The sequence below is a fragment of the Pelodiscus sinensis genome, chromosome 24 (assembly GCF_049634645.1).
Source record: "Pelodiscus sinensis isolate JC-2024 chromosome 24, ASM4963464v1, whole genome shotgun sequence".
In the NCBI taxonomy this organism is placed as follows: domain Eukaryota; kingdom Metazoa; phylum Chordata; order Testudines; family Trionychidae; genus Pelodiscus; species Pelodiscus sinensis.
In genome coordinates, this window is record NC_134734.1 from 20,785,640 (window position 1) to 20,922,048 (window position 136,409).

Sequence of the window (136,409 nt, forward strand, 5' to 3'; positions counted from 1 at the left end):
TGGTGCAATAGCTTTTGCATTCTCTGTCCCCTATGACAGAGGCTCTACATCTTTTCAGACAACTGCACTCCATTGAGGAGTCTGACTTGCCTTGCGTACCCTTTACTTGCCTTACTTCCAAAATTGGGCATAAAAATAGAAGTGTCACAACACACTGTTGCTGAACAATTGCAGACTTTCTCCTTTTTCCCCATATAATTATAAACTTAATCAATTGGAATATAAATACTGTCCTTACTAGGAGACTTATCTGGCATTGCTTGGGTTCAAACTCCAACAATTTTTGGTTTTCTTCACTTAAATCATGGGGTGGGGTGGGGATGGGTGGTTCAGGTATAGGCTGCCCTTGAGAGAGAGGACAATCCCAGCCCTCTCTCACCACGGTAGATTGGAGGCGGGTGAGAAATGTCTCTCTGTGGCCACAACAGGTGCAGTAGGCACTGCTGGTAGAGGGGCCCATGTCCCCGGCTGGGGGACAGACAGACACACAGACAAACTCTCTGAAATATATAACAGATAGCTGTCCCTTTTGGCCCCCTGCTAGCCCAATGAGGTTATAGCTGTCCCAGTCCCCATCTCTGGCCCTTTGGTGCCCCCTGTGGTTATTCTGCAGTATAACTGTCCCTCCTACCACACCCCTCCCTTTCCAATTTATGAGAAACAATCAGATTCCAGGCACATCCCTTTATCCTGGCACAACCAAACCATGACCTTGTTTTAAGTTATGATAAGAGGAAGCAGTGTATTAAATTCGGTGGTCCTAGCTCTTACCATTTAGAAGGAATTGTTGAGCAAACAGGCTCACAGATGGATGGACGGACACACAGAAAGATGCACAAATCCTTTTAAATAGATAGCAGAGCAGTATGAACTAGTCATTGTGTGAAATTCTACTTTGCACTGACTTTGCTGGTGTTTTTTTCTGCAGTTTTTATGTGGTTTACCCAATGTAAATAATGGTTACCCCAGGGTGGGGAAGGGGAGAGCAACCACCATGCATATCTTTCTTTCATTGATAAAGAGGATGAACTTATAAGCTTTCTCTGGGTAAAATGTTTTTATTGAGGTTTTGATCTTCTCTGGGGCTGTGTTTCTGGGTGTTATCAATGGCCTTAGAGCTGAACCCTCCCAGAGCTGAGCCAGTTAAGCATCTGTGTTGCTGTGTTGGGGGACGGTAACCCCAACTCTGTGCCTTGGCTGGGGGAGACCAGAGGGTCTGGCCCAGCTGGACAGCATGGAGGGGAGCTCCAGAAAGTAGGGGGCAGGCTCAGTGGCATGACCAGCACACCGGGTGACACCTTTAAAGGGACCCCTGTGATCCATCCCATCACAGTGTGGTTTCCCATAAAACTAGGCACATATTTAAATGAGTTACTGTACCCTCTAGATAAGCTCTGTGTACCCTGAGAGTCATCTGAACCATAAGAGATTTGGAGGGTTAGTTGGGATCAATCTCTGGCATGCTTTGGGTTATGATTCTGCAGTTCTCACTCAGGCAAAATTGTACATCACTGGGAATTTTGCCTAATGAAGCAACAGGTTGTAACACAGAGTTTGGAAATAGGGCTGGAAAAATCTGACCCAAACATCTGATCCAAAGAGCTGTTTCATTCTTGGTTTGTGCTGGGCTGGAAATACTGTCTGCAGTGGTTTATCTGTTTTTGTTTTCAGCTCAGAGCAGGGAAGCAGGAAGTATTTTCTCAGCTGGCCTGTTCATTTCTCAACTGTTCCGTTCATTTCTTCTGGATCACTTGGCATTGGCCACCGTCAGCAGACAGGACACTGGGCTATTTGGATCTTTGGTGGGACCAAGTCTCGCTGTTCTGATGATCTTAACCAAAGGTTTTCAAGCCACAGGGGTGTTTCCATTCTTGCCTCAAAATGGATTCCTTGAGGATCCCCTCCATGATTTTTCTGGGGACTGAGGTAAGACTAACCGGTCCGTAGTTCCCTGGATTGTCTTTGTTTTCTTTTTAAAAGATGGGCATTACATTTACCTTTTTCCAGTCATCTGGGATCTCTCCTAGTTCTCCACGACTGTTCAAAGACAATGGCAAAAGGCTGTGCAATGGCATTTGCCAACTCCCTCAGTACCCTCGGATGCATTAAATCCGGACCCATAGATTTTTGTACGTTTAGCTTTTCTAAATAGTTCCTAACCTGTTCTTTCCCCACCACGGGCATATTGCCTCACCTAGTGCATTTGTCTGGGAGCTGACCTTGTCCATGAAAACAGAGGCAAAGAAAGCATTGAGTACTTCAGCTTTCCCCACATCATCCGTTAGTAGGTTACCTCCCTCATCCAGTAGGCAGTTGTTTTCAGTAAAAAACAAAGAAAAAATTCATTGTTTCAGATCTGGTTTTCCACTGAAAATGGTTGCGATGTAAAATCTCCCACCAGCCTCAACGTTTTGCTGGGTTGTCACTAATTCAGGATTCCTTAATAACGCCGGTGGTAAGAAACTCCCTTATCCACTTAGAGCTTGGTAGGAGACTTTGCCCTCACTCTAAGGCAATAATTGGTCATAGTGGCCCATGCTTTTACCACTCACAGACCGGATTGTTGGGATTGAAGAGAGGGAAAAAATGGAAGAGCAAACGCGTCCCTGTACACGGAAGAGTTTTCCCGGAAAAACTCTTGGGGTATGTCTACACTGCCACCCTAGCTAGAACTAGGGTGGCTAATGTAGGCATTCGAACTTGCAAATGAAGGCCGGGATTTAAATATCCCGGGCTTCAATTGCATGTTCCTGTGCGGGCGCCATTTTTAAATGCCCGTAATTCGAACTACCTGCCCACAGCTATACTCGGCACGGACTAGGTAGTTCAAATTAAAGCTCCTAATTTGAACTACTGTTATTCCTCCTGCAAGGAAAAGACCATCTGCCTCTTCACCATTAGATGGCAGTGGGATGCAGGTATCTCCTAATTTCTTCTACCAGTAGATGTGCTTAGCTTATGATTTGCTATGATGCTTCCCTTCATTCAGCCAATTCATGCAGGGCTTCAGATTTACTGTACGCTGAAGGCAACCAGCCACTGAGTAAAAGTCAGATCTAAATCTCTTGTCCCAGGCTACCAACACAAAGATGGTACGAATATATTGGAGTAATTAAGAATACAAATGTAAAAAATGTAAATAATATTTTTTAAATGATGATAATTGGAGATTATGCAGAGATAATCCTAGAATCCTAGAACTGGAAGGGAGCTTGAGAGGTCATCGAGTCCAGTCCCCTGGCAGAACCAAGCACCATCTAGACCATCCCTGACAGGTGTCTGTCTAACCTGTGGTGGAGATTCCGCAACCTCCTAGGCAATTTATTCCACTGTTTAACCACCCTGACAGTTAGGAAATGTTTTCTAATGTCCAACTTAAATGTGCCTTGCTGCAATTTAAGCCCATTGCTTCTTGTCCTGTCCTCAGAGCCAGTGAGAACAATTCCCAATCCCCCCCCCCCCCCCCGTAACACCCTTTTAGATATTTGAAAACCGCTATTATGTCCCCTCTCAGTCTTCTCTTTTCCAAACTAAAGAAACCCATTTTTTTCAGTCTTCCCTCATAGGTCATGTTTTCTAGTCCTTTAATCATTCTTGTTGCTCTTCTCTGGACATTCTTCAATTTCTCCACATCTTTCTTCATATGTGGTGTCCAGAACTGGACACAAAACTCCACGGGAGGCCTAAGTAGAGCAGAGTAGAGCGGAAGAATGACTTCTCATGGCTTGTTTACAAGACGCCTGTTAATGCATCCCAGAATCACGTTTGCTTTTTTTGCATCTGTGTCAGACTGTTGACTCATATTTAGCTTGGCGTCCACTAAGACCACTAAACCCATTGCAGCAGGACTCCTTATAGACAGTCACTTCCTGTTTTGTATATGAGACACAAATTGTTCCTTCCTAAGTGAGGCACTTGGCATTTGTCTTTATTGAATTTCATCCTATTGAGCTCAGACCATTTCTCTAGTTTGTCTAGATCATTTTGAATTATGACCCTATCTTCCAAAGCATTTGCAACCCCTCCCAGCCTGGTATCATCTGCAAACTTGACAATCGTACCCCCTATGCAAACTTCATAAATTTATGAAACATCATAAATCTTAAAGTTCTGTTCTGCTTTCTGGTGTACTCTAAGCTCCCATCTACTTCAGTGGGACTTTGGGGGGCACAAGGAATTTAGGATCAAATCTCCTTGGTTAAACAATCCCATTTAAAAGTTCGATCCTATGCTCATAGAAGTCAAGGGCAAAGCTCCCACAGACAAAAATTATGTAGGATGTTGGGATAAAAAACAAGTAATTCGCAATAATAACCAAAAAGAAAAATATTTCTTCAAATATGCAGTGACAAAAAAGGTTTGGAGACAGATACATTTACAATAAGTTGTATTTTAAGCCCAACCACTTCACACCTTAGTAATAAATTAGACTCAGAATTTATCTTTCACTTTCATTTTTTTCCTCTTGTACAGCGCTTTTTAAAAAACTCTGTATATAAATTGGTCAGACCACCTCAGTTAAAAAGGGAGTTTTCATTTATTGTACCTCACCGCTGCATATTCAGTCTGAAACAGAAAAAGTAGATACCAGTTATTAATGGTCTTAATGTGAATCTATAACTTCATACATTGAGCTAATACCACTTTTTTGAATAACAAGACAGGAAACCAAATTCTGTTCTTACTCTCAATGATATAATAGTGAAGTAACTCCTCTGAAATCAATGGAGTTACTTCATGTGTAGAGGAAAGAATTTTCTGTAGAGATGTTTTATAGACAAGAAGTTAGATTCTGATCTAATCTACACTGGGGTAAATCCCCACTAACTTCACTGAAGTCAGTGGGGTATTACTAATGGCAGAAAAGTGTGACCCTAAAGATTGCAGTAGTAACCAAAAATTAAATTCTCTTCTCAGTTACTGCAGGACAGTCCCTGGGACTGGATTAGTATTGGGGCATCAGCTTCAAGAATCTGTCTTTAGAGCCATTCCATTCTAAATTCCTATTTTCACTCTTCACAAAATTCCTAGAAGGATTAAATATTTTAATGCTAGACTGGGCCTCAGTGTGATTTAAAAAAAAAATGTTTGCTGGCCACCAATTTTCCTGCTTTTGAATTATGAGACACCAGTGAGGAGCTGAGTAACTTCACTAATGCCGATGGAGAGTAAATATGCCCGTGGAACTCAAAGCAACATTTGAAAGTGTATAATCATGTATCCAGATTTTTTTTTCCTGGTCCATGTAAAACTCATAAAGAGACCTATCAAGTACTGCTTCATGCAGTGTAACATGGTCTAAGGCGCACTTCCTGGTCCAGGTAAATCTATGGTGCAGCATAATTATAGTTAGCCAGATGTTCACGTATTGTCGATGTGGCCAAGTTTTCTGCAGTCCCATAAAGTTAGTTTACAGCCACCAGTCCTATCTCCCATGATTCTGTGCTGTTCTTTAGCTCTAATTTATCCCTAAATGTCTTCTAAGAGCCCAGTAAGTGTTGGTAATGCTGCTAGACAATATTGACCTCATGTGGTCCGGCAAATTCTCTAGGTCAGCTCCAGCCAGGTCCCAAGGGTGCCGGACTATAGAGGTTCAACCTGTACAATAGGAATTCTACACTGGCAACCCAACAAAGTATAAAAAACAGCTAGTGGGTCCTGTAGCACCATAGAGACAAACAAAAGAATGAGCTGTCATGGGCACAATCCACCTCTTTATCTGAAGGTTTCTTTAAGATACAGACTTCCAGGGCTACCACTCTGAAACCTTACAGAGACATATCAGGTAGTTGGACTGTGAACATCAGTGCCGGAATTTGCCTAGGAGAACTAGTTAAATACCCTGTTAATTGGTTGTATCTTTCTGACATGCCTGTGGCTGAAAAAAACACTTTACCTGTGGAATCTGCCTCATGGGCATTTGGTTCCCTGTTTTCACAGTTCTCCCTGCTGGAGAAGAAGGAAAGGACGGTTACAAGATGTGCGATGAAGGGCTGCTGTGTGGCAGATAGGGTTATAAACAAGTTACCTTTGGTGAGACGCTTCCTGAAGAGCAGGATCATCATCTGGATGATGACAAGGATGAAAATACAAAGCAGGCCAAAATATAACACATAATCACAGATTCCTTCCTCGGCCTCATCTGCAGAGAGAGGAGAATAACGTTCGGTGCTGAGCAGTGGAAAAATCCCATTAAAAGGCGTGGGGTCCGTGTCATCTGCATGCCATGCCCAGAAGTGAGGCCTTTCCTTCAAAATCCACTGCCTCAAGGCATTGTCACTCTCCCCACCTAGAGGTGACCTTTGGGGGGCCCGTAGGAGTCTTTGGCGCTGTATTCAGGCCACTGATTGTCTGAGGTAAGTTATGAGTGTGTATTTATTAATTCTTCCTGCCTGCACTGTCAGTTATTTTACCACAAGGGGTGATTTATTTCATCCTGACAATCACGGATCCAGTCTGAGAATCACTGTCCCATTGAGGGCTGTGGTGAGTTAAACATCCTACCATCATAAATGTTAGAGAAAGCAAAGTCCTGTTATAGGTCTCCTGGAGTTCACTTACCTGCCTAATCCGTACAGTTTAACGCATTTTGGGTTGTGGGCCGTTGACCCACAGAAAAATCGGTCGGGGCCACACAGAAGTGAGAAGCGAAGGAAAACCAAAACAAAATAATCACTGACATGGCCCCCGACTGAGAATCAGAAAGACTCTTCCCAAATTCCCCTTGCACAGCAGAGCCTACGGGAGCCCGAGCTAGTAGATTTTGTGGGGGAAAAGCCTTCAGGCAGTGCTTTGCTGTGCCAGCCGGGGGCCCTTCAGGCAGTGCCATGGATAGGAACTAGCTCTGGCTTGCCCGAGTCCAGCTGGTGAGGCTCAGGGCCCTTCCCACACAGTGGGGAGCCCGCGCTGGCTCTCTAGCCCCATGGGGAGAGGTGTGGGGGCAGGACGGTGTGGGGTGGGAGCATCAGCACGAGCTCCCAATGCTGGAGGGCAGAGCCCGAACCTTGGGGGAAGGGGATAGATCCAGGCAAGCCCTTGAGTTCCCCACCCTTGGTTTAACCACTAAGCTTTATCCAGTCCTACTGTAAATAGGCCTTCATCGCTGTCAGGTGACAGACACGCCCACAGCTCAGGAGATCTCACTATCGGGAATCCTGGGTATTCATACTGAAGTTAGTTATTTATTCATTCATGTGCTCAGTTCACCCCATTATCCTAGCTGTTCCATCTTAGAGCCCCCAAGTCACCCTACTGTCTCCGTGGCATTTACACTCCTCCCACTCTTGGGGTGATCAGGCCGGACACCAGACTGAGTCAAGCCAATAGGAATCTTTCCATTGACTTCAGTAGGGTGTCAAGCAGGCCTGCAAGGAGAAAGATCTCGGGGCAGGTTTGCCACAGCCCTGCCTCTTACCGCTGCTCAGTGAATACAGCTGAAAAATGGTTTTTAGAGAGAGCGAGGAAAGGCGGGGGACAGGGAGTTACCATAATGGACTGACTCAATTCGCTGTGGTAGCCATATGGCTCCCAGGATTTTAAATAACGAGGATCTTAGATATGGGTGAGGTAATATCTGCTACTGAGCCAACTTCTGTGGGGCAGAGAGACAAGCTTTTGAACTACACAGATCTGAAGAAGAGTGCTGATTAGCTCGGCCTTGTCCAATAAAAGATAAAGCCCGATCCACCATGTCTCTCCTACAGGCCAAGCCCAGTAGGTCAGAGAATCTTAAACTATGTTCTGTGGAACAGTGGTGTTCCGTGAGCAACTTGCAGGTGTGCCACGACCTCTTCTTTGTTTTTGTTACTTCTTTGTTTTTGTCTTTTCTTGTCTGACAAAACAATTTTTTGATGAACATTTTTATAGTGTTCTGCATAAAAAGATATTATTGTTTGGTGTTCCTTGGTGTCAAAAGGTTTAAGAAACACTGTTTAGATGGGGGTTTTTTATACCTCGTCCCCACTCTGCCTCATTTCAGTTCTTTGGCACTGCAGTAACCCTTTAAATCTGTATATTTGTATTGACTTGAGGTGACGTTTGTACCAGACACTATGGCGATGAGCACAATGTAAAGGAGAGAACAGGTTAGATAGGGTACGATACGGGACCTGTTTGCTTGGCCATGGTAGCACTGATGTTTCTCCCCGTGCTGTTGTCTTTGACTGCACAAGTCCAGATTGTCTCCTGGTTCCACCTCTTGTATGGGATTGTCGTTAGGCTCCAGACGCTGTAGATCCCATCCCCATCTATGGCTCCAGCATCCATCTGGCCCGCCAAGTCCCCCTCCCCGGTGTCCCAGAGAACGCTCCAGGTGGGAGTGAAATCCGAGATCAGGCAGAGCAGGGGAACGTCGTGGGGAAACTCAGCTTCCTCCCGGGTGGAGGGCACCAGGAGGGAAAGTCTCAGCTCGGAGGCATCTAAAAGAGTAAGAAACAAGAGATTGGAAAGACCAGCCAGCTAGTCCCTCCTCCCCCCAGCTCCTGCCTCTGTCCCTGGATTGTGCATTGGCTAGTTTTGTCTCCCATGTTTTAAATAGTGGGACTTCCCTTGCATGAAGGCGGAGTTCTCTTATTAATTTCATCCTGTTACACTCCTTTGTCCACCGCTCCTGGATGGTCTCAGAGTTCTGGGTGCCTGCTGAGGGCAGAGACTCAAAGATCCCTCTTTACTGCATCCTATTCGCATGTAGAACTCCTGCTGCCCTGTTCGAGATTTCTCTGTGCAAGCCACCTGATGGCAATCATTTCAGGAAACGCAACGAAGGTCTCGTAAAGAGCTATATTAATACAGGTGCATAAGGCCAACAGGAAGACGCATCACACCCCGGACTCAGGCTGCTGTGACGAGGCACAACCAGGGAGGGTGAGTAGCAGAGGGCCGGAGAAGAATAATGACTCAGACCAATGCACCTCTCAACAGTGGATAGATCTCAAAGCACTCTGCCAAGGCAAGTGAGACTCATCACCCTCTTTTAGAGGTGGCCTACTGGGCGACTGGAGCTTCAGGATGACAAAGTAGATTTCCTGATTAACAGTCTCATACGGCATTCACTACCGGGACCGTTTTCCCTCTTGGAGTGAACACTGATGACTCAGAATCAAAATGGGGCTTTAAGTGGGTGGGGGGTAAGAGTCCAAGGTTCTATCTAAGAACCAGTGCTGTAGCCAGAATGGGGCAGCCTCACAGAGAAGCGGGGGGTGGAAAAATCTTCAGAAAGGAAAGATCAGATAAGAACATAAGAATGACCACACTAGGCCAGAGCAAACATCCATCCAGCCCAGCGTCCTGTCTGCTGACAGTGGCCAATGACAGGTGTCCAAACAGGTAATGATCAGCGATCTCTCTCCTGCCATCCATTTCCACCCTTCGACAAACAGAAGCTAGGAACACCATTCCTTATCCATACTGGCTAACAGCCATTAATGGACTTAACCTCCATGAGTTTATCTAGTTCTCTTTTAAACCCTGTTACAGTCCTATCTTTCACAACCTCCTGAGGCAAGGAGTTCCAGAGGTTGACTGTGCACTGAGTGAAGAAAAACTTCCTTTTATTTGTTTTAAACCCGCTGCCCATTAGTTTCATTTAGTGACCCCTAGTTCTTATATTATGGGAACAAGTAAATAACTTTTCCTTATTCACTTTCTCCACACCACTCATGATTTTATAGACCTCTATCATATCCCTCCTTAGTCTCCTTTTTTCAATCTGAAAAGTCCTAGTCTCTTTAATCTCTCCTCGTATGGGGCCCGTTCCAAACCCCTTATGTTATTTGCCCTTCTCTGAACCTTTTCTAATGCCAATATTTTTTTTTTATATGAAGAAACCACATCTGTATGCAGTAGTCAAGATGTGGGTGTACCATGGATTTACATAAGGGCAATAAGATACTCTTTGTCTTATTCTCTATCCATTTTTTAAGGATTCCTAACATCCTGTTTGCCTTTTTGACTGTCACTGCATACTGCGTTGATGTCTCCAGAGAACTATTCACAATGACTCCAAGATCTCTTTCCTGATTAGTTGTAGCTAAATTAGCCTCCATCCCACCATCATATTATATGTATAGTTGTGGTTAGTTTTTCCAATGTGCATTACTTTATATTTATCCATATTGAATTTCATTTGATGTTTTGTTGCCCAAACACTTAGTTTTATGAGATCTTTTTGAAGTTCTTCACACTCTGCTTTGGTGTTAACTACTTTGAGCAGTTTAGTATCATCCGCAAACTTTGCCACCTCACTGTTTACCCCTTTCTCCAGATCATTTATGAATAAGTTGAAAAGGATTGGTCCTAGGACTGACCCTTCGGGAACACCACTAGTTACCCCTCTCCATTCTGAAAATTTACCATTTATTCCTACCCTTTGTTTCCTGCCTTTTAACCAGTTCTCAGTCCATGAAAGGGTCAGTCCATGAAAGGGTCTTCCCTCTTATCCCATGACAACTTAATTTACATAACAGCCTTTTGTGAGGGACCTTGTCAAAGGCTTTCTGGAAATCTAAGTACACTATATCTACTGGATCCCCCTTGTCCACATGTTTGTTGACCTCTTCAAAGAACTTTAACAGATTAGTAAGACATGATTTCCCTTTACAGAAACCATGTTGACTTTTGCCCTACAAATTATGTTCTTCTATGTGTCTGACAATTTTATTCTTTACCATTGTTTCAACTAATTTGCCTGGAACTGATGTTAGACCTACAGTCTGTAATTGCCGGGATCACCTCTAGAGCCCTTTTTATATATTGGCATTAATTAGCTGTCTTCCAGTCATTGGGTACAGAAGCTCATTTACAGGATAGTTTACAAAGCATAGTTAGAAGTTGCGTAATTTCACATTTGAGTTCTTTCAGAACTCTTGGGTGAATGCCATCTGGTCCTGGGCACTTGTTACTGTTCAGCTTTTCAAATAATTCCTAAACCTCCTCTAATGACACTTCAGCTCCCTCCTGTTCCATCAGCTCGGTCCCCACAAGGGTCCAAAAGGCTCTGCCAAGCTCTCCAGGGACCTTTGAGGTCTCCCCATACCCGCCTTGCAAGCTCCTCTTTGACCACAGCTCTGGGCTTCCCAATTGCCTCCCTCTCCAACTGCTCTGCACCTGGCTTTAGCCACCCTTGTCCTTTCCCTCCCCTGCAGGCCCCTGACCCTTTGTCTAAGAATTCTGGGGCAGGTCATGGCTCCCCCCAGATTTCAAGCACCCTAGGGAGCCCACTCCTGGAGCTGCCCCAGCCTGCCCAGTGCCGCCACCCCACCCTGGAAACTGGGCACAGGCTGGTGCAGGGGGCTCGCTCATAGGCTGGGCCAGCGGCAGGGGCTGGTCCATGGGGATCTGGGCTTGGAAGCTCAGCTCAGCCCTGAGCCACCTCCGTGCCCTGCAGTTGTTTTTATCCCCCGGGGAGCCTGCCTGGGAAAGTCTCAGGGGCAGACGGGCTGGGAGGAACATGACTCAGCCGAGCTCCACCTCCCCAATATGGCTCTCTGTGCTCGTCGTGCCAAGGGGGACTGCTCTCAGGGATGAGGACTGGAGACAATGGCAGGGGCATTCCGTGGGCAGCCCAGCCACCAAGAGGAGACAGCAACTCCAGTAGGACTCAGCCGGCGGGGGCTAAAATGCCTAGCTCCAGCTCTGTTCGAACCCCTCAGGCCTCCGGAATGACATTTTCCCAACCCACTGGACACTCACCTGTGACAATTAATCTGGTCCCACTCCCAAAATTCGGATATACAAATGCATCTAGGCCACAGTAATACACCCCGGAGTCATTTCTTTGTGCGTCCTTGATAATCAGAGAAAACATGCCTGATGCTTTGTTCACTTCACTCGAGTATTTTTCATGTGAAGATTCATTCTTATAACTCTCGAAAATCCAATGCAAACTTCCATTCTGAAGCTCCTTATACCAATATACATATGCTCCCCAGCTTGAGGGCTTACAGTCGATCCGTGCAGATTTTCCAGGGGCCAATACTAACTGGGCCGGGCTCTGTTGGATCCACATCCCTTTCTGTGAAGCAGTCACTGTAAAGAGGAACACACAAAAAACACGAATACAATAATCACTTGTAGGAGATTCACTCTTTCCAATATATTAAATATAACACATCCTATGCAAGAAAAATGCCCATTATTTTAAAAATTGGGGACAGGTGAACCTTTTTTTTGTAGATATTTATTTTCTTAGCCTCCTTAGATATAGTTAAAACAAATGTTGCTGAATTTTTTTTCTGGCGTAGTATTTTTGCCATATTTTCAGGTTCCGCATATATGTAACATAAACAATAAACTCTGTATATACAGACAGACATTAATCAATCCCTTTGCACATCTACAAAATCTCTCCTCAAAGCACTTATCATAATTAATTAAACATCACAGCCATACTAATAAATAATATTTATTGTGACCTGACATACCAATATTATTAGGACCGGATGGAAATTAATATCGTCTTATATCCGTAACTATAATCTCGCTCCCCAAAAAAGCATACCAATTTTTCACAGTTCCTCTCCGGTCACTATAATAATATTTGGTAACCTGTCACACAGTATTCAAAGTGTTTTACATATGTGAATGAGCTAAGCCTCACAATGTTCCTGTGAGATGCTGAAATATCCCCATGTACAGATGGAGAAACTGTCGCAGGTCAATGAAGAGGCATAGCCAGAGTCCCACATATCAGTGACATGGTTGTGAATAAAACCCAGATGTCCTAGACTGCATAGTAACCTCAAATCAGTGTTAAAAACAATAAAATTAATGTTATTTGATCAAAATCTTGCCTGGAAGGAAGGGCTTTATTATCTTAGACTTTCATGCTTAAAATTGTCTTTTTAATTACCTAAAAATGAGTACTGCCCCATGATGCCTACATAAAATACATGAGAACTGGATTTTGACCAACAATCTGTTACAGTATCCAAAAGTTGAAACTGTGTGCAAGGGGTTGTTAGACCAACACATTATTTCATTCTCTCTCTTAGGATTTCAGCTGGAGAATAAAACATATGACTGTTTAGCTCTCCCCATCAGTCCCTCTTGCTGTTACCCGCAGTTCAGAAGACCTTTGCACATGAAAGTAATTTTTTTTAGCAAGGTAGAGAACAAGCATGAAATATCAGGCTAAAATACTTACTCTGCAGACAGACTAGAATCATCCCAATGATCTGGTAGGACATTTTCTGGCTTTCTTCAGTCATGATGCTGTGAGAATGGTAGATGCTTGCTAGCTAATGGATCTCTTGATGAAAGACTTTATCACGTGGAGAGGAGGATGTCCTATTTCCTCTTAAAGTTCTGTGGGGGCAACATGCCTTACAAAAGAGAGGGCCAGGAGATATTAACACACCCATTTGAAATCTGACTCTGACAACCAGCAAGGCATACCTGGGGCAATCATATTCAGCTGCCTTTAAAATTCACTAAACTACAAATTCCAGGTCTGATTTCGCGACAACAGAGTGTGTATTTCAAATGGAATCTTTCATCTCATAATTGGACGGATGGAACAAGCCCCTCTTTGAACCGAAAGAGACGTAGATTATTTTCTGTGCTTCAGGGTTTCAGACTATCCTATGTATTTGTGGGGATGTTAGTCCCAATAAAGACTATAAGGTGTGTCACCACGGTCAGGAAGATTCCCCCTGCTATTTCAACAAAGGATAGAGGAAATCATCAAAGAGGTTTGTTGTAGTCTATGGAAGTGGAGGAAATGTAACAAGTACCTCACCTTGTTTAATTATTATAATAGACGATATAAATGTTTTGGGAAGAGGCCTTGGAAGAAAGGAGTGAAATGGTCTAGAAAATGGAAATATGGTAGGGTGACTCCAGTTAAGAAACAAAGTGATTGTGGGTCACGTAGGTTTGTGCCTAATGCGTGTTCCTGGCAGTAACATTCAAAATTATGTAGAGAGAAAAAGATCTGATGTTACAATTCCTTTGTTGTAAACCCTTTTCGGAAACCTGGCCATCTTCCTTATTTGAATATTTTAAAAATCATCTGGAAATCATGACTCCTTGCTGTCAATCTCCATGGGAAGTTGAATGCAGTAGTACACAAACAGCCACACACACCTCACTAGCCATGTCCCTTTATGAGGCCAAAGCTATTTCAATACCCAGGAAACTCAGCAGACAGCTGCTACAGTTGCTTTTGTCGTGGGGCGTAGAAAAGTAAAACATTATACAAAGTAGCTCTGGATGGTTAATAGGCGAGTTTAAATTTTAAAAACACCTGGGCTGTGTCTACACTGGCATGAATTTCCGGAAATGCTTAAAACAGAATAGTTTTCGTGATAAGTATTTCCGGAAAAAGAGCATCTACACTGGTAGGCTGCTTTTCCGGAAAAGCCCTTTTTCCGGAAAAGCGTCCGTGGCCAATGTAGACGCGCTTTTCCGGAAAAGAGCCCCGATCGTCATTTCCACGATCGGGGCTTTTTTCCGGAAAAGACTACTGGGCTGTCTACACTGGCCCTTTTCCGGAACAGTGTTCCGGAATAAGGACTTATGCTCGAGTGGGAGCAGAATAGTTTTTCCGGAATAGCGGCTGATTTTGTACAGTTCAACGTCGTTGCTTTTCCGGAAATTCAAGGGCCAGTGTAGACAGCTCGCAGCTTATTCTGGAAAAGCGGCTGATTTTCCGGAATAAGTGGCCCAGTGTAGACACAGCCCTGGTGTGTTTTACATTTTAGGTGATCAATCAAATTGGGAACAGACCACTTGGCTTCAATATAATATTTTTATGCATCTATTTGATTGTTTCTGGATGGCCTAAATCCATATGACATGCTGAGAATGTAACATATTTGCCAATCTCCTCAAAAATACAGCAATCTGAATATGTTGTAAAAATAACTTCAGAAGTTTTCTCACCTAGCTAACCACCTGTACATTGAATTGCATTGCAATGGGACCAGCAGAGAATTATGGCCTGAACACCAAATAGCAGGCAAGTTGGAGACCACTTTATCCTAATGATATGCATATTATTATTATTATTATTATTATTATTATTATTATTATTAATAATAATAATAATAATAATAATAATAATAATAATAATAATAATAATAATAATAATAATAATAATAATAACTTCTCTAGTATTTTAAATAAAATAAAGGACTATGTAGCAATTTAAAGATGGTTTATTAGGTGATGAGCTTTCATGGGTCAGACCCACTTCCTCAGTAGAATTTTAGATATTTATGGCACAGGTATGGTAATGATGCAATGCACATATGACATTCCAATGAATCAAGCTAATAATCCCTGCTATAACTGTAAAACAGAAGCAATTCAGACATCTTGGCTGGGCTGTATGGGAGAAGATTGTGCTCTATCTGCTCCTCATTCTCTTCTTTTACTCCACTAAATCTACCTATTTGCGTTTAAGATAAAAATCCTCAAATGTTTCAAAATCTTCAGTAAGACCATAGAATGCTCTATTTGTGCAACTAAAAGAAATGGAGAGTATTTTACTCAGTTGCATTTCTTTTGTATCAAATTGATCTTCGCTAATGAAAGTCCGCTGTATATTAAAAGTGAAGAGAAAGTTTAAAGCTACTATTGGCATTGGAATTTTTATTTCTGTGATAAATAGTCCCTAAACAGGGTCCAAGCTGTTCTGACCAGTTTTAGAAAGGCCAGCTGGAAAAGCTGAGCTTTTAGTAGTACATTCTTTCATTTGATACACAGGAATCTGCTATGCAAAACGCCTTTGTTAGAAGACGATTCATAATATCTCAGCCACACAGAAAGGATTGTTGTGTTTTTAATTAGCCAGTGTGTTTGCTGCAGCTAATAAACATGCTCTCCCACCCTAGAGGGACCTTTCAGGGAACAAAAGGGCTAATTCCACATCCCATTTCTTCTACACTTGCGACACACTTTGACGTGCCTGTCCGAATAGTGTAAAAATTAAAGGCAGGCCGCAGTCGAGAATTTAGAGTATTTTTAACATAGATCAGTCGTTTAGCTCCAGGTTTTATCATGCTCCCCACACCTGCTGTATCGGAGTACCTGATGTTTAGAAGTAAAGGTATGTCTACACTACAGAGTTAGTTCGAACTAACTTAGTTCGAATTAGTTAATTCGAACTAAGCTAATTCGAACTAACGTGTCTAGAACTAAAAACTAGTTCGAATTAGCGTTTTGCTAATTCAAACTAGCATGTCCACATTGAGTGGACCCTGAACAGGGCTTAATGATGGCCGGAAGCAGTGCCGGCAGGGCATCAGAGGAGGACTTAGAGCGTGGAGATGCTGTCTCAGGCTAGCCGAGGCTGTGCTTAAAGGGTCCCGACCCCCACCCCGGACAGACAGTTCTCAGGGGTGCCCTGCTTGAAAACCAGTCCTGGCTTGGAGTGCCCGGAGTGCCCACACTGGGCACATCACACCACTCGGCCATCAGCCCGGCTGCACTTGCCGCAGGCTGCCATCTGGGGAGAGGGGGCAATTGGGGGGCTGCAGGAGAGCTTCCACCCCCAGAAGCCCACAGAGCCAGCCCAGTCCTCCCCATTGGGGGCTCGTGCCCCATTCCTCCCTCACCTCCTTCCACTTACCCTTCCCTAGCCCCTTTTCTTGATGTACAAAATAAAGGACAATTGTGTTCAAAAATGGAATCTGTCTTTATTGATCAAAACTGGGGGAGACTGGGAAAAGGAGGTGGGAGAGGGGAAGAGAAAGGCTGGGAGAGGGGAGGGCAACTAACATGATCAGGGGTTGGGAACAGGTCCCAGGTGAAGAAAGGCTACAGAGACTGGGACTGTTCAGCTTAGAAAAGAGGAGATGGAGCGGGGACAGGATAGAGGTCTCTAAAAGCAGGGGTTGGGTGGAGAGGGTGCATTCAGAAAAGTTCTTCATGAGTTCCCATAAAGAAGGACTAGAGGACACCAAAGGAAAGGAATGGGTAGCAGGCTTCAAACTAGTAAGAGAAAGTTGTTCTTCACAAAGCAAATAGTTAACCTGTGGAACTCCTTCCTGCAGGAGGCTGTGAAGGCTACAACTAGAACAGAGTTTAAAGGGAAGTGAGATCAAGTCATGGAGGTTGGGTCCATGGAGTAGTCTTAGCCAGGGGGTAGGAGTGGTGTCCCTGCCCAAAGTTTGTGGAAGACTGGAGAGGGATGGCACGAGACAAATGGCTTGGTCACTGTCTTCGGTCCATCCCCTCCAGGGTCCCTAGGGTTGGCCACTGTCGGCAGACAGGCTACTGGGCTAGATGGACCTTTGGTCTGACCCAGTACGGCCATTGTAAGCTCAGGGCTCAGGGTCGGGAGTCTCAGTGGACCCCCTTGATTATCATGCACACCTGCTCCTGGGTGGCCAGGCTGGCAGCTCTCCTGCCCTAGCCGGCCACTTTCCTGTGCCTAGTGCGGAGATCGTGGACAAGGTCCACGATGTCCGCACTAGCCCAGGAAGGTGCCCGCCTCTTGCGGTCCCGGGCAAGCTCCCGGGAGCCGCCAGCCTGGTCCTGGGAAGAGGGGGTGGGCTGGGGGACATCGGGTGGGTGGCTCTGTGCCGTGCCAGGTGCAGGGTCTGCTGGCTGGGTGCTGGCAGGCTTGCACCTGGCACGGACACCGTAGCCAGCCCGTGCCCCTTTAAGGGGTCCGGGGCCGGGAGGGGGGCAGACGAGTTTCCCTGGTGTTGGCCAGAGTGGCCACCAGGGAAACCTGGGGAGGGCTAGCCTCCCACTAGTTCGAATTAAGGGGCTACACACCCCTTAATTCGAACTAGTAAGTTCGAACTAGGCTTAATCCTCGTAAAATGAGGTTTTCCTAGTTCGAACTAAGCGCTCCGCTAGTTCGATTCAAATTCGAACTAACAGAGCGCTAGTGTAGCGCCTATGAATGTTAGTTCGAACTAACGTCCATTAGTTCGAACTAACATTGTAGCGTAGACATACCCTCACAGAAATAGCAAAATGTCTTGTGGGCTTTAGTAAGTCTCTGGCTCTCTTCCTTAGAGGGGATGAATCTCAATTTGGGGTTGAGATTTTGTTTTTTATAGTTTGGATTTTATTATTTTATAATTTGGTTTGTTTAGTTAGTTTGGCTGGTTCATTGCAGGGAAGTGTTTTGATGGCTTAGAGTTATTTATTTATTTATTTATTTATAGTTAGCTGGTCTTTTTGCTTTGTTTGCTGGGCTGGGCTTTTTTGGAGGGAGGGATGCATCAGTGCGGTGAGCGTCAAAACCATTTGCAAAAACCGAGAGCTGGCTGCTGGTAGATTTGCACTTCACTCTGGCCAGTTTCTACTTGCTGCTTTTCTTTCTTTGTCACACAACAAAGCTCTATATTTTCTTATTGTCTGTCATCGCTTGTTGTCAAACTGTTTTACCATACAACGGCCACGCTTTGTTAATGAGCTTCCTGGCTCACTGAACCACAGGGGAAAAATTGCCTACGTATATTTGTAATGTACATCTCAATATATCTCCTTATTTTTCTTTCTCTCTTGTCTTCTGTGTATCATCTTAGCCGATTTGTCAGAAAAAAAAAAGAAAATGTAAGGCACATTTCTAGATTTATGTCTGTACATTACGGCAAACACTGATACATGTGCTGACTGTGAGTAATCTCATTGACCTAAAGCGAGTACAGTTGTGCCCTGGCGTACGAATTTTCCTGAAATTGTATGTGTGAAGGGTATGTGGGCCAGAGGGTCTGGCTCAGCAGGACAGAGTGAAGGGGAGCTCCAGAAAGCAGGTGGGCAGACTTAGTGGCATGACCAGCACACCAGGGGACACCTCAAAAGGGATTCCTGTGATCCAACCCATCACAGTGTGGTTTCCCATAAAGTTAGGCACATATTTAGATAAGTTATTGTACTCTCTGGATAAGCTCTGTGTACCCCGAGAGTCATCTGAACCGTAAGAGATTTAGAGGATTAGCTGGGATAGGTCTCTGGCATGCTTTGGGTTATGATTCTGCAGTTCTCACTCAGGCAAAATTCTACGTCACTGGGACTTTTGCTTAATGAAGCAACAGGCTATAACACAAAGTTTGGAAATAGGGCTGGAAAAATTGGACTGAAACATCTGATCCAAAGACCTGTTTCATTCTTGGATTGCGCTGGGCTAGAAACACTGTCTGCAGTGGTTTATCTGTTTTTGTTTTCAGCTGAACTGGACTCAAAACTCCAAGGGAGGCCTAAGTAGTGCAGAGCGGAAGAATGACTCCTCATGTCTTCTTCACAAAATGCCTGTTAATGCATCCCAGAATCACGTTTGCTTTTTTTGCATCTGTGTCATACTGTTGACTCATATTTAGCTTGTCGTCCACTATGACCCTAAAACCCGTTGCAGCAGGACTCCTTCTAGACAGTCACTTCCCATTCTGTATGTGTGACACAGATTGTTCCTTCCTAAGTGAGGCACTTGGCATTTGTCTTTATTGAATTATATCCTATTGAGCTCAGACCATTTCTCCAATTTGTCCAGATCATTTTGAATTATGACCCTATCCTCCAAAGCAGCTGCAACCCCTCCGAGTGTGGTATCATCTGCAAACTTGACTATGTGAACTTCATACATTTATGACAGATCATGAATCTTAAAGCTTAGTTCTGCTTTCTGGTGTACTCCAAGCTCTCCTCTACTTCAGTGGGACTTGGGGGGCAGAAGGAATCTAGGATCAAATCTCCTTTGTTAAACAATCCTATTTAAAAGTTCGATCTTATGCTCATAGAAGTCAAGGGCAAAGCTCCCACAGACAAGAATGATGTGGGATGTGGGGATAACAAAACAAGTAATTCGCAATAATAACCAAGAAGAAAGCTATTTCTTTAAATAAGTGGTAAAAAAGATTTGGAGACAGATACATTTACAACAAGTTGTATTTTAAGCCCAACCACTTCACACTTTAGTAATAAATAAGTCAGAATTTCACTTTCATTTTTTCCTCTTGTACAGCGCTTTTTAAAAAACCCTATAAATAAATTGGTCAGACCACGTCAGTTAAAAAAGGAATTTTCATTTATTATACCTCACTGCTGCATATTCAGTCTGAAACAGAAAAAGAAGATACCAGATATTAATAGTCTTAATGTGAATCTATAACTTCATACATTGGGCTAATACCATTTTTTAGATAACAAGACAGGAAACCAAATTCTGTTCTTACTCTCAGTGATATAAAAGTGAAGTAACTCCTCTGAAAACAATGGAGTTACTTCATGTGTAGAGGGCAGAATTTTCTGTAGAGGTGTTTTATAGACAAAAGGTTTGATATGGATCTAATCTGTGCTGGTGTAAATCCCCACTAACTTCACTGAAGTCAGTGGGGTATTACTAATGACAGAAAAGCATGACCCCAAAGATTGCAGTAGTAACCATGAACTAAATTCTCATCTCACTTACTGCAGGACAGTCCCTGGGACTGGACTAGTATCGGGGCATCTGTTTCAAGAATCTGTCCTTAGAACAATTCTATTCTAAATTCCTATTTTCTATTTGCAAAATTTCCTATTTGCAAAATTCCTAGAAGGATTAAATATTTTAACGCTAGACTGGGCCTCAGTTTGATTTAAAAAAAAAATTTGCTGGCCATCAGTTGCCCTGCTTTTGAATTATGAGACACCAGTGTGGATATGAGTAACTCCATTAATGCCGATGCGGAGTAACTTTTGATTTATACCCGTGGAATTCAAAGCAACATTTGGATGTGTATAATCATGTGTTCAGATTTTTTTTCCTAGTCCATGTAAAACTCATAAAGAGACCTATCAAGTACTGCATCATCCAGCAGTGATGGGTATCTACCTTGGACATTTAGTAACATGGTTGAAACCTTTCTAGTCCGGCACTTCCTGTTCTGGGTAAATCCATGGTCCGGCATGATTGTAGTTAGCCAGATGTTCACTTATTGTGGGTGTGGCCAAGTTTTCTGCAGTTCCATAAAGTTTGTTTACAGCCACCGGACCTATCTGCCATGATTCTGTGCTGTTCTTTAGCTCTAATATTTATCACTAAATGTCTTCTAAGGGCCCAGTAAGTGCTGGTAATGCTGCTAGACAATATTGACCTCCTGTGGTCCGGCAAATTCTCTGGGTCAGCTCCAGCCAGGACCCGAGCGTGCTGCACTATAGATGTTCAACCTGTACAATAGGAATGCTACACTGGCAACCCAACAAAGTATAAAAAACAATGAGTGCTCCTGTAGCACCGTAGAGACTGACAAAAGAATGGGCACAACCCACCTCTTCATCTGAAGGTTTCTTTAAGATACAGACTCACAGGGCTACCCCTCTGAAATCCTACAAAGCCGTATCAGTTAGTTGGAATGTGGACACCAGTGCTGGAATTTGCCCAGGAGAACTACTCAAATGCCCTGTTAATTGGTTGTATCTTTCTGACGTGCCTGTAGCTGAAAAAAACACTTTACCTGTGGAATCTGCCTCATGGGCATTTGGTTCCCTGTTTTCACAGTTCTCCCTGCTGGAGAAGAAGGAAAGGACGGTTACAGGAATGCGATGAAGGGCTGCTGTGTAACAGTTAGAGTTACAAACAAGTTACCTCTGGTGAGACGTTTCCTGAAGAGCAGGATCATCATCTGGATGATGACAAGGATGAAAATACAAAGCAGGCCAAAATATAACACATAATCACAGTATTCTTTTCCAGGCTCATCTGCAGAGAGAGGAGAATAACATTCGGTGCTGAGCAGTGGAAAAATCCCATTAAAAGGCGTGGGGTCCATGTCAGCTGCATGCCATGCCCAGAAGTGAGACCTTTCCTTCAAAATCCACTGCCTCAAGGCATTGTCACTCTCCCCACCTGGAAGTGGCTTTTCGGGGGCCATATGAATGTTTGGCGCTGGATTCAGGCCACTGATCATCTGAGGTAAGCTAAGTGTGTGTATTTATTAATTCTGCCTGTCTGCACTGTCAATTATTTTACCACAAGTGGTGATTTATTTCAGCTTGAGAATTACAGATCCAGTCTGAGAATCGCTGTCCCACTGAGGTCTGTGGTGAGTTAAACGGATTTAGAATGAAAATCGGTTTAGGGAACATCGTAGCATCATAAATGTTAGAGAGAGCAAAGGCCTTTTAAAGGTCTCATGGAGTTCACTTCCCTCCCTAGTCCCTACAGTGTAACCCAGGAGTGAGGAACCATTTTGGGTTGGGAACCGTTGACCCAGAGAAAGATCGGTCGGAGCTGCCCAAAAGTGAGAAGTGAAGCAAAACAAAAACAAAATAATCACTGACATGGCCCCCGACTGAGAATCAGAAAAAAAATTCCCCTTGCACCGCAGAGCGTATGAGGGCCCAGGCTAGTACATTTTGTTGAGGAAAAGCCTTCAGGCAGTGCTTTGCTGTGCCAGCCGGGGTCAGGGAAAGAGGTATCGCGTGGAGCCACTTCCTCCCCCAACAGGCAGAGTCCAGTGCCTGAGGCTCAGGGGTGTTCAGCATAAAAAGATATTATTTTTTGGTGTTCCGTGGTCTCAAAAAGTTTAAGAAACACTGTTCTAGGTGGGGTTTTTTATACCTCGTCCCTACTCTACCTCATTTTAGTTCTTTGGCACTGCAGTAACCCTTTAAATCGGTATATTTGCCCTGACTTGAGGTGACGTTTGCACCAGACACCATGGCAATGAGCACAGTGTAAACGAGAGAGCAGGTTAGATAGGGTACGATACGGGACCTGTTTGCTTGACCATGGTAGCACTGATGTTTCTCCCCGTACTATTGTCTTTGACTGTAAAATTCCAGATTGTCTCCTGGTTCCACCTCTTGTATGGGATTGTCATGAGGCTCCAGACGCTGTAGATCCCGTCCCCGTCTATGGCTCCGGAATCTGTCTGGCCCACTGATGCCCCCTCCCCTGTGTCCCAGAGAACGTTGCTCCAGGAGGGAGTGGAATCCGAGAGCAGGAAGAGCAGGGGTACGTTCTGGCGATGTTCAGCATCCTTCTGGGTGGAGGGCACCAGGACAGAAAGTCTTGGCTCAGAGGCATCTAAAAGAGTCAGAAACAAGAGATTGGAAAGACCTGCCAGTTATAGCTTAGCTGGTCCCTTTTCCCCCAACTCCTGCCCCTGCCCGTGGATACATTATCTTGTGCATTGGCTAGTCTAGTCTCCATGTTTTAAATAATGGGACTTCCCTTGCATGAAGGTGGAGTTCGCTTATTAATTTCATCCTGTTACACTCCTTTGTCCACCGCTCCTGGATGGTCTGAGTTCTGGGTGCCTGCTGAGGGCAGAGACTCAAAAATCAGACCCCTCTTTACTGCATCCTAGTCGCATATTCAACTCCTGCTGCCCTGTTCGAGGTTTCCCCGTGCAAGCCACCAGGTGGCAATCATTTCAGGAAGCTCAACGAAGGTCTCGTAAAGAGCTAGATTAATACAGGCGCATAAGGCCAGGAGGAAGACACATCACGCCCCAGACTCAGGTGGCTGTGACGAGGCACAACCAGGGAGCACGAGTAGCAGAAGGCCAGAGAAGAATAATGACTCACAAAAACATGCCTCTAACCAGTGGATAGATCTCAAAACACTCTGCAAAGGCGAGTGAAACTCATTACCCACTTTAGTTGCAGCCTGCTGGGCGACCAGCACAGCAGGATGACAAAGTAGTTTTCCTGATTCACAGTCTCATACGACATCCACTACTGGGATCATTTTCCCTCTCAGCATGAACACTGATGACTCAGAACCAAAATGGGGCTTTAAGTGGTTGGTGGGTAAGAGTCCAAGGTTCTGTCTTGGCACCAGGGCTATAGCCAGGATGGGGCAGCCATCCAGTGCACAGAGATGCAGAGGGCGGAAAAATGGGCAGAAAGGAAAGATCAGATAAGAACATAAGAACGACCATACTGGGTCAGACCAAAGGTCCATCCAGCCCGGTATCCTGTCTGCTGACAGTGGCCAATGCCAGGTGCCCAAGAGGGAGTGAACCGAACATGTAATGATCAGTGATCTCTCTTCTTCCATCCATTTCCACCCTCTGACAAACAGAAGCTAGGGACACCATTCCTTACCCATCCTGGCTCATAGCCATTAATGGACTTAACCTCAGTGAATGTATCTAGTTCTCTTTTAAACGCTGTTTTAGTCCTAGCCTTCACAACCTCCTGAGGCAAGGAGTTCCAGAGGTTGACTGTGTGCTGAGTGAAGAAAAACTTCCTTTTATTTGTTTTAAACCCGCTGCCCATTCATTTCATTTGGTGACCCCTAGTTCTTATATTATGGGAACAAGTAAATAACTTTTCCTTATTCACTCATGATTTTATAGACCTCTATCATATCCCTCATTAGTTTCCTTTTTTCCAATCTGAAAAGTCCTAGTCTCTTTAATTGCTCCTCATATGGGGCCCGTTCCAAACCCCTCATCATTTTAGTTGCCCTTCTCTGAACCTTTTCTAATGCCAGTATGTCATTTTGGTATGAGACCACCACATCTGTACACAATATTCAAGATGTGGGTGTACCATGGATTTATATAATGGCAATAAGATATTCTCCATCTTATTCTCTATCCAGTTTTTAAGGATTCCGAATATCCTGTTTGCTTTTTTGACTGTCGCTGCACACTGCGTGGATCGGTGGATGTCTTTAGAGACTCCAAGATCTCTTTCCTGAGCAGTTGTAGCTAAATTAGCCCCCATTGTATTGTATGTTTAGTTGGGGTTATTTTTTCCAATATGCATTACTTTACATTTATCCACATTAAATTTCATTTGCCATTTTGTTGCCCAATCAGTTAGTTTTGTGAGATCTTTTTGAAGTTCTTCACACTCTGCTTTGGTCTTAGCTACCTTTAGCAGTTTAGAATTGTCTGCAAACTTTACCACCTCACTTTTTACCCCTTTCTCCAGATCACTGATGAATAAGTTGAATAGGATTGGTCCTAGGACTGACCCTTAGGGAACACCACTAGTTACCTTTCTCCATTCTGAAAATGTACCATTTATTCCTACCCTTTGTTTCCTGTCTTTTAACCAGTTCTCAGTTCATGAAAGGGTCTTTCCTCTTATCCCATAACAACTTAATTTATGTAAGAGCCTTTGGTGAGGGACCTTGTCAAAGGCTTTCTGGAAATCTAAGTACACTATGTCTACTGGATCCCCCTTATCCACATGTTTGTTGACCCCTTCAAAGAACTCTAAGGGTATGTCTACGCTTGCCCCCTAATTCGAAGTAGGGAGGCAAATGAAGCATACCGAAGTTGCAAATCAATCCCAGGATTTAAATATCCCGCGCTTGATTTGCATGTTCCCGGCTAGTCACCATTTTAGGAATTCACTAGCCCGGAGTAACTGCCCCCGTCTACATGCGGCAGTGAAACGGAAGTCCGATGTAAAACCCTAACTCGAATTAGCTGGTATTCCTTCTGCAATGAGGTTTACTAGCTAATTCGAATTAGTGGCTTTAAATTGGACTCCCGTTTCACTGCCGCGTGTACACTCTGGCAGTTACTCCGGGCTAGTGAATTTCTAAAATGGCGACCGGCCGGGAACTTGCAAATCAAGCGTGGGTTATTTAAATCCCTACTTGATTTGCAACTTCAGTATGCTTCATTTGCCTCCCTACTTCGAAGTAGGGGGCAAGTGTAGACATACCCTAACAGTTTAGTGAGACCTGATTTCCCTGTACTGAAACCATGTTGGCTTTTGCCCAACAAATTGTGTTCTTCTATGTTCCTGACTATTTCATTCTTTACTATTGCTTCAACTACTTTGCCCGGTAGTGATGTTAGACTTACCGGTCTGTAATTGCCGGGATCACCTCTAGAGCCCTTTTTAAATATTGGCATTATGTTAATTGTCTTCCAGTCACTGGGTACAGAAGGTGATTTAAAGGATAGGTTCCAAACCATAGTTAATAGTTGTGCAATTTCACATTTGAGGCCTTTCAGAACTCTTGGGTGAATGCCATCTGGTCCCGGTGGCTTGTTACTGTTCAGTTTATCAATTAATTCCAAAGCCTCCTCTAATGACACTTCAGCTCCCTCCTGGTCCATCAGCTCGGTCCCCACTAGGGTCCAAAAGGCTCTGCCAAGCTCTCCAGGGACCTCCCCATACCGGCCTTGGAAGCTTCCCTTTGACCAGAGCACTGGGCTTCCCAGGTGCCTCCCCTCCCTTAGATGCTCTGCACCTGCCCCGAGCCACCCTTGTGCTTTCCCTCCCCTGCAGGCCCCTGACCCTTTGTCCAAGAGTCCTGGGGTGGGTCCTGGCTCCCCCCAGCTTTCAGGCACCCTGGTGACCCCACTACTGGAGCTGCCCCAGCCAGCACAGTGCCGCTACTCCACTCTGGAAACTGGGCACAGGCTGGTGCCAGGGGTTCGCTCATGGACTGGGCCAGCGGCAGGGCTGGTTCATGGGGATCTGGGTTTGGAAGCTCGGCTCAGCCCTGCAGCTGTTTTTTTCCCCAGGGGAGCCTGGCTGGGAGAGTCTCAGGGGCAGACAGATTGAGAGAAATAAGAATCAGCCGAGCTCCACTGGCCCCAACACGGCTCGCTGCGGCTCGCCAATCAAAGGGGGACTGCTCTTGGGGATCAGGCCCGGAGACAATGGCAGGGGCATTCCCTCGCCAATCCAGCCACCAAGAGGAGACAGCAACTCCAGTAGGACTCAGCCAACGGGGGCTAAAATGCCTAGCTCCAGCTCTGTTCTAACCCCTCAGACCTCCGGAATGACGTTTTCCCAACCCACTGGACACTCACCTGTGACAATTAGTCTGGTCCCACTCCCGAAGTTCGGATATGCATATGCAGCTAGGCCACAATAATACACCCCGGAGTCGTTTCTTTGTGCGTCTGTGATAATCAGAGAAAACGTGTCCGATGCCTCATTCACCTCACTCGAGTATTTTCCATCTGAAGGTGCATTCTTATAACTCTGGAAAATCCCATGCAGACTTCCATTCTGAAGCTCTTTGTACCAATATACATATGCTCTCCTGGTTGAGAGCTTACAGCCTATCCGTGCAGTATTTCCAGGTGCCAATACAATCTGGGCCGGGCTCTGTTGGATCCAGATCCCTTCCTGTGAAGCAGTCACTGTACAGAAAAATGCACAAAAACCACAAATACAATAATCACTTGTAGGAGATTCACCTTTTGCAATATATTAAATATAACACATCCAATGTAAGCAAACCCCTGTTATTTTAAAAATTGGAGGTTGGTGAACCTTTTTTTTTTTTAGTTATTTATTTTCTTAACCTTCTTATATATAGTTAAAACAGATGTTGCTAAATATTTTTCTGGCATAGTATTTTTGCCATGTTGTTAGGTGCCGCATAGCTGTAACGTAAACAATAATCACTCAGTATGTATAGAAACTAATCAATCCCTTTGCACATTTACATCGATCTCTCCTCAATGTACTTAACACAATTAATTAAGCCTCACAGCCATACTAATAAATAATACTTATTGTGACCTGACGTACCGATATTATTAGGACCGAATGGAAATTAGCATTCTTATATCCATAACTATAATCCCCCTCCCCAAAAAAGCAGACCACTTCCTCTCTGGTCACCGTAATAATATTTGGTACTTGGATCCTGTCACACAGTATTCAGAGTGCTTTACAGATGTGAATAAGCTACACCTCACAATGTTCCTGTGAGATGGTGAAATATTATCCCCGTGTACAGATGAAGAAACTGTCACAGGTAAATGAAGAGGCTTAGCCGTGGTCCCTCATATCAGTGATACGACTGTGAATAAAACCCAGATGTCCTAGATGGCATAGTAACCTCGAATCAGAGTTAAAAACAATAAAATTAATGTTATTTGATCAAAATCTTGCCCGGAAGGAAGTGCTTTATTTTCTCAGACATTCAGGCTTAAAATTGTCTTTTTGATTACTTTAAACAAGTACTGCCCCATAATGCCTACATAAAATACACGAGCTTAAGAGAAAACTGGATTTTGACCAACAGCCCGTTCCAGTATCCAAAAGGTGAAACTGTGTGCAAGGGGTTTTTAGCTCAACACATTATTTCATTCTCTCTCTCTCTGGATTTTAGTTGGTGAATAACATAAGACTGTTTAGCTCTCCCCATCAGTCCCTCTTGCTGTTACCCGCAGTTCAGAAGACCTTTGCACATGAAAATACTTTTTTGTAGCAAGGTAAAGGACAATCATGAAATACCAGGCTAAAATACTTACTCTGAAGACAGACTAGAATCATCCCAACGATCTGGTAGGACATTTTCTGGCTTTCTTCAGTCATGATGCTCTGAGAATGGTAGAAACCTGCTAGCAAATGGATCTCTTGATGAAAGACTTTATCACGTGGAGAGGAGGATGTCATATTTCCTCTTAAAGTTCTGTGGGGGCAACATGCCTGACAAAAGAGAGGGCCAGGAGATATTAACAAACCCATTTGAAATCTGACTCTGACAACCAGCAGGGCAAACCAGGGGAATCATATTCAGTTGCCTGTAAAATTCATTAAACTACAAATTCCAGGTCTGACTCTGTGACAACAGAGTGTGTATTTCAAATGGAATCTTTCATCTCATAATTGGACGGATGGAACAAGCCCGACTTTGAACCGAAATGTACTTGGATTATTTTCTGTTCTTCAGGGTTTCAGACCGTCATATGTATTTGGGGGATGTTAGCCCCAATAAAGAGGATAAGGTGTGTCACTATGTCCAGGCAGATTCTTCCTGCTATTTTAACAAAGGATAGAGGAAATCATTGAAGAGGCTTGTTGTAGCCTACGGAAGTGGAGGAAATGTAAAAAATACCTCACCTTGTTTAACTATTATCATAGGCGAAATAAATGTTTTGGGAAGAGGCCTTGGAGGAAAGCAATGAATGGGTCTAGAAAATGGAAACGTGGTAGCGTAACTCCAGTTGAGAAACAAACTAATTGTGGGTCACATAGCTCTCTACGTATTGCGTGTTCCTGGCAATAACATTCAAAATTATGTAGAGAGAAAAAGATCTGAAACACAAACTGCGATATTCCAGTTCCTTTGCTGTAAACCCTTTTCGGTTGTGTATTCAGAAACCGGGCCATCTTCCCTATTTGAATACTTTAAAAATCGTCTGGAAATCATGTCTCCTTGCTGTCAATCTCCGTGGGAAGTTGAATGCAGTATGGCACCAAAAGCCACACACACCTCATTAGCCCATGTCCCTTTTATGAAACGAAGGCTATTTCAACACCCAGGAAAGTCAGCAGACAGCTGCTACAGATTGTCTTTCTTTTGTTGTGGTGCATAGAAATGTGAAACGTTAATAGAAAGTAGCTTTGGAAGGTTAATAGGCAACTTTACATTTTAAAAACACTTGGTGTGTTTTACATTTTAGGTGATCAATCTAATTGGCACTTGGCTTCGATATTCTTTTTTTTTTTTAATGCAGCTATTTGATTGTTTATGGATGGCCTAAAGCTATACGACATGCTGAGAACGTAATGTATTTGCCAAGTTCCTCATAAATAGAGGAATCTAAATATTTTATAAAAATAACTTCAGAACTTTTCTCACCTAGCTAACCACCTGTACGTTGAATTCCATCCCAATGGGACCTGCAGAGATACTATTCCCTAAACACCAAATATCAGGCAATGTAGAGACCACTTTATCTACTTTATATTATTTATTTATTTATTTATTTATTTATTTATTTATTTGTTACTTCTGTAGTATTTTAGATATTTATGGCACAAGTATGGTAATGATGTGATGCGCATATGAAATTCCAGTCAATCAAACCAATAATCTCTGCTATAATTGTAAAAAAGAAGCAATTCATGCATCTTGGCCGGGTTATATGGGAGAATATTGTGCTCTACCTGATCCTCATTCTCTCCTTTCATGGCACTAAATCTACCTATTTGTATTTAAAATAAAAATCATCAGACTTCAATAAAACCATAGAATGCCCCATGGCTACTATTTATCTGCTGGGTCGCTATTAATCAAGCTAACGGAAATGGAGAGTTATTTTATTCAGTTGCATTTCTTTTGTATCAAATTTATCTTCACTTAATGAAAGTCCATTGGATATTACATTTTAAGAGAAAGTTTAAAGCTATTATTGGCATTAGAAATTTTTTTCTGTTATAAAAAGTCCCTAACCCGGGGTCCAAACTGTTGTGACCAGTTTTAGAAAGGCCGGCTGGAATAGCTGAATGTTTAGGAGTGCATTCTTACATTTGATACACAGGAATCTGCTATGCAAAACCCCTTTGTTAGAATATCTCAGCCAAACAGAAGGGATTGTTGTGTTTTTAATTAGCCAGGGTGTTGGCTGCAGCTAATAAATATGCTCTTCCATCCAAAGGGGTCCTTCCAGGAAAGAAAAGGACTAATTCCACATCTCATTTCTTCTACTTTTGAAAAATTGACTCGTGTGCACTTAGGACACGCTTTGAAGCATGTCCCTATAGTATAAAAATTAATGACAGGCCACAGTCCAGAATTTTTAACAGACATCAGTCATCTGTTTCCAGGTTTTATCATGCCACTCACAGCTGCTCTATCTGAGTACCTGACATGTAGAAGTAACAGAAATAGCAAAATCTCTTGTGGGCTTTAGTAAGTCTTTGGCTCTCCTCCCTAGTGGGGATAATTCTCGATTTGGGGTTGGGATTTTATTTTTTATAGTTTAGATTTTATTATTTTACATGTTGGTTTGTTTAGTTAGTTAGGCTGGTTTGTTTCAGGGAAGTGTTTTGATGGCTTAGGGGTTTTTTTGTTTTTGTTTTTGTAGTTAGCTGGTCTTTTTTGCTTTGCTTCTTTGTTGGCTTGGGCTTTTTTGGAGGCAGCAGGGTGTCAGTGCGGTGAGCGTCAAAACTGTTTGCAAAAGCTGAGAGCTGGCTGCTGGGAGATTTGCACCTTCCTGTGGCCAGTTTCTACTTGTTGCTCTTGTTTTATCACCCAACAAAGCCCTTTATTTTCTTGTTGTCTGTGATCACTTGTTGTCGAACAGTTTTATCACACAAAGGCCAGCCTTTGTTAATGAGTTTCCTGGCTCACTGAACCGCAGGGGAAAAAATAGCGTACATGTTTTTGTAATGATCATCTAAATATATCTTCTTATTTTTCTTTCTCCCTTATCTTCTGCATATCATCTTAGTCCATGTGTGCAAAAAAAAATGCATTTGTAGATTTATGGCCGTAGTCCACATGTGCTGACTGTGAGTAATCTCATTGAGATTCTTAAAGTGAATACAGTTGTGCCCTGGCAAAGGTATTTGCCTGAAATTGTGTGTGAAGGTTATGTGGGCCATATCATGCCTTCCATGAAAAGACAGAACAACAAGGTACAATAGCTTTTTGCATTCTCTGTCCCCTATGACAATGGCTCTAAATCTTTTCAGGCTGCTGCACTCCATTGAGAAGTCTGACTTACCTTGCGTACCCCCAAGTTTCAGGTCACTTAAAACCGACTTGCTTACAAAATCAGACATAAAAATACAAGTGTCACAACACACTGTTACTGAACAATGCAGACTTTCTTATTTTTCACCATGTAATTATAAAATTATAGTTTGGAATATAAATACTGCCCTTACTAGAGATTTATCTGGCATTGCTCGGGTTCTTAACTCCAATAATTTTTGTTTTTCTTCACTTAAATAATTTTTCTGGGGTGGGGCCATGGATGGGTGGTTCAGGTATAGGCTGCCTTCGAGAGAGAGGACAACCCCACCCCTCTCTCACCATAGCGGTTTGGGACCAGGTGAGAAGCGGGCACAGGTAGGAGAGGGGTCCATGTCCCCATTTGGGGAACAGACAGACACACAGATAAACAGACAGACACACAGATAAACAGACAAACTCTCTGAAATATATAACAGATAGCTGTCCCTTTCTCCACCTCTGCCCCCTGCTGGCCCGATGAGGTTATAGCTGTCCCAATCCCATCTCTGGACCTTTGCTGTCATTTTGCAGTACAACTGTCTCTTCTATCAGACCCCTCCCTTTGCATTTTATGAGAAACAATCAGATTCCAGGCACATCCCTTTATTCTGGCACAACCAAATCCTGACCTTGCTTTAAGTTATTATAAAAGGAAGCTGCATATTAAATTCGGTTGTCCTAGCTCTCGCCGTTTAGCAGGAATTCTTGAGCAAACAGGTTTATAGATGGACGGACAGACACACAGACAAATGCACGAACCCTTTCAAATATATAGCATAGAAGTATAAACAAATCATTGTGTGAAATTTTACTTTCACTGCCTTTGCTGGTGTTTTTTCTGCAGTTTTTATGTGGTTTACCCAACGTAAGTAATTGTTACCTGGGGTGGGGGAGGAGAGAGCAACCATCATGCATATCTCTCTTTCATTGATAAAGAGGGTGAACTTACAAGCTTTCTCTGTGTAAAATTTATTGGGGTTTTGATCTTCTTTGGGGCTGTGTTCTTGGGTGCTGTTAATAGCCTTAGAGCTGAGCCCTGCCAGAGCTGAGCTGGTTCAGCGTCTATGTTGCTGTGTTGGGGGATGGTAACCCCAACTCTGTGCCTTGGCTGGGGGAGACCAGAGGGTCTGGCCCAGCTGGACAGCATGGAAGGGAGCTCCAGAAAGCAGGGAGGCAACTCAGTGGCATGACCAGCACACCGAGTGACACCGCCAAGGGGACCCCCGTGATCCAACCCATCCCATTGTGGTTTGCTGTAAAACTAGGCACATATTTAGATGAGTTACTGTACCCTCTGGATAAGCTCTGTGTAACCTGAGAGTCATCTGAACCATAAGAGATTTGGAGGGTTAGCTGGGATCAGTCTCTGGCATGCATTGGGTTATAATTCTGCAGTTCTCACTCAGACAGAATTCTACGTCAGTGAGAATTTTGCCTAATGAAACAACAGGCTGCAACACAGAGATTGGAAATAGGGCTGAAAAAATCGGACCCAAACATCTGATCCCAAGAGCTGTTTCATTCTTGGTTTGCGCTGGGCCGGAAATACTGTCTGCAGTGGTTTATCTGTTTTTGTTTTCAGCTCAGAGCAGGGAGGCAGGAAATATTTTCTCCGTTGGCCTGTTCATTTCTCAACCCCTCTGTTCATTTCTCTTGGAGCACCTAGCATTGGCCACTGTTTGCAGACAAGACACTGGGCTAAATAGTCCTTTGGTCGGACCCAGTCTGGCCATTCTGATGTTCTTAACCAAAGGTTTTCAAGCCACAGCGTTGTTTCCATTTGGGTTTAGCTCTCTTTTAGTGCAATCATTTATATGTCACCTGAATGTATCCCATCTAAATATTTCGTATTATTCGTACTGATGTAACAGAGGGGCTAACCTCTCCTTGCAGCCTGGGCATCTGGCTGCTTTTGCCCAAATGCAGCAGAGAGTTAGTCACAAAATGGGGTGTTTTTTCCCATTTTTGACACACTGGAAAAAAACGAAAACTTTTTGGGTTTTCAGCAAATAGTCAAATTTTTCCAAGCAAAGCCGCTATTTTCAGCAAAAAACAACAACAAAAATTCATTTTGTTTCAGATCTGCATTTCCACTGAAAATGGTTGCCATGGAAAATCTCCCACCAGCCTCAAGGTTTTGCTGGGTTTTCACTAATCCAGTATTCCTGAATAGCGCCAGTGTAAGAAACTCCCTTATCCACCTCAAGCTTGGTAGGAGACTTTGCCCTCCCTCTCAGGCAATAACTGGTCATAGTGGCCCATGCATTCACCACCCACAGACCGGATTGTTGGGATCCAGGAGTGGAAATGAGAGCAACAAACTCCCCAGGATGCTGGGAGGGGATAGCTTGGCTCCCGTGGGAGGTGGGGCCTGTGCAGAAGGGGCGGGGCTGGAAGCTTGCCTCCGCCAGCCCTGCCTCCACCCACCGCTGAGGGCCATAGCACAAACAAGGAGGAAGATCAGGAATAATTGAAGAGACAGATAACAGGCAGAGGTTATGCCCACCCTGAGATGGGGAGCGGAGATGCTATAAGGCAGCAGCGCCAAAAGGGTTAAGACAAGGGGCAGTCACTTCCTTAGCTGCAGCTAAATGGCAGGTTTAACAACAGCTGGGATAATGGCCTGAGGTGGGGGGCAGCTGCCCGAGGGACTCTGGATATGTCCACACTGAATGGCTGGCCCGGCTCAGCTGACACAGGCTTGCAAGGCACAGGGGGCCGGGCTATAAGATCTCAGTGAGGACACTTGAGTGGAGTCTGGATCTTCGCGCCTTGCTGGGACAGTGGAGGACCAAGGTCAGAGGAGAAGGCGGGACTGGGTCCCCCTCCCCTCGGGGAAGGCGGTGGAGCTGCTAGATTGGAGTGTCCAGACTTACTTGGCTTTTTGTTCCGGCTTTAATTTCCTTTGCTGAAGAAGGGAGCGAACAAACCCGTATAAGGCTGACGTAGTGGGGGTGCTGTCACATTCAGTCTTCGCTGTAGTGGGCTGTGTATGTACCTTTACCTCAGCTCTCCCCACCCTTGCAGCACTCTCTGCATGGTGTGGGGGGGGGGGGAGGCTGAGCACGACTCACCCCAGAGGTGTATTGGGTCAGACACAGGCGATAACTCCTAGCCAGGAAGGGAAAAAGGAGAGGCAGGGCTGCACCAGGCCAGGGGGTAAGGCCTAGGTCAGTGGTCTCCAACCTTTTTACACCCAAGATCACTTTTTAAGTCTCAGAACAGGCGAAGATCTACTGCCCCGCCCCTTCCTTGAAGCCCCGCCTACATTACATGAGGAAATCTAATGTAAATGCACTGCGCAGGTGGGCAGTTCAGAGAGGGCTCAAGAGCTACTCTTGGAGCCCCTGAGATCTACCGGTAGATCGCGATCTACTGGTTGGTGACCACGGGCCTAGGTGAACTCAGTCTGCTCTGGGCTGGCAGGAGAGAGGAGGCTGGGAGCAGGGAAAAGGGGGTGCGGGGCCCAGAAGCCCTTCTCCCCAGGAGGAATAAAACTGTCTGCTCTCGGTGCCTGTGCTAACATCGATCCTATACTAGGCTGTGTCCCTGAGAACCAATACAACCTTCTACTCTACTGGCTGCGGATGGGGATGCGGGGTCAGGGACCCCCCGACGCGCCGTCACAAAGGCCACACCAGAAAGGGAGTAAGAGAAGACCTGAGACCAAGGCTGGATTCCTGGGACTGCTGACTGGAGACCCACCTGGGACCAGCCGCACTTTGGGGCAAGGTCCCTCCCAACCCCAGAAGCAGAGAGACTCGAGTGACCCGGCTGGAGTTCTGAAGTAATGTTCCATTCCAGAATGGACTACGAGAAACCGAGGAAGGGACGCCACGATGCTGCAATGGAGCACTGGAACCTCCTCATAAGAACGGCCGTATTAGGTCCGACCAACGGTCCATCCAACCCACGTTCCTGTCTGCCGACAGTGGCCAATACCAGATGCCCCAGAAGGAGGGACCACAACATGTAATCCTCACGTGATCCCTCCCCTGTCTCCCACTTCCAGACAAACAGAGGCTAGGGACACCATTCCTACCCATCCTGGCCAATGACCATTGATGGACCTAACCTCCATGAATCTATTTAGCTCTTTTTTGAACCCTGTTAAAGTCCTAGCCTTCACCACATCCTCTGGCAAGGAGTTCCGGAGGCTGACTATGCGCTGAGTGAAGAAAAACTTCCTTTTGTTTGTTTTAAATCTGCTGCCTATTCATTTCATTTGGTGACCCTTAGGACTTGTATTGTGGGAGTAAGTAAATAACTTCTTTTTATTCACTTTTTCCACACCAGTCATGATTGTATAGAGCTTTAGCATATCCTCCCTTAGTCTCCTCTTTTCTAAGATGAAAGGTCAAGTCTTTTTAATCTCTCTTCATATGGGACCCGTTCCAAACCTCTCATCACTTTGTTGTCCTTTTCTGAACCTTTTCTAATGCCGATATACCTTTTTTGAGATGAGGCGACCACATCTGTATGCAGTATTCAAGATGTGGGTGTCCCATGGTTTTATATAAAGGCCACCAGTCACCTCCGTCAGGACACGTGCTGTGGTACAGGCAGCTCAGCCACTTCTCATAACACCCATGACACCTCTGCAGACTTGTCAATGTGATGCCAAAAAAGGCCCATCCCGGCACCGGTCCATGTGGATGTTCTGGGTGTGCAGAGGCGGAAGGATTCAACCCAACCTGCCAACGAAGAGGCTGGGTGACAGATGGCAAAGTGCAGCCTCTGGAAATACTTAAAAGGAGGCGTTAGCTCTTTCATTGCAGACACAGGCTGCGGCGTTCTCTGTGGTGAATTAAGTGGCAAACGTCCTCCATGCCTAGCCTCCAAACTAACATGGCCGGCCAGCGGTATCATGCTGTCAGGAAGTGCAGCAGACTGATGGCTGGGTGCAGGGACTGTCGTACCTCGGTGTTCTGCACCTCGGTACCTTCAGTGGTCTGAACTGTCTGTGTCAACGTCGTCTGGTCAGGGTCGTCCTGGCGCGCTCCTGACAGGACCTCTACTCCGTCGGTAATGATAAACTTTCAGCTGCATGCGTAACAATCAGTACTCCCTTTATCTAGAGTGTTAGACACCGTGCACTTGGGTCTCAGAGATCTCTGAGAGGCCCCGGAAACAACAGATGCAGGCAAGGTTTGAAATCAGTCGAGCAGGTTTATTGTCAGGTGCGAAGCTCTACCAGTTGGTAGCAGAGATCAGTACAATGTTACACCACTGGGCACGATGGCCCACGTTGACAAGGTACCAACACCGGGCAGGCCTATTGCCATATAACAGATATTAACAGCAGTCAGTCAGAGTTAAGCAACTGTGCATTCTGTAAGTTTAGGCAATGACACCTGCCGTTCAGGCGCCTAGCGTGTTACCCCCCCCAGGTCAGCCAGAGAGCACCCTTTGCAGTGTCCTTTTATAGACAGGTACAGACAACTTACATCACTTCTTTACATACCAGGTTGCCACCCTCTGTTGCTTAGTTACCACTCCTTACCATACGGAAGGGGGGCTTACTTACTATCCCGGTCCTGAACCTAGGTCGGTATGTGCATTAGTTTTTGGGGAGTCTTTGTACCAAGACGTTTCTTATTAAGATATTCCGCTACTCCCCTTTGGCTCACAGTCTGTACCCAGTGCCTCCCTGTGTCCTTCCATGCTCTACCTAACTTACACAATTACACACTTATCAGTAGGGCCTCTTTCTTGGTTCCTGTGTTACTGAACCAAAGTCTTACTAGATGGCAGGCCTGTTGCTGTTTTCATGTTACAGGCCTCTATTTAGGCCTGCTGACTCCATGTTACTGACCCTCAACTTACTACAGGGACGAGCTCCCTTGTTTTTTCATGCCATGTGCCGGATGGACTGTAACTTGGAGCGGTGGCACATTAACCCACATTCTAGACTATTCTGACACTTTGGAAACCAACATCCTGTGCTGAATACAGGAGGGTATTTTTTTTATGTGGTGGCCTATATTTGGGTATTGACACAATCATTGTGAGGCCAATTTTCAAACGCATCAGAATTGAGGGCGTAAATCCTATAGAAACTCAATGGAACATGGGGTGCTTTTGAAATATAATGTATATGTATAATATAGAACAGCCCCACCTATGGGGAAGGCTCAAAGGGGCGGTTGTCCTAGGGCCCGGCAATTCAAAGGGGCCCAGGGCTTCGTCTGCTGCGATGGGTGGAGCTTTGGGCCTCTGAATGGAGCAGAGGGGCAGGGGGTGCTGCAGCCTGGGCCCTTCTGCCCAAGGCCCCGCCCCCTCCAAAGTGCAGAGCTGTCCCCCACCCCCCACCTTGCTCTGGGGCCCGTGGTGGCTGTCAGCCCCGCTGCTGTAGTATATCACGGTCTGATATTAATTCATCAACAGTCTGCAAGAAACACAGCATCCCTTGTGGGTTCCTCCCCCCTCCTCAGTCAGTTGATAACTATCTACAGCACAGCACGCTCTTGTAGGTCGTGTCCTTCATCAGAAGTGACCCTTCGCTGAAGCAGCGTCTCAGGCTTTGGTCATGTTTTCTACAAATATGCTCTTTGCAAAGTACCTGATCTTCTCTTCCCTGGGTAAAACTCCTTATTGCTACCGGACTGCATTTCAGCAAATAGGACGCTGGGTTTCCGTGGTAGCTTATGGGAGCTTTGCTGCAGTTTAGATGCACTTCCCTTTCTTTGTGCTCGCTTTATCATGGCTTCTAGTGGTCACAGCTGCAGTCACTTTGCAGGGCATACGTATTATCAGAGGAGATAAGTTTTATTCCTGAACTATTCCATTCGCCTATGACAGAGAACGATGCAATGAAAGCGGACTCTAACGGCATAATCTGTTTTATCTCTGCAGTGTTGGGAGCACGGTTATCTCTGTACCAGACGCAGCGATTCCTGTTTGTCGAAATTAGCGCTACAGCAAAGATCCCCTGTTCTTCCGAAGAAAAATTGGAAGGGGGTGGCATTTCGGTGTATTGGTACAGGAGAAGGGCAGATGAAGGGCTCACCTGCATTAAGAAATGCTTAAATGATCAGAATGTAAGTAAGTTTGCTTGCAAAGCCGAGACGCACAGCCTGGCACTAGAAATCTACAACGTCCAGCCGGATGACTCTGGGGACTATTACTGTGCAGTTAAATCCAGCAGCCATCTGATTTTCAACAATGGATCCACACTGATTGTTGGGGGTAAGGAAAGATAACAGTGTAACTCAAGGGGGAAAGAGATTGACAGTGCAGAGGTGTTTAAACACCCCAGGGAAATGGAACAATTTTCAAAGCTGAAATGGTTGAAAAGGGGAAAATAAGCTGAAAAATAATAATTAAATGAAACTGCTAAATAGGAGATTCTTCATTTTTAGGGGACGCAATTCAAAATTTTCCTTTAATGATCAATGATGAAATAAAATAAAATAATAATAATAATAATAATAGTAATAATAAATATATAATTAATTAGTGCTTTCCAGCAACAGATCTCAAAGCATTTTAGTTTTACCCTCATTATTTATTGCTGCCAGATTGGGGATGGTTTTGACCTCACAACCACAAATGAATTTACCTTTTTCTTTTTGCAGAAATTTTTATTTTGAACGAATCCCCATTTCATGAGTTTAATCATTGAATCATATGGCTGGAAGAGACCTCAAGAGGTCATCAAGTCCAGCTCCCTGCCCAAAGCAGGACCAATCCCAACTCAATCATCCCAGCCAGGGATTTGTCAAGCTGGGACTTCAAAACCTCAAGGGTGGCCATTTTTATTTTAATTAAGTGGGGGATATTTAAATCCCCACTTCATTGACTATGTCAGTATGTCTAATTTACATGCTTCTGTCAGCAGAGGCATGTAGTCTAGACATGCCCCTAGTGAAATAGTTTTTCCTACTATCCAACCTAGACATCCCCCACTGTAGCTTGAGACCATTGCTCCTTGTTCTGCCATCTGTCACTACTGTGAACAGCCTCTCTCCAGCCTCTTTGGAACCTCCCTGCAGGCAGCTGAAGGCTGCTCTCAAATCCTCCCTCACTCTTCTCTTCTGCAGACTAAATAAGCCCAAATCCCTCAGCCTCGCCTCTTAGGCCATGCACTCCAGCCCCCTAATAATTTTGGTTGCCCCCCGCTGGACCCTCTCCAATGTGTCCACATCCTTTCTATAGTGGGGGGCCCAGAACTGGATACAATACTCCAGATGTGACCTCACCAGAGCCTAATAAAGGGGAATAATGACATCTCTGGATCTGCTGGCAATGCTCCTCCTAATGCAACCTAATATGCCATTAGCCTTCTTGCCCTCAAGGCCACACTTTTGACTTATATCCATCTTCCCATCCACTGTAATCCCCGGGTCCTTTTCTGTCAAACTGCTATTTGACTTAGCCATTCAGTCCCCAGCCTGTAACAATGCTTGGGATTCTTCCATCCCAAGTGCAAGACTCTACACTTGTCCTTGTTGAACCTCATCAGATTACTTTTGGCCCGATCCTCTAATCTGTCTAGGTCACTTTGGACCCTATCCCTGCCCTCCAGCATATCTACCTCTCCCCCAGCTTAGTGTCACCTGCAAACTTGCTGAGGGTGCAATCCATCCCCTCATCCAGGTCATTAATAAAGATGTTGAACAAAACTGGCCCTAGAACCAATCCTTGGGGCACTCTGCTAGAAACCAACCACCAACCTTACATCAAGCCATTAATCACTACCCTTTAGGCCCGACAGTCTAGCCAGCTTTCTATCCTTTTTACAGTCCATTTATCCAATCCATACTTCCTTAACTTGCTGACAAGAATATTGTGGGAGAAGATATCAAAACCTTTGCTAAAGTCAAGGTATATCACATCCACAGACTTTCCCATATCCATAGAGCCAGTTTCCTCATCATAGAAGGTAATCAAATTGGTCAGGCATGATTTGCCCTTGATGAATCCATGTTAATTATTCCTAATCACTTTTCCCTCTTCCAAGTGCTTAAAAATGGATTCCTTGATGATCCCCTCCATGATTTTTCCAGGGACTGAGGTAAGGCTGACTGGTCTGAAGTTCTCTGGATTGTCCTGCTTCCCTTTTTTAAAGATGGGCACCACATTTGCCTTTTCCAATCATCTGGGGTCTCTCCTGTTCTCCATGAGTTTTCAAAGATAATGGCCAAAGGCTCTGCAATGACATTTGCCAACTCCCTCAGTACCTTCAGATGCTTTAAATCCGGCCCCATGGATTTGTGTATGTCTAGCTTTTCTAAATAGTTCTTAACCTGTTCTTTCTCCACTGAGGGCTTCCCGTCTCCTTCCCATATTGAGTTGTCTAGTGCAGTAGTCTGGAAGCTGACCTTGTTCATGAAGATAGAGGCAAGGAACACACTGAGTACTTCAGCTTTCCCCACATCATCTGTCACTAGGTTACCTCCCTCATCTAGTAAAGGCCCCACACCCTCTCTGATCACCCTCTTATTGCTAACATGCCTGTAGAGACCTTTCTTGTTACCCTTCACATCGCTTGCTAGCTGCAAGTCCAGTTGTGCTTTCGCCTTCCTGATAACTCCCCTGCATTCTCAAGCAATATATTTATTTATTAATTATATTTATTAACATTCCTAAGGGCTGGTCAGTTTCACCAGTGTAATTGTATTGATTTCAGTAGACATGTACAATTGTAACAAAGTAAGATTGGTGCCCTTAATTAGATAATAAGCAGGTGGCAGGTCTGTTGTGAGTCAGACACAGGATGGAACAATAAATTCTCTGCTTTATTCTGCTCAGACAGCTACACCACCAGCAGCTGGGTTTTGCTTCTGGTTCCATCCCCGCTTGGCCTCAACTCCCCTGGGATGGCTGATCTGGCTTGTATTGTCCATGGAGTTTCCAACCCAGTCCAGATTTCCTGGAATATTTCTGGCAATCAGCAGGAACGGGGGCTGGTGCGATCACTGAAAGCAAAGGATGGATCCTTAATGCTCATAAGTCACATTAGCATCCTGATGGACACCTGGACCAGTGCGAAAATTCTCACCTGCGAAGTTAAATTCAACTCTTCTGGCAAGAGTGTTAAGAAAAGTGCCACGTTCTTGGAACGTGAGTAATTTTATATTCGCTTCTGCAACTAAAAGAAACTGTGACGTAAATAACAGGTGACACAGAGGCTACGTCTAGACTGCAAGCCTCTTTCGAAAGAGGCTTTTTCAAAAGAATGGTGAAGTTTTTTCGAAAAAAGGCGACTTTTTTCAAAACCCCCTGTAGTTTAGACACACCCAGGCTGTGTCTAGACTTCACCTCTCTGTCAACAGAGAGACGTAGATTAGCGTCAAAATTGCTAATGAAGCGGGGATTTAAATATCCTGCACTTCATTAGTGTAAACATGGCTGTTGCTTTTTTTCAAAATGGAGCTTTTTCGGAATTAAAACCCGGCAGTCTAGACGCGGCTCTTTTGAAGATACAACCCTTTTTCAAAAGATCCTGTGTTGTATTTTCAAAAGATCCACGTCTAGACTGCCGGGTTTCTTTTCTTTTTTTTTTTTCTTTTTTTTCTAAAAAGCTCCATTTCCAGGTTTGTAAATTAAGCTGAGGATGCAGTGAAATGGTGCAAAACGACTGTCCCAGCTCATGACAATCCACTGGAGTTTGCTTCCTCCACAGTTCATCCCAGCTGGTGTGTGCCGCAGCTATTGCACCTAGGGGTGGCAGTTTTCCTGGTGGGGTTGATGGTGTGTCTGAATGTGGCCTGGATTTGCTGCTGTTCCAATTCAGGTAAGCAACACATGACAGTCCATTCTAGAGGCACCATTATGATTTAGGCTAACTTCCCATACAGACACAAACTGGGAAAAGTTTTCTCAGTCCCATCTGCTTGGGACAGAAGTTCAACCTGTACATCCTAACCTCCATTTTCAGCCATTTGCTGAACTCTGAAAGCAAGGTTTCCCTGATACTTTATGTGCTAATAATATGCACGGGTTGCAAGAGAAGCATTAACTAGCGTTTAGTAACCTGTTTGAAACTGTCAAACACGGGCGGTCATTTGACCTAGCATGGAAATGACTAATGGTATGAAATGTTGTCAAACAGGGTCAAAGCCCAAGTGAAGTTTGAGTCAAGGAGTCCAACCAGATCAGGATGCGGTGGCTGGTGGAAGAGAAAAATCATAATCCACACGGAGATCTGGCAACTCAGAGCTGTTTCACTGCTGACCTCAATGCAGCAGCCCCTTTGTAAGGGTGTGGTCTTTCTGTTAAAGTGGTGGTTTGTTTTTACTGTTTCTTACTGTTCCTTGCTGTTGCCAAATGTGGTTCAGTTGCAAAATATAACTCACCCCTTGGTCTGGAGTATAAATCTCAGGAAGGCACAGAGGGTATGTCTGTGCCGGGCTTCATTTGCATCTTCCCAGGCGCCGCCATTTTTAAATGTCCCTTAGTCTGAACTCCGTGCCCGCGGCTACACGCAGCACGGAGTAGGTAGTTCGAATTAGGATCTCGTGGATATTTAAATCCCGGGCTTCATTTGCAACTTCGAATGCCTACATTAGTTCAAACTAGGGGGCTAGTGTAGACATACCCAGAGAGACCCAGACACTGGGAGATTTCCTGCTGTGATATGAAGGACACTCTCTACATGTAAGGGAGCGGCTGGCCCCTTCCTGACACAACTGGGTTTTTTTGGTCAGCCCTATGCCAGTGCTGAAAGAAAAGGGAAGGGCTGATGAGAAATCAAGATCCGGAGACTGTCAGACCTCAGGGCCAGTGGGGAGAGGCTAACACTCCAGGTCAGCCAGATTGACAAGGGAGGCAAGCCAGTGACGGAGCTTGGAGGCCTGCCTCCGTGTGAGCTGGAGCTGCCTGAAGCAGAAGAGGGCAGCCCTAAGGGGACAGTGACAACTGGAGCTGAGAGAGAGGAAGAGCAGCAGCAGCCTGGAGCCAGAGGAGGCAGAGCCGGGGCAGGGTAGATCATCTGCACTGACGGGGCTGAGCTACAGCAAGGAGCTGGGGGCCAGATCCGGGGAGCAGTCACAGGTCTCCCTGGAGCCGAGCACGGCGAGTCACTGGGAAGAGCGAGGGGTGCCATGGGCAGAGGCCCAGTGCCAGGGGAACATCGCCGGACAAGAGGCCTTGCAGGCAGGTCGTAACCATGGTTCCCTCTAACGTGTGCACCTGTGCGGGCATGCACCAAGAATTTGCCTCCGGCCCACCTCCTCAGCAGGGCCACACAGGGGCTGCCCAGCTGCTCCAGCGGTGGGGGCCAGGACTCGAGCCACCATGTGATGGGCAGCAGCGGCTCCGGGGAAGGGGCTGGAGTTGCTGCGTGGTGGGTGGCAGTGGCAGCTCCGGGGGCCAGGATGCAGTGGCGCAGAGGTGGGGCCTGTGAAAGAGGGGGGTTCCCCATGGCCCTGCACCTGAAGTGTTGGTGGGAGGTTGCCCCAGGCCTTGCATCCCCCTAGGGATGGCTCTGCTTGGAGTAGCAGCTCTGAGGTACCACCATTCTGTGTCCTGCCCCCCCACTTCGCCCCTGGGCTCGGTTCCTCAGGGTGGGGGCTGGTGAGAGGAGCTGTGGCTCCGGGCCTGACTTACTCACACAGGCAGGGGCAGTGAACTCAGCCCCTCCGGTGTCTAAGCCAAGTCCTGAGTGGTTTCGATCGGCGGGAGGAAGGGTGTAGCCATGACAACCTGAACTGCACCGCACTGGGCGTGAGACGCGGGGCTGTTACTGGGGGCAAAGCGGGACCAGGGTGACCCAGATTCGGAGCCAGCCCTGGCACCGACATGCACAGCAGCCTTAAGGGGCAGAACAGGACGGAAGTGACACTTTCCAGCGGGATGCAGGTTGCTTTGGGCAGCCTCCTAGGAGCTACCATGAGCAGGAACCTGCTGCCCGGCCGGCAGAATCATGCCATGGTGTGAGGGGAGACCCTGGGTGGGAAACTGAGTCAGGATGGAGCTGTGTGAGGTCAGGCTCTCTCTGCTGGCCCGTCCTGGAGCAGCCACTCCCACAGACTCCTTGGGAGGCGGCTGCTTTTCCCGCAGGGCTCCATCCACGGGCCTCAAGCCAGCACCCGCCTGTCTTCTAACAGCAACAAAGCTTTCCTAATGGGAAGGGTCCCCCTGCCACGGAGCCTGCCCATGCTGCCTGGTTTGATTGTGAGGCCTCATTTTATAGCTGTAATGCTACAGGTTGCTTTTTACAATGCAGCCCCATACGCGGAGGAAGGTAGAAGGGAAGGGGTAGTGGTATTGAATGTATCGAACAGGGCTGGGCAAAAAGCCACTGGATCCAGCCTGTGGGAGCCTCAGCCGGCTCTCTGCCTCCCCTGTCTCTGCTCCGCACCCAGGGAAGCCGGCTGCTGCGGGGCCATATGCTTCTGTGAATGCTGAGAGCCCAGGGAAGGGGGAAGAGGGTTCTCACACTGCTCCCGCCCCCCAGTAAGTCCCATTGGCCCATTTCTGGCCAATAGCAGCTGCCTGTTTGCAGGACAGGCAGCGTGTGGAGTGCCCCTCTCCCCTCATGCCCAGGCTGCCAGTGTCTGCAGCAGCAAACATGGCCCCTATAGCTGCTGTGAGCAGTGCAGAGGTGTGGCCAGAGCCAGAGCCTGCCTTTGGCACCCGAGGTGTGGCAGGCAGGGACCCTGATTAAGGAACCTGCTGGGCTGCTGGCTGGGAGCCACCCAGGTAAGATCTCTTAGCCAGAGCCTGCCTTTGGCACCTCGGTTCCTCCCTCCCCCTCCCCCAACCCTCTGCTCCCCTCCTCCATGTAACCCAAACTTTCTACCCCCCTGCTCCTGTCCCCAGACATCTTCCCAGACACTGCATCCCCCCTACACCCCTCCTCTGGTCACAATCATTTTACCAACCAGTGTTTCCACTCCACTTGCTCACTAACCTCTTATGCACACTCATGGCATGACTGTTTTGAACTCCTTTATATTTAAAAAAATTGCCGTCCACGTTTACAAAAAAGCCCACCCCGACACAAATGCAGAAATTCCTGCATACGGGCCTGCCATATGCATCTGTCTCCTCCCTCGTGTTTCCCACCTTTCTCTTGCAGCTGCGGTGCATGATGCTCAGCGTATTGTACACCATAGGTGGCTTCTCGTGGACTTTGGGCCCGATCCTGCTCTCCCGGACACTGGGTCACACCCTGCCACACTGTGCTGAAGGGAGTAGAGTTCCTCTGCATTTACAGGGATGACTGAGAGCAGGAAATGCCCTTTATATTGCAATGGGGGGCAGGTGATGGACCAGTCACTGCCCCGGGGGAGCCGCTATCACAGCGGGATTCCCACTAACCTCCCAGGGGCTGCTCAGACCCCAGCAGCTCAGCAGGGTAAGTGCAGTGTCACTGTCTCACCCTTAACATCCATTTTCTGTCCGTGGATGCCCAGCCAGCCTTGTGGCTCTCCACGTGTGACAGTAACAATGTGATAACACTGCCCTGACCATTAGCTAAGCCCTGACCCCAAATGCCACAGCGCTACCAGCCTAGGACTCCTTGCCAGAGAATGCGGTGAAGGCTAGGACTTTAACAGGGTTCAAAAAAGAGCTAGATAGATTCATGGAGGTTCGGTCCATCAATGGCTATTAGCCAGGATGGGGAGGGAAGGTTGGTCTGGAAATGGATGACAGGAGAGGGATCGCATGAGGATTCCCTGTTGTGTTCGCTCCCTCTGGGGCATCTGGCACTGGCCACTGTTGGCAGACAGGATACTGGGCTAGATGGACCATTGGTCTGACCTAGTATGGCCATTCTTATGTTCTTATGACTGGGTTTCCATGAGATTGCTCCCTCCACATACAGTCCATGCTTGGATGAGAAACATCCTCTGGTATAGAAGGGAGCTTTGCAAATTCGTAGGGGACAGTTTCACCATCAATCAGAACCAAATTCAAATAAGGATAGGGGGCGCTGTGGTACAGGAAGTGACGCCTTCCGGTCAAGATGTAAATATGATGACCCCTCTCTCGACACATCGATCCTGTGTTGCTTTCTTCCAAGAATGGAGGTGTCAACCCAGAACGAGGGTTCAGAGAAATGACTATGGAGGAGGTTGTATTTCAAGGAAAATCGTATCACATTCTAAATGAGATTTTTTGTATTTCTCTCTCTCACTCTCGCTCTCTCTTTTTTTTTTTGGCATCACCTGTTCTGTTTTCTTTGTGGGCCCATCAGTTACAGAGGAGCATTTCTATTATTGTATGTCAGAGCTGCATATTCAGTCTGAAACAGAAGAAAAGAACAGATATTACAACTTTCTTTTGCAAAGGGCATCAATTGATCCAATTTTGTGTTCTAAGACTGGGAAAAACATATTTCAGTGGTACAGACTTCTTGATTGCTGTCGTTTGCCCAGGTAGTCTCGTGTGGTGGCTGGCGGATGTTGGTGGCTTTGTGATATACATAAGGTCAGACTTGAAGTTTGGGTCAATTACAGAAATATACACCACGCTATTTCACATCCCTGTCCTGCAGCCACCTCTGGGGTGGAACCCAGCCATTCTTCTGTACTAATAAACCCACACAACCCAGAAGAGCAAAGAAGAATAAACCCAGAAGAGCAAAGAAGAATAAATTCAAATGAAATCTCTGAGAATTTGGAAGGCAAGGAGCAGAGACTAGGTTAGAAATTGGCCTGCGTCCTGGTTCTCATCTGCTGTCAATCCTATCTCTTTCTGATAGAGCAATGATGGAAAAATCAATTTACCTGCGGGATCTGCCTCATCGGTATTGGATTCCCTTTTTGCACAGCTCTTCCTGAGGGATGAAACAGACAAAGGGACAGTGATCGGAATGTGTGATGAGTGACTGTTTTATGACAGAGAGAGTTTTGACTGAGTTACCTCTGGTCGGGCACTTTCTCCAGAGCAAGATCGAGAGCTGGATCAGGAGCAGGATGAAAATACAGGGCAGCCCAGCGTAGAACACAATCCCACAGTCTCCTGCAGAGACGAGAGTGAGAACAGAAAATTGCTAGTAAAACAGATGGGCAAAAGGCAATCCTTCCCCCAGAACCCCACAGGCATTCCTCTGTGCGCTGTAGCATACTGCCCATTTGTACGCGGAGATCAGGAGCATTGAAAAATTGTCACAGACATGACCTGTCATGTGAATCCTCTTTCCTTCTTTCCCCCGCCCTGCCAAGAATTCCTCTAATGTGTGGATCGCTGAGTTTCCTGGTCGGATTCCATGGGGTTCCTAGTGTCCCAGCACAAGCTGGAAGGAAACGCTGAGGCAATTAGGAAAATAAATGTCCAGGCAGTATGCTACATTTCGTCTACGCTGAAAAAATTTGCCGCTGTGACCTTGCTGGCATCCCTCCTCTTGGCTCAGGAACAGAAAAGAGCAGTGCAGCTAGAAAGCACCATTGCATTGGTAGGACTGCGTCCACGCTAAGGCAGTTACTGGCAGAGCCACGCCAGCAACAGTTCACATCATGGTTACCCGGTCACAGCGTAGACCAGCCTGAACGCGGCCAGCCTGCCCTGCACATTGTGCCATGGAGCCATTTCAGCCTAGGGCCTCCTGCTCCCAGGTGGCTGCGATAGGATCAAATTATTTCCAGGGGGCGGCTCAGAATCCTGGCAGCCAGCGATGGAGACGACCCGGTTCCACTGGGTTCCCTCTAGCTCCCCCCGGCCCCTGCAGGATTGTTCCCTGCGGGATAGTCACTAGCGCTTTACAGGGGCTGCCCTGCCCTGGACATCTACTCCGTTATCTATTCGGTCTCGCTGTCTGGCCGCTATTCCCGAGGTTCATCTGGCTGTTCCCTCTGCCAATTTCCTCCCTGATACTCCTGGCTCTTCCCCCCAAGTGACCCTTTTGGGGCCTGGCTGTGCTGGCCTAGAGGGGAAGGCTCTGGCTGCTTGACCAGAAACCCATGTCTCATCCCCGCAGGTTGCGAAATAATTTTCAGTAGGGCTGGGGCGGGAAGGGGGAGGATGGGGGAGTGACTGTAACGTCTGCCCCACCCCTCAAACAGACTCTCAGTGTTTTCCAAACCCTCTCCTCACTCCCATCAATTGTCATTCACCGGAGCCATCCTGTCTGGTTCTGTTTCTCTAGCCTAGAGTGGCTGTTGCTGACACTTGGTGCCCAGATGCCATGGTGAGGGGCTTAGGATAAGTGCCCAGGGAGGCAAGTGAGGTTGGAGGACACGATACTGGACCTGTTTCCTTGGCGACGGTAACACTGATGTGTCTCTCTGTGCCATTCTCCTTGGCTGTACAAGTGCAGCTCATCCCCTGGTTCCACCTCTCGGACGGGATTGTCGTTAGGCTCCGGATGCTGTAGACCCCGTCCCCATCTATGGCTCCGGCATCCGTCTGGCCCTCCGACGACCCCTCGCCGGTGTCCCAGAGAACGGTGCTCCAGGGGGGAGTGAAATCCAAGAGCAGGCAGAGCAGGGGCACGTGGTCGTGGGGAAGCTCAGCATCCCCCGGGTCGGAGGGCGCCAGGACAGAAAGTCTCGGCTCGGAGGCATCTAAAAGAGAGTCCAGGAAACTAGAGTCTGGAAAGAGCTGCCAGCGATAGCTCAGCTAGTTCCCCCCCAGTCCCTGCCCCATGAGCGCAGCATGTTTGAAATGTCCAAGGCTTTGTCTAAGCCTGTTTGAAAGCCATTGTCTTTCATTATGGGGCGTGCACCTTGGGAGACCCCCACAATCCATCACACTTCAGAAGTTTGCCCATTAAGGATGATATGCTGAGTGCTGACAGCACGTTCGGTTTGGTACAAAGGCAGAGGAAGTGCTGGTCAGTCTGGTGTGAAGGACACCAGAGCAGCCGTCAGGAGGATGGAGATCCATTTCCAACACTGGGAAGGTTGGGCGACAAAAGTGCTGTCAACGTGGAAAAGTCGCTCAAAAGTGGAACCAGTTTTTCTGTCCCCGGCCCTGTTGACATTTCACGGCCACCTGGCTAGCTCTCCGGACGACAGACAGAGCAAAGCAATGTGCAGAGGCAGAGGCCTAGCCAGGGGGGAGAGGAGGGTGGCCGTGGCCCCCGGGCGCCACACTAGGGGGGTGCCGGGCTGGGCTGCGAGGGGGGGGGGGCACTGGGCTCGGCTGAGCTGTAGGAGGAGAGAGGTGCTGGGAACCCGGGGCTGGACTCAAGGGGAGGGAGGGAAGGAGGAGCAAGGAATCAGCGCTGAGCTCAGCAGCTTTGTGCAGTTTCAGGGGAGGTGCAGGGAAGCCGAGCTCAGGTGGGTTTTAAGAGTGAAGAGGTGCGGGATGCTGAGCTGGGCTGCGGGGGGAGGGGGAGGTGCGGAGCTCGGAGCCCGGCTTGGCTGCAGGAGGAGGGAGGAGCCGGGAACTCGGAGCTAGACTCAAGGGGAGAGAGAGGGAGGAGCAGGAAATCCGCGCTGGGCTCAGCAGTTTTGCGGGGTTTGGGGGGAGGTGCAGGGAAACGGGGCTCAGCTGGGCTGGGAGGGGCTGCAGGGAACTGGTGCTCTCCCTTGGATTGTGAGGGATGGTTTTGCGGGAGGTGCAGGGGACCAGTGGGGGGTCGGCAGCACAGTTGGGTTGCAGGGGATGGAGGTGCAAAGAAGCCTAGTGGGGGGGGGGGGGCGGCACCAGGAGCCCTGAAATGACTCCCCTGGTCCAAAAAATCCTTCATCTGAGATCAGTCAGGTGCAGAGAGTGCCAGACCAGGGAGGTCCAACCTCCTATCCAAGTCCCCTCCTTACACCCTCCCTCCTAGCCAGACACCCTGCCCCCCAATCTGCTCCCTCCTCCTGGCCAGCCACCCTACATCCAGCCTGCTTCTGTTCCCTACTTCCCACCCAGACCTCACAAACTCACCCCTTCTGCCCCCCACCTCCCTCCCAGATCCTGCACCCCATCCCTGTCCCGCTCATTGGCAGTCCTCTCACACACACCTTATTTTTGTCCCCACTTTAGAACCTAACGGGTCCATAAAATTCCTCAGAAAGCAGATCTAGCCTATGGAAAGCCCTGAACCTCAGTCCTCCCTGTCCCTTCCCCTTTTCCCTTGAGGCTGGAATGCCAGAGGAGTGAGGTGTCTCAGTTGGGAGCCACCTAAGTGAGGGTTGGAGTTTTGGGAGGAGTTTTTTTGTTTCTCACTTGTGCGGACCCCATCTGATCATTCTGTGGGTCAGTGGCCCCTGATCCAAAAAAGGTTGCCTACCCCTGCAATAAGTAAAGAAAACATTGAAACCTTTTGTATTGGACATAAATTAATATTTTACTTTATTTAAAATGAAGTTTGATAAACTAACATGAGAAAGTTAAAACACTTCATCTGTTTAATAACTGAAATTAAACCATTCTCCCCAGCTGCAGCACTAGCAAAATGGCTTGGGTATAATTGTGTAATTAAAGGTGGGTTTCCATTAGCAACTGGCTGTCTGTGGAAAGGTTTATATTGAGACACATGGTCCACAGGCCAAAAAGCTTGAGAACCACTGCAGTAGAGGCACCCCTGGCCTCTCCCCCGCAAGAGACCACTGCAGGCTCCCTGCTGCTCCACAAGAGCCCAGAGAGATCAGGTCTGTTCCCACGGAGGTGAAATCACCACGTGGCTCCAGTGTGGATGATGGACAGACTCTTCGTGAGTCTTCCTCATCCAAGCAGTCGATCTAAACAGCGTGGTGAGATGCCACGTGAAAACACTTGGTGCGTCTACAGAGTGGCAGGGCGTTTTGTCTCTCTCCAGAGACAGTTGTCATGACTTGTGTCTCTGGGTGAACAAGACCCTTTGTGAGCTCTGTGAAGAGGTGAGAGGTTTTGACTTCCAGCTTCGAGGGATTTGTTCTTCTGTCTTTGGGGTGCACGTTGCTTTGACCTGAATGGAGTTAGCTGTGACAACGCATTTCTGTGTTATTCTGACACATCAAGTGAACCTCTGCTGAAGACCCCACGTTCAGTGAGAGAAAGCGCTCTCAGAAAAAGTAAATTCAAAGACTCTCCAATTTTCTTCAAAGATCACCGCTACCAGTTAGTGGGGCTTTTACTGATTGGTCCCTTATATGTTTGAAGGGTGACTAAATGTTATCTGGATCTTTTTGGGTCATATCAACAGATTGTTTTGGGCTCCATCCTAGATTAAAATTTAAATTGTATCAGGCCCTTTGTAAGCAGGTTGGGAAGTGGTGTCATTTGGCAATTATTATTCGGTATTATTTAACTAATATACACATTGCCATCATGGTATTGACATATACATTTCTCAGTACCTTTACATATAAAATAGCCCAGCCCCATTGACCTCTATGGGCAATGTACCTTGTAAGGAGTGATGGGGATATGATGAAGTTGTTTAAACAAATATGTTGCAATGGTAGAAAAAATGTTGTGCATCTGAAAACTGTAGGTACTGGGGGTACTTATAAATTTTTTTAAAGGGGTACTTTATAAAAAATTGGATGTTGTGATTGTGAATACCTGGCGAGGCAGTCTGTCAAGGGCAAGGCTGGCCTTGAATCTTGACATCTATGGCTTCAGTTGAGTGGCTTGTGTGAAATTTGGAAGAGCAGCTCAGAGAGATGTCTCTCCTTTACTGAAGGATAGAATCTTACAGCAGCCTGAAGGAAAAAGTCCTCATGGCAGACAGAAAGCCTCGCTTGCAGTGTATTCTCAGCCTTGGGCTACTTATTGTTTCAAGTGCCTTCAAGAAAGTTAGGGTGATTCTTACGTTGTGTGAGTTTTATTTAAAAGTTTTTTTCTGAGTCTTATTTTAACAGGTAAGTTAATCTCTTAGGGTACGTCTACACTAGCCCCTTAGATCGATCTAGGGAGGCTAATCAGGGCGACTGGAATTGCAAATCAAGCCTGGGATTTAAATATCCCGTGCTTGAGTTGCATGTTCCCAGCCGGTCACCATTTTAGAAATTGACTGGCCCGAAGTAACTGCCCACGTCTACACGCGGCAGTGAAACAGGATTCCAATTTAAGGCCCTAACTCGAATTAGCTGGTATTCCTCCTGCAATGAGGTTTACCAGCTAATTCGAATTAGGGGCTTTAAAACATGCAAATCAAGCGCGGGATATTTAAATTCCAGGGTTGATTTGCAATTAGCCTCCCTAGATTGATCTAGGGGCTAGTGTAGACGTACCCGTGTAGACGTACCCGTACATTCACTGACGTAGCAAAGGATGTGCGTGTGTGTGTGGGGGGGGGGTAATTTCCCTTCTGTTCCCCCATCATACCTCTGCTCACCTGCTCCTCCTCCACTCACCGCCACCTGCTGAAGCCTCCTCCCTGCGTTTGCACCCCCAGCCCGACCCTCCTCCCTCTTCAACAGTGCGATAGTGCCCGCCCCAAACTGGAGGGGGTGGGGGAAGATGCGGTACAAGCTCCCCCCCCTCCTCCCAGGGCCAGGCTCAGCTGTGCACCAGGTTTAGGGTCCTGACACATGGTGGCAGGGAGGGGGGTGCAAATTTTGCTTTTGCCCCCGGGCGCATAACACCCTCGCTACGCCTCTGTGGAGGCATCCCACAGGGCAGTGTTGCAGGAAGGCAGAGCTGATGCCTGCACTTGCTGGGATTCCCTCATAGCTCTGTGAGCTTTCCATGCCAAGGAATGCCTAAGCAACACCGCAGTCTCTCCAGCCCTCCCCCTGCAGCAGCAGCCTGCCTGCCGCTGTGCTCCTAGCAGGGCAGAACAGGAGCACTCCAATGATTTGCTTTTTGTTCCCCAAATGGCGCAGCTCGCTCAGTTGTCAGATACTTCCTGGAGCTTTGAAAGGGGAGGAGTGCCTGCCTGCAGGGCAGCAGAGATCACAAAACACTGAGCATAGCTATCAGGGCTGGCTTTGTGGGATACTGGTGGAAGCCAGTTCCCTTGACAAAACAAACAGCTGAGTCCACACTGGCTCTTTGTCAACAGTAAAGGGAGGAGAAAAAACAAAAGTCTCTCCCAGGGCTAGATTTTTTTGTCACCAAAACTGGATGTTTTTCCCAACAGAAGTCGCATTGCAGTGTAAACGCTCACACTGCTTTGTCGCCAAAAGGCAGTTTTTGGCAACAAAACATGCCGGTGTAGACAAGGCCTTATTCTGTGACCTTAAAGACAAATTCACCTTGCATCTGTGCTTCAGTTTCTCCAAACATAAAGTCAAGGAAATGCTGCTTATTCATGGTATCAAGTTACTTTGAGATCTATGGTTGAAAAATCTGATGGAGAATTCATTCTTGGTTAGATATTTATAGTCAGTCTAAATGTTTCCGTTACCACATTCATCCCATTTGACTGGGCCGCAGCCTCTAGAAATGCCCAAAGTAATTCCATGACTTCCTTTCTATATACAGTGGTTGGAGTGTTTGCACAGAGTGCGGATGAAAAATACATAGAAATTGCTACTTGTGTGTTGAATTATTATGTTCAGTTCATGCTCTGCTGTTTGAGCAAATGATTATTCTCCTGTATGAAAACAAGGGCAGAATCCTTTCATGAAATTTGGTGATTTCATTGAAAAGAATCTCCTTAATATTAACTTCTTACTAGAATTGCTAAACATATCCCATGTCCTAGGCTCTGTTTCTGTAGGAATCATCTGATTCCTTATGTAACATGCCAATTTCCTGGATCATGCTGCCTCTATACGCAAATACCAATGGCTTAAAGCTGAAACAGGAGGACCAGCCACAATCTATCCAAGAAAAGAGGACTTTTCCCAAGCACCTAGCATTAGGTTATCAGTGTTCTGAGCTATTGAAAACTCACCTGTGACAACGAGTCTGGTCCCCTTCCCAAAATTGGGCTGTAGAAACACAGAGGCAGAGAGGCCGCAGTAATAAACCCCTGAGTCATTTCTTTGTACATTATTGATCTTGAGAGAAAAAGTGGTTCCTGCAGTGTTCACCTTACTCGAGTATTTTTCGTTGGAAGGTTCAAACTCAGAACTTTGGTGAATGCCATGCAAGCTGCCGCTCGGTTGCTCCTTGTACCACAGCATGGTCCATTCGCTTTTCGATGTTCTACACTTCAGCTGTGCCGATTGTCCAGAGGTCAGCCACAGCTGTGCTGGGCTTTGCCAGATTTGTATCCCTTCTTCCGAAGCAGTCACTATGTGAGGAGGGAAAAGGGGGCAGGAAGGAATATGTTAATACAGTGAGCACTGGGAAAGTATGGGCTTTTGCAATATACTTTATAGAGCAGAGGGTCCAAGACTAACACAAAGCACATCATTGTTAGAGGGTCATTTTAATTTTTCTCTATTTCTAGCCATTTGTTTTGTTAGGATTCATATAGCCTGTGTGGTAATTAATGCCATGTAACAACAAAAAACAACCCCAGAGTTCAGAACACAGAGGTAAAAACTTCTAATTCCCTGCCCCTAATTATCAGACTACACATTCCCGTTCATACTCATCATCCAAATCAATGGTAAAAAAACCCTTCATTCAATTAAATTGTACATGAGAGATGCTTTTATTAACACAGCTCTCTGTGTTTCAAATTCTTCCTGTTTTTATTAACTCAGCCCTCTGTGTTTCAAATTCTTCCTTTGACCATTCTACAGAAAAATACATCAGCCCCTGTGTAAGATACCAGCATAAAAAAAAGTAGATTTACTCCCAAATCCAGGATATTAACAAGAAACTTTTCAAGATGCTAGTATCTGACATTCATGGTATTTTAAAATAGAATATTTCATCACCTCTCTTTAGATTGCAATTGATGTATTAAAAGATGTGAGTTTCTCTCTCACCAGGTTGATATTAGCACTTCTTGGAATTGCAGAAGGTCCTTGTGCAGACAGCAAATTGCTTTTAGCAAGGTAGAAAACAAGCGTGAAATGAATCAGGCTGAAATACTCACTGTGCAGATAGACTAGAAGCATCCCAACTGCATAGTGGGACATCTCGTGCCGTTCTTCAATCATGCATAGGTGATGCTGTGAGACCAACAGACGCCTGCTAGCTAATGGATCGCTTGATGAAAGACTTTGTCACGTGGAGAGGAAAATGTTCAATTTCCTCTAAAGATCAGTGGGGCAAGATGCATGACAACAACAAAAAAAGAGGGTCAGGAGATATTAATAGCCCCATTCAACACCTTCTGTGAAAGTTGGCAGAGCAAACCTAGGGGAAAATATTCCTTTGTCTTAGTGTCTGTTAGAGGAGAAACTCGAGCTCAGATGGGGTAACAGCTTGGCTAGTGTCTCAGATGTAATATTCTAGTTATAATTGGATGCCATTAACGAGAAAGTCTTCAGGCTGCAATTCAGGTGGCATATTGTCTGTGCTTCTGAGATTTATCAGATCGGACGGTATTAGCATCGATTCAAATAATCTCTATTCCTTTGCTTTATGAAAACTGTTAAAATTGTGATTTATCACTTTAAATTTCAGTGGGGTTGCCTGCTTGGGCTTGCTGTCTGAACAGAAGTGTGCAATCTGGGTGTCGTAGCAGTCAGTCTGGAGAGAGGCAGCAGCCTATAACCAGGTAGGTGAATTTTGCCTCTCTGCTTGAGAGAGCAGCCTGCTTCGTCTCTCTCTGGTTTTGATTGGTGGGGGGTTATCATTCTGGAGTCTAAGAACAAAGGTTGTGTTTGAAAGTTGCAAACTTTCAGCAAGAGTTTTGCATGGTTTTTTATCTAACTTCTCTAGGTGTATGCAGTGAACGTAAGACTCCCCAAGAGGCATGTAACACCATTGTAGCAAAGGATGGAGGAAACCAACAACCAGGCTCATTTGGATCCGGGGAGGGGGGTGAAATTAGCAAAAATACTTGTTTGTTTGTGTGGTTTGTTATTACAATAGATGAGGAAACGTCAGGGAGAGGAGCCCTGTGGGGAAGGAAGGGATGGGACTAGTGTGTAAAACTGTACTGGCATGAACCCCCCACTCTTTGGGGGCAAAACATACTTTCAGGAGACATTTCAGAAATGGGCAGAATGCACGTTCCCAGGATAAAGGGCTGTGACAAAGTCTTGTCCCGAGGGCTGCCCTAGGAGAGCTTGGAGCCAACTCCCCTGTTAACGAGGAACTGGCAAAGTAGGAGCAGCTGACAAGGAGCTGTCTCAGGCAGAGTAGGGATCAGCTGAGCTACCTGGGATTAATTAGGGCCAGCTGACTCCTATACTGGCTGCTGGGGACCTTTTCAAAGCCTTGCCTGGGGGAGGAGAAAGCAAGATAGAGGAGAGAAAAGGAGTGTGAATGAAGCACCAGCAAGAAACAGGGGGGGAGGCTGGGCTTCCTACCTGCCTGCCCACCCCAGGACAAGCCACCAAGGTAACCTGCTTCTGGGGCTGACTGCTGGACACAACAGACTTTGTGGGCCTTGCCTGGGGCCCCTCCTTGCCAAGGGGAGATGAGCAGAACCCAGCAAGGGACAGGAGGCCCTTGCCACAATAGCCTACAGAGCGAGCAAAGTGAATTGCTTACGGAGAGATTCCAAATCCGATCCCTCTGCTCACTCTGGAACCCTGCGCAGCCCCATCCCTGTGGCTTGCCTGGACCTGGCTGTGAGAGCTGCAAAGCTTCAGCTGGGATTTGGTTGGCCGGGTAAAGGGGGTACCCGGGCTGGCCTCTGAAACCTCCGCCTCCATGCAATCCTACCGCAGATGCAGGCCAGAACCTCTGTGGAACTCGCTCTCCGGAGCTGATCCTCTGCCATATGTAAGCTGCCCTAGACTGCCCCAGCTGGGTATGACTCCCACAGAGTCACTTGCCAGCTGGGAATACTCCGAGTGCAGCCTGCTTTGGCCAGACCCCACCTGCCAAGAGCTCCTGGCTGCAAGGGCTGGCTCTGCTGCCTTTATACCCCCTGGCACGTGTAGCCAGGTCCTGCTCCCTTGGTGTTATGGGGCAGTGCAAAGGGAGGGGACCAGGGTCTGACCTGGCGAAGGTGAATGTGGTGCACCTCCCTTGCCTGGCCTTGGTAGTTCACTGGGATGTCAGCACAGAAGGGAGGAAGGAGGGTGGGGTAGTCAAGATGTTAGCCAGGCACTTGGGGTGAAATCCCTTCTCTGCCACAGGCTCCACGTGTGGCAAGGCTGGTCCTGTCCCAACGACTGTCAAGCCTTAGTCTCTGTCGAGAGTGGGACTTTTTAGAACATGTCTCCCCAAGTCTCCCTGGGCCCCCATTCCCCAGCTGTAAAATAGGGACAATTCCTGCCTGCTCTGCAGCGGGATGGTGAGCAATGTTCCCTCTAACTTTTTCCATACATGTGTGGAACAAATTTTGTTCTGCGCACTGTGGCCTGTGGATGTGCACCCCCAGGAGAAACAGGCTGCTGGGTGTGAGCACTCCGCTAATCAGCTGGGCTGCCCCAGCACTCTCCTCATAGGGAACACAGGTGATGAGGATAAATGAGCACAGAGCTAGATGAACAGAGCTTTGATGAGCTTCTGACAGCATCATAGATGTGCTGCCTACAGCTACGTTGGTGTCATCCTATATACGGGTCCTGTGGAGCAGGCAAATCAGTGTAGCCAGTGTGCAGGCTGTGATGTTTGGCATGGTGTTTACAGTGATCATGAATTTGAAGACACCCCATCACCTCTGCACTGGCAGCCCCTGGCCAGTGAGGCTGGGCCTGGCTCCAAGCAATGGGCTGTTCCAACCTGGCCCAGGAGAGCTAGGCTTGGCGCATCTGTCCCTCCAAGGGGCGGACACATAGGCGCTGGAACTGGGGACGTGGTGGGTGCTGAAGTACCCCCAGGTTTTAGCCGGTCCCAGCTGCTGGCCCTGGAGGTCCCTCCCCCTCCTCCTCCTTAGCCTCCTGTCCCCAGATGCACTAAACTTGAGTGGCGCTGGGACCCCAAGGGCCAGATCGTAGTGCTGGGAGCCAGCCCCGTGGGGCAGGAAATACCGCTGCATTGTGGGTGCAGGGTGCTCACGGGCTCTCCGCCCCCCCAGGCACCACACTACTGCTTAAAGGTGCAGGTAGTGTGGTGCCTAGGGAGGTTTGCTAAATCAATGGGAGTTAGGCATCTTACTCACTTGGGGATGGTTGAACATTTGCCCTCAGACCGTTGTCCCCAGGCACATCTGACTGGTGTTTTACATTTGATTTTTGTCCTGGACGAGTCATTGCACTTTGTTTTGGAGTGTCTGATAGTTTTTGTTGATTTCGTTACTACGTTGTGTGTGGGTATGTTTTAAAAAAAAAATAGGGGGCTCCAGGACAAACTGCTATGATTGTGGCAAAGGCCCAGTTGTTTAAAAAATAATCAGAACTGGCTGCTCAGGGAGCTGTTTGCTACTGCGGTCTGTTTCAGCCCACCTGTTTTGCCACATTTTTGTTTTGTTTGTTCAGCTAGCACAACGCCGGGACTGGCTGATTTTTACAGGTCTCTCTCCCCAGGTTTTGTTACCAAGGAAGTGTAAATTGCTGCCCCACAATTCATCTGCTACCCTCCAGCGGGCAATTACAGCCAATCTCCTAGATGCATACAGGCAGAGCAGGCCTCAGTGACCCCCCCATGCTCTTGTGTATTTCCAACACACGAGCTTGCACTTGTCTGTCCAGCTGGACAGGGAACAGCCCTGCCAGCTGCAGAGTAGATGTACCCTTCAGCAACTCAGCAAGGGCCAGCTTTTGGAAAATCTTTCGCAATAGGCAACTGTTCTGTGTGCCCAGTCACACCTCTAACCACAGCTGTGTGCAGTAGTCTGATCTGTCAGAAATCCCCAGTACACACTCTGCACTAGGTTCTATGTGCTGAATGATCTCTTGCGTAGTCTACATAATGTGATGTGCTGGGGTGATTTCATTGTTCTGAATTGTTACCAGGTATCCTCTAGTTGGCCTGACTGGTCAAAATAACTCATGGCTCAAACAGTTCCTTCTCTTAGAACCGCTGTTGCATGGGATGGCTGCACACACTCTTTCTATCACTCCTTGTACGGCTTATTACATGGGGCAAATTTCTGCCTCGCAGGGGAAACTCCCATGGGAATCTCTGGGCAAAGGCCATTGGCATGTAAACGGTGATGGCAATTACACAGCACTGCTGAGGCCTGCTTAGCTCATCAGCTGTAAAAGCACCACTCTCCTTGGCAGAATAATCTGGGTCAGAAAACAGCTGTAAATAGCGAAGAAAAACTTGAATTTGCACTAATGAGCCCCTGGCAGGGTCTTCAAAATCAAAGAATTCAGGGTGCAGACAGGTCTAAAGCCCTGGTCATTTTGCTAAGGCTGGATTTGGCCTTTCCCGTCTGTGTTGGGTGCATTTAAAAACTGTCTGAATCCTAAACTCCTTTTTCAACAGCATCCTGAAACTTTAAAGCAAGTTGCCCATGATGGGCCCTGTGCTAGGGATGTGCAGTTGGCATTGAGGAACTTTATATCAAGCTTAACAACCTGTTAAGGCTTTTCTCCAGTCTGGCACCCTGAGTGGAGAAGGTGGGGGCCCACAAAGAGCCTGAAAAAGGAAAAAGAAAGGGGGGGGGGGAAGCATTGCCTCTACAGGCTCTGCTTACAAAAACTCCCCAGTCTCAGATTCCCTGGCTCTGAGAAATAAACAAATAAAACAAGCTGCAACCATCAAGTGATTTTTTTTTTTTAATCCCTAAATCTAGGGGTGAACACTCGAACCCACCCCTGGAGGTACCCCAAGCTCTTTTTGCCCTAAAAGATCTAGAAAAGAGAAAAACAAGCTGAAGTTTCTGGTAGCTGACCGCTCAGACTGAGCGGTCATGTCTAGACTATAGAGCTCTTCTGCTTCCAAGGAACATGTCTACTTTTCCAAAAAAACTTTTGGAAAGCAGATGCGTTTTTTCAGCAGCCCTTTTTCAGCAGCCCTGTAAACCTCATTCTGTGAGTCATAAGGAATGTTCCGAAAAAGAGTTTTTTTCCCCCCAACATTAGCTCATGTAGATGGGCCAAATGTCGGAAAAGCCTCTTCAGAAGAAAAGCAGAAAAAGGTACGCAAATTGCAGTTCACAATTTGCATATCTTTTTCTGACTTTTCTTTGTAGTGTGAACACAGCCTGAGGTATACACACACACACAGACCACCTGTACCTTCCAAGATATAAGAATCACACCACCTTAAAGTGATCTTTTTATTACAAAACAAAAGACAAACTTGATAAAGCATACTTGGTTGCTAGATGTTACAGAACAACAAATTAAATTAAAATAAAAGGAAAACAAATTGAAACAGAGAAAATCTCTGGGAACAATGCTTAGATGGTAAATGGGGAAGGGAGGCATAGATTCATATAGTGCAGTTCAAACCGCAAAACAAAGAAAAAAATACCCTGAATGTAACTAGATTCACATTTTTTCTCTATTTACTCACAGTCTTCTCTTTGTTCAGTTCACTTCCATGCCCCGAATTTCCTGGAGGCATGGTAGCCCTGCCTGAGTTTAAATCATTCTGTGTCTCAACTCCTTGGTTTAACTCTCCCACACAAATTCCAGCACGCTGTTTCCACTGGTTCTCCTGCCCCTATGGCCAACACCCTTGCTAGCTACCTTAGTCATCAGGTTCTGGTGAGCACTCTTCCTATCCATTAGAGAAGCGCGGCTGAATGTTGGGTCCAGCTCCCTCTATACAGGCTCGCTGTTGGGATGGGAAAACTCCACTAATGTGGAATCAGTTTGCGAGACCACATTCTGTGGTTCTGACTCAGCAGCAACTGCCATTGCCTGTGGGAGGGAGGTGATGGGGTGTTCACCCCCCTGGGCTAGAGAGGCTGACAAGGGGCCAGTTTAGTGGACAGGACCCAGCTGAGAGGAATGAGGTAGACTCCCTCACCCGCTGGACACTGATGGAGCCCCGCTGAGCAGGTGGGGCTGGTGCAAAGGAAGCTGATGGCAGAGAAGGGCTGCGGTCACTCTCAGGGTATTGGAGGAAACAGGGGCAAAATTCTGATGTGCCAGTTCCCAAAGGAACGTTTACTCTGGAGGGTGCAGTGAGAGAAGCAGAGAATGGAAAAAAAATTCAAGGAAGCCCCAGTGAGATAGGAAGTTGCAGACCTGGGCTGATAATTTGATGGTTCCTGAGCTCAAACTGGGGGTTGAGGAGGGACCCCGGAGGCGTGTCACGGTCCGGGCAGTGACTTTGGAGATGGCCTGAGAGAGTTTTTTCTGTGGGATTCTGGGGTGGGAGAGAAGTGCCCAGCGAGCCGGCCACAGGGCCAAGGTCTGAAGACGGAGCAGCTGCACCAAGAAGGGCAAAGATGCAGAGCCCCAGAGCGCAAGTGGGGCTAGGGTGAGAGGGAGATGAGGGAAGGGGGCAGGAGGCTGGAAGGAGCGAATCTCTCGAGCAGCTGTGAGGAGATGCTCTGGCAGTGAGTGAATTTTATGACGGGGGCAGCAAGTGCCGTGTTTGAGGGGAGATGTAAATCCAGCATGCCAGCGAACCGGCAGGCAAATCACTACCCAACACACTCGGCTTTTTGCAAGAAAATCTCTCCCCTCTAGATGCATTCAGAGCGCTGCCCGTGGCAGAGGTGGTATTTCAGGCAACCTCACACCCTAGCACAGTACAAACACCAGACTCCCCGCATTTCTCTCCCTTTCTCCTTTGTTCGTTCTTCTTGCCTCTCTTGCTGACCCACAAAGGTGACGGGTGTTTTTTGAAACATGGGTCATAAAGGAGCACTCCTGTTGCACGTCAGAGTCGCATATTCCATCTGAAACAGAGAAAGGCGAGAGACGATGCAATGATTAGTTCTTTGTGTTAGGACAGCAGATGGAGGTGTGGACTCTTTTGGGCTTTGCACTGCGTACCCATAGAAAGAGAAGCCCCGGCCTCAAAGAGTTTAGTCACAATGCACAAGAGCACAAAGCGGGGAATGAGAAACGGCAGCTCAGAGAGGTGAAGTGACTTGGACAAGTTTGTCCGGCAGGTCAGTGTCTGAACCAGAAATAAAACATCCTGACCGCCTGTCCGGTAACTGTTCTGCTAGCCCAGTGGTTTTCCAAGTAGGGGTCACACTCCGGTACTGGATGGTGGAATGGCATGCCCTGGGTCATTTTGCTGTAATGTGACCGGATAACTAGTGAGGTTGCTAAGGCGGCTCCCTGTCCATCCTGGCACCGTGGACCACACTGGGTCCATGGGTCCAACTTCTCTGCATGGGGCTGCATGTACTGCCCTCTCCTGAGCACCAGCTCCACGCTCCCATTGGCTGACTCCTGGCCAATGGGAGCTGGGGTGGATGGTGCCTGCCTATAAGGCAGGTTTGAACCTGGTAGGAACCGCTACAGCTTGTGCTATAAAGCCAGCTGGCTCTCTGCTTACAGCTCCCTTGCTCTTATCTCTGGCTGTGCGTGGTCTACGTGCCACTTCACGGGACAGTGACCCAGGCTAGGGGTGTGGGTTACAAAAGCAGCACGCAGAGCCGCTTGCTCCTGGGTCTCCAAGTCCTCTGCCTAGGACTCGGACCTGCTCCTGGCTGCTTCTGGGGCACAGCGTGGTCTGCAGGGCTAGGACAGGTGGGAAGCCAGCCTGAGAATTCCTGCTGTTTTATTGATTGTGAGTCGCTGGAGGGAAATCCGGGCACCCATCCCCTGACTCAGCCCTGAACCCCCTTCTGCACTGCAAAACCTTCATTCCCAGGCCCACCCTCTAGCCAGAAGTTATACTGATGTTGGGTCCTGGGCATCAACCATTTTCTTCAACTGGATCGTGAGAAACTAAGTTTGAAACCCCCTGTGCTGGCCCATGCTGAAAGGCCTCTGATACACAAGACTTCAGACTAGATGACGTAATGACCCTTTTGGCAATAAATTCTGGCATCTACCTTAGTTCACCTGTAGTCCAAAGATACTGTTTTTATCCGTGTTTCAATCTGTTCTTTTCTCAGTTGCTCGGTAACACCTAGCATGCTTTGCCAAGTATGCCTTTTTAAAGGTGATGATTTGATGCTTGTGTCCTGGGATGTAGCAGGGGGGTCTGTGTGTACGTGCCTAAGACTAAGAGGTCATCTGTCAGAGGGCATGTCTAGACTACATCCCTCTTTTGAAAAAGGGATGTCAATTTTCAGATTGAGAGGCAGGTCAAAAGTGCAAATGAAGCTGAGATTTGAATTTCCCGTGCTTCATTTGCATAATCACATCACAGCATTCTTTCAAAAAAGGGTATTTCGAAAGTGAAACCACAGTCCATTTTTTGAGGAGTACGGGATCTTTTGAAAAAGGGCTTTTTTTCAATGAACCCTGTCTAGACGGCTGTTTTACTTTCAAAAAGCCCTTTTTCGAAAGACCACGTGACCGCCATTATGCAAACGAAGCGTGGGGAAATTCGAATCCTGGCTTCATTTGCAATTTCAATCTGTCTCTTATGAAAGAGGGATGTAGTCTAGACATACCCAGAGATTGCAGTCTGTTTTCTGTTTTTCTCGAGCTCTCTTGTAGTAAAAGAGCTTGGTGGGGCTCTGGTAGAAGTTCAAGTGCTTCTTCCTGGATTTCAGAAGCAAGAGTCTCTTTTACACTTGATGGTGTCAGCCTGTCTTCCAGAGCCAGGGCAGCTGTGACTCTGGGCAGTTTCTTTGTAAGCAGAAGCCTGCAGGGGCAAGGTGTTTAAGGTCTCTTGCAGGCCCTCACCTGCTGCACTCGGAGTGCCAGAGTGGGGAACAGCCTTGAAAAGCCCTTCACCACTTAACAAATTCTTTAGAGTGGCCCCTCCCATCAAAAATTATTGCCCGCCCCTTGACTAGATGCTCTGGGGCTTCCCTACAGGGATATACACTGCACGCTTTCATGCTCCCTGATCTGCAGCCACCTCTGGGGTGGAACCCAGCAGTTCTTCTGTACCAATAACCCCACGCAACACTGCCACTGGCCGGGTGGAGAAGGAGAAGTTCAAATAGTACTTCAGGGGGTAATGTGTCGGTACTAGGGTAGAAAATGGGCTATGACCGTGCTTCAAGCCCCCTGTTGTTAATACGCTATACCCTGTGGACGTGCCAAAAGCTGAAAAAGCCATTTACCTGCAGGACCTGCCTCTCACGTACTGGATTCTCTCTTTGCACAGCTCTCCCTGATGAGTGAAACAAAGGGCCGGTTACACGGATGTGTGATGAGTTTCTGCTTTATCGCAGACAGAGATAGGACTGAGTTACCTCTGGTCGGGCGCTTTTTCCAGAGCAAGATCAGCAGCTGGGTCAGGAGCAGGATGAAAATACAGGGCAGCCCGGCGTAGAGCGCTATCTCACAGCCTGTGTCTCTTCTCTCTGCTGAGTACAGAAAACTCCTGTCAAAGGAGGACCCCTGATCTCTGTCACCCACACGGCCTCCTGAGAGGTTCTTTCCCTACAGCGCCATATGCAGTACTCTGTGGGTTGTAGCATGCTGCCCTCCTCTATGCTGATGGAGTGGGGTGTGCAAAGGACTGGGGAGTGGGGCTTTGCAAAATGAAGTAGCATCTCTGTTCAGTCTCTTCTCTGCCTTCCTCCCTCCCCCGCATAACTCCTAGAATAAGGGGAGCCGTGAGTTCCCTGGTCAGATTCCAGGTGGTTCCTCTATTTCCAGCACAAATTTGCAGCAAGAGCCCAGGCAATTAGAAAATGACATGTTGGTTCGGCAGGCGGGGGGACGCCCGCGTGTGCCACCTGCAGTGTGTTTGGTTTGTGAAGGGCTCCTATGCCCTTAAAAGTGTCGCCGCTCTTCCCACTGTCCACTTCCATCCTGATGCTCCTACTTCTGCCCATTTGGCTCCCTGCAAGTGATCCTTCTGGGGCCTGGTTGTGCTCACCTGGAAGGGAAGGCTCCGGCTGCTGGACCGGAAACCCACGAGTCATCCCCATGGGTTGAGAAATGAAGGTTTTCAGAAGGGCTGGGGTGGGAAAGGTGGGTGATGGGGAAGCAACCGTAACTGTCTGCCCCACCCCTCAAGCCCCCTCTCGATGGTTTCCCACCCTCTCCTCACTCCAATCAGTTGTCATTCACCTGAACCGTCCCATCTGGTTCTCTCTGGTTCTCTAGCCTAGAGTGCCTGTCACTGACACTTGGTGCCCAGATGGTGAGGGGTGTAGGATAAGTGTCCAGGGAGGCAAGTGAGTTGGAGGACACGATACTGGACCTGTTTCCTTGGCAACGGTAGCACTGATGTGTCTCCCTGTGCCGCTCTCCTTGGCTGTACAAGTGCAGCTCGTCCCCTGGTTCCACCACTCGGACGGGATTGTCGTTAGACTCCAGATGCTGTAGACCCCATCCCCATCTATGGCTCTGTCATCCGTCTGGCCTTCTGACGGCCCCTCCCCAGTGTCCCAGAGAACGGTACTCCAGTGGGGAGTGAAATCCGAGAGCAGGCAGAGCAGGGGCACGTCGTGGGGAAGCTCAGCATCCCCTGGGTCGGAGGGCACAAGGACGGAAAGTCTCGGCTCAGAGGCATCTAAAAGAGAGTCCCAGAAACTAGAGACTGGAAAGAGCTGCCAGCGATAGCTCAGCTAGTCCCCTGCCCTTCGCCCCCTCCCCATGAGCTCAGCATGTTTAAAATATCCAAGGCTTTGTCTGTGCCAACTGTCCATGTCTAACCCCTCCCCCCGATGCTGCTCGGAAGCTCATCCTGATTTGATCTTTGTGAGTTATTTGCTGAGGGTTGACAGCACCTTCGGTTTGGAACGAAACACAAGGGAAGAGCTGGTCATTGTGGTGGTGAAGGCACCAGCCTGAGAGCCAGGAGGGCCGAAATTCATTCCCAGCTCTGCCTGGCTGGGTCCCCTTGGAGGCAAGTTCACTTCCTGCTGTCTGTGCCTCAGTGTCCCCAATGATCAAATTAGGGCCATGATACTGGTTTAGAAATGATTCTCAGTCACCTTTGCAAGGTACTTTGAGATCTAGTTGTGGAAAGCCTGAGAGAGGCTTACCCCATTATGGATAGTTAAAAGAAGCAGATAAGGATCAGAGGATAGCAATTAGAGAGGGAGAAGACTAACACAAGAATCTACACAAAGAGTAGTTGGTACCTCCATTGTTTGTTTGGTTTATAATGTCCCACACTGCACATCTAGTAATTTGATCTATGCCATCAAATGCCAGCAATGCCCCACTGCTATATATATTGGACAAACTGGACAGTCCCTACGGGAAAGAATCAATGGACACAAATCTGATATACGTAAAAGGAACATACAGAAACCTGTTGGGGAACACTTTAATCTACCTGGTCACACTTTAAAAGATCTCCAAGTGGCTGTCTTGTTACAGACCAGTTCTACAAGCCAAATACACAGAGAGGTATTGGAATTACAATTCATCCACAAATTTAATTCTCACACCTATGGCCTCAATCTAGATAATGGAAGGCAGGGACATTATCAACCAAACAAACAATCAAGGTGCCCACAGCTCTTTGTCTGTGTAGATTCCTGTGTTAGTGCCCTACCTCTCTAATTGCTATCCTATGATCCTCATCTGCTTCTTTTAACTATCCAATTTTTAGGTACTTATAGATTACCAGTTTTGCCTATTTGGTTTTCCCTTTGATATTTACATACTCTCTACTTCTTGTTTCCTGCCCTCTTCCATTTTTTCCCAACCCTCCTCTCCCTTCTCCCCTATTTATTTTGGGTCTGGACATCCTAAACTCAAAACGCCGGTCATCTGAAGAAGTGGGCTGTGCCCATGGAAACTCATGATCCCATCTACATGTTTTGTTAGTCTATAAAGTGCTACCAGACCATTGGTTGTTTTTTTAAGTTTGTCCTGTACAGACTAACTCAGATTTATCAAGAAAGGAATTATCAAGAAAGGGATAGAAAATAAGACACAGAATATCTTACTGCCCCTATATAAAACTATGGTACGCCCACATCTTGAATACTGTGTACAGATGTGGTCTCCTCACCTCAAAAAAGATATTTTGGCCTTGGAAAGGGTTCAGAAAAGGGCAACTAAAATGATTAGGGGTTTGGAACGGGTCCCATATGAGGAGAGGTTAAAGCAACTGGAACTTTTCAGTTTAGAAAAGAGGAGACTGAGGGGGGATATGATAGAGGTATATAAAATCATGAGTGGTATGGAGTGGGCGGATAAAGAAAAGTTATTTATTAGTTCCCATAATAGAAGAACTAGAGGACACCAAGTGAAATTAATGGGTAGCAGGTTTAAAACTAATAAAATAAAGTTCTTCTTCACACAGCGTGTAGTCAACCTTTGGAACTCCTTGCCAGAGGAGGCTGTGAAGGCTAGGACTATAACAGAGTTTAAAGAGAAGATAGATAATTTCATGGAGGTTAGGTCCATAAAAGGCTATTAGCCAGGGGATAGAATTGGTGTCCCTGGCCTCTGTTTGTCAGAGGCTGGCGAAGGATGGCAGGAGACAAATCGCTTGATCATTGTCTTCGGTCCACCCTCTCTGGGACACCCTGGTGCTGGCCACTGTCGGCAGACAGGATACTGGGCTAGATGGACCTTTGGTCTGACCCAGTACGGCCATTCTTATGGCTACCCACTAGAGCTTCTTTTCCTTTTACATTAATCCTGTCTGAAGCCCAGCCTTTACAGTGTCTGAAATAATTCCTAATTCATTCCCTTTTTTTTCACATGCACTCTTTGGAATGTAGTGCGGCTTAATAGGTACGTCATTCTTTGTCCATTGAATTTTCAGGTTCATTTTTATACTGTGCTGCTGGAGACAATGAATATTCCCGTGGGTGAACCCTTGGGTGAAATCATTACATGGACCTCGGTGAATGTCTTGAAAAGAATTTGCATCCCATTCAAGTCATACAAGGTTAGCAGGGGCAGGTGAAACATACCCCCCAGGCTTGGCTCAGGCAATTTCAGTCGGAATGATCAGCAAGTGTGACTAGCAAATCTGAGTCCTAATGAAACTTGTCAACGGGCAGGCAGGGAGATATAACACCTCGCACTGACGCAATGATTTTCATCCATAGGTCTCAAAGTGGAGAGAAATTAAAGGCCAAATTTTCCAAAATGTCCCAGATTTTCCAAAGCTTTTTTTTTGGTTGGTGCATTTTAAAAATCTGGCCATTTATTTAGGCACCCACAACTCATCACAACCTAGCCAAAAAATGATTATTTTCACACCACCTCCTAGCACAGTGAGAACATTGTTCTGACCCACCGGCAACTCACCTGTGACGACGAGTCTGGTCCCGTTCCCGAGATTGGGCTGTAAGTACACAGAGTCAGCAAGGCCACAGTAATAAACTCCCGAGTCATTCCTTTGAACGGTACTGATCACGAGAGAAAAAGTGCTTGCTGTCACGGTCACGTTACAGAAATATTTTTCATTTGAAGGTGCAAATTTAGAACACTGGTAAATCCACTGTAAACTTCCACTCTGTTGTTCTTTGTACCACATAACACGCCATTCCTTTTTAGGAGGTCTACAGTCCAGCTGTGCCGTCTGCCCGGAATTCAGCCACACTTGTGCTGGGCTTTGAAGGATTTGTATCCCTTCTTCCGAGGCAGCTACTGTACAGGAGAAGAAAGAAGTGTGTTAAGACAGTGAGCACTGGGAAAAAAATGGATTTTGCAGTGCACTCTACAGAGCAGGTAATCAAAGACTAACAAAATGTACGTTTCTGTGAAAGTTCTATTTTAATTTTTCTCTTTCTTGCCAATATTTTTGTTAGCATTCATGGTAGCCTGTGGGGGAATAAATGTAAGGTAACAAACAAACCTTAGAGTGTAAAACTCAGGGATATAGACTTCCATTTCATTGCCCTAATCACCAAACTACAGATTCCAACTCAAGCTAATGATCACAAACTATTTCCTAAATTGTACTTTGGCGAGTCTTTTATTAACTTAGCCACTTGTCTTTTGAATTCTCTTTTTCGTCATGCTGCAGAAAAACATACCAGTTTGTGTGTAATACATCAGCATGAAGGAAAATCAGATTTTGCACCTCAAGCCAAGATAGTAACTGGAAACTATCCTCAAGATGTTAGTGTATTGCATCCAGGTTTTAAAAACATCAAATATTTCATCACCTCCCAAGATCTGAATCGACGAACTAAAAGATGTGAATTTCCATCTCTTCAGGTAAATATTAGCAACATTTAGAACTGCAAAAAGTCCTTGAGCACAAAGATAATACTTGTTAGCATGGTGGAAAAGAAGCAGAAAAGAAATCAAGCTAAAATACTTACCGTGCAGATAGACTAGAATCATCCCAAGTATCTGATGAGACATCTTGTGTCTTTCTTCAGTAAAGAATAGGTAATGTCTGGTTGTCTTTCATCAACGGATCTCTTGATGAAAGACTTTGTCACATGGGGAGGAAAATGTTCTATTTCCTTTAAAGATCTGTGGGCCAACATGCATGACAAAAGAAGAGGGCCAAGAGATATTAATAACCCCATTCAAATCTTATTCTTAGTACCAGCAGAGCAAACATGAGGGGAAAATTTTCCTGTGCTGCTAAAATCTATTACAGAAAAAAATTGAAGCTTAGAGTGGGTAACAGCATGGTATGTCTCTCAGGTGGAATATTTGTGTTAGCCTTGTTACGGGTAGCCAATTATTTCTTCTGAGTGCAATTTAGGTGGAATATTTTTCTGTACTTCAGGGATTTATAATGTCAACTGGTATCAGGTTATTCACAGCCTTGTCTGATTTATCAATCGTGATTTATCAATTTACATTTCCAGGGGGTTTTCTGGTCCTGCTTGCTGTCTGTAGGGAAGTGTGCAATTTGGGTCTGTCCATCGTCAGTCTGGCAAGCACCTGCTCAGAACAAGTCCGGGTGAGTTTTCCATCTCTCTTTTACAGAGCAGCCTGTTTTCTCATATGCAGTTTTTCGGTTATTTTTTTGGTAACGTTCTAGATTCTAAGGGACAAAAGCTCTCTTAGCTTGCAACCTTCCAGCCTGAGTCTCTGATGCTTTGATATAGCTTCTCTGTTTCTGTGCCACGAACGTAACCACCACCGAGAAGTATCTCATATGATTTAAGCCAAAGCTGGAGGAAACCATCCAACAGGTTCATTTGGCCCTCCTGAGGTGAGGAAAGAAGCAAAGACAAAACGTAGCCCGTGAGTTTAGTTTTCATTGCAGATTAAGGAAAGGACTGAGGATGAGGCCTTCTTTGAAAGGTGTGTGTGTGTGTGTGTGTGTGTGTGTGTGTGTGTGTGTGTGAGAGAGAGAGAGAGAGAGAGAGAGAGAGATGCACTCTCCTTTGTGTGAAGTGCAAAATTACGTACAGGGAGAACAATGTGAAATGCCCATCCCGACTCCATCTCTTCTAAACAGTTTGTTGTTGTTTTTTAAGTTTTTTCCGGTTACAGACTAACTTGGCTACCCCCCCAAAGCTTCTAAACAGTTGTCACCCCTGTAGTCCGGAATACGGTACAGTCATCTCGGTGGTTTGTGTTTACGTGGATGCTAAGGCTCAGAGTTGCAAAGCTCCATCCAGGATTTGGTTGGCCAGATAAACTGGGCATGCAAACTGCCCTGTCGAACCTCAGCCTCAATACAATCCTGCTGCAGATTAGAGCCAGAGATGCCGTCGAGCTCGCTCTCCTGTTATCCCATCCGAACATGCTCTCCAGCCACATATAAACTGGCCCAGCCCGGAGTTTGCTCTAATCTGCGCTAGCCGTTAAAGACTCCCAAGGAGCTGTTTGTCCGCTGGGGATCCCTGAAAGCAAGAAGATCTGGCCCTGTTGGGCTGGAAGATCTGATCCTGCCGCATTCACATTCCTGGCATTTACAGCCAGTTCTGGCTTTCTCGGTGTCACGGGTGCAGCAAAAAGGGAGCAGGGTCTGACTTGGGTCTCAGAAGCGACAGGTTTGCAGAAGTGTGGGTGGTGCCACTTAAACTCCTTCCCCTCACTTGCCTCGGGCTCTGGGCTGGGACAGAGAACGAGGGAGCAGGGAGCCGGCTCAGGGAGGGAGTTTGGGGATGAGGGGAGAGAGTGTAGGCTCTGGGAGGGAGTTTGGTACGTGGGGAGAGAAGGCTCTGGCAAGTCCCTGCGGCCCGAGGTTGGCGGTGTGCTCCCACTGCAAGTCCTGGGAGCAGTGCATGGAGACACACGCTTGCCGCCACGAAGGCCACAGACTTGCCGGCCACAAGGTGGAGCCAATGGCAGGAAGCTGCTCTAGGCCTGCTGGTGGTGGCGGCAGGCAGAGGTCCTCGAGCCTTTTTAGAGGCCTGGGGACAGCAGCTGGGCCAGCGGACACATTGGCGGGAGCAGCAGGCGGGACTGGAGGATGCACTGAGGGGAGCGCGTGGGGCAGAAAGCAGGGCTGGGGAGAGACCCAGTTCAGAACATTGATAGAGCCAGACCATGGGCCAGAAATATTCCTGGTGCCTGGGCATCACGGGCCCATATCGCTCGCCACCTATGCCGGGTCTCCTTAATACCTAGCTCCAGGGGCAGATGGATGTGGTGCAAAGATCTCTCCTGGCCTTACGAGTTCCCTGTGAATTTGGTACAGAGGAGAGGAAGGAGGGTGCGGTGATCAAGGTGGTAGCTAGGGACTCGGGTGAAATCCCTGCTCTGCCACAGGCTCCGTGTCCGACTAGGCCACTCGGTGACTTCCCAGGGACTTTCAGGTGCCTTCAAGATTGCAGTGCTTTAGTGGGACTCTTCCTCCCGAGTCACAGAGGGGCTTTTGAACATGCTGCCCCAAGTCTCTCTGACCCTCCAGTGCCAGGATGGCCATGTGGACCGGGTCCCAATGTTCTGAGCCAGACCTCTCCCTGGGACAGGACATGGTGCAGCAGGGTGGTCTCGCTCTCCAACCTCTCCTGTGGCCCCTGCTCCCTCCTTTTCTTATGGTGATTCTCTGTACGTCTGCCTGAAATTCATTGACAATTGCCACGATAAAACTGTAGCACTAACTATAGCAGAAACTGAGCCACATTGGGGCACAGGTATCTAAATCACTTCACAATCAAATCTCGTACTCAGTAGCGATTTAAGCACTTGGTACTCCAAGTCCTCCAGATTTTTAATGGTATCTAGGCTCAGACAAACCAGATTTCAAGGTATTTAGGTGCTTAAAATGGAGATCGGCACTTAAGGAGGTTTTCAAAATCAGTGTGAGTTAGGTGCCTAAGTCACTTGGGCACATTAGAGCAAATTGGCAAGCTATCACCCCGGTCACTCTTAACTGCTGCAGATTCATTTTATGCTTCATCTTCCCCCCGTTCCAGTGTATGAAAAAGCCAAGACAAAGCGACTGCAATATTTTTTATTGCATTTTTGAATTACGTTTTATTAGAACATATTGAAATGGATCTTAAAAGCCACAGGCTCCAGGGCAAACAGCCATGAGGACTGCAAAGGACCAGACTAGTAAAAATATCTGAACCGTCTGGTGAGAACATTGCACTTGCTGCTGAGGTCCGTTCCAACCCACGTATTTTGCCACCTTACTTTGTTCCGTTAGTAACGTGTGTGGGCTGATGGATTGTACAGATCTCACTCACTCTGGTTAGCTGCCAAGGAAGCGTAAATTGTTCTCCCAAATTCATCTGCAGCCAGTGGATGATTAGTTCCTTAAATCTGTGCAGCATTGGAATTTACTATTCAGCGCATGAAAGAAATAAAACATTGTAGCATAAAACAGAGACAGAGAGAAAATGTATTAGTCACTAATAACCCACTGTGCAGTGTTACCTAGTGGATAGAGCATTGGACAGAGAATTGTATTCTATTTCTGGCAGTGCTGCCAGGTGATCTTGGGTAACTTTCTTCCCCTCTCTGTGCCTCAGTTTCTACATGGGGATAAAGTTATTGACCTCCTTTGTAAAGCACATTGGGATCTACGTATGATGAGCCTAGAATTATTATGATAAATGAGGAGCCAAATACCATGCGCAGGTATCAAAGCATTAATCTGGGTCTGGGTATAATTCAAGGTGTAGGCAGTTCTAATGCTGCTGTAATTCTGCAAAGGCCTTGTTTACACTTGCAGGTTTTGTCAGCAAAAACTCCTTTTTGGCAACAAAACCTGGAGAGCAATCAGTCATGACAAACGCCCAGTTTTGATGACAAAAAAAATTCCACCTCCGCATGAGACTATTGTCTCTCTCCCTGCCTTTGTTGTTGGCAATTGTGCAGTGTGTACTATAGTAGGGTTTTTTGTTGAGTTTATTGACCTCCAGCATGTTTCCCACAATGCCCGGTTAGCCTCTCTGGCCAGCACTTTGAACTCTGCTGCTCTGCAGCCATGTAAACAGGTAAGCAGATGCAAGAACTTTAAAATCCATTTCCTGGTGTCTAGCTTGTTGTGTAGTGGTCCTCATGGCATCTTCTTGAGGGTGGCAGTTGCTCAAGACACTCTCCTGCTTGGAGCACCACAGAGGTTTTGGATCTTTTCGGCGTGTGAGGTGAAACCACGGCGGTGAGAGACCCGGAGGGGCTGGGACACGTGCGGTCACATTTCTCGAGCCCTGTGTGAGCGAGACACCCCACGGCGCAGAGCCAGAAACAGGAGCTGTCCTGGAGACAGAAGTCATTGATGAAGTGGTGGAAACGGAGAAAGGGGTTAGGCTCAATCTGTGCGCCAGGCAGGGAGGAATTGTTCTCAAGTCCCAGTGTTTGTGAGGATGCTCAGCAACGGTATGTGCAGCATGAAGCAAGGGAAGAGAGGCAGGGTAAGTTAGCTGTGCAGGGCGGGAGGGCAGTCTGGTTGCTGGCCATGCAGGGCGGTAAGTTGTTCTAGTGCAGCGGGGGGAAAAGGGGTGGCTATGTGGGGCGGTTAGTTGCTGTGTATTGCAGTGGGCTGGAGGAGGGGGGGTGGCCTCTTGAGAAATTGCCCTTTTATTCGGGAGAGGAGGGGAGTGGCAGCATGGGGTGAACGAAGGCTGTATATCTGTGAACTGTCTAAGCCCTTCTTGGGTCTGCATTATGTCCAAACAGCATCGATGTGCACCCAGAGATATCAATAGAATCTTACTGGGAGATGGTGTCGAAGCTTTGCCAGATGTAACGTATCAATTTCCTCATGGAGACCCTGTGGCAGGGCCCCCCCACCCCCACGGCTGTAGTATGACACAATCCCAAACCATTCCTCCTACTGTGCTGCCAGAATCAAGGCAGCACAGAGTCTGGCCGCATAAGGAGCGGGATGCCCCCTGCTCGCATCCAGAAGCTGAGCCCGGGTTTGCCAGTTACCCTGCAGCAGGGATGTGTCAGCCAGAGTAATGGCCGCCTGTGGTGATGTGTAGAATTATTACAAATTGTTTCCATGTACACCTGCTGCACAAGTGCAGACTGTACTTTCTTGGGGACTCATGCCCAACCCTCCTTTTCCCTCCTCCCTTTGACTGTCACTGTGACCAGGGGGTCTGGAGAGATCTGTGTTTGCCTCTCAGGTAACAAAAGTGGCAAGTTTCGTTCCGAGATGTGCATATGAGCGCATGCTAAAGCTCATGGAAGACCAAAATGAGGTGTGGAAGTGTCTTATCAAGATGCAGCGCAAACACAGCCCAAGGTCTCACTGTCAACACATGCAGAACTCTTTTCATGCCCACATATCATCCTCTATGGCCGCACAGGCATAATTCTTATGCAGCAACCCTCTGTCTGCACCACACACTCATTTTCACACCCGTCACTCCGGCCTCTGTGGAAGCCTGAAATATCCCTTGGGTGTCATGGGAATGCCTCGCTCAGGATGAGCGCCCCTTGTTGCCAAAGTGGTTCTTCAGAGCCTCCCTGATATCGATGGGTGGTTCTGACAGCCCGTGTGTCTGGCGGTTCAAACTGGGAGTCCAGGCGCTGCACCCACGGGCAGACTCTTCACCCTTGCTCCCGCACAAATTATGTAAGCAACAGCATGCAGGCACCTCCTTGGGACATGATCCTCCAAAAGGTTCAGCCTTCCATAGCGACATCTCCATCTTGCTTTGTCTGCCAAAGACACGTCCTACAACCACGTGGCATCAGCTGAGCTTGTTGTTGAACCGCTCCTGACTGCGGGTGTCAACACTACAACCTAAACTAGAAATTTTCACTATGCAAATTGCATCTCTTATTTCAATTTTATTTTGAAATAGGCTATTTTGAAATTTGGTGCATCTACATGGCGCCAAATTTTGAAATAAAGCACTATTTTGTGCAATGAGGTTTACAGGGATGGCAAAATAGCACGTCCATTATTTTGAAAAATATTTTGAAATAACAGGTGCATTCCGTGGATTTGGGGTAGCTATTTTGGGATACCTCTGGTATCCCGAAATAGCTGTGCAGTATAGGCGTACCCCGAGTGCCCAGTGTAAGACATCATGGTCCAGGGCTATACAGGGTAAGCCAAGTCATCTACAATCACTATGGGCATTCCTACGCCGCCCCCCTCCCCCTGTAATTTTCTGGCCCGGAAGGAAGGTTCTCAGCATGTGGCTTCCTGTACAAGTCACTGTTCCTGGAGATGTGTGCATCATGCATCTTTTCAGATGATCCTGCCGGTCATCTACATTTCCCAGTCACTGTCCTACGCAGCAAAATGTAATTTATTGCCATGCACACTTGCATAAGTACTGCCCTGACAATAGACTTCCCCACTCCAAACCGATTATGCTGTAAGGGCATAACAAGTGGGATTCTGCAGGGATCTGTTTTGGGACCAGTTCTGTTCAATATCTGCATCAACGATTTATATAATGGCACAGAGCTTATTAAATTGGCAGATTCCAAGCTGGCAACTGCTTTGGAGGATAGGGTCATAATTCAAAATCATCTGGATTCTGGACAAACTGGAGAAATGGTCTGATGTAAACAGGATAAGGTTTAATAAGGACAAATGCAAAGTGCTCCACTTAGGAAGGAACAATCCGTGCCCCACGTACAGAATGGGAAGTGACTGTCTAGGAAGGAGCCCTGCAGGAAGGGATCTAGGGGTCATAGTGGACCACAAGCTAATTATGAGTCAACAGTGTGACACTGTTGTTAAAAAAGCAAACATGATTCTGGGAGGCATTAACAGGAGTGTTGTGAGCAAGACACGAGAAGTCATTCTTCCTCTCTACTCTGTGCTGATTAGGCCTCAGTTGGGGTATTGTGTCCAGTTCTGGACACCCCATTTCAAGAAAGATGTGGAGAAATTGAAGGGGGTCCAGAGAAGAGCAACAAAATGATTAAAGATCTAGAAAACATAAGCTATAGGGAAAACTGAAAGAATTGGGCTTGTTTAGTTTAGAAAGAGAAGACTGAGCTGGGACATAAGAGCAGTTTTCAAGTATTTTGTTACAGGGTGTTACAAGGAAGAGGGATAAATATTGTTCTCTTTGGCCTCTGATGATAGGACAAGAAGCAATGGGCTTAAACTGTAGCAAGGGAGGCAGAGGTTGGACATTAGAAAAACTTCCTAACTTTCAAGGTGGTTAAACACTTTAATAAATTGCTCATCCGCATCTGAGTCATCGTCTTTGCTATTACGTGCATAAGTCGGTCTGGTGCAAGGCCTGATGTCTAACGCACATTGAACACAACAGGGGAGAGAGGCCTGGGATTTCTCACAGCAGATGCTGGAGCTTGCAGAAAGGACTGTCGTTCAAGGAAGCCAGATGCCCCGAGAGAACTGGAAAGCAGAGAGATGGCTGATGGGGAATGCGCAGGATAGTGCTAGGCATTATGGGAAAGTGAAAAATGTCCCAAGTGCCTAGCGACTGAAGGTGATGCCAGGCCCTGTGGGATGCCCACCCACATTACCTTGCTCTTTCCATGGACAGGAGCACTAGCAATCAGGCCTTGACATCTTGACAATGGTTAGTAGAAAACCAGGTGTGATGAGTTTTCCGTTTTGGTGACTTTACCATGTCGACCGCACTTTTGTCACCAAACCCGGTGTAGACATAAAGGCTGGATTTGGCCTCTCTAGTCTGCCTTGGAAAAAGAGCAAAAGCCACAGACTCAGAGGAGCTAATGGGAACCTTTAAAAAAATGTCGGAATCCTAAGCTACTTTTTCAGCCACATCTTAGCATCCTTCCCAGGATGGGTTCTGGGCTAGGTACGTGCAGCTGGCATGGAGGAACTTCAAGCTTAACACCCAGTGTAAAAATGTAGCTGAAGGTCGTGTCCAGCTCCCTCTACGCAAGGTCATGGCTTGGATGGGAAACCTCCACTAGCGTGAGCTGTGGCGTCGCCTGCTTAGCTTCTGAAACTTCATTCTGTGGTTCTGAGTTGGCAGCAAATGCCCATGCTGGTGACTGGGGGCATGGGAGGGGGGGTTCACCCGCCTAGGCTAGTGCCAGGGGAATGAGGCTGACAAGGGGTCAGTTAAGTGGATAGACCACAACTAAAGGTAATTGAGTTCCCTAAGTGATCCAGAAATAACCCTGCTGATCCAAGTCCTGAAGGAAATGTACCCAGGCAAGGGGCGGTGCAGTGAGAGAGGCAGAGGAGGAAAAGTCTCAGGGAAGCCCCAGCAAGGTGGGAAGTTGCAGACTTTGGCTGCTGATTTGATGGTCCCTGAGTTCAAACCAGGAGTTGAGGGTGGGCCTGGGGTCCCCAACAAGTCCTGGGGGGGTGTTGCAATCAGGACAGCGGGTTTGAAGGCTGCCTGAGGCAGTTCTGTGGGAGTCTGATACCCTGGGAGAGGGAAAGCACGAGAGGGCCCTGAAAGAGAACAGGTAGGGGCTGTGGTGAGAATGGGCGGATGGAAGAAGTTGTCAGAGCTGGATGACCTAAACCCGTGAGTGGCTAGAATGTCCCGGGGGGTGAATGAAATCTGAGATGGCATTATGGTGACATGTTTGAGAGGAGAGGTAAAGCCAGCATCCCACAAACCTGTAGTCCCCGCACCAGTGACCCTGTGTGGGGTTGTGCAAGGATGGCAATGTCAGCCTGGACGACGTGTCCAGAGAACGGACCACGGAAGGGGCTGTATTTCAAGCACACTCACATCACACAAACATCTTGACAAACACAAGACTTTCCCCGTGCCTCTCGCTCTCTCGATCGCCCTTTCTCCTTGCATCGCTTGTTTTAAAAAATCGTAAACCGCTTTCTGAGACTGCATCCATCACAGAGGAGCATTTTGGTCCCTGTACGGCAGAGTGGCGTATTCCGTCTGAAATAGCAAAAGGAAAGAGAGGATATAATTATTAGTTTTGTGTATTACACCAGACCCAGGAGTTGTTCTGTACCAATAACCCTACACGACACTTCCTTCAAGAAGGCGGAAAAGGATACCTTCAAATGAGACATCAGGAGGTAAGGTGTGGATACTAGGGATGTAAAATCCCATTCAATCGGTTAAATATTAAATTTAACGAGTTAAGCACTTAAACAGGGGTGAGTAGAGGGCTGCTCCAGCCCAGTTGGACCACCAGTTAAATGGTAACCGTTACCAATTTACTGGTTAACCACAGACATCCCTAGTAAATACTAGAGTAGAAAAACAGTGATGTACCAAAAGATGAAAAAGCCATTTACCTGTGGAATCTGCCTCTCCCGTACTGGATTCCCTCTTTGCACAGCTCTCCCTGATAAGTGAAACAAAGGACCAGTTACACAAATGTGTGGTGAGCGACTGTTTTATGGCAGAGAGAGTTTTGACTGAGTTACCTCCGGTCGGGCGCTTTCTCCAGAGCAAGATCAGCAGCTGGGTCAGGAGCAGGATGAAAATACAGGGCAGCCCGGCATAGAACACAATCTCACAGCCCGCAGCGTCTTTTCTCCCTGCCGAGTACAGAAAACTCCTGTTAAAAGAGGGCCCTAGACCTCTATCGCCCACCCCGCCACCTGGGCAAAGAGAGGATCTTTCCTTACCGCGCCGTGCGCATTGCTCTGTGGGCTGTAGCATGCTGCCGTCCTGGATGTGGAGGCAGTGGGTTGTACAAAGGACAGGGAAAAGGGCCGTGCAAAATGATCTGATTCTATTTCTCTAGCTGCGAGTAGATGTTGCTGCCACTCGGTGCCCAGAGACTACGGTGAAAATCGTGACAGAGGAACTGTTCTTCCTGGGACTAACAGTGCCATGGTGAGGGGCGTAGGATAAGTGCCCAGGGAGGCAGGTGAGGTTGGAGGACACGATACTGGACCTGTTTCCATGGCGATGGTAGCGCTGATGTGTCTTCCTGTGCCGCTCTCCTTGGCCGTACACGTGCAGCTAGTCTCCTGGTTCCACCACTCGGACGGGATTGTCGTTAGGCTCCAGATGCTGAATATCCCCTCCCCGTCTATGGCTCCGGCATCCGTCTGGCCCTCCGACGGCCCCTCCCCGGTGTCCCAGAGAACACTCCAGGGGGGAGTGAAATCTGAGAGCAGGCAGAGCAGGGGCACATCATGGGGAAGCTCAGCATCCCCCGGGTCGGAGGGCGCCAGGATGGAAAGTCTTGGCTCAGAGGCATCTAAAAGAGAGTCCCAGAAACTAGAGACTGGAAAGAGCTGCCAGTGGCAGCTCAGCTAGTGCCCCCCAGCCCTTTCCCCATGAGCGCAGCACATTTGAAATGTCCAAGGCTTTGTCTGTGCAAGTTAAGAACATAAGAACGGCCGTTCTGGGTCAGACCAAAGGTCCATCCAGCCCAGTATCTTGTCTGCCGACAGTGGCCAATGCCATGTGCCCAAGAGGGAGTGAACCGAACAGGTAACGATGAAGCGATCTCTCTCCTGCCATCCATCTCCACCCTCTGACAAACAGAGGCTGGGGACACCATTCCTTACCCATACTGGCTAACAGCCATTAATGGACTTAACCTCCATGAATTTATCCAGTTCTCTTTTAAACCCTGTCACACCTAGCCTTCACAACCTCCTCAGGCAAGGAGTTCCACAGATTGACTGTGCACTGTGTGAAGAAGAATTTCCTTTTATTTTTTTTAAACCTGCTGCCCATTAATTTCATTTGGTGCCTCCTAGCTCTTTTCCTTATTCACTTTTTCTACACCACTCATGATTTTATAGACCTCTATCATATTCCCCTTTAGTCTCCTCTTTTCTAAGGTGAAAAGTCCTTTCTCTTCACATGGGACCCGTTCCAAACCCCTAATCATTTTAGTTGCTCTTTTTCTGAACTTTTTCTAATGCCAGTATATCTTTTTTGAGATGAGGAGACCACATCTGTATGCCGTAGTCAAGATGTGGGCGTACCATGGATTTACGTAAAGGTAATAAGATATTCTCCGTCTTATTCTCTATATCCCCTTTTTAATAGTTGATAAATTCCTGTTTGCTTTTTTGACTGCCGCTGCTCACTGCATGGACTTCTTCAGAGAACTATCCACGAAGACTCGAAGATCTCTTTCCTGATTAGTTGTAGCTGAATTAGCCCCCATCATATTGTATGTATAGCTGGGGTTATTTTTTTCCAATGTGCATTACTTTACATTTATCAGCTTTAAATTTCATTTGCCATTTTGTTGCCCAATCACTTAGTTTTATGAAAGCGACGAGGAGTCCTGTGGCACCTTATAGACTAACTGAAGTGTTGGAGCATAAGCTTTCGTGGGCAAAGACCCACTTCGTCAGATGCATGTCAACGGCATCTGACGAAGTGGGTCTTTGCCCACGAAAGCTTATGCTCCGACACTTCAGTTAGTCTATAAGGTGCCACAGGACTCCTCGTCGCTTTTGCAGATTCAGACTAACACGGCTACCCCTCTGATACTTAGTTTTATGAGTTCTTCACAGTCTGCTTTGATCTTGACTATCTTGAGCAGTTTAGTATTGTCTGCAAACTTTGCCACCTTATTGTTTACGCCTTTCTCCAGGTCATTTTTGAATAGGATTGGTCTTAGGATTGACCCCTTGGGGAACACCACTAGTTACCCCTCTCCATTCTGAAAATTTACCATTTATTCCTACCCTTTGTTTCCTGTCTTTTAACCAGTTCTCAATCCGTGAAAGGATCTTCCCTCTTATCCCATGACAACCTAATTTACGTAACAGCCTTTGGTGAGGGACCTTGTCGAAGGTTTTCTGGAAATCTAAGTACACTATATCTACTGGGTCCCCCTAGTCCACACATTTGTTGACCCCTTCAAAGAACTCTAACAGATTAGACGCTTCAGTGGGTAGCCGAGTTAGTCTGTACAGATAAACTTAAAAAACAACAAATGGTCTGGTAAACTAAACTCAAAACTCCGGTCATTTGAAGAAGTGGGCTGTGCCCACGAAAGCTCATGACACCATCATGTTTTGTTAGTCTATAAAGTGCTACCTGACCATTTGTTGTTTTAACAGATTAGTAAAACATAATTTCCCTTTACAGAAACCATAGAGAATTTTTCCCAACAAATTATGTTCTTCTGTGTATCTGGCAATTTTATTCCTTACTATTGTTTCAACCAGTTTGCCCGGTACTGATGTTAGACTTACTGTTCTGTAATTCCCGGGATCGCCTCTAAAGCCCTATTTAAATATTGGCATTATGTTCGTTATCTTCCAGTCACTGGGTACAGTAGCTGATTTAAAGGACAGGTTACAAACCATAGTTAATAGTTGTGCAATTTCACATTTGAGTTCTTTCAGAACTCTTGGGTGAATGCCATCTGGTCCTGGTGACTTGTTACTGTTAAGTTTATCAGTTACTTCCAAAACCTCCTCTGACACTTCAATCTGTGACAATTCCTCAGATTTGTCACCTACAAAGTACGGCTCAAGTTTGGGAATCTTCCTAAAATCCTCAGCCATGAAGATTGAAGCAAAGAATTCATTTAGTTTCTCCGCAATGACTTTATCATCTTAAAGTGCTCCTTTTGTATCTCAATTGTCCAGGGGCCCCACTGGCTGTTTAGCAGGCTTCCTGCTTCTGATGTACTTAAAAAACATTTTATTACTTTTTTAGTTTTGTCTAGCTGTTCTTCAAACTCCTTTCTGGCTTTTCTTATTACATTTTTACAATTAATTTGCAGTGTTTATGCTCCTTTCTATTTTCCTCACTAGGATTTGACTTCCATTTTTTAAAAGATGCCTTTTTATCTCTTACTGCTTCTTTTACTTGGTTGTTAAGCCATGGTGGGTCTTTTTTTAGTTCTTTTACTGTGTTTTTTAATTTGGGGTATACATTTAAGTTGGACCTCTATTATGGTGTCTTTGAAAAGTTCCCATGCAGCTTGCAGGGATTTTACTTTTGTCACTGTACCTTTTAATTTCTGTTTAACTAGCCTTCTCATTTTTGTGTAGTTGTTCGTTGTCAGTGTCTAACCCTCTGGGGCATCTGCCTTGGGAGGCTCCCCCCTTCCGACACTGCTCAGAAGTTTGCCCTAAGCTGGCCTTCGTGGATTATTTGCTGAGGATCATCAGCGTGTTCAATTCAGAACAACACACAAAGGAAGGACACCAGCCTTGGAGACAGGACACCTGAACTATAGCCCCAGCTCTGATTTGGTGTGTGTCTTTAGTCAACTTGGGGACATTATGTGAGTCCCCTTTGCAAAGTGTTCTTGAGATCTAGCTGTGAAAATCCTGGCAAAGGAGCGATTCTTCCTTGGACATAACAATTTGGCTAAGAATTCCTACTATGGACATCCCACAAGTCTGAGTCACAGTCTCTAGTAGCGCCTTAACTAATCTCTTGCCAGAATGCAGATCAAATCTATCGATATCTGTCACTAGATGTACAGTCTGTGTTTATGTTCATATGTTCTGCAGAATGAAGAGTCCTATGTGTGAAGGACACATGGGGGGGGGAATCATTTCATGAAGCCTGGTGACTACTTGGGGGGAAAAAATCCGGTTAATACTGAAGTCTTATTATAAGGATAGTAGGGGCAGGGGGGAAGTATCCCACGTCTTGGCCTCAGGCAGTTTCAGTAGGATTGGTCAGCAACTGTGAAAAGTTCTAAAGATACAGTGCTTTCCATCCCTAGATCTCAAAGTGCTTCTACCAAGGGACCCGTTGTCTGCCTGGTACAGATGAGGCAGAGAAATCGAAGGTCAGATTTTTCCAAAATGCCCCAGATTTTCAAATCTGCATTTGGATCAGATCACTTTAGAAACCTGATCATTTGTTTGGGAACCTAAATGACAGCTTTTGGGTGCTGATTTAAAAAAATTCCCCTTCCATGCCCAGTGATTCAGGAACAAAACCTGGGTCTCCTGGTTTCCCAGCCCTTGTGCTCGCTTGCTGCCTGGTTTTGCAATACCAATAGCTGAGAGATGAAACCAGGGGGATCTATCACAATCTTGCCCTAAAAGAGGAGGTTTTTTTCACAACAGCCCCTAGCATTGGAATCTCAGTGTTCTGAGCCACTGGAAACTCACCTGTGACAACGAGTCTGGTCCCATTCCCAAAGTTGGGCTGTAGATACAGAAAGGAAAAGAGACCACAATAATAAACCCCTGAGTCATTTCTTTGTACATTACTGATAATAAGAGAATACATTTTTGCTGTGATGTCCACTTTACTCGAGTATTTTCCCTCGGAAGAGTTAAACTTGGAACTCTGGTGAATCCACTGCAAACCTCCATTCTGTTGCTCCTTGTACCACATCGTGCTCACTTCTTCTTCTGATATTTTACAGTCCAGCTGTGCATTCTTTCCAGAGGTCAGCCATAGCTCTGTTGGGCTTTGCAGGATTTGTATCTCTTCTTCCGAAGCAGTCACTAGATGGGGAAGAACGTGTGTACAGTGAGCACTGGAAAAGGCTGGGTTTTTCCAATAACTATACGGAGTAGATTTAAAAACAAAAACTGGTCTGGTAGCACTTTATAGACTAACAAAACATATAGATGGTATCATGAGCTTTCGTGGGCACAGCCCACTTCTTCAGATGACCAAAGATGATCTGAAGAAGTGGGCTGTGCCCACGAAAGCTCATGATACCATCTATATGTTTTGATAGTCTATAAAGTGCAACCAGACCAGTTTTTGTTTTTTTAAGTTTATCCTGTACAGACTAACACGGCTACCCCCCTGAAGCTTCTATATGGAGCAGATGATCCAAGAATAAACAAAACGTTTAATTCACTCATTTTAATTTTTCTCTGTTTCTAGCCATGTGTTAGGATTCATGTAGCCTGTGCGGGAATTAATGTCATGTAACAACAGAGATCAGTTGCTGGGGTTCAGACTTCAGTCCCCTGCCTTAATCAGAAGAGTACAAGTGCCCACTTCTGCTTATCCTAATCAATAATAAACTTTAATTTGATTAAATTTTGCGTCAGAGCATCATGTATTAACTGAACCTCTGGTGTTTCAAATTCTGCTTTTGATCATCTGCAGAAAAGTACATCAGCTTGTATGCAATAGATGTGCAAAAAAGAGTTGATTTTGCACCCCAATGCACAATATTATCCAGAAACTATTTTCAAGCAGTTTGCACCTCGCATTCAGCTGTTTCAAAACACAATATTTCATCACCTCTCTCAAGATTTCAGTCAATGAATTGAAAGATGTGAGAGTCTCTCTCCCAAGTCAATGTTAGCACCTCTTGGAATGGCAGAAGATTCTTGTGTATAGAGTTAATTGTTTTTAAAGTGGTAGAAAACAAGCATGAAATAAATCAGGTTAAAATACTCACTGTGCAGATAGACTAGAAGCATCCCAAGTGCCTGGTGAAGCATCTCGTGCCTTTCTTCAGTCATGAAGAGGCGATGCTGAGAGACAGACAGACGTCTGCTTGCTAATGGATCACTTGATGAAAGACTTTATCACGTGGAGAGGAAAATGTTCTGTTTCCTCTTGAAGATCAGGGGGGCAAGATGCGTGACAGAAAAGGAGGGCAGAAAGGTATTGATAACCCAGTTGAAAATTGTACTGCGAGAGCCAGCAGAGCAAGCCAGTGGAAGAATATTCCTTTGCCCGTGAAATCGATTAGAAAAGAAATTCAAATTCAGACTGACTTTCAGCGTGGTATGCGAGGCTGTTGCGATCTGTTGTGCTCTAATTGGATGCCCATAACAAGACTCTCTTCTGACTTCAGTCCTATGTTTCAAGGATGCAGATGAGATTAGCATCAATTTCACACTGGTGCCGGAAAACTGAAGAAGATGAGGAAATGAGCCAAAAGAAAACTTAGCTTGAATGTTTCATTAAAACGATAGACTAAGGAAAGGGCTGAGGGTGGAGTCCTCTGGGTGGAGCTAGAATATGGAAATGTGATGGAGCGACCCCATCTGGGAACGTTTGGGGCAAAACCTACTTTCAGGGCACTTATTTCAAATATGTGCATAAGGCACGTTCCTTCGTTTTCTGTGCAAAATTGTTTCCAGAGAGAGCAAAACTAAATGCCCAGTACGAGAGTCCATACCCATCCCTTCCAAAGAGTTTATACCAATCAAGGGCCCAAATTCAGAGTTGAATCCTCGTGTTATGCTCTGACCCTGCTCCTGAGTCCTGCTTTCTATGCTGGGGACTTTTTTCGGGCGCGTGCTCTTAAATATCTCCAACACCTCCCCATCTTGTGCCCTGAGACCATCATACATCTGAGCCCTCTGCCCTGAGCCCCTCATGCTCCAATATCCCAGACTCCTGGACTCCCACAGCTCCGACCCCCTGCCATAACACTCCTGCACCCCAACCTTGTGCCCTGAGCCCATGATACATCTGAACCCCCTGCCCCAACCCCTCATACATTCCAACCCAGACTCCTGCACCCCCACATCCAACTTGCTTCCATAAGATTGACAGAAGACAGCCTGAATGCCTTCATGAAGTTGGATTCGACCACTTACAATGTAAACGTCAAAGAAACGTGCAAAAAGATGCAGCAGCAGAAGTCCTATTCAATAAAGTCTGTGAGTACAATGTTTCATTGATGCTATTATTAATCACTATGTCAATGATAGTACATACATTGTATATTTTTACATTGTATATTTTCAGACATGCAAATGGGCATTCTGATACGGCTCTTTATTGGTCGCTTGTCCTGAATTTTGATGGAGTTTGGCTCTTTGATTTGAAAAGGCTGCTGGATTAGCAGCTTAACTGGGATCACCATTTCCATGCACCTCTGCTCCCTCCCTCTCTTATGGCTGTTTTCGGTATCTCTGCCTGAAACTTATTACAAATGTTCATTAAGGAAGTCATAGCTGTAGCTAGTGTTGTTACAGAAATGCATCCACATTGGGGTAGAAGCACCTAAATCACTTGGGAGCCTAAGTCATGTTTTAAAAGGTAATTTAGGAACCTGGAGGAGGAAGCCCATTTTTTTCCCAGTGGCATGTAGGGGTTCTTACAAGCAGATTTACAAAGGTATTTTTGAGGCTTAAAACTCCAGGCAGGTGAGGAGTAGGGTTTCTAGAATCAATAGGAGTCAGGCAATGTAGTTTTGTAGGCAAGGTTGAAAAGTCATCCTAAAGACTATTGCTCCCTGCCAAACTTAACTGATCTCCATTCATTTTACATTTCCTCTTTTCTAATATGAGTCTGTTAAAATCCTAGACAAAGGGAAAGATACTGTCATTGTTCTGACTGATTTTTATTTCTACATTATGTTTTACAACATTTAATTGAGACTGACCGTAAAATAAAACCACAGGCTACAAGACAAACAACCATGTTTGCCGCAAAGGACCAAACATGTAAAAAAATACATGAGAACCGGCTGTCTGAGGAGCTGCATTTGCTACTGTGGTCAGTTTCCACCCCCACGTATTTTGCCACTTGTTGTTTGTTCCGCTAGCAGAGCGTTGGGGCTGGTTGCTTTTTCAGGTCTCTCTTTCTGCTTTTGGTAACCATGGAAGGGTCAGTTGCTCTCCCCAATTCCTCAGCGGATGGTTAGAGCAAAGGTGAAGCAGAACAGTCCATGAAATAGCCACAGAATCTGGAATTTACCTTTCAGTCCTGCGAACTCTTGTGGTGTACAGCAGAGACATTGAGAAACTGAATTATATATTAGTCTCTAATTATCCATTACACAATATGGCCTAGTAGATTGAGCCCTGGACAGAGATGTGGGTTCTATTCCTGTCTGTGCTGTTGGGTTATCTTGAATAAGTCATTTCCCCTCTCTGTGCCTCAGTTTCCCCATTTATTAATTGGGAATAACAGTACTGATGCCCTTTCTCAATCATATTGGGACCTACATATGATGAGCCTCTGGCTATCATCATAAATGAGGTGCCAAACAGGATGCCCTGGTATCAAAGCTACCCCAACCAGGGGACTAATTGTGGTGAATTATGTTGTATCACACATTTGCTGTACACCCACGATACACCTCATAGCCCCACAAACACTAACAAGTTCTGATCCAGAAAACAGGACTATGTAGCACTTTAAAGACTAACAAGATGGTTTATTAGGTGATGAGCTTTCGTGGGCCAGACCCACGAAAGCTCATCACCTAATAAACCATCTTGTTAGTCTTTAAAGTGCTACATAGTCCTGTTTTTTTGTTTCAGCTACACCAGACTAACATGGCTACATTTCTATAAGTTCTGATCCTGCATTCCTGGGGCACCCAGTTCTATTCCAGTTTGAGGTGTGCAAAAAGAATCTGAACTGCACAGTTTGGGGCAGGTGGTAGAGCTTGAGTTGTTCTGGACTCTGGGGGGGTGTCTAGACTACAAGTTTTTTTTTTAAAAAGTGGCCTTTAAAAAAAAAAAAAGTCCCCTGCATCTAGACTGCTGCTGCATTCTTTTGAAAGTAAATCGAAAGAACACGGCAGTTTTTTTGACCACAGAAAACCTCGTTTTACCAGGAAGAACACCTTTTTTCAAAAGTGCTCTTTCGAAAAAAGGCGCTATGTAATGCAAACTGCTTTTTCAAAAGTACTGGTTGTAGTTTACACACTCTTTTTCGAAAGAGGCTTGCAGTCTAGATGTAGCCTAGAGTTTCAGCCACAGAGACTTCCTGGTCTCATTTCTCAAGTGAACCACACTGTGAACATTCAAGGTTCACTTAAAGGCCTCCAAGGGCCTGTGATGGATGGAAGGGGCACTGTCCTTTTCTAAAGATCCCAGCATTCAGTAACTTAAGGGATAAACCCAGGGAGTTCGGAAGTGTTGGCAGGGAGCCTGGAGAATCAATGGGAAGACAATGTTAAGATTTGAATTGAAAGGGGATCTGTCTGCTACTTGACTTTTGAGGAGTTCATACCAGGAGCCGGAGAAACAAGATGAATTAAACCAGGCAAGAGTACCATGCCTAGAAAAGAATATCGGACCTAAAATTGGACTGGACCTTGGCAGTACAGAAACGTGAGTAGACAGGGAATGCTTTTAGTTAGACACAATCTGGGTATTTTCTTAGTTTTGTTGTTTGGTTAGATTCCTCTGTGCAGAGTCCATGTGCCCTCCCTCAGTACACTGTAACTAAAGCTGAATTCCAGGAATACAACTCTCTGTGCTTTAATCTGTTTTTTTTCAGTTGCTCTATAACATCTAGCAACCAAGTATGCTTTACCAAGTATATCTTTTTGTTTTGTTAATAAAGTCACCTTTTTGAAGGCTATGATCTGATTCTTGTGTCCTGGACTAACCTGAGAGGTCAGCTCAGAGATTACAGTTTGTGTCCTGCTTTTTCTTTCAAGATCTCTTGTGGTGGAAGAAGTTGGCAAGTGATTTCTTCCTGGATTCAAGAAGAAAAGTGTTTTGTTTTGTTTTTTCACTTGGATGGTGGCAGCTACCTTCCAAGATTAGGGAATCGGTGACCTTAGGGTGTTTTTAAAAACAGAACCCTCTAGAGGCAGGGTATTGTTAAGGTCTCTTGAGGACCCCCTACCTTCTACACTCAAAGTAGGAATAAGAAATCCTCCGGAAAAGGGCTTATTTTCCGGAGAATCGCGTCTAGACTGGCGCTTTTCTCCGGCTTATCCCCAAGCCGGAAAAAAGCGGCAGCCATGTAAATGCAAATGCCGCGGGGGATATTTAAATCCCCTGCGGATTTGCAATTGCGACTCGTCTCATTAGCATCCCTTTTCCGGAAAGGGATGCCAATGTAGACATAGCCAAAGTGTTAAGGTGGGGAAATAGCCATGACAGGGCCAGACCTTCAATTAGTGTAAATCAGCATCAGTTCATTGGCATCAGTGGAGCGATGCTGATTTACATCAGCTGCAGATCTGGCCCCAAATTACTGTTCAGTATCATGTCATGAAGCAGCCCAGTGTGGTGGTGGATAAAATACCAAAGCATCAGGGGGAAGCCTGTTTCTCAGCTTTCATCACCCACAGCTGGGGGCAGACTTGGAGAAGAGCCCCAGGCAAACTCCTGCCTGAAATAGGCAGGTGGAACTCCCATGGCAATCTCTGGGCGTATTGCATTAGATGTAGACCATGGTGTAAATTACACATCATGGGCCTGGTTAGGCCATGAGTTATAAATGCATAACTCTCATTGAAGTGGCAGGATCAACTGGGTTTAAGTGTAAATGGGTTAGGGAACAGCTGTCGGCAGTATAGAAAAGCTTCAGATGGGTGGCTGAGTTAGTCTGTAACTGGAAACACTTAAAAATGACAAATAGTCTTGCAGCACCTTAGAGATCAACGATACATGTTGATGGTATCATGAGCTTTCGTGGGCACAACCCACATCTTCAGAAAACTGTGGTGTAGGAAGGGACGTGATGAGGAGTAACTCCACTGCCTGATCAACCTGCAGGCAATTGGTAATGACTTGGCACAGATTTTTTTGCAAGAATGGAGGTCTCTACTCACAATATTGGTTCAGAGAAATGACCATGGAAGAGGTTGTATTTCAAGCAAACTCACAGCACATCCTAGAATGTTACAAACATGAGACTTCCTGTATTTCTCTCGCTTTCTCTTTCATTCTTTCTTTGTGCATCTCTTGTTTTAAAAAACATAAATTACTACTGTGGGACTCCATTCATCACAGAGGAGCAATTCTGTTCTTGTCCGTCAGAGTTGTCTATTCTATGAAATAGAAAAAGGGTAGAGATGATACGATTATTAATTCTGATATTGGAGAAGCAGTAAGACCCTCCCCCCCCAGACTGAGGCTCTGTCGTGACACTACACTCCCATATTTTTAATGGAAAATATATGTTTGAATATGAATATGCATAACTCAAATATGTTTTATGCAAAATAGGGCATGTGGCCAGTCACTGGAGAGCTTGTAATCCTTGAGTGTGTGTATTTTATTTATGTGCAAGTATCATTCCTGTATTTGAAGTTAGAACTATGTAGCATAAACCTGTTTGTTAATCTAGGTGTGCGAATGCCATTAGAGGTACTTAAGAAACTTAATGGCCTGGTGCTCAAGACAATGATCTGTGAACAGTCTTGGTTTTCCTGTGAGCCTGGGGTATGCTTGGACCTACAAAGACGTGACCAAGCCGTCTGATTCTGGAATCCATTTTGAATTTTGTACTTTTCCACAGGGCTGGGGAGGAGGGAACAAAGACTTTCTGCCCTAGGGAAATTCTATACAAGGAATAGGAAACAAACAATGATTGTCTTCAGCTGGCTTTACAGATTGCTCCCCAACCTTGAGAGGATACATGACAATACCTGGAAACAAAAGATCTCTACGGACAGGGATGTAGAGAAGCTGCTAGGCCCAGGTCAGAAAAACAGTGGCCTGGAGGACTTTACCTCTCTTATTAAACCCAGTGTAAATAATTGTTACCTGGGGGGAACCACAACCGTGCATCTCTCTCTTTCCTTGATAAAGGGAGCCCACTGGATGAGCTTGCTCTGTGAAATACTTTTATGCAGAGTCAGACGAATTTATCTGGGACTCTGGTCCCACGGGAGCGCTGTGTCAAGTCCCTGGGACTGAGCCTTCCTGGAGTTGAGCTGCTCTCAGTGTCTGTATTACTCTGCTGTAGGCTGGGACCCCAACTCGCTGCCTTTGCTGGGGCAAGACCAGAGCATCTGGCCCAGCAGGTGGTTTTTCTCTCTAATTTTCACACATGCTCCCGGCTCTCCTTCTGTCCTTACGGTTGTTTTCCTGGACTCTGCCTGATATTTTAAAATTGCCATGATAAAATTGTCATACTAATGGAAACATTGTAAAATTGTAGTCTTTATCTAGCCACCCTAGGGCACAAAGACGTAAATCACATAAGAATCTAAGTCATAATTTTAAAAAACGGTTTAGATAATTTGCATTTTAAGTCCTGTTGGTGTGGTTTTTTTTGTTTGTTTGTTTTTTACAATGGTATCTAGTCCCCTCTGAACCAGATAAAATTGTATGTCTAGGTACAGCAGAAATCTAGCCTCAGTGAGGCACAAGAACCTAAGGAGTGAGGTATCATTTTCAAAAGCAATTTAACTACTTGTTGTAAGTTAAGGCCAGGTCTGCACTACAGATGAAGCTCAGCTCAAGGTACACAATTCCAGCTACATAAAAAAAAGTAACTGCCATCAATGTACTTTAAGCCGATCTTCAGTGCCATCCTCACAGCGGGAGGTTGATGGAAGTAATGCTTCTGTTGGCTTCCCATATGCTTCATGAGGAGTAGGAGTTCTAGCATGAACAGGGGCACTTTCAGCATTTGATTTAGCGGGTCTTTAGTGGACCTGCTAAATCAAACGCCAGAAGATCGATTTCCACAGCGTTGATCTTCTCCATAGTCTAGACATGGCCTATCTCCCGCTGACTTTCACTGATATCTGGACTCAGGTGAACCAGATTTCAAGATATGTTGGTACTTAAAGATCAGCGCCTAGGGTGGTTTACAAATTCGATGGAAGTTAGGCATCAAAATCACTTGACAAATTTTCAAACGTGCCTTAAGGTTATTGCCCCCAGTCAAATTTAAATGACACACATTCATTTTACCCTTGATTGTCTCCTGTACAAATGTATGCGAAGTCAAGACAAAGTGACTGATTTTGTTTCTAGAATAGGTTTTATCAGAAAAAATTGAAACCTATCTTTAAAAAACCCTCACCCATGCTCCAGGACAAACAGCCACAGTTGCTGCAAAGGCCTAATCGTTTAAAAATAGATCAGAACTGGCTGCTTGGGGAGCTACACTTGCTGCTGCGGTCACTTTCAGCCCACGTATTTTGTCACTTGTCATTTGTTTGTTCAGCTAGCAGAGCTCTGGAGCTGGCTGCTTTTTCAGGTTGCTCTCTCTGTTTTTGGTAACCAAGGAAGTGCCGTTTGCTCCCCCCGATTCCTCAGTGGATGGGGAGAGCAAAGATGAAGCAGAACAGTTCACGAAATAACCCCCCAAAAATCTGTAGTTTACCTTTCAACTGTGGAAAATAAAGGAAATATTGTGGTGCACACCCAAGACCTTGTCAAGGATGGTCCAGGTTTACTGGGTCCTGCCCAGGGCTCTTGCTAAGATTTTCCAACCATGAGCGGAGTGAGTTTTGGCTTGTGCGCCAGTATTGAGGTCATGGGCGCTGGTTTGGACGCGTGTCATCACGGCACTCACATTTTTAACACCTGTTCCCGGCTTTTGGAGTAGAACCGCCCCTCCCCCGCCATGCAGCAGGTCGCGTTCCCAGCCGCCAGAGCAGACACTCCTCCCCCGCCACGCGATAGGTCCTGTTCCCAGCTACCGGAGCAGACCCTGTCCCCCCTGACCTGAGGCAGCCCCAGCGACTGGAGTGGGCCTTCCCCTCCCACTTCTGCTGCCATGCAGCTGCAGCAGGTCCTGGACCCCCACCCCAGTGGCTCCCTCACTACCCTGTCTCAGCCAGCCCCGACTGCCGGGGCAGCTGCCTGCCATGCGAGTGCTGCTGCGCAGCTCTCCAGAGAAGGTGGGCATGGGAAGAATTTTTTTGTGCGCTGCTGTGCAGGCGTGCACCTTCGTGGGAACTATGGTCCTGCCTCAGTGCCTGGACTTGACGGCTTTGCAAGGTCTCTTCCAACCAGACCCTTCTGTGGTTCTGTAGATGCCAATAAAAAATGAATGACTTTGATCTCCTGACTCTGATTTCCTGTTCCCTGAGGGCTGACTGCAGCAGGGGTGCAGGAAGGCCCAGATTTCTGCTGACCCTTCCACCTGCGGTCCGGAAAGAAAGGTGGCTTGCAGTCGCTGTGGACATGTCCAGCAAGACGAGAGGTGCTGGCTCCGGTTCCTTCGCCCCCGTGCCGGTTGGGTAACGACTGGAACTGCTCAGCCGTCTTTAGAAGAAGCATTGCTCTGTCCGAAAATGCCCTGTTGTTGGTGTTTGTGTCTGTTGTGATGAATCTTTGAGCGCTGGGAAAATTTCAGAACTTGCAAAGGGGAAAATTCCTGCTCTCCAGTTCGAAGTGATGGCATAAGAACATCTGAACAGCCATAGAACCAGACCCAAGATCCATCCAACCCAGTGTCCTGTCTTCCGACCATGGCCAATGCCAAGCCCTGGGGGAGTGAACAGAACAGGGAATCATCCAGTGATCCAACCCCTGTCACCTATTCCCAGCCTCTAACAAACAGAGGCTAGGGACACTCTGGCCATTAGCCATTGATGGATCTACCGTCCATGAATGTATCGAGCTCTTTTTGGTACCCTCCTAGGGTATGTCGACCCTGCCACCCTAGTTCGAACTAGGGTGGCTAATGTAGTCATTCGAACTTGCAAATGAAGCCCGGGATTAAAATATCCTGGGCTTTATTTGCATGTTCCCGGGCGCCACCATTTTTAAATGCCTCGTAGTTCGAACTACCTGCCTCCAGCTACACGCAGCACAGGCTAGGTAGTTCGAATTAAAGCTCCTAATCCAAACTACCATTACTCCTCCTGCAATGAGGAGTGTATACATACTCCTGTAGTCTTGGACTTCACAACGACCTCTGGCCAGGAAAGGATGCCTGGGTGAGCTGACGGGGCAGGATCGGAAGCCCAGGCAGCCCACCCCAAAATGGCTTTTGATTCCAGACCATGGTTGAGATGGTCACTTTTCGTTCTCGTGCGCGGCGGGAAATCCATGTCCTGCCCCAGCCTGGTAATTTCACGAGCACCAAGATGCCCCTGCAGCTGCAGCCGGCTCCGTTGCTCCTTGTCGCTGCCTGCCCCAAACCAGGGCGCTGTGGGGCTGTGAAACAGCTTCCCCGCCCCACCCCCATGGGGAATGAAGGGATTTCTATATACAGCGTGAGGGCCCAATCCTGCTTGGTGCCGAGGCTCCTGCTCTGATGAGCTGAGCACTCACCACTCAGTAAAGCCCAGGGCACCGTTGGGCGACCAGCTGCCGCCTTCGGTTCCTTAAAGCCCTGTGCAGGGTAAAGCGGCGTCACTGGGACCCCGGCGCAGTGAATGGGGCTTCGTGCCGCTGTCAGGGTTCTAACGGGCCTTACACGGGCCGTGCTGGGGAGACCCTGGGCGTGACTAGCGCTGTGGCTTGTATGGCCCGGTCTGTACGAGCACTGGCATCACGCAGCCCCCGCACAGCCAGCCTGGGGCCTGACCCTCGTGTGCACGATGCCCCTTTCCACCCTCGCAATGCCAGGGGACTGGGAGCGGGGAGCAGTGTCATTTATGCCCTTCTGCACCCCCCCATTACACTGGAGCCAGGAGGGTGCTGGGGGATGTGAGAAATGCCCCGGGGCAGCGTTGCAGCCAGTCCAGCCGCCCTTCGTCAGCCGAACTCCTGCTTTCGCTGCCTGCCGCCCCCCAGGACGTAGACCAGGTGAGTCCTCAGCAAGGGGAGAATGCCAGGGGGCGAGGGAGGGGTAGAGAGATGGTCCCCACAGGCGAGAGCTGGGACTGACAGCTCCCCACTTTGCCAGAGGACCCACGGCCACCAGTGCAGCCTCAGCCGGGAGATGCTGTCTAAGAAGACGTGACCGAGGTGCCAGTCCTATCTGGTCCTTTCTGAGCCGGTTGCTCTGCTCACTAGGCCACGCTGCCCTCTGTTCTCAGCTGTTTCACAAGGGGCATTCAGGGATGCACGTTAGTGCTCTCTCCATACTCGTGGAGACCAGATGCAGCTTCCTAGCCAGCCCCGCTTGGTGCATTTTTAGCCAGTTCTCTGCTAGACCCAGGATGATGCTCTTAACTTCCCTTGACTTCGCCAGCAGTGGGTCACTAGCCCGCCTAGTCATGTTTGAAAATCTCTCAAGGCACCCAGAGCCACCTGCTCCGACATCACTCTTGCAAATGGGACTTGGGCACTTTTGAAAATTGAATAGTTTGTTGTCGGGTATCTCAAAAACGTCAGGGCTTTGCTTCAGAACACACTGTGAGTCCTCCAAGGCAAGTCTGCCAGTAATTGATACGGATCAGCCTGGCACCCCCAAAAAATGATGGACCAAAGATGTTAGACTGGGGAGAGATTTAGATGGGAACTGTCAAAAGAACTAAGTCACTTCAGAGCATTTTCCTTTGGGAGTCAGCAGGACCTGCCAGGCGAATTTGTTCACACAGCTCATCCATGGGCGACACGCTACCATGCTCTGGATGTTTAAAATCACCCTAAAGCATCACCGTAGCCCCTGGGCACAGGAATGCAGAGTAATTCTACCAGAAAAGCTGCACCCTCTGTAGTTTCTTTAACCCACCCACCTAGTGTCTATCACTACAGCACATCCTCCTCAGAGGTGTTCCTCACTGGATACAAGACGCTGCTTCACCCCAGCACTGCACTGAGCATCTGCCTTTGCGCTAGGGTGTCAGGATTTTATTTTCCCTTCTTTTTTTACAGCATGATCTTTGCTGAGTGCCTGGTTTTCTCTTGCTTAGGTAAAACATCTGCATTAAGCTTTGGAACTGGGAGAACAACCCCTTCAAAGAGGACCCCCAGGTTGCGTATCTAGAATGTGTTTGGAAACTTCTGCTGGATTTTAATTGCAATTCCATTTAGCTGTCCAAAGTGATCGCGAGTTTTTCTAGCATTGAGGCTGCAGAGTATTTATGTTACCAGACGTAGTGGATTCTGTTGCTGAGCTACTCAGCTCATCTCTTGGAGACCTGAGGAAACTAACCATAATGTTATTTCATTTCTCCAGTGCTAGGAGTGCAGTTATTTCTCTACCAACCTCAGCGGGTCCAGTTTGCTGAAGTTAATGATACCGCAAAGATCCGCTGTTTATCCAAATTAAAAATGGAAGCAGGAGACGTGTTTTGGTATCTGAGAAGAGAAGGAGAGACACCCATCCGCATTAAGTACTGTTTGGATAATCTCAATGCAAGTAAATTTGCTTGCAAACATGAGACACACAGCTCGACACTGGAAATTAGCAACATCCAACAGAATGATGCTGGTGTTTATTATTGTGCATATATCCACAGCAGCTACCTGATTTTTGGGAATGGATCCACTCTGATTGTTGGAGGTAAGGAACTATAGTTGATTTAAGGAGATTCATAACATACTGACACAGAATATTTCAGTGTTGCCATTGAAATGGGACAAGCTAACAGAGGTACCAAGGCACATTTAGAAGCAAAGCCTACTTTACGCCAAAAAGATCAGGGGAACATTAAGTGCTGTGGGCAGAGAAGGAATATAATGGGCTCAGGTTTCCTAACTAAAAATAAATCTTTGCAGGTTCTCTGTGACCGTTCAAGGCACCCAGGTTAGGACTGTATCTAACCCTGCTTGAAACGATGATTTTGCTTTAATGAAATGCTATGAGTACAAGTCTTTATAAAATTGCACACCCTTTTCCTTTTAGCTTGTGCAGATATGGGGTATTCTCTGTCATGTTATTGGTGGGGTGGTGACTTTGTATCTACTTCTTCCATGGATTTGTTTCTTTAATTGATGTCTCAATAAAGGATAGTACCTGGTTGTAGCTGTGTTGGTCCCAAGATGTGAGAGGGATGAGGTGGGTGAGGTAATATCTTTCAGCACACCAACTTTGGTCGGTGAGCCCGATAAGTTTTCACCCTTACCCAGAGCTCTTCCTCAGACCTGAGAAATGACACTGAGGAAGCTACCAGCTCTGAAGAAGAGCTCTGTGAAAGCTCCAAACCTTGTCTGTCTTGCCACCAGAAATTGGACCAATAAATTTTTTTAATTCAACCACTTTTACACAGCAACATTATTTCGGAGTAACTATGCGAGTGTCCTATGATTTGGTGGTGACGGGGGACTTCAACTATCCAGATATATGTTAGGAAAATAACACTGCAGGGCACATACTATCCAATAAGTTCTTGGTCTGCATTGGAGACAACTTTTTATTTCAGAAGGTTGAAAAAGCTACCGGGGGAGAGCTGTTCTAGGTTTGATCCTAACAAATAGGGAGGAACTGGTTGAGAATTTGAAAGTGGAAGGCAGCTTGGGTGAAAGTGATCATGAAATTATAGAGTTCACAATTCTAAGGAAGGGTAGAAAGGAGAACAGCAAAATAGAGACAATGGATTTTGGGAAGGCGGATTTTGGTAAGCTCAGAGAGCTGATAGGTAAGGTCCCATGGGAATCAAGACTGAGGGGAAAAACAACTGAGGAGAGTTGGCAGTTTTTCAAAGGGACATTGTTAAGGGCCCAAAAGCAAGTTATTCCGATGTGTCGGAAAGGTAGAAAATATGGCAAAAGACCATCTTGGCTTAACCACGAGATCTTGAATGATCTAAAAATAAAAAAGGAGTCCTATAAAAAATGGAAAGTAGGACAAATTACAAAGGATGAATATAGGCAAACAGCACAGGAATGCAGGGGCAAGATTAGAAAGGCAAAGGCACAGAATGAGCTCAAACTAGCTATGGGAATAAAGGGAAACAAGAAGATGTTTTATAAATACATTAGAAGCAAGAGGAAGACCAAGGAGAGGATAGGCCCACTGGTCAGTGAGGAGGGAGAAACAGTAACAGGAAACTTGGAAATAGCAGAGATGCTCAATGACTTCTTTGTTTCGATCTTCACTGAGAAGTCTGTAGGAATGCCTAACATAGTGAATGCTAGTGGGCAGGGGGTAGTTTTAGAAGGTAAAATTAAAAAAGAACAAGTTAAAAATCTCCTAGAAAAGTTAGATGTCTGCAAGTCACCAGGGCCTGATGAAATGCATCCTAGAATACTCAAGGAGCTGATAGAGGAGGTATCTGAGCCTCTAGCTATCATCTTTGGAAAATCATGAGATACAGGAGAGATTCCAGAGGACTGGAAAAGGGCAAATATAGTGCCCATCTATAAAAAGGGAAATAAGAACAACCCAGGAAACTACAGACCAGTTAGTTTAACTTCTGTGCCAGGGAAGATAATGGAGCAAGTAATTAAGGAAATCATCTGTAAACACTTGGAAAGTGGCAAGGTGATAGGGAACAACCAGCATGGATTTGTAAAGAACAAATCAGGTCAAACCAATCTGATAGCTTTCTTTAATAGGATAAAGAGTCTTGTGGATAAGGGAGAAGCGGTGGCTGTGGCATACCTAGACTTTAGTAAAACATTCGATACGGCCTCTTATCAATAAACTAGGTAAATACAACTTAGATGGGGCTACTATAATGTGGGTCCATAACTGGCAGGATAACCATACTCAGAGAGTAGTTATTAATGGTTCACAATCCTGCTGGAAAGGCATAACAAGTGGGGTTCCACAGGGATCTGGTTTGGGACTGGCTCTGTTCAATATCTTCATCAACGATTTAGATATTGGCATAGAAAGTATGCTTATTAAGTTTACAGATTATACCAAGCTGGGAGGGGTTGCAACTAATCTGAAGGATAGAGTCATAATTCAAAATGACCTGGACAAATTGGAGAAATGGTCTGAGGTAAACAGGATGAAATTTAATAAAGACAAATGCAAAGTGCTCCACTTAGGAAGGAACAATCAGTTTCATACATACAGAATGGGAAGTGACAGTCTGGGAAGGAGTACGGCAGAAAGGGATCTAGGGGTTATAGTGGACCACAAGTTGAATATGCGTCAGCAGTGCGATGCTGTTGCAAAGAAAGCAAACATGATTCGGGGATGCATTAACAGGCGTGTTATGAGCAAGACACGAGAAGTCATTATTCCGCTCTACTCTGCACTGGTTAGGCCTCTTCTGGGCACTGCATTTGAAGAAAGATGTGGAGAAATTGGAGAGGGTCCAGAGAAGAGCAACGAGAATGATTAAAGGTCTAGAGAACATGACCTATGAGGGAAGGCTGAAGGAATTGGGTTTGTTTAGTTTAGAAAAGAGAAGATTGAGGGGGAACATGATAGCAGCTTTCAGATATCTAAAAGGGTGTCAGAAGGAGGAGGGAGAAAACGTGTTCTTCTTGGCCTCTGAGGATAGAACAAGAAGCAATGGGCTTAAACTGCAGCAAGGGAGGTTTAAGTTGGATGTTAGAAAAAAGTTCCTAACTGTCAGGGTGGTCAAACACTGGAATAAATTGCCCAGGGAGGTTGTAGAATCCCCATCTCTGGAGATATTTAAGAGTAGATTAGATAAATGTCTATCAGGGATGGTCTAGACAGTATTCGGTCCTGCCATGAGGGCAGGGGACTGGACTCGATGACCTCTCGAGGTCCCTTCCAGTCCTAGTATTCTATGATTCTATGCGAGCATCCACACAGTAATTCTGTTACTTTGAAATAATTTTGAAATAACAGATGGCTTCTTCTGACTTCTGTAAACCTCATTCTGTGAAGAATAATGCCTATTCCAAAATAGCTATTTCGCAGTAAAGTGTGTGTAGATGCTCCACTGCTGCTCTTTCAAAATAGCGCCTCGCCAGCGCCATTCTAAGTTATTCCTCTGGGGGCTCTAAATCGAGATAGCACATCTACATTAAGGAAGCCTGCCTCAGACTGATTTGAAGCTTCCTTGCAGTATAGACCTGCTGTTTCAAAATAAGATATTTTTGAATAACTATTCCGGAATAGCTTATTCCCAAATAACTGTGCAGTGTAGACATACCCTAAGTGAAAGAGTCACATCTGTAATCAGGCTGCAGCTCATCTGATGATCACACTGAATTTGCCACCTTCCCTTGCTCAGACAGTTACACCGACAGCAGCGGGGTGTTGCTTCTGGTCCCATTTCCACGCGGCAGCCAAGGCACCGGAACCGCTCATCTGGCCTGCATGGTCCATGGAGTGTCCGGCCCAGTCCATGTTTCCTGGAGCATTCCTGGGGAGCAGCAGGAACAGGGGCTGACGCGCTGGTTGAAGGCGAAGGATGGATCTTTCACATTCGTAAATCACATCAGCGTCCCCTGGGACATCTGGGCCAGCAGGAAGATTTTCACCTGTGACGTCAAATTCAACTCTTCTGGCAGGAGTGTGAATGCGAGTGCCAGGTACCCTGCGGGTGAGTGATCTTGTATTGGAGACTACGTCAGACACAGATGTGAAAAAATGTGATACGGCCCCAGTTGGAGCAGCTCTGTCATAACTTTCCAGCCCAGAACGCTGAACTCTTCTGTGTCTTAGCTAGAATTTCCCAAGAGAATTTGGGGAAGGAAACTTGAGACATTCCAAGGAGCACAAGCCGATGTAGCTCCGATCTCTAGGGCAGCTCTTGCCCAGAGGGTACATGCAGAGCACGTGCAATAATAATTAATATAACTTAACATGATTAAATATAATAATATTTAACATTCCTATGGTGGGAAGAACACCTCAGCAGTCCAGCACCCTGGCATTTAATTTCAAAAAGGGGAATTACACAAAAATGAGGAGGTTACTTAAACAGAAATTAAAAGGCACAATGACTAGAGCCAAATCCCTGCAAGCTGCATGGAGACACCATAATAGAGGCCCAACTTAAATGTATACCCCAAATTGAAAAACATAGCAAGAGACCTAAAAAAGAGTCACCGTAGCTTAACCACCATGTAAAAGAAGCAGTGAGAAACAAAAAGGTATCTTTTAAGAAGTGGAAGTCCAATCCTAGTGAATAAATAGAAAGAAACAAATACTGTCAAATCAAGTGTAAAAATGTAATAAGAAAAGCAAAAAAAGATTTTGAGGAACTGCTAGCCAAAAACTCAAAAAGAAATAACAAAGTGTTTTTTAAGTACATTAGAAGCAGGAAGCCTGCTAAAAAACCTGTGGGTCCCCTAGATGATCGAGATATAAAAGGAGCAATCAAGGACAATAAAGCCATTGTGGAGAAACTAAATGATTTCTTTGCTTCAGTCTTCAACGCTGAGGACATTGGGGAGATTCCCAAGTCTGCACCGTCCTTTGTCGGTGATGAATCTGAGGAACTGTCCCGCATTGAAGTGTCATTAGAGGAGGTTTTGGAACAAATAGAAAAACTTAATGTTAACAAATCTCCGGGACTGGATGGCATTCATCCAAGGGTTCTAAAAGAACTCAAATGGGAAATTACTGAACTATTATCTGTGGTTTGTAACCTATCCTTTAAATCGGCTTCCGTACCTAATGACTGGAAAGTAGCCAACGTGACACCAATATTTAAAAAGGGCTCTAGAGGCGATCATAGACCGGTAAGCCTAACTTCAGTACCGGGTAAATTAGTCGAAACAATAGTAAAGAATAAAATTGTGAGGCATGTAGAAGAACATAATTTGTTGGACAAAAGTCAACATGGTTTCTGTAAAGGGAAATCATGTCTTACTAATCTATTAGAGTTCTTTGAAGGGGTCAACAAACATGCAGACAAGGGGGATCCAGTAGATATAGTATACTTAGATTTTCAGAAAGCCTTTGACAAGGTCCCTCACCAAAGGCTCTTGTGTAAATTACATGGCCATGGGATAAGAGAAAAGGTTCTTTCTTGGATTGAGAACTGGTTAAAAGACAGGAAACAAAGGGTAGGAATAAATGGTAAATTTTCAGATTGGAGGGGGCTAACTAGTGGTGTCCCCCAAGGATCAGTCCTGGGACCAATCCTTTTCAACTTACTCATAAATGATCTGGAGAAAGGGGTAAGCAGTGAGGTGGTAAAGTTTGCAGATGATACAAAACTGTTTAGGATAGTCAACACATAAGCAGACTGTGAGGGACTCCAAAAAGATCTCACCAAACTGAGTGTTTGGGCAACAAAATGGCAAATGAAATTTAATGTGGATAAGTGTAAAGTAATGCACATTGGGAAAAATAACCCCAACTATAGGTACAGTATGATATGGGCTAATTTGGCTATGACAAATCACGAAAGAGATCTTGGAGTTATCGTGGATAGTTCTCTGAAAATTCCACACAGTGTGCAGCGGCGGTCAAAAAGGCAAATAGGATGCTAGGAATTATTAAGAAAGGGATAGAAAATAAGACACGGAATATCTTACTGCCCCTATATAAAACTATGGTACGCCCACATCTTGAATACTGTGTACAGATGTTGTTTCCTCACCTCAAAAAAGATATTTTGGCCTTGGAAAGGGTTCAGAAAAGGGCAACTAAAATGATTAGGGGTTTGGAACGGGTCCCATATGAGGAGAGGTTAAAGCGACTGGGACTTTTCAGTTTAGAAAAGAGGAGACTGAGGGGGGATATGGTAGAGGTATATAAAATCATGTGTGATGTGGAGAGGGTGGGTAAAGAAAAGTTATTTATTAGTTCCCATAATAGAAGAACTAGAGGACAACAAATGAAATTAATGGGTAGCAGGTTTAAAACTAATAAAAGAAAGTTCTTCACACAGCGTGTAGTCAACCTGTGGAACTCCTTGCCTGAGGAGGCTGTGAAGGCTAGGACTATAATAGAGTTTAAAGAGAAGCTAGATAATTTCATGGAGGTTATGTCCATAAAAGGCTATTAGTCAGGGCATAGAATTGGTGTCCCTGGCCTCTGTCTGTCTGAGGCTGGAGAGGGATGGCAGGAGACAAATTGCTTGATCATTGTCTTCGGTCCATCCCCTCCGGGGCACGTGGTGTTGGCCGCTGTCGGCAGACAGGCTACTGGGCTAGATGGACCTTTGGTCTGACCCAGTACGGCCGTTCTTATGTTCTTATCAGAAGTTCGGGGCTGTTAAGAGGCAGTTGAGAACACCTGCTCGCCCATGAGGGAGAAGTGACGGAGAGGCGATGAGGTGGAAAGCGGCCGACAGGGAGGATTTGTAGGTGGCAGAAGGAGCAGAGAAAATCCAGATTACGTGAAAAATCACGGGCCTAAGCAACAGAGCACAAGAGAAGGTGAATGGTGCTGCAGGCTCCAGTAGCCTCATTCCTCCAAGATTAGCGTCCATAGGGCCATTGGGATGGGGAGGGAAGGGCTGGAAGCGGTGGCACCACCAACCTCTTGGCTCAACTCTGTCACTTGTCTGTTTTGTAGCTTCCCCCACAGACATGTCCAGGCAGTGCTCAAATTATCTTGTGCCCCTGGCGGCTGGGGCTGGGCTGCTGCTGTCGTCGGTATTTCTGAGCCTCATCTGGACTCTCTGCCCTTGCACGCTAGGTGAGAAACAGCACAGCCCCTCCCCCGGAGAGAGAGATCTTGCCCCCGGCTTTCTACTGGGGGCTGCAGCTGTCTTGTCCAAGCTGCAAATGTCACCCCTGCCGGGACTGGTCCCAGAGCGTTTGTTTCTTGAAAGTTGAATTTCCTGTGTCGGGAGAACAGCTTTGTCCTCAGTGACAAGGGGAGTGATCAGAAAGGATTCACGCCCTGCCAATGGCCTGGGCACCTTCTCTATAGCTCACAAAGGGCACCAGGAAGGGTGGTGCACAGGGCGCCCACAGGGAAGTGCAGCTGGGGGAGCAGGTTTAAAACTAATAAAAGAAAGTTCTTCTTCACACAGCATGTAGTCAACTTGTGGAACTCCTTGCCAGAGGAGGCTGTGAAGGCTAGGACTATAACAGAGTTTAAAGAGAAGCTAGATAATTTCGTGGAGGTTATGTCCATAAAAGGCTATTAGCCAGGGGATAGAATTGGTGTCCCTGGCCTCTGTTTGTCAGAGGCTGGAGAGGGATGGCAGGAGACAAATCACTTTATCATTGTCTTCGGTCCACCCTCTCTGGGGTACCTGGTGCTGGCCACTGTCGGCAGACAGGCTACTGGGCTAGATGGACCTTTGGTCTGACCCAGTACGGCCGTTCTTGTGTAATGGGGGAAGAGGAACTTTGACTTGTGGTTTTTTGTTCCAGGATTCCAGCCCCGGATCTCAGCATCTCCAGCTTCCCGGGAGCCCCAGGTACGGCTCCTCCCAAACTGCCTCTGGCCAAATCAGTGTGTCTGTCTGGGGCTGTTCTCATCCACCAGCTTCTTATATTTGGTCCTTGAGCTGAGTGTTCTGGAAGGAGAAGGCGCATGTGAGATCTAGCTGCAGGAGAGGAGCAGGGAGTTTCATTGCTGCCTGTGGTACTCGCTAGCCATGGTCGCTTAGTGCTCTGTGACTATTTTCCCCATCTAAAAAGTGGATCATAACACAGTGCAAGGGCACTGGGAAATGTCATGTTTTATTGGCTCTGACTGCACCTTTTATGTGGCTTTTGTTTGCAGCAGAGAACATTTTTGGCACTTACAAGATGAGGAGCTGAAAGAAATTGTATTTGTGAAGCATAGTAAGGTTTTCCCGTGAACGCTGCTATAGGCCTGACCCAAAGCTCGCTGATCTCAGGAGACAGTCCATTGATACGGGGTTTGGGTCTGGCAAAATCCTGTTAGCACCTGAGTTCTTAAAGTCTGAATCCGGGGGGGGGGGTCCATTCTCACAGCGCACCCAATGCGTAGGACAAGTAGGGGGATCCGAGGTGAGAGGAGTTTTCCATCAGGCTACACTCGCTTGCATACTCAGTCCTGTCTCAGCCCATATCCCCTCTATTTACAAAGTGAGGGGCTAATTTTACTGACTCTCGCCAAACAGGCTGGAATCGTCTACGCTCATCTGGATTTCGATTCGCGGAATCGCAGCAGGCGCACGCTGCCACGATCGGCCAGAGGGAAACATGCAAAACCCTGAGCTGTCTGGTGCAAGAGAATCCGCACGTAGGAACTGACGGCTGGGTCTCTGCTGACCGGACGTGGCAGCTGGAAGAAGGCTCCGTCTGTCGCCGTCACCTTTCTCTTTTGTTTTCTCCACTTCTCTGGTTAGGAAAAAAAAAGGGCCCAGCCTCACCAGGCGGGAAATCTCCATTGGGGATGTAAAGGCTTCCTGATGTAGGTGACTTTATACGTCACGTGTGTGTTAGACTAGAAGATCTTTGGGGCAGGGACTGTCTCTTTGTGTTTGTGCAGTGCATGGTGCCACAGAGCCTGGTCCATAATTGGGGCTGTTGGGTGCTATGGCGACACAATCATTGTCATCATCACCCCCCCATTTGCAGGGGGATCCAGACACAGATGAACGGCTGCAGCAGCCCTGCTCACAGAGTGAGGCTGGATGGCAGGAGCCTGCAGAGAGGACGTGCAGCCCCTGTGTCTGCCACAGCTCCCCAGCAGGTGTGGGCTCCCTTTGCAGTAACACCCCATGGACATGCCGGGGGAGTCTGCAGGGGGAGGACGAATGGGGGAGCAGCTAGGAGGGAAGAGAATCTCTCCCCATCTCTTTCCATGGCTGGAGCTCTCCTAGTGCCCAGGCCTGCTTGTTTACCCCACAACGTGTTGTTTTTCAAGCTGTCACCATGTCCCTAATTAAAGAGATGGCGGCCCCGCTAGAGATGTTTTCGTTGCTTTTTTTTTTTTTAAATCTGTGCAATCCATCAAGTTCAGTTTATTGTGTAATAAGCAAGGCGACTTCGGAAATCCTTGGGGCCAGAGGCTGCTCTGGTTTACGGTGTGTAAATCTGGATGCGCTCCGGGGTAGTCAGTGGAATTACTCCAGATTTACATCGGCCTCTCTGAAAGCCGGATCCAGCCCTTTCTGACCCAGGGAGTATCTGTGTTTCTTTGGAAGGTTGATACAGCAGGTGTGCGCCACACCACTTGTGACACACATGCCTTCACACATGGGAAGGGCTGTTTCAAAGAGGCCCGGGATCTATGGGTTGAAAGACAGAGCAAGTATGTATTATTTTTATCTGCAGAGGGGAGATTCAGGTGAGACCGTCTCACTCTAAGGGTAGGTAACCTCTGCAACAGGTTTCCAAGGGATGTTGTGCAATCACCATCACTGGAGGTTTTCAAGAACAGGTTGGACAAACACATGCCAGGAAACGTCTAGGTTTACTTGGTCATGGACGTGTTGACTGTTCAAGGTTCCGTCAAGCCTGACATGTCTCTGATTCTGTGGATACGAGTAAAAATGAATGAATAAGGCCTGAATCTGGTCCCACGTCACCCTGAGAACTGAACCCAACAGAGCTGCCAAGGGAACCATTTTCAGCTGAAACTTAAAACTCAGGTCTGGAATGAATGATGATTTATTTGAACTCCCTGGTGATCACATGGTGCATTCTGCAAGATGCACGGTCAACCTGTGGAACTCCTTGCCAGAGGATGTGGTGAAGACCAGGACTTTAATAGGGTTCAAAAAAGAACTAGATATATTCATGGAGGTTAGGTTCATCAGTGGCTATGATGGGCAGGAATGGTGTCCCTAGTCTCTGTTTGGAAATGGTTGACAGGGAGGGATCATGTGAGGATTACCTGTTGAGTTCCCTCTCTCTGGGGCATCTGTTATTGGCCACTGTCAGAAGACAGAATATTGGGCTAGATGGACCGTTGATCTGACCCAGTATGGTCGTTCTTATGTTCTCAGGTGAGAGCAGCTGGCTCTGGTATCTTGGCCACTTTCCCATTTGGCTACTTACTAGGGCAGGTTGGCAGCTCTTAGGGGAAGAATTGTTTTGTCAGCGAATCGCAATTTGCTGAAGTGAGAAATTTTTGTGGGGAAAAAGGGTTGGTTTTGAAATTTATTTCTTGGGGAAAAAAAGTTTTTCCAAATGGTTAAGAAATTTCATTTCCGTATTTTGCAAAATGAAACGTCCCAGTATCCCAGTTTGCAACGACATCTTGCACAGGAGGCAAAGGACTGGACTTGATGACCTCTCCAGATCCCTTCCAGTTCCAGTCTCCTGTGAACGTTAAGCAAATTATATTTAATGGTTTTTTAAATGAACATGCTCAAAATTAAAAGGAAATGTTGCAGAACTGTGAAATCAACACTTCCGTTCACCCCAATAAAAATCATTATTGGATTTTTGGTTGAAGAAAGTCATTGAGGTTTTGACTTTTGGTCCCAGTTGGGGATGGGAAATTTTTTTGATATCTTAAAAATGTTTGTGGGACGGGAAGTCCATTTTCGGCCCACCATTGATACTCACATGAGTGTAAAATTGCAGCTGCAGCCGGCTACATTGTTCCTTTTCACGGCCTACCCCAACCCACGGCGCAGCGGGGCTGAGAAACAGCTGCCCTGTCCCACCCCCTCCGGGGTTGAAGAGATTCATAATTCGGTAAGGTGCTGTGATGTCCTGAGCACCTGTATCATGCAGCCATGTCCGGGGGGGAATGTGCATCCAGCTGCTCTTCGGATCAGTACCTGCCGTCCGTTCCTTAAAGCCCTGCATGTTACAAAGCGCTAGAAGATTTACCCCACGTTGCTCGGGTCCTTAACTCAAGTACTTTCTGGTTTTTGGAAAATAAAATGACAGTGTCCCGGCTTCATTTGAATAGTTGCTCTGGGCTGGGCCTGGAGAGGAGGGGTTCATGATACACACTGCTCCGGGGGGAGAGGACAGCCCCAGCCCTCTCTCACCACCAGGTGAGAAGCGCCTCTCCGTGGCCGCTGCACCTCCAGCAGGCACAGCTGGGGGAGGGGTGCACGTCCCCCAACAGTGGCAGGTCCAGGTTCGTCTGCCCCCTGCTCCCCCCATCCAGAGTGAGGAATGCAGCAAACTGGGCACTTTCCCCTGGCTCCCTGCAATGCATGGGAAGGGTACTGCCCATTTCTAAACAGCCCAACATTCAGTAACTAAAGGGTTAAAGCCAGAAAAGTGGGAAGCCGGGAAGTGTTGGCAGGGAGCCAGAAAAGCCAATGGAAAGAGAGTTTGCAGAATTTGAAATGAAACAGGTTTGCCTGCTCCTGTCTCCTTTGGGTGTGTGTTCCGAGAGGCGCTAGGAGAGAGATGCACTGAGCAGGAGTAAGGCCTGAGTTTCCCAGCAATGCCCATGTGCCTAAGGAACAAAAATCCCTAAACTTTGGAGCAACAAAGCTGTAAGTAGAGCAGGGAATGTTTAGTTATTCACTATCAGGTGATTTTTCTGTATTTTGCAGGACTTTGCTGTGCTGATTAAAGCCACCCCTCCTCCCCCACCCTCGGTACACTGTAACTGAAACGAAAGCACAGAGAATTGCTTCCCTGGGATTCAATCTGGGGGTTTTTTTAGTTGCCCTGTAACCCATAAGAACCAAGTCTGCTTTACCAAATGCATCTCCTTTGTTTTGTTAATCAATCACTTTACAAGGCTATAATCTGATTCCTGTGTCTGCAGGCAGAAGGTTCTGTGTCCCTGAGCCTGAGACTGAAGGTCAGTGATTGAGAGAACCGTTGGTTTTGATGCTCTCTGCTAAGGGAGGGTTAAAGAGCTTGGGGGTACCCCACAGTAGGAAGTTGATCTAGCAGGGTGGGAGGAGAATTCACGTGTTCCCTCGCCCCCAAGCCCTGATATGCCTGGGTGCAGGAGGAGTGCGCAAACGTTCCCCCGCCCTACTCGTGCCCTGCGAGGGGCATGTGGCACATCAAAGTGCTGCGCGCTTCTTGCAGGGTGGGAGGAGGCTTCACACGCTCCCCCGCCCCCAGGCCAATCAGAGCTTGGGGGCGGGGGAGCGCACGAATTTCCTCTGCCCTGCTAGGAGCATGCGGAACTTCAAAGTGCTACATGCTCCTGGCAGGCCAGAGGAAACTTCATGCGCTTCTCCTGCCCTCAGGTCCTAATTGGCTCGGGGGTGGGAGAGGTTGTGAAGCTTCTTCCCGCCTTACCAGGCACATGGGTGCTTAGTGTGAATGGGCAGGCAAAGGGGCTCCCACCCCCAGACCAATCATGGTCTGTGGGTGGGGAAGTCCAGAAGCATCCTGGCCCCGCCCCTTCCATTTTAGACTCCGCCTCTTCCAGGGCTTCCCAGGGCCACTTCAAAAATTTGTAAAGTGTTCCCCTGGCCAAAAATTATTGCCCACCCCTGCTTTAGAGTCAGGGCATTTTTAAGATTCTTGCGAGCCCCCAGCCTCTGCACTCGAAGTGCCAGAGTGGGGACCAGTCTTCACTCCCTGACGAAGAGGGAACAGCCAGCAATGTTCCCATAGGGATAGGTGTGGGAGGGGGGCTTGTGGCTGGCGCATTCCTGGAGTGGGGACACTTCCAGCCAGCCCCTGTCACCTGCCTGGCGAGTCTACCTCTCTTCTGCAGGGATTTCTGAGAAGCAATCCCATTCCAGGCATGTCCCATTGTCCTGGCCCAACCAAACCCCGACCTTGCTTTAAGTCCATGACAAGAGGAAGCTGAATGCCAAATGTGGAGGTCCTGGCTCTTACCGTTTAGGAGGAGTTCTTGAACAAACAAACAGACAAAGTCTCTCAAAGACAGTAGATTGTGCTGGGTTCCCCAGAGCAGTGACTGGGACATTGTACATTGGAATGCAGAGAAATTCTATGAGAAATGCTGTAGCCTGGGTAGCTACTTGAATACGCCCATCTTCTCTCTGTCACCACAGCACTCCCTCCTCAGAGGTGTTTCTCGCTGGAAATGACCGAGACTCTGCGCCCAGTCACTGCGGCTCGGCACTAGGCACCAGCATCTGAACTAGTGTGTCGGGATTTTGTCCGACTCTTTTTATGAAGATGAACTTTGCCGAGTACCTGGTTTTCTCTTCCTTAGGTAAAACTTCTGCTTTGGAAACTTGAGCTTTGGAATTCAGAAAACTGCCGCTCAACAGCACACCGGTGTGGAATATCTATGATAAGTTTAGAAACTTGATGGATTTTAATTGCATTTCCATTTACTTGTACAAATTAATAGCAGGATTTTTTTTTATCATTTAGGCTGCAGGGGATAGATGTTCTCAGATGAAGTAATTTCTATTGCTGTCCTACCCGTTTCTTCTGTTGCAGGTGGAGACCAGATGGAAACTGACCATAACCACATTTTCTCTCTCCAGTGCTAGGAGTGCAATTATTTCTGCACAAGCCTCAGCCGATCCAGTTTGTTGAAGTCGGTCACAGCGCAGAGATCCACTGTTCTTCCACTGAAAACTTGGAAGGGGGAGGGAATGTGTTTTGGTATCTGAGAAGAGAAGGAGAGACACCCACATGCATTAAGCGCTGTGTGGATGATCAAAATCTGAGTAAATTTGCTTGCAAACACAAACCACACAGCACGACGCTGGAAATCAGCAACATCCAACAGAATGAGTCTGGCATTTACTACTGTGCATATAGATACAGCAGCTACCTGATTTTCGGGAATGGATCCACACTGATTGTTGGAGGTAAGGACCCCTGCCTTGTTTAGGGAGGCTAATAACTTATTGACAAAGCATATTTCATGTTCCCATTGAAATGTGACAAGATAACAGAGCTATTGAAGAATGGTTAGAAGGAAAGCATACTGTGAGCCAGACAGAGCAGGTAAATGTTAAAGGCTGTCGGTACAGAAGAGATATAATACACAAAAATTTAACTAAACATGTAAAACTTGAAAGTGCTGAGGACACACTAATGAAGTGTCTCTAGAGTTTTCAAGGCACCCAGCTTGGGAATATTTCTAACTTAAGAGACATGATGGCATGAAACAATATTTTGAGTGAAACAGTGTTGAAGTAATTTATAAAATTGCACAATGTTGTTCCTTCTCATTAGTGCAGATACATATTGTGCTATGCGCTGGTTAGTGTGTGTATGGTGATTTCATATTTCCATCTTCAACAGATTTGTTCCTTTGAATTAATGGCCAAGGGTTATGTCTACACAGCAAGCCATTATTTTGAAATAATGTTGAGTTGGAGGAGTTCTTACTCTGACTCCTATAACCCTCATTTCATGAGGAGTAAAGGAAGTGGAAGGAAGAGTGTTCTTCCTTTGACTTCCTGCTGTGTAGACAGTGCCAAAAGATGAATTAAGCTATTTCGATTTAAGCTACGCAATTGACATAGCTGAAGTTGTACATCTTCATTTGACTTTTGCCCTGCTGCTTAGACATGCCCTTAGTGACAGACAGTCAGCAATGTTGCTCTATCTGTGTCGATCCCAAGATATCAGACACTGTGGATGAGGCAATATCTTACATAGCGCTCTTCTTCAGGGCTGGGAAATGTCCTTCTGACTCTATTTCCCAGGTCTGGAGAGCTCTATGTAAGCTTGAATGTTTGTCTCGCCCGCAGAAGTTTGTCCAGTAAAAGATTTTACTTCACCCACCGATTCTCTCCGGGTGCATCTACACTGCACTGTTATTGCCAGATAACTAGCATTATTTTGAGATAACAATGGGAGCGTCTACACAGCCACTCCCTTACTTTGAAACAATATCGAAATGATGGACTGCTTATTCTGAAATCTGTAAACCTCATTCCATGAACCTCTTTCAAATGGCTATTTCGCAATAAGGCGTGTGTAGACGCTCCAATGCTGCTATTTTGAACTAGCCCCTCCACACGGCCACTCTAAGTTATTCCTCCCCACTGCCTCCTGGGGCTCTAAACTGAGATAGCACATCTGCATTAGGGGAGCCTGCCTCGGATTTATTTAGAGGCTTCCCTGCAGTATAGACGCGCTATTTTGAAATAAGCTATTTTGGAATAATTATTCTGGAATAGTTTATTTCAAAACAAGCATGCACTGTAGCTGTAACGTTACTGGAAGATTCACATCTGTTATCAGGCTGCAGCTCACCTGATGATCACACTGACTTTTCCACTGCCATTTGTTCAGACAGTTACACTGACAGCAGCGGGGTGTTGCTTCTGGTCCCATTTCCACACGGCAGCCAAGGCGTAGGGACAGCACATTTGGCCTGTGTGGTCCATGGAGTGTCCGGTCCAGTCCATGTTTCCTGGAGCATTTCTGGGGAGCAGCAGGAACAGGGGCTGACGCGCTGGTTGAAGGCGAAGGATGGGTCTTTAACGCTCGTAAATCACATCAGAGTCCCCTGGGACACCTGGGCCAGCGGGAAGATTTTCACCTGTGACGGCAAATTCAACTCTTCTGGCAGGAGTGTGAATGCGAGTGCCTGGTACCCTGCCTGGTACCCTGCGGGTGAGTGATCTTGTATTGGATGCCAAGGGAGATTTGGATGTGAAATAGGAATGTGACCTGATCAGAGCTGCTTCAATGTGATTTCTCATTTCAGGAAGCTGGGATATTTTATGTCATGTTTAAAGGTGGGCAGGTTCATGGAGAATGTGGGGAAAGCTAAACTGAACCATTGGAGTGATTACAAAAGAATGTAGCTCTGATTTCTAGAGCAGCTTTCAGTTACATTATACCCAGACAGCATTGTAAATACTGAGATAAGAACATCTATGGAAGAAAAGTGATTTACGAGCCAGGATTACAAGTTAGGATGTAAGACCAGCCATACTGCATGAGAACAGTGGTCCATCCAGCCCAGTCTCCTGTCTTCTGACAGTGACCAATGCCAGGTGCCCCAAAGGGAATAATAGAACAGGGAAGCATCAAGTGATCCAAAGGCTAAGGACAGCATCTCTGCTCCCCCTGGTTAATACTCCATGAATGTATCCAGTTCTTTTTTAAACTCTGCTATAATCTTGACCTTCACAAACATCCTCTGGCAAGGAGTTCCACAGATTGACTGTGTGTTGTGTAAAGAAATAATTCCTCTTGTTTGTTTTGCCTCTCGCAACATCTTATCGCTTTAGCCACGGTGACTTTTCTGGTCCTCTTACTATCGTTTTTTTTAATTTGGGGTATAGATTTAAGTTGAGCCTCCTTTGTGGTATATTTAAAAAAGTTCCCATGCAGCTTGCAGGGATTTCACATTTGGCACTTTTAATTTCTATTTAACTAACTTCCTCTTTTCTGTGTACTTCCCATTTCTGAAAGTTAATGTGACCATGAGGGGCTGCTGTGGTGTCTTTCCTCCCTCCTCTCCCCCCATGCCCTCTCCCCCAGGGATGTTAAATTGAATTATATTCTGGCCACCATTACCAAGCGATTCAGCTACAATCACTTCTTGCACTAGATCCCACGCTTCACTTAGAAATGAATCGAGTTTAATGAAAAGGTTCCAAAGTGATTCTCTCCGCTCCTGACGTGTTTGCTGGTGTCTTCTTCCTCCACAGCCCATCCCAGCTGGTGTGTGCCACAGATGGTGCGCTACACCGTGGCCTTTTTCCTGGTGGGATTCACTGTATCTCTGAGCCTGGCCTGGAGTCATTGCTGTTCCAATCCAGGTAATTAGCACTCTACAGGCCATGTCTGTGCGGGGACCTAGCGGCAGCCCTACTGATCACACCGTCACAACATTTGAAAACCGCTCTCCCCGTCCCTTCTATTTGTCCCATCTGAACATTTATTTCTCCCTACCCACCTGCAACACAGCAACTCTGCTGTAGAGAAGAGAGCTGAATTCAGCCCAGCCCAGTGCTTGGACCAGCTGTTGCAAATATGCACCGTAAGGAGAAATAAAAAACCTAGTTGCGGGTACTCTGGTAATCAGCTGGGCGGCTTTGGAATCTCTCCTGAGCAGCGGCACAAGCACCCAGTTGACGGGGACCACTGCTCCCAGTAATAAGGCAGGATAATCTGGGGGTGGGAATAAACTGATCTGAAAACAGCCAGTGAAGGGTGAAGTAAATTTTTAATTTCCTCTAATGAGCCATTGGCTAGTTCTTCAAAGTGAGTGAGTTCAGGGTGCAGATCAGGGATGGATGAGAGTTTAGCGAGACCTGGGGGAGCGCAATTTCACGTATGCGCCACAGCCACAGCCAACAGGTAGTAGCGCATGCACGGGGCCTATTGAAGCGCGGGGTCTGGGGCAGCCACCTCGCTTACCCTGCCATATATCTGCCGCTGGTGCAGTCAGTTCCAATGTCCCTGTAACTCTAAGGCTGGATTTGTCCTTTTCAACCTGTTTTGGAAGGCGAGTCGAATAGCAAACGCTGCAGACTCAGAGGAGTTCACGGGTGCATTAAAAATGGTCTGAATCCTCAGCTCGTTTTTCAGCCAAGGGCTGAACATTCCAAGCAAGATCCCCGGGATGGGTTCTGTGCTCATCACGTGCCCTGTTGCCACAGAGGAATTTTCAATAAAATCTAACAATCTGTTTGAAATTGTAACTAGCTGTTGTGACGGTTTGGCTGTTTGGTCGCATGGGGAGGTGTCTAACGTTATTAAATGTTGTCAAACAGGGTCAAACCATTTACACCCAATTGGAGTTTGAGTAAAAGGCTCACGAGCAAGGAGCAGAGACGAATGAAAGCGAAAAAGGGGAAGCTGTCGCTCTCAGGCGGATCCAAGCCTAGATGCTCGCAGCTGTTTCACAGCTGATCTCAGTGACTGTAGCCAGCCTGTAAGGGGTTGACTGCCTGTAACGGCTGTTGGTTTCTTTTTACTGTAGCTTTCGGCTCTGCATGTGGCTCCCTTCTAAAAGGTAACTGAAAATTAACCCACTGGTCCATGTAGACTTTCAACAGCAGGAAGTCAGATACAGATCCAGACCGACCCTTGAAGGTTGGGAGATTTCCTAGTGAGATATGCAGGCACCTTTGCCACATGTATGTGTGTTTATGGACAACGCCCACCCCTTTGAGGGCGTGTAGGGTCCCTCACAGCCGAAGCAGATCCTAAGGGGCACAGGAGTGCAGGAGCCTGTGTGTGGCTTACACACTCCCTGTGCATCTCGGAGCTCGGCTCTCTGCTCAGTGTGACCCAGGTGAGGGGGAGGGGGCTGTCAGGGAGAGACTCTACCACCCTCCCCCCCCATTCCTCTGGACAACAGCCCCTGTGGGGTTGGGGGCCAGGGCTATAGAGTCTGCTCCAGCCATGATGTCGGAACGGCAGCTGTAGAACGGTCCCACCACTGTTCTGTGAGCTGGGAGGGAGACTTTTGCTCCCTCTTCTCCCTCCCACAAATGTCCTGAGCTTGGTTCCTCCAGCTGGGGGCTGGTGAGAGCGGCTGGGGTGCTCAGGGCCTGCCTTACACACACAGGCAGGCACAGCAAACTCAGCCCCTCATACATGCAAATTCCTGCCCAGACCCTGCACCCCTCCCCCCCCCCCCCCAGCCTCCTGCCTTGAACTCCCTCTTGCACTGCAAATTTCTTGACCGCAGCCGTAGCTCCCTGCACCCCAAAGGCCCCATCCCAGCCCCACCGCAGAGACTGCACCCCCAATCAGAGCCCTCCCCAAACCTCCTGCCTCAACTCACAGCACCCTCCTGCACAATGATCTCATTTTTGGCCCCACCCTAGGGCCTGGAGTGACCCACAACATCTAATAGCCCTGGCTCTGCATCAGAGTGAATTCCGTCCTGGAGAAGAGACGTCAATCTAAGTGTTGGGAGCAATTTTTAATGGTGATGTGACGTCCATTTTGATTCACCAACTCCATTTTGTGAAGCCTGCTTTGAAGTAAACAAGAACTGGCTCAAACTGGCTTTTCCTGCCAGAAGGGCTAAAACTGACTTTTACCTCAGGAGTGTGCACAACCTGCTCCTGTCAATCATTCCATTTTCCCGCCATCAGATGAACAAAAGGACTGCCCCCTGCAGGGACGGGGGCTCACTCTCGCTGACACCGGAGAGAGTTGCTGTGGTGATTTCCACTACTTCCCACAGCAAAGGCTTGGGTTTGGTATCTGGGATACACCAGACCGTATCCTCAACTACCTTGAGAGCCATCAAGCAGCATCTCCATTGGATTTCAACATATCTGTGGGGAAGACCCAGAGGCCGTGTGTGGATCAGAGAAGCTGTGCCAGAAGACAGCAACGATTCCTCTCGCTCTCTGTGGCGAAGGCCCAGAGCAGCATTCAGGAACCGTATCCCAGACCTTGTCCTTTATCTAGTCGTCATACATGGGACCACCCTACAGCTCCTCCCTGAAGGCTTCCAAATAGCCGGATGGTCTGAGGTCCTAGGCGTCAGCTGTCCACAGTGACTACCATCTGAAATTATAATGTTTTATTTACCCTATTATTTCTTTTCTTTCCTTTTTGGCTGTGGGGAGGATTATTCTTATTGAAGTTGCTAATTGCTATTGTTTACTGTTGTATTATATGCTGTATGCCTTTCAATGTTTAATAGATGGGTTAACTTTATTTCGGAGTCTATTGTTATTTCAATTCGGCCCATAATCCGCTGGTGAGAGATACAGCATTGCCAGGGAACCTCACTTCTGGTGACAGGAACAATTAACATCCAACTAGATTCAAAATGAATCGTTATTGTTGCTGAGTTCCTGGGTAACATAATGCCCCATGGACCTTCAGGCAATGCACTAATGGCAGCTGGTGGAATGGAGGTGTCAGCCCAGACTGTAGTTCAGAGAAGTGGCGATGGTGCAAGCAAACTCACTTCCTTTCTTTGCACATAACAAGCAGGAGACTTACACACCTTTGGAATTCTCCCGGCCTGCCCTCCCACACACACACCTTTCCCTCCCTGTTTCCCACAGTTCAGACGTTCATTTCATGCCGCTTGGGTGCCCTGTGTTTACAGTGTTTAATAATAAAATTAATGTGTTTCACAGCAGTCTTTATTACATTACATGAAAGCAAGCAAGCGTACCCCAGCACAGCTACGGTCACGTAGCACTAAGCACAGTGCATGGACCAATGGGAATAAACCCCTCCCAAGGCAGCCACTGCACTCCCAGGAATAGCAACAAGTTTTACCAACTTTCAGTATCAAATTGATGCCTCAAGGCATCCCTGATCCTTACAGCCCTGCCCTGTGCTCCTTTAATAGCCCTGGTCTCAGGCTGTTCAAACCTGGCCTCCGGGCACTGTGGCTCAGTGGTCCAGCCCTGAGTGAAGCTTCCCTTCCCAAATATTATGGAGGGTACAGCACACGGCTATAATCATAGGGATGTTGTCATTAGCAAGTCCAGCCTCCCATGAAAACATCGCCAGCGGGCTTTCAAACAGTGAAAAGCACATGCCACAGTCCTCCTCCACCTGCTCAGCCTGTAACTGAACCGCTCCCCGCTGCTATCAAGGCTCCCTGTGTATGGTTTCATCAGCCACAGCATGAAGTGGTAGGCAAGGTCTCCAAGGATCACAGTGGGCATTTCCATTTGATCTTCTGGTCTGGGAGGAAAGTCCCCGCTTGCAGCTTCCCAAACAGGCCCATGTTCCGAAAGATGCACGTGTCATGCACCTTTCTGCAGCAGCCTGCATTAATGTTCCTGAAACACTCTCAGAAATCCACAAATGCCTGCAGAACCATGAAGAAATACCCCTTGGTTGCAGGAGTGGCTTGAGGCTGGCTGCGGCAGCTGGCGCCCCAGGCGGAGCGCGCGATTGGCGCCCCCACGCACAGGGCGGTCAATGGACTGATGTCGTTGGGGGCGCCCCGGGCACCCCCGTGACATCATCATCGGGTGCCCCAGGTGGCGGTGCCCTAGGCGGCAGCCAAATCCGCCTATAGCCACGGGCCGCCCCTGCTTGGTTGTTCTCAGAGGCTGGACGGTCTGATGCCAGAAGTGGAATGGGCGTGTGATCTCTCGCCCCTCCACAGCTTGGGAAGCCCATCCGTGCAAAGCCATCCACAGTTTCATGCATGTTTCCCAGAGCAGGATGTGATTGGTGGCCCTGCACACTTCCGTCGGCATGGGTCTAACGGTCGACTTGCCCACTCCAAACTGATTGGCAACTGAGTGAAAGCTGTCTGGAGACGCCAGCATCCACGGTGCGTCTCCACTTGCTTCTCCACCGGCAAGGCAGCTCTTACACACGGGTCCTTGCGCCACAGGGTGGGGGCATGCCTAGCACAGAGTCCCAAGAAAGTGACTTTCCTCCTCTGAAAGTTCTGCAGCCGCTGTGCATCCTCCCCGGCTTGCATGACGCTGGGATCCCACCATTCTGTGCTTGTTTCCCGAGCACCAAAGCAACATCCCACTGGGGGCCGTGAAGGTCACCAAAAAAATCTTTTGTTGTGCGAACGCCACATGGATGCCTCATCGTCACCTTGCAGCTTCAGGAACAACGCAACTGCCATTCGTGCCCTGTTAGTGAGGCCTCGCGTCATTTTGACCAACAGCTGGGGATCCATTCCTGCAGACCGAGAAGGCAGAACACGCAGCACAAAAGCCGTTGAAAGATGGCGCCAAATGCGGACAGAAGTGCAGGGGTTGCTGGGATGCGCAGCAATGCACCATGGGGAATTTGGACAGGGCCCAGTAGGCCTTGCGCCTCCGCACAAACCTCTGTGTCATCAGAGGAAGTGCTGTGTGGGGCAGCTACCCAGAAAGTGCTGTGAGTGTGACCAAGCTAAGGTGCTGGTGGCTGAGAGTGTGAACACCCAACAGTAGTTCACTGCTGCGCTCCAAAAGCAGCATTGTAATGTCCAGTGCTTTCCATCCTCCGGTGTAAATGTGGCACGTGGCTCTCACTTTCTCTTTCCTTTCTTCTTTTTTTTCCTCTTCATCTCTTGTTTTAAAAAATACAAGCTACTTTTGTGAGATGGCAGCAGTTAAAAGGGAGCATTTCTGTTGTGTGTCAGAGTCGCGTATTCCGTCTGAAATAGAGAATGGAAAGATCTGCTTGTCACGTTATTGGATTTTAAGGGGAGCAGCCAGATCACTACTACATGCACAGGTGGAGGGGGTGTTTGCCCTAAAGTCTGTACAAAGGGGGCCATGTGAGGTGTCAAATGAAAGATTATGTTCTACTGATTCTATGTATGCTACTCGTGTACTTGTATGATGTCTATATGTGGAGTTATTATGAATATGGACTCTGTGCTGGTATTGTGAATGTTCTCTGCTGTAAGGAAGGAATGTCCAATAAATGACTATGCTAATTAGCACGGGCCCAATGACAATGGCTCTCAAGGTGGCCAATACACACCTAAGGAATGCATCTGGAAGCCTGCAGACCAGTCAGTATCTAATGGCGGCTGCCAGCATGTGAAACACAGACAGATCACTTGACCTTATGACCAGCTCCGGTTTGGGAGACACCAGAGATATATAAATGCCATGAGGCGGACTCCATCTTGTCCTTAATCTTGCTACTGATCCCAGATGCAGCCTTGCGAGGGACAGCGAGCCGTGAAGCAGGGGCAGATGACTGTTTTGCGGGGCCCCGGGCAGCGTAATTTTGCAGGACCCCCCCTTTGCCACGGCTCATGTGCAGTGACGCCATGCGCATGCGTGGGGCTTTTTAAAGCGCGGGGCCCGGGGCCGCTGCCCCGTTCGCCCTGCCCTATATCCGCCCCTGCCGTGAAGGATTGCTGACCCATCCTGACATGGGATGTACACCAGAGACTTCTAAGCGAGCAGTCTGTAACATCTCTGCTAAGAATCTGCATCAAGAACCTGGTGATTGGTGCATGTAATCTCCTAAACAACCTTACTCTCATCCTTTTCTTTCTTTTGTTAATAACCATTTAGATTGTAGATTCTAAAGGATTGTCTCAGCGTGCTCTTGTGGGTAAGATCTAAAGTGTAAATTGACTGGGAATCTGTGGCTGGTTCTTTGTGACCAGGAGAACCGATTCGGGGTAGGTGAGATTGGGTTCTATAACCCCTCACCTGTGTGTAAGGCCCAGGGCTGATTGTGGCACAGGGAGAGCTGGAGTGTCTGAGGGGTTTTGCTCATGAGGCTTCCTGCTGGCCAGATGGGCAGCTGGAGAGCTCGGTGTGACTGGTTTGTGGCCTGTTTGGGGAAGGTCTCCAGTCTAGGGCTGTAAGCAGCCCTGGTTTTGAGCAATTCGCCCTGAGCGGATGCCCTCAGCAGTGCCCAGACCCGGCCCGGTCTGTCACTGGTGTTATGAAAAAATTCCAGCATTAGAGAAGAATTCAAGGTATATCAGATCTGTGGAGCAGAGTTCTCTTTGTCCCCCTCTGTTGTCTTTTGTCCTGGGTGCCAGGTGTCATTTGGTGGTGTGTGATATGCCAACAGCCCTACACAACACTGCTGCTAGAAGAACAAAGGAAACCTCAGAGAATTTAGGAGGCATGGTGTGGACACGAGGGTTGGACACTGGCCAGGACTTTGGTTCTATTCCCCTGTGGTTAAAATGCTGTAGCTTACTGATGTGACAGATGCTGAAAACCAACTTACCTGCGGTACCTGCCTCATCGGTATGGGGTTCTCTCTTGGGACAGCTCTTCCTGAGGGATGAAACAGACAAAGGTACAGTTACAGGGATGTGTGGTGAGTGACTGTTTTACAGGAGAGAGAGTTTTGACTGAGTTACCTCTGGTCAGGCGCTTTCTCCAGAGCAAGATCAAGAGCTGGATCAGGAGCAGGATGAAAATACAGGGCAGCCCAGCGTAGAACACAATCCTACAGTCTGCTGCAGAGAGAAGACAGACCGAGAAGTGAAAACACCTATCAAAACATGGGCTGCTGTTCTCTATGTCCCGTGCAACACCATGAGCTAAGGGAGGTCTTTTCCCCGAAGCACCACACCTGTTGTTCGGTGGTCCGGGGCAGTGGTTCTGAAGCTGGGGTATAAGTACCCATAGGGGTAAATCAACTCATCTAGCTATTTGCCAAGTTTTACCGCAGGCTACATAAAAACGCTCGCAAAGTCAGTTCAAAGTGAAATTTCATACAGAGAGCAACATGGTAAAACAACGCTCTACAGCAGGGCTACTCAACACGCAGCCTGTGGGCTGCATGCAGTCTGTTTGTTTGTGGCCCGTGGTACAGTTTGGGTTTACACAGGGCTCAACACGTGGCCCATGGTAGGGGCCCAAACAAAAATGGTAGCCAATAGAATGGTCTTCTGTAGATACTCGTTTTAGTAGTTAAATTCCTGGACTGTCATTGCTCATTAAAAGTGCTATCATATGGGTGGAAATCGGGTAAATATTGCATTTTATTAATATCAGCAGAACTGACTTTTTAAATGGGGCCTGTGTGTTGTGTAGTCTTGCCTTAATCTTTGTCTTCATGCCCGTCAGCGTGAAAGATGCTAGTTGCATATATTTGCATATATATTTGCATGAATATGCAATCACACTTAAGTTGCAGCCCTTGGCATGTAATGTGAGTATCATGTGGCCCCTGGGGCTTCCAAAGTGGAGCAGCCCTGCTCTACAGGATGAACTGAAGTGTAAGTCCAGTGTGTATATCCCGATTGATTTCTCATTCTCTGGTAAAGTGAGCAAGTCAGCCACTACTCAGTAGCAGAGCAGAGCAACACTTGGGTATGTTTCTCTGTGATCGTGTGAGCAGGGCGTTTTAAGGGAGGTGTAACTCGGGGCTGCGTGAGAGAAATCCGGCTCCTGAGAGGGGCCTGGTGTTATGGGAAGATTGAGAGTCACTGCTCCGTGGCAGGCTGGCTGGCTGTATGTGGAGGGCAAGGAGCCTGAGAAAACCAGGGAGAGGGACCTTGCAAAGCAATCTCTCGTGGGTATTGTGTCTCTTCTCTGCCTCCCGCCCCCCAGGAGTCCTGTCGGGGCGAATCTTCAAGTTCCATGGTCAGATCACAGGTGGGTTCTCTTTCCCAGCACAAATGTGTGTAAATGCCGGGGCAATTAGGCAGCGACCCAGGCTTTGGGAAGGCTGGACAGGCCTGTCTTGTGGTCTTGACGGGCTCATCTGCACAAAAATGTTGCCCCTGTCACTTTGCCGGCACAGCTTCTCCTGATTGAGGAACTGGAATTGGCGGGGCCGGCGTAAGACCCTTTCCTACCAGGGTCATCCGCGCCGAGGCTGTTCCTGGCATAACTACGTCATCAACAGTTCACAGCACAGCCCCGCGAGATCCCCTGGAACTGCTGAGCCCAGCCCTAATGCTTCCAGCCTGCCCGGGCCATTGTCCCATGGAGCCATTTCAGCCTGAGACACCCTGGTCCTGCCATGGCTGCGATAGGATCAAGTTATTTACAAGGGGTGGCTTGGACTCCTAGCAGCCAGCGATGGAGACGACCCTGTTCCACTGGGTGCCCTCTAGCTCCCCCCAACCCCTTCAGGGTTGTTCCCTGCGTGATAGTCACTAGTGCTTTGTCCAGTCCCCTTTCTAAGGTCTTCCTACCTGCACCAGGGCCTCTACTTCCTTATCTGTTAGCTAGTTCTGCCCTTCGGCTCTCCCTAATTGACCCTTCTAGGGCCTGTCTGTGCTCCCTTGGAGGGGAAGGTTTGGGCTGCTTGACCAGACACCCACGTCTCATGCCTGGGGGTTGGAATGTAAAGGTTTATAGATCTGGGGCGGGGAGGTGGATGATGAGGAAGGAACCAGAACTGCCCCACCCTTCAAGCCCCCTCTCTATGGCTTCCCAACCTCCCCTCACTCCCATCAGTTACCCTTCACCTGAGCTGTTCATTTTTCTAGCCTAGAGTGGCTGTCGCTGAAACGTGGTGCCCAGATGCCACTGTGAGGGGTGTAGGATAAGTGCCCAGGAAGGCAGGTGAGGTTGGATGACACGATACTGGACCTGTTTCCTTGGTGACGGTAGTGCTGATGTTTCTCCCTGTGCCGTTCTCCTTGGCTGTACAAGTGCAGTTCATCCCCTGGTTCCACCACTTGGACAGGATTGTCGTTAGGCTCCAGACGCTGAAGACCCCATCCCCGTCTATGGCTCCGGCATCCATCTGGCCCGCCAAGTCCCCCTCCCCGGTGTCCCAGAGAATGCTCCAGGGGGGAGCGAAATCCGAGAGCAGGCAAAGAAGAGGCACGTCATGGAAAAGCTCAGCATCTCCCAGGTCGGAGGGCACCAGGACGGAAAGTCTCGGCTCGGAGGCATCTAAAAGAAAGTTTGGTTTGGTACACAACACAAAGGAAAGGCTAGTCAGTCTGGCGGTGAGTATACCAGACCGGGAGTCAGGTCCCATGAGATTTAGTCCCAGCCCTGCCTTGCAGTGTGACCTTGGGGAGACATTCACCTCCCCTGCATCTGTGCCTCAGTTTCTCCAGCTGCAAAATGAGGGAAATGATCATTGCAAGGTACCTTGAGCTCTAGTTATGGATTCTTCCTGGTTGAGGAGCCATTCTGGCTTCGTCTCAGAGGGGAAGCGAAGTTAGTCAGTCTCTGAAAAAACAACGAGGAGTCCTATAGCACCTTACAGAGCGACTGATTTATTGGGGCACCAGCATTCCTGGGTAAAAACCACTTTGTCAGCTGCATGGAGTGGCAATCCCAGCGTTAGGGATATATATACACACATACCACTGCCATACCAAGGGAAGCATATGCTAGTAGATACACACACACACTACCTGTTAGAGGATTTACCTGGCGTAGCTGGGGTACTTGTGAGGACTCAGCACAGAAATGGGGGAGGTGCAGGTGTCAGGGGAGGGAACTGGATTGGGTTGGAGGAAGTCGGCACCAGCTAGCTACTCTGTTCCCAGTGGGGTCATTCGACAGCGTGACCATTGCTGCCAGCAGACCTGTCCCTTCCCATTTGATTAGAAACAATCCCATTCCAGGCCCCGCACCTTGTTCTGGCGCAACCAAACCTTGCCCTTGCTTCAATTTAAAGCTGCCTATCAAATTTGGTGGTCCTACTGCTTACCATTTAGGAGCAGTTCTTGAACACGCACACACATGTAACTATATACAGTACATATATTTTTCTTACACATATATTTGTATGTATATAGCTCTCTACCAGCACCGGCCCGAGCCATTTTTGCACCCCGGGCAGTGGGCGCACGGTGCAGGCGTGGCCCCGCCCCCGGGCGCACAGCACCCCTTACAACTGCAATCAGGCGCCCTCCATAGGTTGGCGCCCTGGACAGCTGCCCGGCTAGCCCCCCCTTAATCCCTGTGAGAGCCCTGCTCTTTACCCCTGTGATTTCCTCTCCATGCATCTGATGAAGTGGTTTTTACCCACAAAAGCTTGTGCCCAGATAGATTCGTTATTCAATACGGTGCTATGGGACTCCTCGCTCTTTCTGCAGTCTTACTGACGCAGACCAGTCAAGCTAAATTGCCCTTTTCCATTCATCCCATAGATCTGAGGCACAGCCCCTAGTAGCTCCTGTAAGAAGGCCCGACCTTTCTTTTGTATGTGCACTGGTTGGAATTGTGAGGAAGTGGGGCGTTTGGGGGGCAGCAAAGGGGAGTTGCATGCAGAGGGGGGCACTCAGTGTCCCGGGATGTTACTGGTTTAATGTGACGAGGGGACACACTCAGTTCTGGCCAAAGGGAGGCCAAAGGGCTGCAGAGAGGAGACTTTGGAGACCTGCCCAGCTGTTTCTAGCCAGGAGAGAACAATGGATGGAAGAGGGGAGAGAAGAAGAGAGGGACCTAGACAACCTGGTTACCGGGATAGAAGACAATGAACAGGGGAGGGGCTGTTGTAGGGGATAGTGGAGGCTCTGCTGGAAGAACAGGACTTTGAATCTGGACAGAGGGGGAACAGGCAGAGCCCCCCGGGCTGCAGGGCAGGGATGAGCTGGGCTGAGGGGGGGCCAGGCCCACAGGCCTGAGGGATCCTTTGCTGCATTCAAAGCTCAATAACCCCCCCTGCTTGATGCTGGCTGAGTCGCTCTGGTCTGGAGAGCAGGGCTGCACTAGTCCCTCTGGGCATGGTGGGCCCGGGGGTCCAGAGGGAGTGGACCCCCCACAGGAGCTCACAGCAGAGTGGGCGGCTGACGACCCTGAGAGGCGCCGTCCTGGAGGCGGGGGGCAGACCCCCCCAGGTGAGAGTGGGCTCCCCGAGAAGGGGCTGCCGCACTGGAGGGGGGGGTTCTGCCCAGGGACCGCGTGGGCAGGACCGGTGAGTCATGACAGGTATACACACACACACCGCGTGGGTCAAAACCACAGAGCTGTGCCTAGAGGTACGTTAAATTCGCCCCTGCATGTTGTACTCCGCCTCTTCAGACATTGACTGTTCGCCTGTGTGCACGGGGGGTGGGTGGAATCAATTAGCAGAGCTTGGGTGAATTCCGGCAAAACGAGACCGATTCACAATGAAGTCTGAAGAGGCTAGCGGGGCAGATACCCCACCTCCGAGGCTCAGGCAGCTTCGGTAAAACGATGGGGAAGAGGGACTAGCAAATCTGACTTCTACGTAGCTACGAAAAGGCAGGGGAATAACACTTCGCAGCGACACTGCGCTTTCCCATAGACCTCGGAGTGTTTTCCCACAGGGGCACCATTAGCCCCATGGTACAGCTGAGGAATCTGAGATGGAGAGACATGACAGGTCACCTCTTCATGAGAACTTAAGAGCGGCCACACTGGATCAGACCAAAGACCCATCTAGCCCAGTGTCCTGTCTGCCGACAGCGGCCAATGCCAGGCGCCCCAGAGGGAATGAACAGAACAGGCAATCAGCAAGTGATTCCTCCCCTGGCGCCCATTCCCAGCCTCTGACATAGGCTGGGGACACTGTTCCTACCCATCCTGGCTAACAGCCATTGATGGACCTAACCTCCATGATATGACTATTTTCCAGGTCTCCAAATTCCCCCCCCCCCCCCACCGGGTACTGGGTCACTGCCTGGAACACACTGCCTTCTCCCACAAATACCTACAGCTGAACACTGAAATGGAGATCAGTCACAGCCGTGCAAAACCAGGTAATTTTTCCATAGCACCCCCTAGCATTGATACACAATTATTTGGACGCATTAGAAACTTACCTGTGACAATTAGCCTGGTCCCATTCCCAAAGTCGGGGTGTATATAGGCATTAAGGCCACAGAAATACACCCCGGAGTCATCTCTTTGTACGTTGCTGATCATCAGAGAAAACCTGTTTGCTGAAATGTTCACTGTACTTGAGTATCTTCCATCTGACATTTCAATCCTTTGCAAACTTCCACTCGGCTGTTCCTTGTACCACAGAGCTCTCTGTCCTTGTAGGGAATGGCTACAATCCAGCTGTGCCTTCTGTCCAGGAGTCAGCCACATCTGGCCTGGACTTTGCTGAATTTGTATCCCTTCTTCTGAGGGAGCTACTGTGCAGGAGAAGAAAAGAGGGTGTTAATAGTGAGCACTGGAAAAGGTTCGGCTTTTGCGACACATTAGACAGAGTAGGTCATTGGAGAACAACAAGATGTACGTCTCCCTTAAAAAATTACTTTAAGTTGTCTCTGCTTCTAGTCAAAATCTGTGTTGGCATCCATGTAGCCTGTGCAGGAATTAATATAATGTAACAGCAGAAACACATCTCCGGGTGGAAGACTTTCAGTTCCTTTCCCTAATCACCCAACTATGCATTCCCACTCAAGCGTGATCAAATCAACGGTAACAAACGTCACTTAATTGTAAATGGGAGCCTTTTAACAACTTGTATTTCAAATTCTCTTTGCTCAGTCTGCAGAAAAATACCTCAGCCCCTATATAATACATCAGCAAGAGGGAAGAGGAAATTTTTCACCCCAATTCAGGATATTAACCAGAAACTATTTTCAAGGTATAAACTATTTCATCACCTCTCTTAATACAAGACGTGATTTTCTCTTTCAGCAGATAAATATTAGTTAGAACTTTTTGGAACTGCAGAAGGTCCTGGAGCAGAAAGTTAACAAGTTTTAGTGTGGTGGAAAACAAGCATAAAATAAATCAGTCTTAAAATACTTACTGTGCAGATAGACTAGAATCATCCCAACTACCTGATGAGACATCTTGTGCCTTTCTTCAGTGAAGAATAGGTGGTGTCTGTCTCACAGCACCTGCTAGCTAATGGATTTCTTGATGAAAGACTTTGTCACGTGGAGAGGAAAATGTTCAATTTCCTCTTAAAGACCTATCGGGCAACATGCACGACAACAGAAGAGGGCCAAGATGTATTAATAACCCCACTCAAATCTTACTCTTAGTGCCAGCCGCGCAATCCTGGGAGGGGGAAAATTCCTTTGCTGCTAAAGTATGTCTACACTACAGAGTCTACACTGCAGAGTTTTGTCAGGAAAACGGCCATTTTTCCGACGAAACTTGAGGAACGTCCACACTGCAATTGTATTCTTCCGCAAGAAAATCGAAAGAATGGAGGGGGTTTTCCGGCATTGGTAATCCTCTTTCTAGGAGAAAGAAGCCTTTTTTTTTAATGAAAGAGTTCTTTCACAAAAAGGCATGTGGATGGGGAAGAAGAAGTTCTTTTGGAAGAAGAGGAAAAAGGAAAAAGCACAGGTGCCCTGGCGGCCACTCCATCCATAGCACTCACAGCTTACATGTGAGAAAAAGTCCATTCAGTCTGGACGCTCTCTTTTGAAAAAGCAGATCGCTTTTTCAATGTGCTTTTGCAGTGTGGACACTCTCCTCCAGAAGAAGTTTTTTCGAAAGATCTCTTCTGAAAAAAAGCTTCTTCCGAAAGAAGCCTACAGTCTAGACAGAGTCTTAGAGAAGAAACTCAAGGTCAGAGGGAGTAACAGCGTGGAGTGTATCTCAGGTGGAATATTTGTGTTAGTCTTGTTCTGGGCATCCAATTATTTGTTATGACTGCAGATGAGGTAAAATATTTTCTGTGCTTCAGGGACTTATAAGGTCAAATAGTATTAGCATCAATAAAATGGCAATAAACTCTCACTGTGGTATATGCAACCTGTGTTAAAATTGTGATTTATCACTTTAAATTTCAGGGGGTTTTCCTGGTCCTACTTCCTGTCTGCAGGGAAATGTGCAATTTGGGCCTAACTAGAGCCAGTCTGGAAAGCGCTAGCCTAGAACAATGTGTGGGGAAAATCTGTCTCTCTCTTAAGGAGCAGCTTTGCCATTCTGTTTTTGGCTACTTTTTGTCATTGTTCTGTATTCTAAGAATAGAAGTCCTATTAAGCTATAGCCTCCCAGCATGCGAATATGGGGTTTTTTATCTAGCTTTTCTATTTGTAGCCTGTCAACACAGCAGCCACCAAGAGGTATATTACATGATTTAAGCAAAGGATTTACGTAAACCAACCCAACAGATTCGTTGGGCACTGAGGAAGTGGGGGATTAGCAAATAGAAAATTTGGCTTGAGCATTTAATTATTAGTTCAGACCAAGGAAGAGAGTGGGGTGTGGCCCAGTGGGAAAGGCATTGATGATTAAATATGAAAGTATGATGGTGTCTCTCCACTTGGGAAAAATTAGGTCTAAATTTTTGTTTAGGACACTGATTTCAGAGAAGGGCAAGATTCGTGCTCTGTAGTGTAATGTGTTTGTAGAGAGAACACAGTGAAATGTAATGCCCAGGGAGACATTCTAAAGCCGTGATGGGCAGCCTGTCACCTTCAGGCTGCATGAAGCCCAGCCAGGTCCTCTGTGCGGCTCACGAGATATTTTGTTTCCCGTTGCCCACGTGCAGAGTTACCAGTTTCTGTTGGTTTCCGTCCACATCGGTTTTTTCCTAGTGCATGTAAAACAAGGGGCTGTGCAGGGAGGTGTGGGGGTGGATTGCAATCACAGTGCGGCCATGGTTCCGTCGGCACAGTATGCAAGTTCTAGTTATGCAAGCGCCACGAGCAAAAAACTACCTGATGCCGGGAGACCGTCTTGGTTCCAACAATCTTGCGGCCCGCTGAGATGAAGAAGGCTGCTCATGCGGCCCGCTCACTAGCCTCAGCTCCTTTGCACTGTTTTAAATACACCCCTTGTAAACAGCCTTCACTGAGGCAGCCTGGAATCAGGTAATGCGTTATGTGGATGTTACCTGGGATTTGGTTGGCCAGATACATTGGGCATCCAAATTGCCCTTTCAAGCCTCCACCTTAATAAAATCCTTCATCCTCTGCTGAGCCCACTCTCCCATCATCCCATATGGCCAGGGCTCAACAAACTGTGGAAGAGCCGGGTTCGGGCGATCTGTGCATGCGCAGATCGCCGGACAGCGCGGCTGGTGAGCGGGGCTCGCCGCAGCTCAGTGAGCCCTGCATATGGCCATTATCGGGCCATATGGAATCTGGCGCAGCCTAATGGCTGCTTTAAGCTGCCCCGGTGGGTTGTGTCCCCGGAACGATGTCACTCAACTCAGTGTCGTTTGAGGTGCGTAAAATGCAGAATCAGAAACTTCACCCTTTGGGGGTAAGTGACAGCGTTTGAGTTGCCCTGGACTCTGGAAAAATTCAGTCCCATGGAGTTTGTTGTCTCATTTGTGAAGCAAGCCATAGTATGAGCATTCAGCAGCCACCTACAGTCCTCCAACGGCCAGATACACAACTAGTGTCAATCTGCTCTGGGCCATTGGTGTCAGTGGCGTGATGCTGATTTACACCAGCTGAGAATCTGGCCCCAAATTACTGTTCGGTATCATGTTGACAAGAAATAAAAGGCAGGGGTGGATAAAATACTGAAGCAACAGGGAGCTGCGTTACCCCTCGTGGCTATTTTTCCAGGGTTCTTCGGCCATGGCTGGGACCACATTTTCACCAGGGTCCAGTGCTCATTCAGGGCACGTCTACACTGCATCTGGGAGGGGAGGTGCTGACACGGGTACATTGTCAGATTGTGCCGTGGCTACAGTGGAACAGGTGGCAGTTCAGGCTGACTTCCCAAGTGCAACTGGGTCCAACCTCCCAGATCCTGGGAACTGATCCACCGCCCAAGTTGTTGTACCTGCACTGGTTTGTCCCACAGTAGTTTGAGCAGAGCTAGCACACATCTATCTACTCGGTCTGGGAACTACCTTGCCAGCTGCCGTGGAGACCTACCCTTTGGCACCTAAAGATGGGCCAGATTTTTACGTGTGCTTGGTGCATTAGACACCCACTGGGTGGTGACCTTTTGGGAATCCAGCCACATGTGGCCAGTGGGGGCTACTAGGGGCTGAGCACACAGGAAAATTATGCCATTCGATAAGTGTCTCTGTTAAGGCTGTTCCCCACTCTGGCACGCCGAGTGCAGAAGGTGGGGCCCGTAAGAGACCTTAAATAGGTCACAGATTTCCTGCCCTTGGAGATAGGCTGCCACCATCAAGGGTAAAAAAAAAAAAAAACAAAACAACAACCTTCTTTTTAGACCCAGAAAGAATCATTTGAAGTTCTTCCAGGAGGTACCCCCTTAAGCTTTTTTACTACAAGAGAGCATGAGAAAAACAGTAAAAAAAAAAAAATCTCTGATAGCTGACCTCTTAGTCTTAGGCAGGCACACAGACCCCCTGCTACTTCCCAGGACACAAGCATCAAATCATCACCTTAAAAAAGATGGTTTTATTAACAGAAAAAAAAGATACACTTAATAAAGCATACTTGGTTGCTAGGTGTTACAGCACAACTGAGAAAAACCAATTAAAACACAGAGAACATAGTATCTCTGGGTACAGCTTAGATACAGTGAATGGGGGGGGGCACATGGATTTTACACAGAGAAGCTTACGCAAACAACCAAAGAAAATAGCCAGATTGCAATTAAATATACATTTTTCCCTGTTTACTCATGATCCACTTCTTAGTCCAGTCCACGTCCATGCTCAGTATTCCTTGTAGGCATGATAGTCCTGCCTGGGTTAATTCATCTTTTCCCCCCAGCTCCTGGCTTAAACACTTACAAAGAGACAGCAAGCAGGCATATCTTTTCAGTTCAAATGTCAGCACTGTATCCCATTGGTTCTTCTGGCTCCCTGCCAACACGCCCTAGCTACCTGAGTTCAACCCTTTAATCACCAACTGCTGGCCCGCACTTCTCCTATCCACCGCAGCCTCAATGGGAGCTGAGCTCTTTAAAACTATGGGGTGTGTGTGTGTGTGTGTGTGTGTGTGTGTGTGTGTGTGTGTGAGACTGAGTGTGAGATCTCTTGGGAAAATCATTTGCAAGAGGCAGCAGATAGAAAGGCAATCTACAGACGCACACCTTTAACTAGTGTTGTATGCACTTGTCTTACCCATCCAAAAGCCCTGGTATTTCCCATTTCTGCTCGAGTTGTTCTTCTGTGTTGGACTGTCTCACACCTATTCTATGTGGTGCCATAGACTAATTTTGTTATACAGATTGATCCTCTCTAGTCCAGCATCCCTGAGACCTGAGCGATGCTGAACCAGAGGATTTACTGGACCACAGGAGGTGAACATTGCCTACCAGCATTACCAACACTTGCACCTCTTGCTGGGCTCTTCAAAGATATTTAGGGGTAAATCAGAGCTTGTGATAGACCTGGCTGGCTCTGGGCACCGCTGAGGGTGGCCACTCAGGGCAAATTGCTCAGACTCAGGGCTCCTTACAGCCCCAGACTGGAGACCTTCCCAAATAGGCCACAAATCAGTCACACCAAACGCTTCAGCTGCCCATCTGACCAGCCAGAAGCCTCACGAGCAAAACTCCTCTGACATCCCAGCTCTTCTTGTGCCCCAATCAGCCCTGGGCCTAACTCACAGGTGAGGGGTTATAGAAACCAATCTCACCTACCCCGAATGGGTTCTTCCGGTCCCAAGAAACCAGCTGCAGTTCCCAGGTCAATTTACACTCTGGATCTTACCCACGAGAGCATGCTGAGCAAATCCTTTAGAATCTACAATCTAAAGGTTTATTACTAAAGAAAAGAAAAGCATGAGAGTAAGGTTGTTAAAGAAAATGCATTACATGCATCGAATCACCCAGTTCTCGATACAGGCTCTTAGTAGAGATGTTATAAACTGCTATCTTAAAAGTCTCTGGTGTACATCCTATGTCAGGACGGGTCCACGGTTCTTCCCGGCTCGTTGTTCCCTGCAAGGCTGCATCTGGGATCAGGAGCTGAACTCAAGACCAGTTGGAGGGTGCCACATGGCACTTATATACCCTCCCTCCCCCGGCATCTTCCTGGCCAGAGAAGGTCACATGGTCCAACAATCTATCCCTGTGTCCCATGCTGGTAGCCCTTTGGCCCTGACTGGTTTGCATGTATCAGTCACATTGCTGAGGTGTGTATTGGTACCTAGAGCTTCATTGTCTCCTTGCTAATTAGTGTAGCCATTAACTGAGCATTCTGTGCCCCTTGCTCAGCCATAGACAGAAAATTTCCAGCATCAACACAGAGTACGTATTTATGACTCCACACACAGATATCTTACACGTACATGAATAGCATATACAGAATCAGTAGAACATAAGCTCTCATTCGACACCTCACATGGCCCCCTTTGTACCAACTTTTGGGGCAAACACCCCCCTCCCCTCCATGGGTGCAGCAGTGACCTGTCTGATCCCCTTAAAATCCAGTAACGTGACAGAGCTAAAGAACAGCCCAGAACTCTGAGAGCCAGGACTGGGGGCTGTCAACAAACTTTACTGGACTGCGGGAAACTTAGCCACACCCATGGTAAGTGGACATCTGGCTAAGTAAAATCACATCAGACCACGGATATTGCCAGATTAGAGAAGTTCAGCCTCCACTGAATTGTTCTATTATACCAGAGTTTGACTCCAACTCAGTAACAGGCAACAAGAAATAGCTTGTTCCAAGCAAGTTCTTTCAGAAACCTCCGTGAGAGGCATCTGTCACTACAGCACATTCCCCCCACCTCCGCTGGAGGCGTTCCTCAGCAGAACCGACCACGATGCCAGACCATTTGCACTCAAGCAGCATCACCAGATGGGAGCTTTTCGATTTCATCTTTCAGGGTATTGTTGGTAACAACCATGCTGTTCGCCAGATATCTGCTTTGGTCTTCCATGGGTAAAGCTTTTGCTTTTGTTCCATTTTCAATAAGACGTTGACTTTAATGATATCCAGTAGCTTAGGACTGTTCAGCTGCAGTTTTGATGCTCATCCATGTACTTTTGCGCAGATCAATTGGATTGCATTTGTTCTAATTGTGGAGAAGCCAGTTTATTGGGGGCCAGTGAAGATCTGCTGGAGGCTTACTCTAATAACGCGCCCTGTTTTATTCTGCAGTGGTACAAGTGCAGCTATTTCTGCACCAGCCTCAGCCGTTCCTCTTCGTGCACATGAACGATATAGCCGAGATCCAGTGCTCTTCCCAAAATAAATTTTTAGGAGGCGGCGTTACAGTTCAATGGTACAGGAGGCGAGACACCGGGGCACCCATGTTAATTAAGAGATGCGCAGATAAGCAAAATGTAAGTAAAGCTGCTTGCATAGCTGAAGGAGACACCGTGACACTGAAAATCTACAATGTCCAAAGGGATGACTCCGGGGTTTATTATTGCGCCGATTCGTACGTCAGCTTCTTGGAGTTTGGCAACGGATCCACCCTGGTTGTTGGAGGTAAGAATGCAGAACTGGGTGTGCAGAAAAGAAATGGTGGGGCAATGCAGGCTGATTTCATGTGCGCAGGAACATGTTAAATGGTGGTGTCACAGTTATCAGAGGTATTAGAGGTCTATAAAATCGTGAGTGGTGCGGAGAAAGTAAATAAGGAAAAGTTATTTATTTGTTCCCATAATAAAAGAACTACTGGGCACCAAATGAAATTAATGGGCAGCAGGTTTAAAACAAACAAAAGGAAGTTCTTTTTCACACCGTGCACAGTCAACTTGTGGAACTCCTTGCCTGAGGAGATTGTGAAGGCTAGGACTGTAATAGGGTTTAAAAAAGAGCTAGATACATTCATAGAGGTTAAGTCCATTAATGGCTATTAGCTAGGATGGGTAAGGAATGGTGTCCCTAGCCTCTTTTTGTCAGAGGGTGGAGATGGATGGCAGGAGAGAGATCGCTTGAGCATTACTTGTTCTGTTCACTCCCTCTGGGGCACCTGGCATTGGCCACTGGGGGCAGACAGGATACTGGGCTGGATGGATTTTTGGTCTGACCCAGTCTGGCCGTTCTTATCAAGGATCCCATTGTTAAAACAGAGCCGCTTTGAAATCTATAAGGAGCGAATACACCATCACTCATCTCAAAGAATAGAACATCTATTTTTGCACAATGGAAAATCAACCCTGGAAAAATTTGAAACCTCAGAATCATGTGTGAATAAACAACGTCTTGGCATTAAGAGGTGTTCTTAGAACTACCCCAGTGTCTAGGTTAGCATGGAGTGTCCCTTCTGCAAATGTGGCTTTGGGTTTGGCTGGCTATCATTCCGTATTATTCTTCACATTTTCCCTTTTTGCTGCTTCATCTTCTGCCATTAACCGTTAACTCCAGCTGTGGCTCAGCTGCGCGTCACACTAAACTCTCTGCTTTATTCTGTCCAGACAGCTACACCTCCAACACTTGGGTGCTGTCTCTGGCTCCGTCTCCCGGCAGCCTCCTCGCCAACAGGACGGCTCATCTGGCCTGCGTGGTCCTCGGAGTCTCCAACCTCGTCCAAATCTCCTGGAATATTTCTGGGGAGCTGCAGGAGCCAAGGGTCCCATGGACACTGAAAGCAAAGGACGGCTCCTTCGTGTTCATAAATCACATCAGCGTCCCCCTGGACACCTGGGCCAGCGGGAAGATTTTCACCTGTGACGTCAAATTCAACTCCTCTGGCAGGAGCGTGAAGAGAATTGCCAGGTACCCGGAAGGTGAGTGGTGTTATACTTGAGACTAAAGGAAATGAAGACGCAATATGTATGTGAAGTGGCCGCCCTGGGAGCGACCTCGGTGTAATCTGCCATCACAAAAAGCTGGAATCATTTATATCATAATTAAAAGGAAGCAGATTTGCGGAGCATTTGGGGAAACCACAAAAGGGACCCCAAGACAATGTGGCTCTGATTTCTAGGGCAGCTTTCACCAGGCAGCGCTGGCAAGAACTCAGTAAGGATAACTATGGGGGAGAGGGGAATTAGGAGCCAGGACTGGATATAAAATCCAAAGGGTTTAATGAAAACGTGCAGGCAAGATTCTCTCAGCTCCTGACGTGTTTGCTGGTGTCTGCTTCCTCCACAGTCCCTCCCAGCTGGTGTCTGCCACAGACGGTGCGCTACGCCGTGGCAGCTTTCCTGGTGGGGTTGATGCTGTCTCTGAGCCTGGCCTGGAGATACGGCTCTTCCAATCCAGGTAATCAACACGCTCTGGCTGTGTCTACACTGGCATGAATTTCCGGAAATGCTTAAAACGAAACAGTTTTCCGTTATAAGTATTTCCGGAAAAAGAGCATCTACATTGGCAGGCTGCTTTTCTGGAAAAGCCCTTTTTCCGGAAAAGCGTCTGTGGCCAATGTAGACGTGCTTTTCCGCAAAAAAGCCCCGATCGTCATTTTCGCGATCGGGGCTTTTTTGCGGAAAAGACTACTGTGCTGTCTACACTGGCCCTTTTCCGGAACAGTTTTCCGGAAAAAGGACTTTTGCCCGAGCGGGAGCAGCATAGTTTTTCCGGAAAAGCAGCTGATTTTATACATTAGATCGTCAGTGCTTTTCTGGAAATTCAAGGGGCCAGTGTAGACAGCTGGCAGCTTATTCCGGAAAAGCGGCTGATTTTCCAGAATAAGTGGCCCAGTGTAGACACAGCCTCTGTGTCTGTGCAAGGACCTTAGTGGCAGCCCCTTAAGAGATGGGCTGGTTTCGCAACACAAATTGGAAACAGCTCTACCAGCACCGCTTGTATGTATTGAACGTTCCTTCCTTCCTACAGAGCTGTAACACAGCAGCTGCTCTGGATGCAGCCAGGCCCGGTGCTTGGACCCGCTATCGCCCTGCTCCCATCACTCGTTCGCTTTATCACACGGGGCAAACTTCTGCCTGAATTCAGCAGGTTCAACTCCCATGGGAATCTGCGGGTGATGATACAAACCGTGATGTATGTGACCTGGTGACAAAGGCCTGGTGAGCCTTTGGTGGTTAGTGCACAGTGAAGCGGCGAGTGGTGAGATAAAGAGGATCTGGATAGAAATGATCTGAAACGTGGTGTGAACAAAACCTTCAGTTTACACCAATGAGCCCTTCTCTCGGACTTCGAAATCAGTGAACTGAGGAGACAGAATTCCCAAGGCCCTTGTGGTTCTGGATTGAGTCTTTTATTCAGCAAAAGAGAGAACGCTGCAGACTCAGAGGAGTGAACGGGAACGTTAAACACGGTCTCCCTCCTTTTCCAGGCCGAGGGCTGAACTTTTAATGCCAGATCCCCATGGTGGTTTCTACGTCTGTGACATGTGCTGTTGGCACAGAGGAATTTTCAATGAAGTGTAATCATCCAGGTGTGTCGGTTTGGCTATTTGGCCACATGGGGAGGTATCTGATGTTGTTACATGTTGTCAGACAGGGTCAAACCATTTACACCCAACTGGCGTTTGAGTCAAAGGCTCACGAGCAAGGAGCAGAGACGAGTGAAAGCGAAAAAGGGGAAGCTGTCGCTCTCAGGAGGATCCAAGCCTAGATGCTCGCAGCTGTTTCACAGCTGATCTCAGTGACTGTAGCCAGCCAGTAAGGGGTTGGCTGCCTGTAACGGCTGTTGGTTTCTTTTTACTGTAGCTTTCGGCTCTGCATGTGGCTCCCTTCTAAAAGGTAACTGAAAATTAACCCACTGGTCCATGTAGACTTTCAACAGCAGGAAGTCAGATACAGACCCAGGCCCTTGAAGGTGGGAGATTTCCTAGTGAGATATGCAGGCACCTTGGCCACATGTATGTGTGTTTATCGACAACGCCCACCCCTTTGAGGGAGGGGAGGGTCCCACACAGCCGAAGCAGCCAGTGCAGAGTCACGTCCTAAGGGGCGCAGGAGTGCGGGAGCCTGTGTGTGGCTTACACGCTCCCTGTGCGCCCCGGAGCTCAGCTCTCTGCTCAGTGTGACCAAAGCGTGGGGAGGGGGTTGGCAAGGAGTGACTCTACCGCCCTCCCATTCCTCTGGACAACAGCCCTTGTGAGGTTGGGGGCCGGGGCTATGGAGTCTGCTCCAGCCCTGACGTTGGAACGGCA

At 47.1% G+C, this 136,409-nt stretch overlaps 9 protein-coding genes and 1 long non-coding RNA gene across 16 annotated transcripts; 3 read left to right on the plus strand and 7 right to left on the minus strand.

The window, feature by feature from the left end:
• Positions 1–4,413: 4,413 nt before the first annotated feature.
• On the minus strand, positions 4,414–13,244 carry LOC102460670 (immunoglobulin lambda-1 light chain-like). 2 transcript variants are annotated; one of them, XM_075907592.1, is made up of 6 exons: positions 13,142–13,244; positions 11,689–12,024; positions 8,109–8,417; positions 6,029–6,142; positions 5,897–5,949; positions 4,414–4,566 (listed from the first exon to the last, which is right to left on the minus strand). In XM_075907592.1, exons 1-6 carry the CDS (start codon positions 13,203–13,205, stop codon positions 4,534–4,536), a joined length of 909 nt encoding a protein of 302 aa, XP_075763707.1. In that variant the 5' UTR covers positions 13,206–13,244; the 3' UTR covers positions 4,414–4,533. The 2 variants fall into 2 exon arrangements, with proteins under 2 accessions (XP_075763707.1, XP_075763706.1); XM_075907591.1 differs by having other exon boundaries at positions 4,445–4,566; positions 5,897–6,142.
• A 6,418-nt stretch (positions 13,245–19,662) lies between these two features.
• On the minus strand, positions 19,663–28,477 carry LOC102460909 (immunoglobulin gamma-1 heavy chain-like). 2 transcript variants are annotated; one of them, XM_014571073.3, is made up of 6 exons: positions 28,131–28,477; positions 26,673–27,008; positions 22,652–22,963; positions 21,521–21,634; positions 21,390–21,442; positions 19,663–20,011 (listed from the first exon to the last, which is right to left on the minus strand). In XM_014571073.3, the coding sequence occupies exons 1-6, from the start codon at positions 28,345–28,347 to the stop codon at positions 19,979–19,981; spliced, it is 1,065 nt and encodes a 354-aa protein (XP_014426559.2). In that variant the 5' UTR covers positions 28,348–28,477; the 3' UTR covers positions 19,663–19,978. The 2 variants fall into 2 exon arrangements, with proteins under 2 accessions (XP_014426559.2, XP_075764238.1); XM_075908123.1 differs by lacking the exon at positions 19,663–20,011 and having other exon boundaries at positions 20,157–21,442.
• Positions 28,478–37,754: 9,277 nt separating this feature from the next.
• LOC112544996 (immunoglobulin kappa light chain-like) lies at positions 37,755–42,334 on the plus strand. Its single transcript, XM_075908125.1, has 4 exons — positions 37,755–37,926; positions 38,201–38,533; positions 41,099–41,410; positions 41,973–42,334. The coding sequence occupies exons 1-4, from the start codon at positions 37,875–37,877 to the stop codon at positions 42,128–42,130; spliced, it is 855 nt and encodes a 284-aa protein (XP_075764240.1). The 5' UTR covers positions 37,755–37,874; the 3' UTR covers positions 42,131–42,334.
• Positions 42,335–45,247: 2,913 nt separating this feature from the next.
• LOC112544998 (immunoglobulin kappa light chain-like) lies at positions 45,248–55,263 on the minus strand. Its single transcript, XM_075907594.1, has 6 exons — positions 55,098–55,263; positions 54,000–54,341; positions 48,487–48,801; positions 47,162–47,260; positions 47,026–47,075; positions 45,248–46,541 (listed from the first exon to the last, which is right to left on the minus strand). Exons 1-6 carry the CDS (start codon positions 55,159–55,161, stop codon positions 46,494–46,496), a joined length of 918 nt encoding a protein of 305 aa, XP_075763709.1. The 5' UTR covers positions 55,162–55,263; the 3' UTR covers positions 45,248–46,493.
• Positions 55,264–55,405: 142 nt separating this feature from the next.
• On the plus strand, positions 55,406–105,331 carry LOC102461257 (immunoglobulin kappa light chain-like). Of its 2 annotated transcripts, none has more exons than XM_075907772.1 (9): positions 55,406–55,724; positions 68,533–68,706; positions 69,005–69,198; positions 69,807–69,901; positions 95,859–96,185; positions 99,787–100,098; positions 103,029–103,151; positions 103,838–103,884; positions 104,557–105,331. In XM_075907772.1, exons 5-9 carry the CDS (start codon positions 95,954–95,956, stop codon positions 104,650–104,652), a joined length of 810 nt encoding a protein of 269 aa, XP_075763887.1. In that variant the 5' UTR covers positions 55,406–55,724; positions 68,533–68,706; positions 69,005–69,198; positions 69,807–69,901; positions 95,859–95,953; the 3' UTR covers positions 104,653–105,331. The 2 variants fall into 2 exon arrangements, with proteins under 2 accessions (XP_075763887.1, XP_075763886.1); XM_075907771.1 differs by lacking the exon at positions 55,406–55,724 and adding an exon at positions 56,383–56,512.
• LOC142819720 (immunoglobulin lambda-1 light chain-like) lies at positions 61,256–70,511 on the minus strand. The gene is made up of 7 exons (XM_075908306.1): positions 70,506–70,511; positions 69,306–69,390; positions 68,284–68,625; positions 65,264–65,575; positions 64,305–64,418; positions 64,173–64,222; positions 61,256–61,871 (listed from the first exon to the last, which is right to left on the minus strand). The coding sequence occupies exons 1-7, from the start codon at positions 70,509–70,511 to the stop codon at positions 61,827–61,829; spliced, it is 954 nt and encodes a 317-aa protein (XP_075764421.1). The 3' UTR covers positions 61,256–61,826.
• Positions 77,335–78,898, minus strand: LOC142819598 (uncharacterized). Its single transcript, XR_012897475.1, has 3 exons — positions 78,674–78,898; positions 78,542–78,591; positions 77,335–78,176 (listed from the first exon to the last, which is right to left on the minus strand). It is a non-coding gene; the product is annotated as an uncharacterized LOC142819598 (long non-coding RNA).
• Positions 78,985–86,869, minus strand: LOC142819721 (immunoglobulin gamma-1 heavy chain-like). Its single transcript, XM_075908307.1, has 3 exons — positions 86,829–86,869; positions 83,312–83,712; positions 78,985–79,458 (listed from the first exon to the last, which is right to left on the minus strand). Exons 1-3 carry the CDS (start codon positions 86,867–86,869, stop codon positions 79,034–79,036), a joined length of 867 nt encoding a protein of 288 aa, XP_075764422.1. The 3' UTR covers positions 78,985–79,033.
• A 4,447-nt stretch (positions 105,332–109,778) lies between the features above and the next one.
• On the plus strand, positions 109,779–111,885 carry LOC142819722 (immunoglobulin kappa light chain-like; the record flags this gene model as incomplete). The annotated part of the gene is made up of 2 exons (XM_075908308.1): positions 109,779–110,115; positions 111,554–111,885. Coding segments are annotated over 2 exons (669 nt in total), but the record flags the coding sequence as incomplete, so codon positions are not given.
• Positions 111,886–115,893: 4,008 nt separating this feature from the next.
• Positions 115,894–126,420, minus strand: LOC112545010 (immunoglobulin kappa light chain-like). 4 transcript variants are annotated; one of them, XM_075907678.1, is made up of 6 exons: positions 126,299–126,420; positions 125,355–125,672; positions 122,194–122,502; positions 120,006–120,101; positions 119,870–119,919; positions 115,894–118,319 (listed from the first exon to the last, which is right to left on the minus strand). In XM_075907678.1, the coding sequence occupies exons 1-6, from the start codon at positions 126,339–126,341 to the stop codon at positions 118,275–118,277; spliced, it is 861 nt and encodes a 286-aa protein (XP_075763793.1). In that variant the 5' UTR covers positions 126,342–126,420; the 3' UTR covers positions 115,894–118,274. The 4 variants fall into 4 exon arrangements, with proteins under 4 accessions (XP_075763793.1, XP_075763792.1, XP_075763795.1 ...); XM_075907677.1 differs by having other exon boundaries at positions 120,006–120,104; XM_075907680.1 differs by having other exon boundaries at positions 120,006–120,104; positions 125,355–125,669; positions 126,299–126,397.
• Between the last annotated feature and the right edge of the window lie 9,989 nt (positions 126,421–136,409).

What these genes read in the sequence shown, in the direction of transcription:
- LOC112544998 (XM_075907594.1), bottom strand. Translation starts at nt 55,161, where the DNA reads ATGATTGAAGAACGGCACGAGATGTCCCACTATGCAGTTGGGATGCTT. An exon ending in GAGAAAGTGCCCGACCAGAG is followed by an intron (nt 47,076 to 47,161) that starts GTAACTCAGTCA and finishes TTCATCCCTCAG; the next exon opens with GAAGAGCTGTGCAAAAAGGG. An exon ending in CGATGAGGCAGATCCCGCAG is followed by an intron (nt 46,542 to 47,025) that starts GTAAATTGATTT and finishes CTTCTGTTTCAG; the next exon opens with ACTGAATATGCAGCTCTGAC.
- LOC102460670 (XM_075907591.1), bottom strand. Translation starts at nt 13,205, where the DNA reads ATGACTGAAGAAAGCCAGAAAATGTCCTACCAGATCATTGGGATGATT. An exon ending in GATTCTAGTCTGTCTGCAGA is followed by an intron (nt 12,025 to 13,141) that starts GTAAGTATTTTA and finishes TCCTCTTTACAG; the next exon opens with TGACTGCTTCACAGAAAGGG. An exon ending in TACCATGGCCAAGCAAACAG is followed by an intron (nt 6,143 to 8,108) that starts GTCCCGTATCGT and finishes CTCTCTCTGCAG; the next exon opens with ATGAGGCCGAGGAAGGAATC.
- LOC142819720 (XM_075908306.1), bottom strand. An exon ending in GATTCTAGTCTATCTGCACG is followed by an intron (nt 68,626 to 69,305) that starts GTAAGTATTTTA and finishes TCTCCTGTACAG; the next exon opens with TAGCTGCCTCGGAAGAAGGG. An exon ending in TACCGTTGCCAAGGAAACAG is followed by an intron (nt 64,419 to 65,263) that starts GTCCAGTATCGT and finishes TTCTGTACTCAG; the next exon opens with CAGAGAGAAGAGACACAGGC.
- LOC112545010 (XM_075907677.1), bottom strand. Translation starts at nt 126,341, where the DNA reads ATGTCTCATCAGGTAGTTGGGATGATTCTAGTCTATCTGCACA. An exon ending in GACCAGGCTAATTGTCACAG is followed by an intron (nt 122,503 to 125,354) that starts GTAAGTTTCTAA and finishes ACTTTCTTTTAG; the next exon opens with ATGCCTCCGAGCCGAGACTT. An exon ending in GAGAAAGCGCCTGACCAGAG is followed by an intron (nt 119,920 to 120,005) that starts GTAACTCAGTCA and finishes TTCATCCCTCAG; the next exon opens with GAAGAGCTGTCCCAAGAGAG.
- LOC142819721 (XM_075908307.1), bottom strand. Translation starts at nt 86,869, where the DNA reads ATGTCTCTGCTGTACACCACAAGAGTTCGCAGGACTGAAAG. An exon ending in AGAGTTCGCAGGACTGAAAG is followed by an intron (nt 83,713 to 86,828) that starts GTAAATTCCAGA and finishes TACTCCGTATAG; the next exon opens with TTATTGGAAAAACCCAGCCT. An exon ending in GACCAGACTCGTTGTCACAG is followed by an intron (nt 79,459 to 83,311) that starts GTGAGTTTCCAG and finishes ACTCTCTTTTAG; the next exon opens with ATGCCTCTGAGCCAAGACTT.
- LOC102461257 (XM_075907772.1), top strand. Translation starts at nt 95,954, where the DNA reads ATGGAAGCAGGAGACGTGTTTTGGTATCTGAGAAGAGAAGGAGAGACA. An exon ending in GAGTGCCAGGTACCCTGCGG is followed by an intron (nt 100,099 to 103,028) that starts GTGAGTGATCTT and finishes TCTGTTTTGTAG; the next exon opens with CTTCCCCCACAGACATGTCC. An exon ending in TCTCTGCCCTTGCACGCTAG is followed by an intron (nt 103,152 to 103,837) that starts GTGAGAAACAGC and finishes TTTTTGTTCCAG; the next exon opens with GATTCCAGCCCCGGATCTCA.
- LOC112544996 (XM_075908125.1), top strand. Translation starts at nt 37,875, where the DNA reads ATGTTTTCTACAAATATGCTCTTTGCAAAGTACCTGATCTTCTCTTCC. An exon ending in CCTGATCTTCTCTTCCCTGG is followed by an intron (nt 37,927 to 38,200) that starts GTAAAACTCCTT and finishes TTATCTCTGCAG; the next exon opens with TGTTGGGAGCACGGTTATCT. An exon ending in ATCCACACTGATTGTTGGGG is followed by an intron (nt 38,534 to 41,098) that starts GTAAGGAAAGAT and finishes TATTCTGCTCAG; the next exon opens with ACAGCTACACCACCAGCAGC.
- LOC102460909 (XM_075908123.1), bottom strand. Translation starts at nt 28,347, where the DNA reads ATGGGTTTGTTAATATCTCCTGGCCCTCTCTTTTGTCAGGCATGTTGC. An exon ending in TACCATGGTCAAGCAAACAG is followed by an intron (nt 21,635 to 22,651) that starts GTCCCGTATCGT and finishes CTCTCTCTGCAG; the next exon opens with ATGAGCCTGGAAAAGAATAC. An exon ending in CAGGAAACGTCTCACCAGAG is followed by an intron (nt 21,443 to 21,520) that starts GTAACTTGTTTG and finishes CTTCTTCTCCAG; the next exon opens with CAGGGAGAACTGTGAAAACA.